This window comes from Bufo gargarizans, chromosome 6 (assembly GCF_014858855.1).
Source record: "Bufo gargarizans isolate SCDJY-AF-19 chromosome 6, ASM1485885v1, whole genome shotgun sequence".
Lineage (NCBI taxonomy): Eukaryota > Metazoa > Chordata > Amphibia > Anura > Bufonidae > Bufo > Bufo gargarizans.
Genome location: NC_058085.1, coordinates 218,893,868 through 219,038,046, shown reverse-complemented (window position 1 = coordinate 219,038,046; position 144,179 = coordinate 218,893,868). Strand labels below are relative to the sequence as shown.

General features: G+C 45.5%; 1 protein-coding gene across 7 annotated transcripts; it reads left to right on the top strand.

Annotated features, from left to right (window-relative positions):
- The first annotated feature begins 25,689 nt into the window (after window positions 1-25,689).
- On the top strand, window positions 25,690-88,751 carry TIMM10 (translocase of inner mitochondrial membrane 10). 7 transcript variants are annotated; one of them, XM_044299928.1, is made up of 5 exons: window positions 25,690-25,859; window positions 35,354-35,406; window positions 47,360-47,415; window positions 53,774-53,870; window positions 88,396-88,751. In XM_044299928.1, the coding sequence occupies exons 4-5, from the start codon at window positions 53,800-53,802 to the stop codon at window positions 88,595-88,597; spliced, it is 273 nt and encodes a 90-aa protein (XP_044155863.1). In that variant the 5' UTR covers window positions 25,690-25,859; window positions 35,354-35,406; window positions 47,360-47,415; window positions 53,774-53,799; the 3' UTR covers window positions 88,598-88,751. The 7 variants fall into 7 exon arrangements, with proteins under 7 accessions (XP_044155863.1, XP_044155862.1, XP_044155866.1 ...); XM_044299927.1 differs by lacking the exon at window positions 35,354-35,406; XM_044299931.1 differs by lacking the exon at window positions 47,360-47,415.
- The last annotated feature ends 55,428 nt before the right edge of the window (window positions 88,752-144,179 follow it).

Below are 144,179 nucleotides of genomic sequence, written 5' to 3'. Positions count from 1 at the left end.
AGATAAGTGGCAGATGAGGTTTAACACTGATAAATGTAAAGTTATGTACATGGGAAGGAAAAATGCAAGTCACCCGTACATGTTAAATGGTAAAACACTCGGTAACACTGACATGGAAAAGGAATTTTAATAAACAGCAAACTAAGCTGCAAAAAAAGACTTGTTTTACAGACTCTATTCTGCCTGGTCAGCCGTCACCTACTCCAGGTTAGGTGCTACAACCCGCAGTATATTAGTTTAGGCAGTTCATTACCAGTCCCACGTGTAAGTGCGGCACTCAATACTCACAATTTGCACTGACACATGGGATGTGAACATGTTGCAGAAGTTCTGTGGATTTTCACATGCTAACAGACTTGCTTAGGGGACAGCAATAATCTGCTGCTTTTCTGAAACGTGTGTTCGCAGCCGTAGACTATCCTCTTCTATAATGACACAAAGTCCTATGCCATCATCGCTGAAACTGGTTAGTTTCTTCAAGCACAACCACAATATGATGGCATGCCAAAGTGTGCCAGCATATAGTTACTGTCAGAGGTTGCAGTACATTTATTCCAGAAAGTTATTCCAGTAGAAATACTCCTCTGACTATTTTTGAGGAGTATTTTTTACCTGAGGAGTACTAAATTTGGAGTAATTCAAATACATAATATATCGGCCTACACTTGCTCACATCTGTGTTTGGAGCCTCTGTTGCAGATTCTGTCTAAAGACTAGGGATCGACCGATATTGATTTTTTTAGGGCCGATACCGATAATTTGTGAACTTTCAGGCCAATAGCCGATAATTTATACCGATATTCTGTGAATTTTCATTTTTGAGAAAAATAATTCCTACACAAATCTGCTGAAAATGAATGTTTATTGTTAACATGTATTTTTTTCTTTTATACTTAATATTTTTTTATTTTTTTTATTTTTTTTACTAACTATTAGTCCCCTTAGGGACTAGAACCCTTGTCCTATTCACCCTGATAGAGCTCTATCAGGGTGAATAGCTCACACTGTCCCTCTGCACAGCAGCATGGAGCTTACCATGGCAGCCAGGGCTTCAATAGCATCCTGGCTGCCATGGTAACCAATACGAGCCCCAGGCTTACACTGCTGGGGCTCCGATCGGAGGAAGGGACCCTGTGGCCACTGCCACCAATTAATAATACTGGGGGGCTTGGGTAGGGGGGTGCACCGTGCCACCAATGAAGATAAATCTCTCATTTATTCATATACAGGAGGCGGGAGCTGGCTGCAGAATCACATATGAGCGGTAGCTGCGATCCGCGGCAGTTAGCCCCTCAGGTGCGGCACCTGAGGTATTAACTACTACAGATCGCCGCTACAGCTCATAGAGGTTGGGAGCCTGCTATGTGATTCTGCAGCCAGCTCCCGTCTCCTGTATATGCATAAATGAGAGCTTTATCTTCATTGGCGGCAGCAGCAGCACAGGGGGAGGAGACACTGCTTCCTTCTCCCCTGTGCTGCTGAGGGAACACGGAGAGCAGCGCAATCTGTGTTCCCCATACGTTATCGGAATATCGGCAAAATAGATGCCGATATAACAGTCAAAATCCTGAATATCAGTAAAACCGATAATCGGTCGTTTCCTACTAAAGGCTAGACAAAAAAGCCTTATACGCAGCACTTTTTTGGTCTGGTAAAAAGACAGGCTCGTGGAAGGAATCTGAACATAGTAAGCAGGGTCTGTTCAGCTTCTTCCCTGTCAGTTAGCCCTGGTTCACATAAAATTTTCGCCATATATTTAACGTACACACAAAAACTGTATATACATTAACAGACGCCTCACACAGACTCCATACTGTGGCATCTGTCACCATGTTTTTTTAAAAAAAATAAAAATAAGTTAGCCTACAAGTTTTTTGTTGGACTTTGCAGGATGGAAAAAAACTATACTACACTTTCTCATCCTGCAGAGTACTGATCATATGACAAAAACCCTTACATCATTAGATGAGCAGAACAATATAAATAAATAGTGGTGATGTGAACGGGGCCTAAGAGCTGGGAATTGATGCAGGGGACTAGAGATGACCGAATTTCATATTTTAAAATTTGTTTGTTGGTAAAATCAGAATTGCCCTATGGATTCTGTTACCACGGACCATAACACAATTCTATGACGAAATGGCTTTAGAGGCATTCCGTTATTCATTCTGTCATAATAGAAGTCTATGGGCTGCATAACGGATACGTCCTGTCTCAGTTATGCAGGAGAGGACTCAGGATCAGGAGAGGACTCCCCTGCATAACGGAACGGATCCGTTATCCAGCCCATAGACTTCTATTATGACGGAATAAATAACGGAATGCCTCTAAAGACATTCCGTCATAGAATTGCGTTATGGTCCGTGGTAACAGAATCCATAACGCAATTCTGCTTTTACCACCAAACGAAGCGCTAATGAAATTCATAACATGAAATTCACTCATCCCTACAGGGGATCATTACTGGTCTAAATAACATCAAGCTATTATAGCAAAGTTATAAAGTCCAGTCCAATAAGGCGGATCTTCCCTGTACTTTACCACTCGGCTATAATAGCCTGTCTGCATTTACTACATACTGCACCACATACATGCGTGTGATGGATGCGGTGCAGCGTGTGATGTATACATGCGTGTGATGTATGCGGTGCAGCGTGTGATGTATACATGCGTGTGATGTATGCGGTGCAGCGTGTGATGTATACATGCGTGTGATGTATGCGGTGCAGCGTGTGATGTATACATGCGTGTGATGTATGCGGTGCAGCGTGTGATGTATACATGCGTGTGATGTATGCGGTGCAGCGTGTGATGTATACATGCGTGTGATGTATGCGGTGCAGCGTGTGATGTATACAGTACAGCGTGTGATGTATACATGTGTGTGATGTATGCAGTACAGAGTGTGATGTATACATGTGTGTGATGTATGTAGTACAGCATGTGATGTATACATGTGTGTGATGTATGTAGTGCAGTGTGTGATGATCACACACATCGTTACGTTACACACTGCTGTCACCTTGTTCTGTGTCCTTCATGTTCGGGCCCAGTCTTTAGCTCCACAGCCGCCAGGGTCCTTGTGCAGCGCGCCCGGCACTCCATATTCAAACATCCCCCGGGAGCCAGCCCCTCCTCCAGTGCCCGCCGGCTTCCCCTGATGCAGGACCTGTATCGCTCCTGCGCCTGTCCATACTAGCCAATAGCAAAGTTTCTTGCTGTCTTGAGTTTTGCTATTGGTTATTGCAGGCACAGGCAGCATCGCTGCGCTGCCTGTGCCGTTCATAGCGCCCCATGCTGATGAAAAGCAGGGAAAAGTCTAAGGTGTATCGGTACGTCTTAGACTTTTTCCAGGTAGTAAAATGGCCTGAACAGGCGTCTATGATGCTTGTACAGGTGTTATTGCGACCTCTGGTTATTGTAAACTAAATCTAAAAGTCCCTATTTTCTATATTTTTTTTTTTAATAAAGAATTTAATTACATAAAATATACACTCACCTAAAGAATTATTAGGAACACCGTACTAATACGGTGTGGCACCCCCTTTTGCCTTCAGAACTGCCTTAATTCTACGTGGCATTGATTCAACAAGGTGCTGATAGCATTCTTTAGAAATGTTGGCCCATATTGATAGGATAGCATCTTTCAGTTGATGGAGATTTGAGGGATGCACATCCAGGGCACGAAGCTCCCGTTTCACCACATCCCAAAGATGCTCTATTGGGTTGCGATCTGGTGACTGTGGGGGCCATTTTAGTACAGTGAACTCATTGTCATGTTCAAGAAACCATTTTTCCAGTCTTTAACGGTCCAATTTTGGTGAGCTCGTGCAAATTGTAGCCTCTTTTTCCTATTTGTAGTGGAGATGAGTGGTACCCGGTGGGGTCTTCTGCTTTTGTAGCCCATCTGCCTCAAGGTTGTGCGTGTTGTGGCTTCACAAATGCTTTGCTGCATACCTCGGTTGTAACGAGTGGTTATTTCAGTCAACGTTGCTCTTCTATCAGCTTGAATCAGTCGGCCCATTCTCCTCTGACCTCTAGCATCAACAAGGCATTTTCGCCCACAGGACTTCCGCATACTGGATGTTTTTCCCTTTTCACACCATTCTTTGTAAACCCTAGAAATGGTTGTGCGTGAAAATCCCAGTAACTGAGCAGATTGTGAAATACTCAGACCGGCCCGTCTGGCACCAACAACCATGCCACGTTCAAAATTGCTTAAATCACCTTTCTTTTCCATTCTGACATTCAGTTTGGAATTCAGGAGATTGTCTTGACCAGGACCACAACCTTACATACATTGAAGCAACTGCCATGTGATTGGTTGACTAGATAATCGCATTAATGAGAAATAGAACAGGTGTTCCTAATAATTCTTTAGGTGAGTGTATATAACATGTAATAACATTTGGTAACCCTCTGCGCAGACAGGCTCTTCATCCGTCCCTCTCGTCACGGTGACATCTGCTTCAGAGCATGCCTGTTGCCTGTTAAAAATAAAACAAGTGGTTTTGAGTAAAAGATCCGAGGCCATCAAGTCACCCCTCGTCACCAGAGTCCATTACCAGAAACTGCATTCTTCCCTGTCTCAGATTGAAGACCATCATTGTGGATCATGGACAAGTAGATAAGGAATGGTCAGAAAAGTGCATTTACACCATCAGATTATGTCACCAATTTCTGTCCAATTAGACCAATAATTCCTGTGTGTAACATAAGATTTGTGATAACGGCCATTTGAACAATAATTGGTTATAAAATCCATCAGATAATCTGTTAGTGTAAATGTACCCTTAGGGCCCAATTAAAAGGAGGGATTATTGGGCAACAAGTGTTCATATGAATGCTGGTCACCGCTAATCGGGCTGTGTCAGAGGCCCGTCTATCAATTGACGAACAGTTGCTGACTGTGCATGTACTGTATGCACTGACCGTACGCTGTAACATCCGGACCCTGCAGACTTCTCTATAGTGTCGGTAGTGGGTTGCACCGTGTAACCAGGGCGGCACGCTGGTATAGAGAAGTATGCAGGATCGCTCAGTATACAGTGATTGTTTGAATCCACCTGTGTAAAAGGCCAATGCAAACGAGCACTGATCAAAGGGCAGAATCGTTGGTCAGTATTTAAAGGGGTTCTGCACTTTGTTTAAACTGATGATCTATCCTCTTGAGGTCTGATATGGGGCTCTTGAGGTCTGGTTTGGGGGGGGGGGGGCTAATCAGAGTGTGGTATGAGGTCCAATGGGGTCTAGTCTGAAATCTGATATGGGGGTCTGTTGGTCTAATGGGGGCCCAGAGGTGTAATGAGGTTGATATGGAGGTCGTTTGATATAAGGGGGTCTTGAGATTGGATCTGAGAGGTCTGGTCTGAGGTCTAATACATGGAGGGTTTTTTGACATGCAGGCCTAAAGGGGGTCTCATCTGAGGTCTGATATGGGGGGGGGGGGGTCTGATCTTAAAGTTAAGGGGCTCACTCTGTGTGGTACCAGTATTTTCAGGGGAACTGTTTCTGCAGTATAGTATTGGGGAGCACAGCAGAAAATATTCGAGGTGGCAGGACGGGGTGTTCAGAAGGTAGGAGGATGATGGAAAAGTAGGAAACTAAGATGTCTGTTTGACAAACTCTGCAGAGAGAAGTCGCCATGGTGGTCTAGGGTTGGGCAATATCAAAAATTCACACGATAACGACATTAAAGGGGTTTTCCCATCACAGACAATGAGAGCATATCGCTAGGATATGCCCCCATTGTCTGATAGGTGCGGGTCCCACCTCTGGAGAACGAAAGGGGGGAGCGCTGTGGATTTCCAGGGGTCCGTCCACCACCAAGCGCTGCTCAGCGCAGATTTGAATGGGAGCGCATGAGCGGCCAATGCTCCATTACATTTGTATGGGGCCGATGAAAATAGCCAAGCCAGCTCTCGGCTATTCTCAATGATTGGAAGGCGCTGTTCTCGATATAGGTGCAGGTCCCAGCAGTGGAACCCGCACCTACTAGATAATGTGGGCATATCCTAGTGATATGCCCCCATTATCTGAGATGGGAAAACCCCTTAAAGAAATTAATTGCAATAAATACCCATTTAGAAAAAAAAACAAAAAAACATTTGGGGCCACAAGATGTTTCACTGCATGGGGGCGGCCCACGGGGAGCCGGTACGCTGCATGGGGCGGCCCACGGGGAGCCGGTACGCTGCATGGGGGAGACCCACGGGGAGCCGGTATTCTGCATGGGGGCGGCCCACGGGGAGCCGGTACGCTGCATGGGGGCGGCCCACGGGGAGGCCGGTACGCTGCATGGGGGCGGCCCACGGGGAGGCGGTACGCTGCATGGGGGCGGCCCACGGGGAGCCGGTACGCTGCATGGGGGCGGCCCACGGGGAGCCGGTACGCTGCATGGGGGCGGCCCACGGGGAGCCGGTACGCTGCATGGGGCGGCCCACGGGGAGCCGGTACGCTGCATGGGGCGGCCCACGGGGAGCCGGTACGCTGCATGGGGGCGGCCCACGGGGAGCCGGTACGCTGCATGGGGCGGCCCACGGGGAGCCGGTACGCTGCATGGGGGCGGCCCACGGGGAGCCGGTACGCTGCATGGGGGCGGCCCACGGGGAGCCGGTACGCTGCATGGGGGCGGCCCACGGGGAGCCGATACGCTGCATGGGGGCGGCCCACGGGGAGCCGGTACGCTGCATGGGGACGGCCCACGGGGAGCCGGTACACTGCAAATCACCCCCCCCCACACACACAGCACAGTTCACCCCCACCCCCCCAACACACACACAGCATGGTTCACCCCCCCCACACACACACAGCACGGTTCACCCCCCCACAGCACGGTTCATCCCCCCCCCACAGCCACACAGCATGTTCACATCCCCCCCGCCACACAGCATGTTCACATCCCCCCCGCCACACAGCATGTTCACATCCCCCCCGCCACACAGCATGTTCACATCCCCCCGCCACACAGCATGTTCACATCCCCCCGCCACACAGCATGTTCACATCTCCCCCCGCCACACAGCATGTTCACATCCCCCCTACACAGCATGTTCACATCCCCCTCCCCGCCACACAGCATGTTCACATCCCCCCCCCGCCACACAGCATGTTCACATCCCCCCCCCCCGCCACACAGCATGTTCACCCTCCACTCCCCCCCCACACACACTTTCCCAGCATGTTCAGCCCCCCTCAACACATTTTTGGGTACCCACTATAATCACTGCTGTTTCCCTGAGTGTAAATACCAGTCGGTAAACATATGTGATAAGAACGGGCTCCCTCCGCAAAGTTCTTCCCTCCTCCCACCGCCAGCATTATAATCACTGCTGTTCCCCCAAGTGTAAATACCAGTCTGTTAATATGTGATAAGAACGGGCTCCCTCCGCCACCAGCAGTCAGGAGCATCCAGTGTAAATACCTGTGGTAAAGACAGGCACTGGTTCTGCTCAAGACGCCATAACGCTTCTGAGTGAATGAGGATGCGTCCGCTTTCCGGTCACGTGCCTCCTTGACGTCACAAGGTCCCTCCGAGTCATGGGATTTAGTCCCTTTACCGGTGTAGCGTTATACTACCCTACCTCGTGAGATTTCCCCCCATATACTGCGCAGACATCCCCCCCCCCATATACTGCGCAGACAGCCCCCCCATATACTGCGCAGACAGCCCCCCCCCATATACTGCGCAGACAGCCCCCCCATATACTGCACAGACAGCCCCCCTATATACTGCGCAGACAGCCCCCCCATATACTGCGCAGACAGCCCCCCCATATACTCCGCAGACAGCCCCCCCATACACTGCGCAGACAGACCCCCCCCATATACTGCGCAGACAGACCCCCCAATGTACTGCACAGACCTCCCTATATAATGCCCAGACACCCCCCACCACATAATGAGCAGACAACCCCCCATATTATCAGCAGACACCCCCAATATACTGCGCAGACAGACCCAATATACTGCGCAGACAGACCCAATATACTGCGCAGACAGACCCCCAATATACTGCGCAGACAGACCCCCAATATACTGCGCAGACAGACCCCCAATATACTGCGCAGACAGACCCCCAATATACTGCGCAGACAGACCCCCCCATATACTGCGCAGACAGCCCCCCATATACTGCACAGACCTCCCTATATAATGCGCAGACACCCCCCCAATATACTTCAGACAGCCCCCCCATATACTGCACAGACAGCCCCCTATATAATAGAACCTATATATAAGAGGACAATCAGTCAAGAACCAATATGAGAATAGCTCCTGCAAAGGGTTAAAAGTGCTTTTGACATGGATATTTATACTTACCCTTGGCGCTTGCGCACTAGGACGTAATTTTTCCCTAACCCCACATTGCGCAGGCGCGTATATCGGGTGGATTTTAATGAGTTAACCACGCTTGCGCACTGGGCCGTAATTTTTCCCTACCTCGGCTCCCCGACGCATGCGCAGTGTCCCGGTGTGCTGCTAAGATCAGCCGTGTGATTTTCACTAGACTGTCCTTTTGGGCATGCGCAGATCGTGAAAACTAAGGCACGCCTCCAGACGTCATCTCGGATGCGACAGGAAGTCAGGAGGTAGGGAAATCTCACGAGGTAGGGTATTATAACGCTACAGCAACTACAGTAATCTAGCCTGGTCAGTGTAGAGCAGGCTAGAATGGAGTTGTTACAATGAGGTCCTCACCCTGGAGTCAGTAATCTATCCTGGTCAGTGTAGAGCAGGCTAGAATGGAGTTGTTACAATGAGGTCCTCACCCTGGAGTCAGTAATCTAGCCTGGTCAGTGTAGAGCAGGCTAGAATGGAGTTGTTACAATGAGGTCCTCACCCTGGAGTCAGAAATCTAGTCTGTTCACTATAAAGCAGGCTAGGATGGAGTTGTTAGGAGGAGGTCCTCCTGTTCTTCATGTTACTTATTATATTCTTTGCATTCCTAATTCTGGAAACTGTTTTACTAGATTTATGATTTTCCTACATCATTTTTTCATATATATTTTTATTGATGCAATAGAAAAAATTCCATTCTGCTTGTTTTCACAAATACATAAAAATAGAACTAAGGGGTCATTTATTTTAAAATATATACGACCTTTTGGTGTATTTTTGGTGCAGATTTTTTCGCAAAGGTGATTTGCGGCAAAATCTAAGACTTCTTCCCCTTCCAAGTCACTTACACCAGTTCTAAATAAAGAGGAATGGCGGGGGAGGGGTGGCCCGGCTCATTTATCATTTCCTACACCAATGATGTAATTCTAAGCCGACATGATCAAATTCAGAGTTTTACAGTTGTGTTCACACAGCGCGGCCATTTTCTGTTTAAACTCTCATTAATGGCTGTGGTTTTGCCAATAAAACACACAAGTGTCAATCAAAATGCCACTTCTAAAACCACGCCGACCGCTTGAGCACACCCTTCATGTATTTTAATTTCACAGTTTTATCTGCCACAGCCGACTAGATTAAGGACTTCTCAGAGAGGACCAATATTAACTCAATAAGCCACAGCAAATACAGGAGGACCTCCTTCAGCCCACTCCATTCTAGCCTGCTCTGTATAGAAAAGACTAGGTTACTGACTCCAGGAGGAGGACCTTCTTCTAATATCTCTACAGCTTATATTACTGATAATAGAGGAGGACCTCCTAACAACTCGGCAGCTTATATTATTGATAATAGAGGAGGACCTCCTTCTAACACCTCTGCAGCTTCTAGCAATGATAATAGAGGAGCACCTCCTTCTAACAACTCCATTCTAGCTGATTCTATAGTGAACGGGCTAGATTACTGACTCCAGGAGGAGGACCTCCTTCTAACACCTCTACAGCTTATATTACTGATAATAGAGGAGGACCTCCTTCTAACACCTCTGCAGCTTATATTACTGATAGTAGAGGAGGACCTCCTTCTAACACCTCTACAGCTTATATTACTGATAATAGAGGAGGACCTCCTTCTAACACCTCTGCAGCTTATATTACTGATAGTAGAGGAGGACCTCCTTCTAACATCTCTACAGCTTATATTACTGATAATAGAGGAGGACCTCCTTCTAACACCTCTACAGCTTATATTACTGATAATAGAGGAGGACCTCCTAACAACTCTGCAGCTTATATTATTGATAATAGAGGAGGACCTCCTTCTAACACCTCTGCAGCTTCTAGCAATGATAATAGAGGAGCACCTCCTTCTAACAACTCCATTCTAGCTGATTCTATAGTGAACGGGCTAGATTACTGACTCCAGGAGGAGGACCTCCTTCTAACACCTCTACAGCTTATATTACTGATAATAGAGGAGGACCTCCTAACAACTCTGCAGCTTATATTATTGATAATAGAGGAGGACCTCCTTCTAACACCTCTGCAGCTTCTAGCAATGATAATAGAGGAGCACCTCCTTCTAACAACTCCATTCTAGCTGATTCTATAGTGAACGGGCTAGATTACTGACTCCAGGAGGAGGACCTCCTTCCAGTGGCGTACCGCCCATAGAGGCAGACCACGCCATTGCTATGGGGCCCGCGGCACTGTGGGGCCCGGAGCACAGAGAAGGCCCCGCCCTCACTTTTTTGCCCCGCCCACTCATGACATGCGGCTATAGCGCTGTGCGGCTGCTTTTATTCTCAGCCTGAGCCAACTATTCTTCCCCCGCCCCCCGCCGGCGCCGAACGGAGTTTGACCAGATCCTGACCTCCTCCTGGACCTGACCTGATCCTGACTGCTGTCTGCTGCGGAATCAGACAGGATCAAACCAGCCTGCAACCAGCCTGGCCAATCAGCACATGGCAACTCTGTTGAGGCAGCTGCTGATTGGCCAGTGGCAGTGTGCGCAAGGGAGGCGGGAGAATCGGTTCGCCGTCGCCAGTGTGCCTGAGGAGAAGAAGAAGCACCCTGTCCCGCCTGGCCTGAACCGTTCGTCCCGTCCTGAAGGCTGCCGTGTCACTGCCTGGCCCTAGCTGCCTGAGAGTGAGACTAGGTATGATAATGTTGTCAAACTTGTCAGATACTCAGATTGTCAGACTCAGACACTGACAGCCTGACAGGCCAGGCAGCAAGAGAGAGGAGGGGTGGGGAGGGGGACAGCCAGGATAGGGTGGGACATGCTTCAATCCCACTCCAGTGAGTCCTGTTGTCCTCTATGAGCCCCAAAATGCCCATGGGGGAGAAGTAGGAAGAAAGCACACTGAGTGTCCTGAGATTTTTGGGGGGCATTAGGGGTTGGGGGGGGCTCATAGAGGACAGTGTGCTTTCCTCCTACTATGTCCTACACCTACTCCTTCCTAACAACCCCCCCCCGGGCATTTTGGAGGGCATTAGGCGGGGTTGGATGGATATTAACCCCTCTAACTCCTTGCTGCTAATGCTGAGTGTGCACATAGCCACCAAATGGAATTTCACCAACCAGCCAACCCCCCCCTCTCACACACACACACACACAAACACATGCGCATATGTGCACACTCAGTAGCAAGGAGTTAAAGGGGTTTGGGGTAAGGGAAGTGATGACAAAATGGCGCAGGTAGCAAAGGGGTTAAAATGTGGGGGATGGCTTACGTCCGGCTTTAGCACAGTGGACAGAGGCAGGAGGAGTGATGTGTATGCGCTCCTGCCCTGCACTCGCTCAGTTGTGTGGCATACATATTGCGCCCTGTGTCCACTGTCCTGTGCCCACTCTGCTAAAGCCTGGCAAGTGACATGCCCATTGTATGAAAAGATAAAAATGTTTATCCCTAACAGTTTCTGTAGGTCATGTATAAATTTATTTAATGGGGGTGTGGCATGGGAGGAGCCAGGTCAGGAAGTGGGAGGGGCCATGGTGGGTAGTTGGCGGGGTTAAGGGGCCCAATTCAGATTTCTGCTATGGGGCCCAGTAATTTCTATGTACGCCCCTGCCTCCTTCTAACACCTCTACAGCTTATATTACTGATAATAGAGGAGGACCTCCTTCTAACACCTCTGCAGCTTCTAGCAATGATAATAGAGGAGCACCTCCTTCTAACAACTCCATTCTAGCTGATTCTATAGTGAACAGGCTAGATTACTGACTCCAGGAGGAGGACCTCCTTCTAACACCTCTAAAGCATATCCTACTGGCTCCAGGAGGACCTCCTCCTAACATTCCTATTCTACCATATTACGGGCTCCAGAAGGAGGACCTTATTTCTCCCACTATTCTAATAAGGGTCCATGCACATAAACATATGCCATCTGAGATATACAGTCCGTGAGCAGGGCATATGTCCCAGAGCGCATAGCTTCATAGTTTACTATAATGCAGTGCACGTCGGGCCACCCACGGGACTACCGTCCCAGACTCGTATTATCATGGGACATGATTGATGCCGCTCTGGGACATATGGCCTGCTCATGAACGCTATGTCTCAAAAGGCACACGTCTGTGTGCATGGTCCCTAACATGCAGTTGTTAGGAGGAGGTCCACACTTTGTAGTCAGTAATATATAAGAATGGAGTTGTTAGCAGGAGGTCCTTCTCTATTATCAGTAATATAAGCTGTAGAGTTGTTAGTAGGAAGTCCTCCTCCTGGAGTCAGTAATCTAGCCTGTTCACTATAGAATCAGCTAGAATGGAGTTGTTAGAAGGAGGTCCTCCTCTATTATTATTGCTAGAAGCTGCAGAGGTGTTAGAAGGAGATCCTCCTCTACTATCATTAATATAAGCTGGAGAGGTGTTAGAAGGAGGTCCTCCTCTATTATCCGTAATATAAGCTGGAGAGGTGTTAGAAGGAGGTCCTCCTCCTGGAGTCAGTAATCTAGCCCGTTGACTATAGAATCAGCTAGAATGGAGTTGTTAGAAGGAGGTCCTCCTCTATTATCAGTAATATAAGCTGTAGAGGTGTTAGAAGGAGGTCCTCCTCCTGGAGTCAGTAATCTAGCCTGTTCACTATAGAATCAGCTAGAATGGAGTTGTTTGAAGGAGGTGCTCCTCTATTATCATTGCTAGAAGCTGCAGAGGTGTTAGAAGGAGGTCCTCCTCTATTATCAGTAATATAAGCTGTAGAGGTGTTAGAACAGGCATCCTCCAGCTGTTGTAAAACTACACCTCCCATAATGCCCTGCTATAGGCTGATACCTGTAGGCTGTTCGGGCATGCTGGGAGTTGAAGTTTTGCAACAGCTGGAGGGCCGCAGTGGGAGGATGCCTGTGTTAGGAGGTCCTCCTCTATTATCAGTAATATAAGCTGTAGAGGTCAGAAGCCAGTAGTATAAGCTGTAGCGTTTTTAGAAAGAGTTCCTCCTCTTAGAATCATTGTTCTAAAAAAGTTTCCTTGAGAATGTAAAGAATTTACTATCAAGAACGGGGGGGGGGGGGGGGGGGGGGGGGGGTTTACAGGACCTCCTAACAACTCCATCCTAGTCTCAGTATTCTAGCCTGTTCAGTGTGGAGCATGCTAGAATGGAGTTGTTAGGAAGAGGTTCTCCTGTTCTTGATGTTATTAAATACCTTACATTCTCAATTAAGTAAATAGTTTTACTATTAAGAATTTAAGAATTTACCTTTATTATTTTCTTGTATATTTTTTTTCTATGCAATCTGATGCCACTGAGTGTTTGATATCCAAAGCCTGTCTTCATGCTGCAGATATCAAAAACTGATTAAAATCCTTTCCAAGAAAAGAGCCTCACCCCCCACCATTTTCTTTGATTTCACATAAAATGTTATACGAATGTAGTGTGAGGCGGGTGTGCAGTTGGCCTCCTCTACCACCTCACCCTCCATTCCTGCCAATTTTCAGAGCTCTGGTTACCATGTAGTGGGCAGAAAAATATGTAGGTGTTCTGTATGGGCCCTATTGCAATTTGATATATATATATATATATATATATATATTTTGGTGATGTGAACTTGGGGGTGTGTATCTCACCTGGTGGTTCAGTCGCACTGGGTGAGGTAGCTGAAATGCAGAAAAGTACTGCATCAGTAAGGCATAGCTTGCTGGAGATTGGTTAAAGTTGTATGGGCTGGATTTCTTTGGACTGGGAGTCAGGTTGGTAGTGTGAAACAACTGAAAATATGTCATACTCTAGGTTCTTCAAAGTAGCCACCTTTTGCTTTGATTACTGCTTTGCACACTCTTGGCATTCTCTTGATGAGCTTCAAGAGGTAGTCACCTGAAATGGTCTTCCAACAGTCTTGAAGGAGTTCCCAGAGATGCTTAGCACTTGTTGGCCCTTTTGCCTTCACTCTGCTGTCCAGCTCACCCCAAACCATCTCGATTGTGTTCAGGTCCGGTGACTGTGGAGGCCAGGTCATCTGGCGCAGCACCCCATCACTCTCCTTCATGGTCAAATAGCCCTTACACAGCCTGGAGGTGTGTTTGGGGTCATTGTCCTGTTGAAAAATAAATGATGGTCCAACTAAACGCAAACTGGATGGAATAGCATGCCGCTGCAAGATGCTGTGGTAGCCATGCTGGTTCAGTATGCCTTCAATTTTGAATAAATCCCCAACAGTGTCACCAGCAAAGCACCCCCACACCATCTCCTCCTCCTCCATGCTTCACAGTGGGAACAAGGCATGTAGAGTCCATCCGTTCACCCTTTCTGCGTCGCACAAAGACACGGTGGTTGGAACCAAAGATCTCAAATTTGGACTCAGACCAAAGCACAGATTGCCACTGGTCTAATGTCCATTCCTTTATATATATATATATATATATATATATACAGTCATGTGAAAAAATTAGGACACCCTTTGAAAGCATGTGGTTTTTTGTAACATTTTTAATATAAGGTTATTTCATCTCCGTTTCAACAATACAGAGAGATTAAAGTAATCCGACTAAACAAAGAAAACTGAAGAAAAGTCTTTTCAAGATCTTCTGTAAATGTCATTCTACAAAAATGCCTATTCTAACTGAGGAAAAAGATAGGACACCCTTGCCCCTAATAGCGAGTGTTACCTCCTTTTGCTGAAATAACTGCAGTGAGACGGTTCTTGTAGCCATCTACCAGTCTTCGACATCGGTCTGAGGAAATTTTACCCCACTCCTCAATGCAGAACTTTTTCAGCTGTGAGATGTTTGAGGGGTTTCTTGCACGTACAGCCCTTTTCAAGTCACCCCACAGCATCTCAATGGGATTCAAATCTGGACTTTGACTTGGCCATTCCAGGACTCTCCATTTCTTCTTTTTCAGCCAATCTTTGGTTGATTTACTAGTATGTTTTGGGTCATTGTCATGTTGCATGGTCCAGTTCCGCTTCAGCTTTAATTTTCTAACTGATGGTCTCACATGTTCTTCAAGCACCTTCTGATACACAGTAGAATTCATCGTGGATTCTATGATGGTGAGCTGACCAGGTCCTGCTGCAGCAAAGCAGCCCCAAACCATTTCCCTTCAGGGACCCTCTGGACCCGGGATTTAAATTTGTAGGGTTCAGATAGCCGAACAGCTAATAATTTCCCGTTTAAGGTCAAATAAAATATAACATTTATTAGATATTCATTAAAAAGAACGGGAAGATAGAAAAGAAAAGGGTTTAAAATTCCAGTGTTCTAGTGCATGGTGATAGTTCACTTGTTTTATTACTGGTATCTGCTTATATTTGCAGTTTTTCCCAGAGTGTGTTTCGATCCTGAGGAAAAAATCCTATTAAATTTCCCCTCCTCCGGTTCAATAGGATTGTGACAGAATGTTGCTATCTGTCAGCCCTGCATCGGAGTGGATAGAGTGCTTATAACTCTCTCCCTAAATTCCTCTTTAGGAACGAGTAACTGTTGTAATCGGTTACACCTAGTGTCTGCAGCGCACCAGGGTCCGATAACAATGCACACTACACTGAGCTAAAAACCTAAACTTGCAGCTCCCCCGACATGTTTCACCACAGATGTGGCGTCTTCAGGGGCTATGGAGCTACTATCAACACGATCGCTCTGAAAATCGGCCTTTATAAATCATATGGGTGGTTCTTCCTGTCCCTGATTGCCAATGATTTTCAGGCGATCGGTTGATAGTCACACAGTCTGGCCAATTGTGCTCCGCTATCTGTCAGAGGCGGATTCGTCAGTATTATGACGAGTATGTTGCTGGGTGTGGGATAACAGAATCATTCCACCCACCTTTTAGAGTTCCGGTGAGTGTCCGACAGGGATGATTGCTTCGTCCCGATACTAAGTCCCGACGCATGCGTCCACATCCCCACATCACCTCCCTCCCGATGCTAAGTCTGGGCGCATGCGCTCCGTTCTCCACATCGCACTCTCACAATCTACCCTTACTACGCATGCCCACATACTTAGTTGGCAAATCTATAGAGTCTAAGTCACAGTCTTATATGCATGCGACTTCTATTCAATTAGACTTTATTCAAAAAAGAAGAAGAGATCGACCATTCATATTAGAGAGACATACTACCAAGCTGTATAATAAATCTATGGGAATGAAAGTCTCAGAATCCCGATCTCAGTACGTATGCAATTTCTGTTGTATTTAGTACTCTACAGAAAGGATTTGCCCACTATATTTTGTGAGGCATACTCTCATACTGATTATATATAAGGGTCACAGTCTCAACTCAGACACTTATGATCTCAATCCCACATTATCTTTTTTACTTTTTTTTATGAATTAATTAATTATTAACAAGTCTATATGTAGCAACATACTAGATGGCATTGACCATAATTCCTTTCTAAAATTCTTCCTTTTATCCTTGTATTTCAGTTTGTATGTGTATCCTAAAAAATATATATTAGGTTTCCTTTTTACGTATATGCGGATTTATGCTAGATGAATGCTGCGAATGAGAAGCCTTCATTCAGTCCATAAGGACTCATGGTGTTTAATCTATCAATCCACCGTGCTTCAGATTGTAATAATTTTTTATCTAGATTTCCTCCTCTTGGTCCCATGGATATTTTTTCTATTCCCCAGAATCTTAATATAGAACTCTGGTTTCCATGTATGTATTTAACGTGTCTTGCCAGAGGGGTATCTTTATCTGTTTCGATGGTACTTAAATGGCCAGATATCCGGCGTCTCAACTCTTGTATGGTTTTGCCCACATACAGTTTTGGACATGGGCAGGAGGCTATATAGATAACACCTTGTGTTCTGCATGTTATCAGTTGTCTAATTTCATACTCCTTTTTGTCTCCAGGGTTCGTGAACTTTTTGATACGAGGTATATATTTACAAAAGGAACAGCTACCGCACGGCGATGATCCCTTATATTTTCCTTTTCCTTTGTAGATTGGGTCTTATCCTCTCCCAGATGGCTATGGACAAGCTGGTCCTTCAAGTTCGGACCTCTCCTGTATGTTATTGATGGATATGGGGTAAGAACCATCTCTAGGTCTCTGTCAGATCGTATTATGTGCCAATATTTTTTGATTATACGACATATCTCATCATTATACCCATCATATGTGCCAATACACCTGATGACTTCACTTTTTTTACTGTGAATTGTTGTTTTCAATAGTTCTTCCCTATTCAGGCTTTTAGCTCTATTGTAAGCTTTCTTCAGGGGTCTGGTTGGATAGCCTCTCTTCTTAAACCTCTGAAATAGTTGTTCACTTTCTCTATCAAAGGAGGTTTCATCCGAGCAGTTCCTGCGTGCCCTCAAATATTGGCCAGTTGGTATCCCTCTTTTCAGGGGAGGTGGGTGCCAGCTGTTCCAGTGTAAATAGCTGTTAGTTGCCGTCGCTTTTCTATAAACCTCTGTAACAAGATGTCCATCTTCCGATTTCTTTATTTTGAGATCAAGGAATATTATTTCCTCATTCTGAACTTCAGAGGTGTATCTCATCCCTATATCATTGTTGTTTCCTCCTTGCACACCTCCCATGAAAGTTAAACTTGTACAGTCTCTTTCTGATTGTAGAGGCATGTACTTCTACATCAACAGTAGCCAGAGCCTGCTGTAGTCCTCGAGATGACACTTTAGGGTTTTTGGAGACCTCTTTTAGCATCTTGCGGTCTGCTTTTGGGGTGAACTTGCTGGGGCGACCAGTCCTGGGCATGTTGGCAGTTGTTTTGAAAGCCCTCCACTTGTAGACTATCTTCCGGACAGTGGAATGGCTGATTTCAAAATCTTTTGAGATCTTTTTAAATCCCTTCCCAGACTCATAGGCTGCTACAATCTTTTTTCTGAAGTCCTCTGACAGCTCTTTTGCTCTCACCATGGTGCTCACTCTCACTTCAACAGTCAAGAGCACACCAAACTAAATGTCTGAGGTTTAAATAGGGCAAGCCTCATTCAACATGCAGAGTAACAATCTACTAATTATGTGCACCTGGTGTGATATACCTGTGTGAGATCTGAGCCAATTTAAGAGGGAATACATGTGAGGGTGTCCTATCTTTTTCCTCAGTTAGAATAGGCATTTTTGTAGAATGACATTTACAGAAGATCTTGAAAAGACTTTTCTTCAGTTTTCTTTGTTTAGTTGGATTACTTTAATCTCTCTGTATTGTTGAAACAGAAATGAAATAACCTTTTATTAAAAATGTTACAAAAAACCACATGCTTTCAAAGGGTGTCCTAATTTTTTCACATGACTGTATATATACACACACATACATACACACACACAAATTAAAGTCACATACTTGATTTATTAAATATATGCTTTATTTAAAAACTTTTCAATAAATACCATTTGTCCTGTGTGTGCATAGATATAACTGCAGGGTGTCTGTATGTCTGAGAACACTGCACCTTAATGTAAATTGTTGACATGTTCTGAGAGACCAATAATAAAATTTGGTTGTCTATTTTCAGCCCCAACACCAGAGAGGAAAAAAAAAGTGAGAAACCGTTAATAAAGTGTTTGTTACCAACATTTCAGAACCATTTACAGTTTTATACATTAAATACAGACTTGCATATGAAAAAAGTAATGCCACTTTCACCAATTTGATCAGTTTGTTTACCTACAAGAAATAAAAAATAAAGTTAATGATACTGTAAGTATATAAAATTGTCTATTTGCCTCTTGTTCCTGGTAACTCTGCCTCCATACGCAAGACAGCTGAAGTGACTGAAATATGAGGGATGTGGTTTTTAAACCAAGTGCATGTAGGCCAAGTTCAGTCGCTGTATTCACAGTGCGCTTATCTGGTCTGTAATACACTTTTAGGCTGTTTGCTACTTCAGCAGGTAAAGTAGGGCGGCCAGAGGTCCAGTTTTAGGCTCCCTGTCCTCCGTCTGACACAGTGCCTGAATGGACTCCGCTCCCTCTCATACCAGCAGCACAGTGCAAGGAGAGTCACCATCTCTCCACAGCAGACGACATGAAGTTTATTTTGTATTGGCTGCGGAATCAGAGGGAGTATTGCCTAACATGATCAGGGTGTGGCTTAGTGGGGTCAGGCACCCTAAGCCTAGAGTATGGGCACCCTAAGGTAGAGAAGCAAGGCTGGATTAAGACAGCATATTTAGGACACTGCTTCCAAACTAGGGCTAGCCTGTGTCTGCTGTAAGGCCGGAGTTTAGACACTGTGGTGTATAGGCACATGAGCACACTGCCATTATGCCATCTGAATCCAGTGTAATTACACAAGTGCCAATGGCACACTGGAATGCACCCGCACCGCCATAGAAACACTGCTATGCCGTTAAAGGGCTTCTGTCACCCCACTAAAGTCATATTTTTTTTTTTGGGCTAGTTACATTCCTTATAGTGCGATATATGAGAATATAATGGTGTTACTTACTTTCATTCGGCCGTTTCTTATAAAAACGAAGTTTTATAATATGCAAATCAGGTCTCTACCAGCAAGTAGGGCGTCTACTTGCTGGTAGCCGCCGCAAAAAACCGCCCCCTCGTCCTGTTGATTGGCAGGGCCAGCCGCGATCTCCTCCTCCGGCCGGCCCTGTCAGCATTTTAAAAATCGCGCGCCTCTGTTCATTCGGCGCAGGCGCTCTGAGATGAGGAGGCTCGTCTCCTCAGAACTCGCTCAGTGCGTCTGCGCCGATGACGTCTTCTCTTTCGGTGATGTCATCGGCGCAGATGCACTGAGGGAGTTCTGAGGAGACGAGCCTCCTCATCTCAGAGTGCCTGCGCCGAATGAACAGAGGCGCACGATTTTTAAAATGCTGACAGGGCCGGCCGGAGGAGGAGATCGCGGCTGGCCCTGCCAATCAACACGACGAGGGGGCGGTTTTTTGCGGCGGCTACCAGCAAGTAGACGCCCTACTTGCTGGTAGAGACCTGATTTGCATATTATAAAACTTCGTTTTTATAAGAAATGGCCGAATGAAAGTAAGTAGCACCATCATATTCTCATATATCGCACTATAAGGAATGTAACTAGCCCCAAAAAAATTAAAAAAATGACTTTAGTGGGGTGACAGAAGCCCTTTAAGCTGACATCACCAATTTGAATCCCAGCTAAGGTGCTTACACGGGTCTAGGGCTGCAGCTAACGATTATTTGAATAATAAATTAGTTGTCGATAATTTAATCGATCGGGGGGAAAAAAAAAAAATATAAAAAATTCAAAACAGAGGTTTATATGATTTTACTTAAAAAATTATGTTCAAAGGCCATATTAAAACAAATTGTGGGCAGCGCTGTTATGGAGAGGGGGTCCAGTGCCCAGATCCCCCTCCCCATAACAGTGCCATAGACCGATATCCCCCTCCCCATAACAGCCCCGGCCCCGCTGCTCACAGCAGACTAATCACTGCATCTTTATTTTACCTTACAATGACGCTCCAGTAACAGGCAGAGCTGACGGTGGCGTAACGTCACTCACGAGATGCACCTGCTCCGCCCACTTTATGAATGAAGGAGGCGGAGCAGGCACGTCACATGAGTAAGTGACGTTACGCCGCCGTCCGCTCTGCCCGTTACTGAAGAGTCATTGTAAGGTAAAATAAAGATGCAGTGACTTAACCACTTTAACCCCGCTAGCTAAAACCCCCTTAATGACCAGGCCACTTTTTACACTTCTGCACTACACTACTTTCACCGTTTATTGCTCGGTCATGCAACTTACCACCCAAATGAATTTTACCTCCTTTTCTTCTCACTAATAGAGCTTTCATTTGGTGGTATTTTATTGCTGCTGACATTTTTACTTTTTTTGTTATTAATCGAAATTTAACGATTCTTTTGCAAAAAAATGACATTTCACTTTCAGCTGTAAAATTTTGCAAAAAAACGCCATCCATATACAACTTTTTGGCTAAATTTATTGTTCTACATGTCTTTGATTAAAAAAAAATAGTTTGGGTAAAAGTTATAGCGTTTACAAACTATGGTACAAAAATGTGAATTTCCGCTTTTTGAAGCAGCTCTGACTTTCTGAGCACCCGTCATGTTTCCTGAGGTTCTACAATGCCCAGACAGTAGAAAAACCCCACAAATGACCCCATTTCGGAAAGTAGACACCCTAAGGTATTCGCTGATGGGCATAGTGAGTTCATAGAACTTTTTATTTTTTGTCACAAGTTAGCGGAAAATTATGATTTTTTATTTTATTTTTTTCCTTACAAAGTCTCATATTCCACTAACTTGCGACAAAAAATACAAAATTCTAGGAACTCGCCATGCCCCTCACGGAATACCTTGGGGTGTCTTCTTTCCAAAATGGGGTCACTTGTGGCGTAGTTATACTGCCCTGGCAATTTAGGGGCCCATGTGTGAGAAGTATTTTGCAATCAAAATGTGTAAAAAAAAAATGGCCTGCGAAATCCGAAAGGTGCTCTTTGGAATATGTGCCCCTTTGCCCACCTTGGCTGCAATAAAGTGTCACACATCTGGTATCGCCGTACTCAGGAGAAGTTGGGGAATGTGTTTTGGGGTGTCATTTTACATATACCCATGCTGGGTGAGAGAAATATCTTGGCAAAAGACAACTTTTCCAAATTTTTTATACAAAGTTTGACCAAGATATTTCTCTCACCCAGCATGGGTATATGTAAAATGACACCCCAAAACACATTCCCCAACTTCTCCTGAGTACGGCGATACCACATGTGTCTAGATGCGCAAAGCGGCCCAAATTCCTTTTAGGAGGGCATTTTTAGACATTTGGATCCCAGACTTCTTCTCATGCTTTCGGGCCCCTAACATGCCAGGGCAATATAAATACCCCACATGTGACCCCATTTTGGAAAGAAGACACCCCAAGGTATTCCGTGAGAGGCATGGCGAGTTCCTAGAATTTTTTTTTGGCACAAGTTAGCGGAAATTCATTTTTTTTGTATTTTCTCACAAAGTCTCCCTTTCCGCTAACTTGGGACAAAAATGTCAATCTTTCATGAACTCAATATGCCCTTCACGGATTACCCTGGGGTGTCTTCTTTCCGAAATGGGGTCACATGTGGGGTATTTATACTGCCCTGGCATTTAAGGGCCCTAAAGCGTGAGAAGAAGTCTGTATAGTTACTTTACAGAGCTGCCTGTGTTATCAAAACAGCGTCTAATATACCTGTTAGGGGTTAAAAAAAAAAAATCACATCTCCAGCCTGCCAGCGAACGATCGCCGCTGGCAGGCTGGAGATCCACTCGCTTACCTTCCGTTCCTATGAGCGCGCGTTCACAGGAAATCTCGGCTATAGCGAGATGACGCACGGATGCGTCCAGGAGGAGTAGATCAACCACCTTCCGGACGCATCCGTACGTTAGGCGGTCCGGAGGTGGTTAAAGTAATCCGCCCGCATAGCAACGAATCAGACGATTATTCAATAACTGGATTCGTCGTTATAATCGATTAATCGTTGCAGCCCTACACGGGACTTCAGCTCTTCTGACACAATCATACTGTGTCTTTAGGACAGATTCTGTTTACGGACTGCCACCTAGACATGACAAGCAGCGACACAACAACCCCTTATATATAGTGTGTAGTGCTGCATACAGCATCCTCCCTGCTACAGTGGCGGATCCAGAGCCTGGTCTCGGGAGGGGCACTTTCAGATTATTTTCTGTCCGCCGCCACAAAACAATGGTGCTTATAGAACAGACTACACAGTGTAGCGGTATACTGTATATTGTGGGGCACAGTGTACGCTATATGTGTATAACAAACATATTCCACATGAAAACTTAGTCACTTGGCCCTTGGGGATCTCGGACGCCACTTCCACACTTTGGCCGGGGGCTCGGCGGAGCTGATGTGTTTTATCCTAATGAGAAAGATTTCATAATAAGTATTTGGAGAAGGGGCAGAGGGAGAGCAGAGCAGGGAGAGGCTGGTGCCGCTACTAGGGGGTCATACCATGGGGGAGTAATAAAGCCCACCATAATGCCCCCCCCCCCAGTAGTAATAATTCTCCTTATAATGTGACAGTGCAAAAAATACCCCCTTGTAATGCCCCCAGTTGAGCTAATGTCCCCATAATGTGCCAGTATAAAATATCCCTATATAGTGCCCCTAGTAAATGACCCCATAGTGCTCCACACCCTCCTTCCTCCTAGTGCCCCCCATAATGTACCAGTATAAAATGCTCCAGTAGATGCCCTCAGTGTCCCCCATAATTTGCAAGTATAAAATACCCCTTCTTAGTGCCCCCCATAGTACTCCTCTCCCCCCTTCCCCATAGTACCCACCATAATGTGTCCCAGTATAAAATTGTACTGTACAGAGAGCCCATATAAAATACCCCTTCTTTGTGGCCTCGGTAGATGCCCCTATAGTGCCCCCAATCATGTGCCAGTAATAGCCCCCCTGTGCCAGTAATAGCAGCCCCCCCTGTGCCAGTAATAGCCCCCCTGTGCCAGTAATAGCAGCCCCCAGTAATAACAGCCCCCCCTGTGCCAGTAATAACAGCCCCCCTGTGCCAGTAATAACAGCCCCCAGTAATAAGAGCCCCTCTGTGCCAGTAATAAGAGCCCCCCACCTTTGCCAATAATAAGAGCCCCCCCCCTTTGCCAATAATAAGAGCCCCCCCCCTTGCCAATAATAAGAGCCCCCCCCTTTGCCAATAATAAGAGCCCCCCCCCTTTGCCAATAATAAGAGCCCGCCCGCACCCCCTTTGCCAATAATAAGAGCCCCCCCCTTTGCCAATAATAAGAGCCCCCCCCCCCTTTGGCAATAATAAGAGCCCGCCCCCCTTGCCAATAATAAGAGCCCGCCCCCCCTTTGCCAATAATAAGAGCCCCCCCCCCCTTTGCCAGTAAAAGTATTGTATATAATGGAAAAAAAAAAAAAAAAACACACATACTTACCTCCATGGCAGTGATGCGATGCAGCCTCTTCTGGCCTGTGTCCCACGCTGTATGGCTCAGGCAGCGCGATGACGTCATCGCGCCGCCTGCGCCGGCCTCTGATGGGCTGCAGGCACTAGGCCGGCAGCCTATCAGAGGAATGGAAAGGGACACGCCTCTCCCTTCCCTGCCGCAGCACAGGCAGGCATCTGTATCGCTCATCTCCCTGTGCCCAGCCGCCAGCTCGGGGGGGGGGGGCATTGCCCCGTTGCCCCCCCCCTGCTATCAGACTGTACAGCGGTGGGCACTGTGTGCTGTCTCCTCCGGCTCTGCTGGATGGCAACCCCTCTGCTCGTCTCCTCCGGCTCTGCTGGATGGCAACCCCTCTGCTCGGCCAGTCTGCTCTCAGGAACAAAATCTATTGGGTGAATACACATCAATGTTACCACACACCGGCTACAAGATACACCCAGCCCCATACACAGAGGCTTACACCCCCCTTACTGATCTGCCCCCTCTCCAATACACCCCATAAAGCCCCCCCCCCCCCCCATGTCCCCAGAATACACCCCCCCCCACAGATTGACCTCCCCATAACCCCCCCCCGTAAATCTTCACCCTAATGACCCCAGAATACACCACATGTCACCCCCATAGATCTGCACCCTCATGGCGCCAGAATACACCACATGCCCCCCCTCACGGACTGACCCCCCCATAACCACTTCACAGATCTGCACCCTCATGTCCCCAGAATACACCCACATGCCCCCCCCTCACAGACCTACACCCACATGGCCCCAGAATACACTACATGCGCCCCCCCCCATAGATCTGCACCCTCATGTCCCCAGAATACACCCACCTGCCCCCCCCCCACAGACCTACACCCACATGGCCCCAGAATACACTACATGCGCCCCCCCCCCCCATAGATCTGCACCCTCATGTCCCCAGAATACACCACATGCCCCCCTCACAGATTAACCCCCCCTCCCCATGTCCCCAGAATACACCACATGCCCCCCCTCACGGACTGACCCCCCCCCCATAACCACTTCACAGATCTGCACCCTCATGTCCCCAGAATACACCCACATGCCCCCCCCCCTCACAGACCTACACCCACATGGCCCCAGAATACACTACATGCGCCCCCCCCCCCATAGATCTGCACCCTCATGTCCCCAGAATACACCACATGCCCCCCTCACAGATTAACCCCCCCCTCCCCATGTCCCCAGAATACACCACATGCCCCCCTCACAGATTAACCCCCCCCCTCCCCATGTCCCCAGAATACACCACATGCCCCCCTCACAGATTAACCCCCCCTCCCCATGTCCCCAGAATACACCACATGCCCCCCTCACAGATTAACCCCCCCTCCCCATGTCCCCAGAATACACCACATGCCCGCCTCCTCATGTATGCGTTCCTATGGCCTCTAGCTCTGCAGCACATCCAGGCACACACAGCTCCTCCTCCTTCATGCTCCTGCAGTCTGGGTTTATAAGCACTTCCCACACTTGACCATGTGACCATGAAAGAGCATGTGACTAGTGACGTCACAGACCTCGTTCTAACAACTCCACTCTAGCATCTACCAAAGCGGTTTCGGTGGAAGCAGAAGAATTCGTTGTGTGGTATAAGATCCACCGAGAGTGACGTCATTGTCCGTTTTGACGTCAGTGGTACGCGAAGGGATCCGGACTGGACAGTAGGTATTTTTCACTTTCTTTTCACCGTATATTAACCAGTGATGTTTTTTTGATGATTTTATGCGCGTCTACAATGTATGTAGGTAAAGTCAATTGGCAAATTATAGGGTGGGGGAACGAGAATGTGTGTTAGACCTAGCGTGACGTTATCTTGGCCGAAGGCCTAGCAAGTATGTGTGGCGGACGTGCGGTGTGATTAGTCCAAGACCGTGTGCCCCTTTCTAGCTTCCGGCCTCCACTCATGCACGTTCTACTTAAGCTTTTCTTGCACACATGTTGGAAAGAGAACTGTGCCTAATACATTAGTGCAGAATTTCACAATTGGTGATGACCAACCTGACCGGCCTAAATGAATGGGAAAGTGGAAAGCTTGGGACCCACACACATAGTTACCAGTCACACACGCCTATAGTCTATAGGTTCACTACTACTGCGTGGTGTAATCACCTCTGCATATTGCTTATCTTGCACAGAGAATATCTCCACATCACATTCCTTCATAAAGACGCCCAGAGAGAACTTTTACCTCTGTTTTCATTCATGGTATAGTGGGTATTGACAAATAACTATTTATCATTCAACAGAGTAAATATACTCCTTAGATTTATTTTATTTTTTTTAAAGGAATATTTTACTCTATATGGTGTCATGCACACATCCGTGGAGCACGATACATGAAATCTCATCCTGCTGAGTGCACGAAGCGCGCAGCGTCATAGCAACCAGTGACGCCGTGCGCTCAGCAGACGGCAGGTGGGGTTTTCACGGACTTTGGTCCACGTATGTGTGCACGAAGCCTTAAAGCAGTTGTTCACCCTGGGGGATCTTTCAGACAGACTTCCCCCATCGAGTGTGGCTGGACCTGCAGAGAGAATCATACCCCCCTGGTCTTTGCTGTTAGATGCTGGCTCCTTTCTCTTCTTGTGCCACTGCAGCTCTCAGGTTTGACATAGGCCACATGGCTGCGTCAGCGGTGATCTGTCCCCATTTGTCATATCACTGGGGGAATGTCGACACATAGGGGAATGTCGCTGCTGCAGCAGATTTGTTGCCCTTGTCAAGTCATATGTTGATAAAGGAAGAGGGAAGATGCTGGAACCCAGCAAAAGGGATCAGGTATGATTCCCCTGGAGGTCTGCCCAAAAGCCCCCACTCCACTTTCAGACTCCAATTGCTGTGTAACTGCAACTCCCAGCATGCACACTTGCTCTGCTGTTTTTGTAACTCCTGTAGAAGCAAAAAGAGTACTCTTGAAGTTGTAGTTCAGAATACCTGGAGTGCTGTAGGTTGCTGATCCCAGGAATCGGTATATGAAAACAGACATAGATATGTAGATTTGGCCCTGGAGCTGCTCTGAAACAGCTAATCATCAGTGGTGCAGGTTGTTGGATTGTAATATTTATTTTATTGATTTGGGCTGAATGAAAACAAAAAAAAAAAACTGTGATTCTGCCATTGTCTTTTGGCTTGTCATTTTATGGTGGAAGTGACATAAATGTATTGTGTGGGCAGTATTACTACACCAATATCAAATTGGTATATTTGTTTTTCTGCTTTTGGGCTCCAAAAACTCTTGAATTTCTTTTCACTCTGTCCCCCATTTCCCCCCCCAAATATGCCAACACCCCATATGTGCTCAAAAAATGATGTATGTGCGCATGGCAGTGTTTCTAGAGTCAGCATGAATTTTGCTGACCTGAATTGACAGACATGGATTTTAGCTGCCATGTCGCATTAAAAAAATTCCCTGAAGTCCCCAGAAGTAAAAAAACCCAAAAAGTGACCCCATTTCGGAAAGAGCACCCCCGTACGAACATTTTAAGCGGTGGAAAGGGTACTTTTTAGCAAACTGGTGTCTCGCAGAAGGCAGAATTACTTGGGAGAAGCATTTCAAAGCACACATTTGTAAAAATTACTTGCAGACCCTAATTTTTCACTTTCATAAGGGTTTAAAGGAGAAAATGCACCCCAATATATGTTCCACATTTTCTCCCCATTTTGCAAACACCCCATATATGCTTGTAGCCTGCTGTATTGGCGCACAGCAGGCCTCTAGAGGCAAAGTGCAAAATATTTTTTTTGCAGGCCTGAATTGGCAGACATGGATTTTAGCTGCCATGTCGCATTAAAAAAAATTCCTGAGGTCCCTAAAAATGAAAAACCCCAAGAAGTGACCCCATTTCGGAAAGAGCACCCCCGTACGAACATTTTAAGTGGTGAAAAGGGCACTTTTGACCTAACAGGTGTTTCATAGAAATGAATATGTGGTGGTTGGTGAAAAGTGGATATGTAAGCTATGCGGACTAAATCGGAGGTAAAAGGTGGTAAAATTACAGGGTACATCAAGGATGAAATTAATACTCAATGGATGTGTGGTTGATTCTAAAACACTCCTGCGTGCACAGACCAGGTTTTTCAGGGCATGTTTTGAAGTGGTAAATGGTGTCTTTCCTTATCCCCCTTTTGGACCACACTCTGCATGTTTTTGGGTCCTTCCCTTTCTTGCTGTCTGGGGGACTTGACCTGGAAAATGTTGCCCTGGTACAACACGGGTACCATGACTTCCTGAAGTACTGGAACCCTCCCCGACCTGGCTTTGAAAAATTAGGGCCTTGATAACCACCTCTTGGAACTGGAGAAAAGTTCCTGTGTGGCCTGCAGATTGAAATGGCACGTATGCATTGTATTTTGCCCATCTGTACAAAGTGTACGGCCAGCTTTTTGGACCACACTTTGGTTTTTCGGGTGGCACTGTAGGGCTTCAGAACTTGACCTGAAAGATTAACCCCTCCCATGTTCACTTGGAGAGAATGAACAGATGGCTCACTATGAGTAATCGCACTAGGTGCTCTGGACAAAAAGAGCCACCCCTTGCTCTTGATAGGATAAATTGGTGAGTGAAATTGGACCGGCACTCAAAACACCCAGAGGAATGTGGATCCAAACGTATTTATTTAAGTACAATAAAATAAATAGAGGGTGTATATTGGCATCAGAAATTCAATTTTATCGATGGAATATCGATTATAAAAAATCGACTACAATGAATCGATCCAATAAAATCGAATAGGTTAAAATTCATAAATAAAAATACAAATAAAAAACCATATCCTTAAATCGATAGATACTCGCTTTTTCTGGAGACCTGAGTATTTTTCTCAGTTGAAGTTCCAGTATAACAAACCCATGTTATATGGGTGAGTTCCAGCGGAAATGATAAAGGCTGTGTCCCAGTGGAAGTAATCAAAGCTGTGTCCTCAGAGCTTTATATAAGAGACATGGTTTTGCCTTTTCAGGCTTGCATAGTTAATAAATGCAACCATCTTTCACGATTAAGCGTATACATTTTTAATTACTCACAACCTTTGGCGCTGATCGAGAGGTTCTTTACATGGGAATTATTTCAGGTGGCGTCCCACCATTCACATCCCAGTCCAGCAGTGTTGATTTCCCTGTGCAGCAGCTCTCGGGATCTCGTCACAGAATATCACAGGACTTGGTCCGTCTGTTGGTTTCAATACATGGCCATGTAAGAATAGCAGTTGAGTTCACGCACAGGTACTCGGCCCAGACGCGTTTCGAGATGGCTTATCTCTTCCTCAGTGGGTAACCTGTGGTCTGAGAACCTCGACTTTTAAACTCTCCACATCATTCCTTAATTGTCCACACTGGATTTCAACAGGTGTTAGTAATTGGATTGGATGAGATCCTGAGAGCTGCTGCAAAGGGAAACCAACACTGCTGGACTGGGATGTGAATGGTGGGACGCCACCTGAAATAATTCCCATGTAAAGAACCTCTCGATCAGCGCCAAAGGTTGTGAGTAATTAAAAATGTATACGCTTAATCGTGAAAGCTGGTTGCATTTATTAACTATGCAAGCCTGAAAAGGCAAAACCGTGTCTCTTATATACAGCTCTGAGGACACAGCTTTGATCATTTCGACTGGGACTCGCCCATATAACATGGGTTTGTTATACTGGGACTTCGACTGAGAAAAATACTCGGGTCTCTAGAAAAATCGAGTATCTATCGATTTAAGGATATTGTTTTTTATTTGTATTTTTATGTATGAATTTTAACCTATTCGATTTTATTCGATTGATTCATTGTAGTCAATTTTTTTTATAATCGATATTCCATCAAAATTGTTTCTGATGCCAATATACACACTCTATTTATTTTATTGTACTTAAATAAATAAGTTTGGATCCACATTCCTCTGGGTGTTTTGAGTGCCGGTCCAATTTCACTCACCGACCCCTCCCATGTGCCTATTTTAGTCCAGGATGCAAACTGGTTTGCATCCTTGGCTACAATAGGGGAGCTGGTATTTGTGTGAACGGTGGTCAGTAAAAGGACATTCCTCTTGTCCTTTTACTTAACCGCCAGCATGTTCTCATGGAGGAGAGCCCTGCTTTCACCCATTCTCAGTGGTTGCCCTACCAGGGATCTAGGGAGGCCTCTCTGATTTTTGTGCACTGTGCCGCAAGCCACAGTACTTCTGGCAGTTAGGGAACTGAATATAGGGGTATGGTGATATAATAGTTATCCACATAGAGGTGGTAACTCTTATCCAGCAGTGGGTGCAGCAAGTCCCACACAATCTTTCCACTAACTCCTAGGATGGGGGGGGGGGGGCATTCTGGGGGTTCTATGTGGAAATCTTTCCCTTCATAAACGCAGAACTTGTGGATGTACCCGGAGCTACTCTCACAAAGTTTGTACATTTTTATGCCATACCTTCCCCGTTTGCTAGGCAGGTGAAAAGGTAACAGTGACTCATCTACACATGCATTTTTATCAGGGGTGTACACCTCAGCAAACAGTTAGTCATTAAGGACTGGCCTAACCTTTTAACAGACAAAGGTCGGGTCACTTTGGGGTGGGCAATGTGTATTGTCGTTTGTAGTGTAGGAATTTCCGAATTGACTCAAAGCGCTTCTGGGTCATGGTCTCCCTGAAAATTGGAGTCTGGTAGAAAATGTCCAAACTCCAATATTGTCTGACGTTTGGCTTCTTTACTACGCCCATATGCAGCACGAGTCCCCAAAACTTAATTATCTCTGCTGCACTGGGGTCCAACCTAGGGGTCTAGCATATGGCGAGATAGGGTTCTGAGCTATAAATTGTTGGGCATACAAATTGGTTTGGGCCACCATTAAATTTACAAACTCTTCGGGGAAGAAGATTTTGAAAAAAAATCTTGTTCTGTTAAGCCCGCACTGTCTATCTGTATTGCGAAGTTGCCCACAAAATTCGGAATTTGGGGCTGATAATCGTCAGGCGGTGGGGTCTATATGGGGTCACTCTGGGTGGCTGCCTCCGCTGCTACCCTGCGGAGCCTTCTAGAGGGTCCCTTTCAGCGGATGATAATGGGGTAGAGCAGTAGAGGAAAGTGGCATTCTCTTCTCCCTCACTGGCCGACTCAGTATAAGAGGCAAGATATGCGTATGCCTCTCGTTGGGATGGATGGACCATTTTTATTTTTATTGGGGTGTTTTGTGTGAAATGTGTAAAACTTTATTTAATATGGGGTGTGTATGTATAAATAATAAAGAGATTCAGACTCCAGCACTCACTTTTTCTTGAAGTGTCAAATTCTCCGGCTTTATTTATCAAAAGTGCACAGATAATACAAGGCTCAATTCTCTCTGGTGTAGGCTGTTGACGCGTTTCGAAAGGTTCTTATTCGTAACAGTAGTCAACTGTAACAGTGTGTATGTAGTGTTTTCCCACGTGGTGGGGCTTGTTATAAAGTTGAAATATAGAGAAAAGAGTAGAAAACAAATGTGCTGGATGCACGCATAAACCTACACTAACACTACCTACCTGTTTCTGACCAGGGCGTGCAAAAATCTACACTAACACTACCTAACTAAAATTTATTTTCAGGACGTCCCCCATGACAGTACAAGGTCCCCCCTTACTCCCCATCTCCAGTGTCTTCTTGTCCCTACAGGGATAGGGAGTGAGCACATGGGAGATGATAGAAGATAAAGAAAGCTACCCCTCGGGGGATCTGTGGGGCTAGAGCTGGTTGGGGGATCCCATTCTCCCATCACAGCTCAGATTTTATAGCCCGGCTAGCTACCCCTCTGGGGGTTCTCTAGCATGTCTCATTTCACCTGAGGGCCGCGGTGGATGAGAGGCTGAGACCGCTTCCCCTCCGGGGGCTCTCGGCTCAGCGGAACGCTTACTCCTTCGCTCGGGGCATGTGGGAGAGCGTCTGAGGTCACTTCCGGCATCGGCGGAAGCAAGATGGCGGCGCCCTGTAGTGATGCTGGAGACCCGGCAAATGCGGTCTCTCGTGGGGGTTCACTCCCCGGGGGGTTGAGTCTCCTAGAAAAGGAGAAGCATCGCAGCTGTCTTACTTACTTACCCTTCCTCTGCAGGAAGGGTAAGTAAGTAAGGTAAGCCCCATAGAAGGGGAAGAAACCTCTCCAGGTTAGGCTGCGATTCCTACTATGGAGGACCTGATGTCGTCCAAGACAGTCTCTGACACCTCTGCCCAGGGGAATGTGAGTGTTACTTCAGCTACCTGTGTAGTTACACGGTTTTGCATTTATTAAAAGTATGGCATCTTCAGTTCGTTCTTAGGTCAAACATCCCTCCCTGGGGGGGCGGAGCTTGACCGCGGACTGGATGGCAGCCTGAGAGAGCTCTCTCCTGCCACGTACTTGCATTAATGTTGATCCAGCTGGATAAATCGCCTAATTATGGGCAAAATAGGAAGATACCAGCCGAGGGAAGGTGAAGGACTTAGCAGACCGCAAATGAATCAAGCTGCAGTCACGAAACTCTTCACTAAAAGACATGCCAGTTCTCCCGCTACTCTGACCAAGATGGCGCCGGAGCCCGCCGAGCAGAGGGAATCTGAGGAGGAGCGTCGCTCGAGTAGCGATGAGGAGCGAACACCGAATGAGACGCTTACAGCAGCGGTGCTCAAGAAAACCTTGACCCAGGCGTTGAGACCAGTAAGAGACGACTTGGCAGTCATAAAAACAGACTTACATGCACTTGGGTTCCGGACGGAAGCCCTTGAGACGACATGCTCGGAACTCACTGCTCACGCCTCCGGATTAGCTGCCAGAACAGAGCAACTTGAGGCCCATGTTAATACAGCGTTCACATTGATCGAAGATCAAGAGAACAGGAGCCGCCGCAAGAATATTAGAATAAAGGGGCTACCTGAATCCTGGGCCGGGGAAGCGCTCCCCAAGGTGGCGCACGAAATTTTCATCTGGTCTCTTGGGCCAGGACCGAGCAGATGGGATCACAATAGAGCGTATACACAGGGCTCTCAGATCGAAGCCTAAGCCGAGTGACCCGCCACGAGATGTAATATGTGGTCTGCTATCCTATGTAGACACAGCTGCAATTCTCCGCTCGGCCAGGGAGAAAGCTCCGATTGAATATGAGGGAACTGAGGTCTCCCTATACCAAGATATAGCTCCGTCTACTCTGCAGAAGCGCAGAATGCTGAGGCCGTTACTAGACAAGCTGAGGGAAAAGAACTTACAATATGCATGGCTATTCCCTTTCGGGATCTCGATTATGAAGAATGATAGAAGAATCATCATTAAGACCCCAGCTGACCTGGATGCCGCGTGGCCTACATTGGACATTGATCCTATAGAGATACAGTCATGGGCGCCTGCGGCTGATCTGGTTCGTTTACCTCCCCTGCCGCGTATGGAGGAATGGCAGACCTTCTCTCGTCCGAAGCCTCAGCGTCTGAAAAGACCGTCTGCTGCCAACAACTCACCTCATCGCTGAACTCTGATAGGTCCCAACGTTGGACTTTTCTTCAACCATGTCTGCGAGGGTCAATTGAATTCTGGTTGTCCCTACAGTTTCTTCGGTTAGATTTGCCGTGAGCGGGACTGTTTTGTTCTGTTCTTCACCGCAATGGTTTACCTGTTGAGGAGTGTCTCCTCTCCTCATTGTCAAGGTTCTTCCTTCTCAGTTAGTCGGCTCCTTGCAAGAATGCCTACTTTGATCCTTACTGTTTCCCCCTCTCTCCCTATCCCCAGCACCCTCCCCTCCCCCATCTCTCCTTTCTGTCAATGTAGATCAGCACTAGATGGCTCAATGGTTTCTTCACCACATGAAGCGAGTGGTGAGCTGATTACTACTTTTAAGTTACTTGTCTTATACTGTGTTTTAGGTAAACCACCTCAACTGTATTGGGTGCACTGTAGATGCGGCTTATGCTGTTTCATCTTCTTCATCTCTGCGTGCTAGGTGGAGGAGGTGAAACATCGTGCGCACTTTAGAACAGTAAGAATACCAGTTATCAGTCTTGTGTTCCCACTCTCCCCGCCTCCTAGGAGCGGCCATGTTGAGATATTGAATTGCTTGGGGAATAGTAATTTACAGCTCAATCACAGTGAATCGTAATGTTTCAATACCTGATATGTTGGCATGTAATAGGTTGATATATTAATGTACGGAATTATATTTGGGGTGACTTTTGAATCTGCAGCGAAGCGCTGTTTCACTAATCCATATCTGCTAGTATGTTAGTCTCAAATATTCTGGCTCCACTGTTCTCCTCACCCTCTCTCCCCTCTCCCCCCCCCCCTCCAACCTTCCCCTGCCCCCCCCCCCTCCTTGGGTCAAGATGTTGATAGATCTAAGGTATGACATATCTGGCGATAGTTTGAATATGTTATGTATAACGTTATATGCTTGTACACCGCAGGTCAAGACTTGTTCACATTTTGAACATTTTCTCTCATCCCCACACCTGAGTTATTAGCTCACCCTATATTAGGCTTCAAGGTTTTGAAGTTTATTCTTACTCAGAAACACATTTCTACTTGTTTGCTCTTCTTTTTCTCTTTTCTCTTTTTTTCTTTTTCTGTTTTCTCTTATTTTTCACCCTACTTTTTACCTTATTTTCCTTCCTCCTCTCCCTATCCTTCTCCCACGTGACATTTGTGCCTCTGAAATATGTGCGATATCAGGTGCGCATCCTTTAATGTAAGGGGCCTAAATACCCCGAATAAGCGACATCACGTGCTGGACATGCTCAAGAAACTACGTGCCTCCATTCTCTTTTTACAAGAGACCCATTTTAAGAAACATAAAATACCGAAACTGCCTTCCAAACAGTTTGCTAACTGGTACCACTCATGCCACACTTCTTCAGCTTCCAAGGGAGTCTCCATAGCTGTACACAAATCTATTCCTATTAAGATACTACAATAATACACGGACCTAGAAGGGAGAATATTGTATCTAAGAGCCCAAGTATATACTACCAAGTTTACCTTGGCTAATATTTATGCACCTAATCATGCTCAAGTGCCTTGGCTCTTGGATGCCTTAGATAGACTCAAGTTGTTCGCGGACGGTCCGATTATTCTGGGAGGAGATCTGAATGTTACACTTGATCCCTCACTTGACTCCTCGACTTCTAGGTCGAATGTCTCTAGACGGGCTTTAGCAAAGTTGAGGTCTAAATTGTCTGAACTTTTTCTTACAGATGTCTGGCGGCTGCAGAACCCCTCTGCTCGGGACTACTCATACTTTTCCCAGGTACACAACTCACATCAGAGGTTGGATTATTTGTTGGTCCAGGCTTCCCTTTTGCCGAGAGTGACAGATACAGGTATATCGATCATTACAATATCAGACCATGCGCCAGTTCACTTGCCATTAACCCTCATGAATAGCTCTCACACGACGTGGAGATGGCGGCTCAATGAGCAGATATTAGAAAATGAGGAAGCACACTCAGATATACAATCTCAACTTTCAGTTTTCTTTGAACAGAACAAACACTCTGGCCCCTAAATTTCCGATAGTCTGGGAATCGCACAAAGCGTTTGTTAGGGGTCTCTTCATTTCGTGGGGGTCCAAGATCAAGAAAGATAGGCAAAGGGTTATTGATGAGATGCTGAGCCAGATCACTATTTTAGAAAAAGAACACAAAAGCTCTAGTTCGCTGGTTACACAGGGGAAACTTCGAGTGTTAAGGGAAAAGCTCCTCACTTACTTACAAAACAAATCGGCCAAAGCCTATTTGCACTTCAGGCATAGGCTGTATGCTCATGGAAATAAGGGAGGGAAGCTCATGTCCACATTGCTCAAAAAAGAAAAAGCTAAACAGCACATTCACGGGATCAGAACTCCTGCGGGGACAATCACATCATCTTTACCTGAGATGGCCGAGGCGTTCCAGGCGTTTTATTCGGCTCTATATAATTTAGATAGGACGGGCGTTGATGTCTAACTCGGCACAGAGGCAGGCCTTGATTGACAGTTTTCTAAGGGATATTTCTCTACCGCAATTAGATCAGGCCATGATCAACACACTAACTGCCCCCATCACACAACAGGAAGTATCTGTGGTCCTCGCCTCCTTCCCCCCGGGGAAGAGCCCGGGTCCAGATGGTCTTCCCCTGCTTTACTATAAGAAATTCCAGGAGGTGCTTATGCCCCATCTCGTGGACCACTGCTCCGCGTTATTTAGAGGTGATCCTTTACCGAAGCAGTCCCAGGAGGCACACATTACTCTCATAGCCAAGGAGGGGAAAGACCCGACGGAGTGTGGAAGTTATAGACCCATCTCTCTTTTGAATCTGGACTTGAAAATATGGGCCAAGCTCTTGTCCTTAAGGATAAAGAAACTCCTGCCTCATCTGATAGGTGAGGAGCAGTCCGGCTTTGTACCGGGGAGGGAGGGGAGGACCAACACGATTAAACTGCTTACAGCAATACATCAGGCACACGTGGAGAGCAAGTCATTGGTCCTTCTCGGGGTAGACGCCGAGAAGGCCTTTGATAGAGTTAACTGGCACTTCATGCGCTCTACTCTTGAGAGGTTTGGCTTCCCCATTGCTATTATTGATGCAATCTTTACATTGTATTCCCGCCCGTCGGCCTCTCTTTTGGTCAACGATCATTTGTCTAGCCCCTTTGATATAACAAACGGTACCAGGCAGGGTTGCCCTCTCTCCCCCACCCTTTTTGTTTTGGTCATGGAAACCTTACTTCAGAAAGTGAGGCAAGAACCGCATATTAGTGGCGTTGCTACGCCAGGGGGAGAGTTGAAAATGCTGGCTTTTGCGGATGACCTACTGTTTCTGCTATCCAACCCTGAGAGAGGGTTGCCCTGCCTACACAAACTGTTTGATTGCTTTGGGGAGGTCTCAAACTTTAAAGTGAATACTACAAAATCTGAGTTATTGAATATCTCCTTAGCAAAACATAGAATCTTGCAGCTTAGAAAGGAATCATCTTTTTCTTGGGCCCAAACCTCTCAAGTACCTGGGAGTGAATATCCCTTCATCCATAACCAAAATTTATGATGCGAACTTCCGTCCACTCCTAGATGAGATTCAAAAAATCCTGATAGATTATGATATTCCTCTGATATCATGGATAGGCAGGAAGAATGTAATTCAGACATATGTACTCCCGAAGGTCCTTTATAAATTACAGATGCTCCCAATCTCACTACCACAATACTTCTTTACAAAGCTGAAATCGCTTTTCTCTCGTTACCTGTGGAAACAGAAGCGTCCGAGATTGGCACATGTCCTCCTCACCAGACCTGTAAACAAAGGTGGATTAGGACTGCCAGATGTTAGCACAATTTATTCAGCAATCCAACTGAGGAGATGGTTCAATCTGACTACCTTCTCTGCACAGGATTGTATTTCTGGGTGGTCAAGGGAGGCATATAGGGGTAATTTACTGAAGGATATGTGGCTCCCCTCTCACAAGAAGCGTATGATGTATAACTCATCAGATAGTAATCTGCTTTACAAGGGTGCCTCAAACGTGTGGTCATTGATGTCAACTGAACTGGCGCCTGGAATGTCACCATTGTTGCCTTCTAGTCTGATACCTGTAGTCATCGGAAAGGAATCTTTGACTTTCCAACCTATGTGGGATCAGCTGGCTCATATCTCTGTTACTAATCTATTCCCGAGTGGAGGGGTTCCCAGCCGTTCAGATCTCCAGACATTAATACCGAACTTTAAGCTTACGTTTTTGCACTTTTCACATTTTAATAGTTGTTGTGCAGCTTTCTTACAGGCCAACTACCCCTTTAGGGCTCCCACCGACTTTGAAACAGAGTTACTGACACCAGCAGTTAGACTGAACAAGTTGTCTAAGTGGTTAACCATTGTGAGGAGTGTGAAACACCTGAGTGACCCTGGGTTTGTAGCTTCTTGGGAAAAGGAACTGGGTATTTCTCTCACTGAGCCGGAAATCAAACAGATTCTTCAGCACTCCCATGGTCACTCAAGGTGTATTCGTCTCCAAGAGTCTCATTATAAAGTACTTACTCGCTGGTACAAGACTCCGGAGTTTCTGAAGTTACACGGATTAGCCCTTACAGATCGATGTTGGCGATGCAATGTGCAAGTTGGCTCACATACTCATATCTGGTGGAGTTGTTCAGTTATCCGTCCATTTTGGTCCGAACTGGAGAATATAATCAAGGTAGTTGTAGGGAAGAACCTTGAGCTGACTCCGGCAGTGGTTCTACTTGGTTGCTCGTCGAAGGACGTATGTCAATCTTCTGCATCTTTAGTAACCTATCTTCTCGCTGCAGCGAAGTCCTTGATACCCTTGAAATGGCTGAGTATAGACCCGCCCACCATCAAAGAATGGTGTGGGAAGGTACATCAAATTTGCAGGATTCGAAGAGATGTCCAGCAGGTCATGTCGTGCTCACCACAAATTTCTTCGAATCTGGAGTCCTTGGCTATCTTCACCTTATTGTAAGGATTCACAGGGTAGCCTACTTCCTGACTGATTTGCTTGTCCTTGTGATGTCGTTCTTTGAGGCAGTATCCCCCCCCACCTCCTCTCCCCCCGCCCCCCCCCCTCCTCTCTCTCTATCTTCTTTCTTTTCGTTGGTCTTCCTTTCTCTCTGTTCCTTTATTTTCTACTCTTTATAGTCTTTTTTTACTTATATTCTTTTTGGTTGATTGTTTTTACCTTCTCTGACTTCCGCCAATCTTATTCAATGGCAGATTTCTGTCAAAGGTTAGAGAATACAGCTATACATCAGGACATTGTACTCTCTAGTATGATGTAATACTAGTGTTGTAGTATTTTATGTTTCATGTAATTCATCCGTGTCTGTCAAAAGTCCCTTGTGGGACACTGTAATGCCTATTGTGTATGCCATGGATGTCAATCTGTCTTTATGTTGAATAAAAACAAAGTTGACAAAAAAAAACATCCCTCCCTGAACCTAGGAATAGAAGGAAGAAATCTGCAACCTGTGGGAAAAAATTGCAGGAGGCATACAGGAAACAACTATGTTCAGACTGTATAGCCATACTTCTTAAGGAAGAGCAACCATCCTTTCTAACGGATCTTAGAAGCATGATTCAGGAAGAAGTACAAGCGACAGTATCTTCTTTAACCCCCTCCTCCTCTACTCTCCTACCCCAAAGAGAATGCGAAGGGAGGTAGAATCGGATTCAGATGAACACATTGAAGATCCGTGTTATTCTTAAGGTGAAATTGATGAAGCAGGTCAGCCTCCTGTTACTTCAGACGATACAATAAAGTATTTATTTTCTTTGGAGGACCTGGATTCCTTACTTTATGCAGTAAGAGAGATAGATATGGAGATAGAGGATGTGCAGCCATCTAGATCTGTTTAGGACGAGATGTTTGGTGGTTTGAGAGCCAAAAAAAGAAAATTATTTCCGGTCAATGTTAATTTAAAATAAATAATTTTAGAGGAGTGTGGAGAGGCAGAAAGGAAGTTAACTATCCCAAGGGAGTTAAAGTCGTCTACTGCTCAATCCAGAGGATACAAAATTGTGGGACGATTTACCTGAAATAGATGTTCAGGTGGCCAAAGAAGCAAAGAAAACATATATTCCCTTTGAGGACTCTTCTCACTTGAAGGATCCTATGGATAGGAAAACTGAAGGCCTACTTAAAAGAACTTGGGAATGCTCGTCAGCCTTAATTAACACCAATATTGCGGTGACATCGGTAGTCAGAGCGATGGGGCTGTCGCTAAACCAATTGGAGAATGACCTCAAACTTAACATCTAGAGAAAAGATTCTGGATTTGGTTTCCCTCTTAAAAGTAGCTACAGCTTGCCTAACAGATGCGTCAGCTGAATCAATCCGTTTTGCTGCAAAAAAGGCACGTTAGCCAATAGCGGCCAGAAGAGCGTTATGGCTAAAAAAACTGGTCTGGTGACTTGGCCTCTAAGAACAAATTATGCTCCATCCCCTTTTCGGGTTCTTATGTCTTCGTGGAGATGGAGATGCCCTAAAGGTGGAAAAGGCAGTTGGTTGTTACTTAATCCAAATACCACCAGCAATACAGGAAAACAATGACCAGACCAGTAGGAGGAAAGCTGCAGTTCTTCAGTCACAAATGGACTCAAATTATGCAGAACCCTTGGTGTACTTCAGATGATCCAAGAGGGCTGCAAAATAGAATTCAGATCCCTTCCTCCTCAAAACTTCTGAATGACAATTTCCCAAACAAACTCCTTGAAAAGTCAGATGATACAGGACAGGAGGCCATAGCACCAGTTCCAAAATCGCAGCAGTTCAGAGGCCACTGTTCCTTTAAAAAAAAAAAAAAACTGCCACATTCCGGACTATAATAAACTTAAAGTTTCTAAACGGATGGGTCCGTTATTACAAATTTCAAGATGGAATCAGTCCAGACAGCAATCCCTCTCATTACACCAGGAGCATTAATGTGCACGATCGACCTTATGGATGCTTATTACCACGTCCCCATAAATCCGGAGCACCATCAATATCTCAGGTTTTCAATAAAATTAGACGGGTTAGTGTACCACTTCCAGTATTTGCCAAGATAGTAGTAGAGATCATGGCCCATCTGAGACATCAGGATGTATTAATCGTTCCATATTTATGCGACTTTCTCTTGACAGCAGAATCACAAGAACTCCTGTAAAAGCATCTTCAGATAACTCTGAATCTACTCCACGACCTGGGTTGGCTCATCAACCTAAAAGTCGAATGTCCAGATGAATTACAGGAAGGTATTTCTGGTGACACTCCTGGATTCCATAAGTCAAGTATCTTTTCTTCCAGCACCAAAACATATGGCATTTATAAAAGAAATATCTTCCTTCCAGAAAAGAGGAAGCTGTACTATCATGGAAGCAATGCATGTAGTTCTAGGCATATTGACTTCTTGTATTCCCATGGTTCCTTGGGCTCAGATCCATACCAGACCAGTACAAAACCTGATCCTATGTAGCTGTTATACCCACCAGAGTAAAGAATGCGCTAGACTGATGGATAGACCCAGCCAATCTTCAAAAAGGAGTATGCTGGAACAAAAGTCCATTCACGATGGTGACTACCAATGCCAGCAAGGCGGCCTGGGGAGCCCAGGTAGGGGGCCAGTTTTTCAAGGAGATTGGTCGGCAATGGAAAGTCAAAGATCTTCAAATGCAAGAGAACTGGCAGCTGTCCTGAAAACCTTAAGAGTCGCAGGCCAGAGCCTGAGGGGAAAGCATCTGAGGATCTTATCAGACAACTTCAGAGAATTGCGGATTGTCCTCCGATTTTTGTTCTGTCAATTATAGCCTTACACCTAAGAGGGGCAGAAAACACCTCGGCAGTTTTCCTGAGCAGGAACAAATTTCATTCAGGGGAATGGAGGTTAGACAAACAGGTATTTCAGGAACTGTGCCGCAAATGGGGATTGCCTCAAGTCGATCTCTTTGCCTCCAGGGTAAATACCCAGACAAAAGATTATTTTTCTCTAGACCCCAAGGGAAATCCTTTTAGGAGTAGATGCTTTGTCGCAAATATGGAATATGAACCTGGCATACACCTTTCCACCAATTCCGCTAATCCCAGCAGTTCTAAAGAAGATCAGCCAGAGCCCAGGGAAGTTCATATTTATAGGTCCAGCTTGGCCAAAAAGAAGTTGGTATCCAATTCTAAAAAAGATGGCACTAGAACAGCCAGTATTTCTACCTCTGATGCCGAACCTACTGACCCAGGGACCGTTACTTCATCCAGACCTGAAGAAGTTGAACTTGAAAGCATGGATCCTGAGAGGCAGACGCTAAAAAGGCAGGAATTATCAGATTCTGTTATTTCCATCCTACAGAAAAGCAGTAAGCCGGTAACGTCGGCAATATACAACAAAATTTGGGAAAAATTTAATTCCTGGCTAGCAGTGGTTCACCCAGATTGTACACCCCCCCCCCCCCTAATGTAGTACAAATATTAGATTCTTTACAGAAGGGGTTTGATTTAGGACTAAGACCGAGTACATTGAAAGTACAGATTTCTGCTTTATCCACCTTTTTTGACTATCCGATCACCGGTGGGTTAAGAGATTTGTAAAAGCTATAACTAGATTAGGGCCCACCTTGAGACAAACTGCCACCCTGGGATCTTTCTCTGGTACTTAATGTCCTATGCAAGGCACCCTTTGAGCCTCTAGAATCCAATTTCCTGAAACACTTATCCTGGAAAACTACCTTTTTATTGGCAATCACTTCTGTCCGTAGAATAGGGGAGATTCAGGCCCTATCTATAAAAGAACCCTATTTAAAAATCCTGGAAGACAGACTCATTCAAAAATTAGATCCAGGCTTTCTACCCAAGGTGGCAACATCTTTTCATAGAGAACAAGAGATAATCCTGCCCTCTTTTTATGCTTCTCCTAGAAATCCACAAGAGTCACGGTTTCACTGCCTAGACGTCCAAAGGTCTGTACTAAAATATCTACAGGAGACAGAATCAGAAAGAAGGGACTATAACCTTTTCGTCCAAATTGGAGAAACCAGTAAAGGGAAGAAAGTCTCTAAAAGGACTCTAACCAGATGGATCAAACAGACGATCCAGGAATCCTATCATCTTCAAAGCAAGTCCTGTCCAGTTTCAGTTATGGCTCGCTTTACCAGGGCGGTAGCCACCTCCTGGGCAGAGAGAGCATGCGCTATGGTAGACCAAATATGCCAAGCTGCAACTTGGTCTAGTTATAGCACCTTTTGCAAACACTGCAGGTGGGATCGTCCGACCAGTCATAATCTGACCTTTGGTCGGAAGGTCCTTCAAGCTGTGATCCCTCCCTGAGAGATTAATTTGGTAATTCTCCCATGTGCTGTCATGGGGGGCGTCCTGGAAATCAGTAATTAGTCTTACCGGTAATTGTTTTTCCAGGAGTCCAACATGACAGCACTCCTATTACCCCCCCCCCCCCCTTTTGTTGATTACAGTGTGAAGTTTACATTTGTATGATATAACCGAAAATGAAATAAAATTTAGTTGCATCTATCCGGTCTGGTAATTTAGAAAACACTGGAGACGGGGAGTGGAGGGGGACCTTTTAAACTTCTCACTTCCTGTCCCTACAGAGATGGGGATGGACATCCTCCCATGTGCTGTCATGTTGGACGCCTGGAAAAACAATTACCGTTAAGACTAATTATTGATTTCTGTCTAATACGAAGTACTTTTTACACCAACAAAAAAAAAAAAAAAAAAAAAAAAAGCACAAAAGCAACCATTAAAAAAAAAAAAGGTACTTATTGGTGCTCAGGGCTGCAGAACGCACGAAAGCAGACGTTTGGTACGCACCAAACGTTTGCTTTTGTGCGTTCTGCAGCCCTGAGCACCAATAAGTACCAATTTTTTTTAATGGTTGCTCTTGTGCTCAGTTTTTTTATTTTATTTTTTTGTTGGTGTAAAAAGTACGCTCGTGCAGACACTGGTGTGTATATATATTACACAAAGGGAAAAATGGCGGCACTGGCTGCACTAGGAAAAAAACGGGTGCACGTTCCTGGGGAATCGACCTCTCACCCCAACCAATATATCCAGAAAAAGGACGGCACTCCAACAGGATGAAAGTGAAAAACTTCTTTTAATCGACCATACGGTGCTCGATTAAAAGAAGTTTTTCACTTTCATCCTGTTGGAGTGCCGTCCTTTTTCTGGATATATATATATATATATATATATATATATATATATATATATATATATATATATATATTAATATATTTATTAATTAGTTACGGGAGTTCAGAGCAGCACACCTTGTAGCAAGTAATTGGGTGCCAGCGACATTTACACTTTACCAAAGTGTTTAATCCAGGATAAATAAATACACCGCAGCACATCCGATAGTGAAAAAACTGTTGGATCTTTTATTCACCCATGCGACGTTTCGGTCCGCTTGCTGCATTCTCAAGCAATACTCCATAGACAACTGTGGGTTTTTATGTGGTCATATCGTATTAACATACATAAGTGGCAATTAACAATAACATTCAAAATATGCGACAAAACATCGTACCCGGAAGACAATATAATTAGATGCATAAAATTCATATAGCCAAATCATCCAGGTATATTAATTCATAAGTAAAATATTTTATACAAGTGGTAATCACCAGTGAATAATCATCACCTGTATACAGGTCCTTCTCAAAAAATTTGCATATTGTGATAAAGTTCATTATTTTCTGTAATGTACTGATAAACATTAGACTTTCATATATTTTAGATTCATTACACACCAACTGAAGTAGTTCAAGCCTTTTATTGTTTTAATATTGATGATTTTGGCATACAGCTCATGAAAACCCAAATTTCCTATCTCAAAAAATTAGCATATTTCACCTGACCAATAAAAGAAAAGTGTTTTTAATACAAAAAAAGTCAACCTTCAAATAATTATGTTCAGTTATGCACTCAATACTTGGTCGGGAATCCTTTTGCAGAAATGACTGCTTCAATGCGGCGTGGCATGGAGGCAATCAGCCCGTGGCACTGCTGAGGTGTTATGGAGGCCCAGGATGCTTCAATAGCGACCTTAAGCTCATCCAGAGTGTTGGGTCTTGCGCCTCTCAACTTTCTCTTCCCAATATCCCACAGATTCTCTCTGGGGTTCAGGTCAGGAGAGTTGGCAGGCCAATTGAGCACAGTAATACCATGGTCAGTAAACCATTTACCAGTGGTTTTGGCACTGTGAGCAGGTGCCAGGTTGTGCTGAAAAATTAAATCTTCATCTCCATAAAGCTTTTCAGCAGATGGAAGCATGAAGTGCTCCAAAATCTCCTGATAGCTAGCTGCATTGACCCTGCCCTTGATAAAACACAGTGGACCAACACCAGCAGCTGACATGGCACCCCAGACCATCACTGACTGTGGGTACTTGACACTGGACTTCAGGCATTTTGGCATTTCCCTCTCCCCAGTCTTCCTCCAGACTCTGGCACCTTGATTTCCGAATGACATGCAACAGTCCAGTGCTGCTTCTCTGTAGCCCAGGTCAGGCTTCTGCCGCTGTTTCTGGTTCAAAAGTGGCTTGACCTGGGGAATGTGGCACCTGTAGCCCATTTCCTGCACACGCCTGTACACGGTGGCTCTGGATGTTTCTACTCCAGACTCAGTCCACTGCTTCCGCAGGTCCCCCAAGGTCTGGAATCGGTCCTTCTCCACAATCTTCCTCAGGGTCCGGTCACCTCTTCTCGTTGTGCAGCGTTTTCTGCCACACTTTTTCCTTCCCACAGACTTCCCACTGAGGTGCCTTGATACAGCACTCTGGGAACAGCCTATTCGTTCAGAAATGTCTTACTGTGTCTTACTCTCTTGCTTGAGGGTGTCAATGAGGGCCTTCTGGACAGCAGTCAGGTCGGCAGTCTTACCCATGATTGCGGTTTTGAGTAATGAACCAGGCTGGGAGTTTTTAAAAGCCTCAGGAATCTTTTGCAGGTGTTTAGAGTTAATTAGTTGATTCAGATGATTAGGTTAATAGCTCGTTTAGAGAACCTTTTCATGATATGCTAATTTTTTGAGATAGGAATTTTGGGTTTTCATGAGCTGTATGCCAAAATCATCAATATTAAAACAATAAAAGGCTTGAACTACTTCAGTTGGTGTGTAATGAATCTAAAATATATGAAAGTCTAATGTTTATCAGTACATTACAGAAAATAATTAACTTTATCACAATATGTATTATGATAAATAATAAATATAATTTTTTGAGAGGGACCTGTATGTGCAAACGTAGAAGGGCCAGGCATGGAATCGGGCATGCTCAGTGGTAGGCGGATACAGTGCTTTGCACTTTCTGGACATCAATGTTCGGCTTAGGGCTCTTTCACATCTGCGTTATAGTCTTCCGGCATAGAGTTCCGTCGGCGGGGCTCTATGCCGGAAGAATACTGATCAGGATTTTCCTAATGCATTCTGAATGGACAGTCCGTCCTTCAGGATGTCTTCCATTCCGGAACGGAACGTTTTTTGGCCGCAGCAAATAGCGCAGCATGCTGCGCTTTTTGCTCCGGCCAAAAATCCGGAACACTTGCCGCAAGCCCGGATCCGGAATGAATGCCCATTGAAAGGCATTGATCCGGATCCGGCCTTAAGCTAAACGTCGTTTCGGCGCATTGCCGGATGCAACGTTTAGCTTTTTCTCAATGGTTACCATGGCTGCCGGGACGCTAAAGTCCTGGCAGCCATGGTAAAGTGCAGTGGGGAGCGGGGAGCAGCATACTTACCGTCCGTGCGGCTCCCGGGGCGCTCCAGAGTGACGTCAGGGCGCCCCAAGCGCATGGATCACGTGATCGCATGGACACGTCATCCATGCGCATGGGGCGCTCTGACGTCATTCTGGAGCGCCCCGGGAGCCGCACGGACGGCAAGTATGCTGCTCCCCCGCTCCCCACTACTACTATGGCAACCAGGACTTTAATAGCGTCCTGGGTGCCATAGTAACACTGAAAGCATTTTGAAGACGGATCCGTTTTCAAATGCTTTCAGTACACTTGCGTTTTTCCGGATCCGGCGTGTAATTCCGGCAAGTGGAGTACACGCCGGATCCGGACAACGCAAGTGTGAAAGAGGCCTTACTAGTTTCACGCTGAACACTGAGGTCTATACGAAACCCACTGATCGCAACACCATCCTCAGGTATGCTGGTGCTCATTCACGGATGATGGTGCGGTCACTGCCGTATAGCCCATTTACTAGAGCTAAAAGGATAGTTAGCGACACATCTATACTGGATAAAACTCTGGAAAAGATGACACAATGTTTTAAACAGAGGTGTTATCCAGTATCCACACCGGTGGATTCTAAATACGGAACACAAGAATATCCCAGAATTCTCTAACAGACCCATAATGTCGTATAAGAGGGCCTGTAATTTAAAGGATAAACTAGTAAAAAATGATATAGGCTCACAAAAAGGTGTATATCAGTCATTTTTGGCCCCTAAGAAATGTGGCAGTTATCCGTGCCTTCACTGTGTAAATTGCAAATACATGGTGAAGGGGTGTGAATTCATTCATCCAAGTACTGGGGTTTCTTATCCCCTCAAATTTTATTTAACCTGTGATTCGTGTTATGTCAGCTGTGTTTTATGGTGCCCATGCAAGTTATTGTATGTGGGTGAGACCACATGCGATTTTAAATCTGTTTCACACTTTTTCGTTATGTATATACTTCCACATGTGTTAATTCATAGTTTTGATGCCTTCAGTGTGAATCTACAATTTTCATAGTCCTGAAAATAAAGAAAACTCTCTGAATGAGAAGGTGAGTCCAAACTTTTGGTCTGTACTGTATGTATGTATGTGTATGTGTATATATATATATATATATATATATATATATATATATATATTATAAAACTATTCTAAAGAAAAGGGACAGATGAAAAAATATATATCTGCGCCAAAAAAAAGAGCCCAGGGGTTCTGAGCAGTGAAGTACGGACTGGTCAGAACTTGGAGCAGGAAATTTTTTTCCTGCTCCAGTAACAGAAAACTAGTACAAATTTCTTTGCCGCAGGCAAAATTAGATGGGAGCGGTTGGGGGGGGGGGGGGGGGGGGAGAAGGCTTGGGAAGGGGGTTGATTTAGGGATCTGGAACTTCTGCTGCAGAAAAAATAAATCACTGCAGCAGATGTGCCAGATGTTCTTCCTTTTACAGGAGCAGTAAAGGCTTTGAAAGCTGCGGTAGAACCACAAATCCCAGCAGATTGAGCACAGAGAAGCAAAGAACTCTCAGCATGCAGTCATCAGCTAGAATGGCTGCATGCAGGGAGGTTCTGCCCTTTCCTGTGCAGCTATAGCGCAGCCATTGGCTGGAGCGTTGTTCCAGCTAATCGCAGCGTTGGCAGGGGACCCAAAACACTGATGTCCCCCTGCCTCACCTCGGAGGTGACCAGTTCAGCACCGGGCACCTTCCAGCGCTGCGATGTGCCGTCTTTACTAGGGATTGACCGATATAGATTTTTTTTTTTTTTTTTTTTTTTTTTTTTTTTTTTTTAGACCGATAATTTATACCAATATTTTATATATTATAATAATATATATTATTTATAATATATATTATATTAGTTGGTAGTCCGCTAGTTGGTAGTTAGTTGGTGGAAATTTGCGTTTGGCACTGGTATATTTTAAATGTACGGTAAATTATAAATTAATAAAGCCCTTAGTTGGTAGTCAACTTATAATTTACATTTATACAGTCATGTGAAAAAATTAGGACACCCTTTGAAAGCATGTGGTTTTTTTGTAACATTTTTAATAAAAGGTTATTTCATCTCCGTTTCAACAATACAGAGAGATTAAAGTAATCCGACTAAACAAAGAAAACTGAAGAAAAGTCTTTTCAAGATCTTCTGTAAATGTCATTCTACAAAAATGCCTATTCTAACTGAGGAAAAAGATAGGACACCCTCACATGTATTCCCTCTTAAATTGGCTCAGATCTCACACAGGTATATCACACCAGGTGCACATAATTAGTAGATCGTTACTCTGCATGTTGAATGAGGCTTGCCCTATTTAAACCTCAGACATTTAGTTTGGTGTGCTCCTGACTGTTGAAGTGAGAGTGAGCACCATGGTGAGAGCAAAAGAGCTGTCAGAGGACTTCAGAAAAAAGATTGTAGCAGCCTATGAGTCTGGGAAGGGATTTAAAAAGATCTCAAAAGATTTTGAAATCAGCCATTCCACTGTCCGGAAGATAGTCTACAAGTGGAGGGCTTTCAAAACAACTGCCAACATGCCCAGGACTGGTCGCCCCAGCAAGTTCACCCCAAGAGCAGACCGCAAGATGCTAAAAGAGGTCTCCAAAAACCCTAAAGTGTCATCTCGAGAACTACAGCAGGCTCTGGCTACTGTTGATGTAGAAGTACATTCCTCTACAATCAGAAAGAGACTGTACAAGTTTAACTTGCATGGGAGGTGTGCAAGGAGGAAACCTTTGCTTTCCAAGAGAAACATCGAGGCCAGACTGACATTTGCCAGAGATAAAGTTGACAAAGACCAGGACTTCTGGAATAATGTTCTTTGGACAGATGAGTCCAAAATTGAATTATTTGGACACAACAGCAGAGGACATGTTTGGCGTAAACCAAACACAGCATTCCAAGAAAAGAACCTCATACCAACTGTGAAGCATGGAGGTGGAAGTGTCATGGTTTGGGGCTGCTTTGCTGCAGCAGGACCTGGTCAGCTCACCATCATAGAATCCACAATGAATTCTACTGTGTATCAGAAGGTGCTTGAAGAACATGTGAGACCATCAGTTAGAAAATTAAAGCTGAAGCGGAACTGGACCATGCAACATGACAATGACCCAAAACATACTAGTAAATCAACCAAAGATTGGCTGAAAAAGAAGAAATGGAGAGTCCTGGAATGGCCAAGTCAAAGTCCAGATTTGAATCCCATTGAGATGCTGTGGGGTGACTTGAAAAGGGCTGTACGTGCAAGAAACCCCTCAAACATCTCACAGCTGAAAAAGTTCTGCATTGAGGAGTGGGGTAAAATTTCCTCAGACCGATGTCGAAGACTGGTAGATGGCTACAAGAACCGTCTCACTGCAGTTATTTCAGCCAAAGGAGGTAACACTCGCTATTAGGGGCAAGGGTGTCCTATCTTTTTCCTCAGTTAGAATAGGCATTTTTGTAGAATGACATTTACAGAAGATCTTGAAAAGACTTTTCTTCAGTTTTCTTTGTTTAGTCGGATTACTTTAATCTCTCTGTATTGTTGAAACGGAGATGAAATAACCTTATATTAAAAATGTTACAAAAAACCACATGCTTTCAAAGGGTGTCCTAATTTTTTCACATGACTGTAATATACTAATGCCAATTTCCACACCATCCCCCCCCCCCCCCCCTTCTCACTGACTTTATTAACCCCTATCAGACCTCAGATGAATACAAATTTTTAAAAAACTCCTCACCTCTCCTGCGCCGCGGCTCCTCTTCATCTCCGGGTCCGGCGTATCGCTCCCCTGTGTTCTTTGGCCCACGCTGCACTGTCACCTGACAGCGTGCAGCGCCAGGTCATAGTGTGTGCACTACGTCCTGACGCTGTATGAGGGCAGGACAGTGCAGCACGGGACCCATCAAAGAAGACCAAGGAGGGTGAGTATCGGAAGCGCTTGCTGAGCTTCTTCCCTGCTCCCTGCACCCGATGCATACTAGTGAGCGCTTCCATAAGCGCCCGGTGGACATGTACGGCTATAATTTGGATGATTACGGCTTACAGCTTCTGAAAACCCCAAATTCACAATCTCTGAAAATTTGAAGATTGTGAAAAGGTTCAATATTCTAGGCTTAGTGTTGCACTCTAGTCAGCTAATTAATCCATAACACCTGCAAAGGGTTCCCGAGCCTTTAAATTGTCTGATTCAGTAGGAATCACAATCATGGGAAAGACTGCTCACCTGACAGTTGTGCAGAAAACAATCATTGACATCCTCCATAAGGAGAGAAAGCCTCAAAAGGTAATTGCAAAAGAAGTTCCCAAAGTGCTGTATCAAAGCGACGCAATAATAGAAAGTTATGTGGAAGGGACAAGTGTGGAAGAAAAAGATATTCAAATTTTTCGAGTTTCACCTCTAAATGGCACTCTCAAAGTGACCCCCATTGTGGGTGCAGTAATGTTTTCTTTGATACCATGTGGGTGTGGAAACAAAATTTTCTTTGCTAAATATTATGATTTTTGTAAGGGTGGGTGACCAAAAATGTGCTGTTCTGGTAGATCATGTGATATTGGAGCAGTTCATTACAGAGGCAGAGTGATGTCTAGCGTTTTATTTTTTTTCTTTCCTGCTGATGGTCTTTTGTGAGGGGTGTATTTGGAGATGAGTTGATTTTTTTTTTTTGATTGATACAATTTTTGGGGTAAATAGTACTCTTTGATCACCCGCTATTATGGTTTTTGTGAGGCAAGGTGACCAGAAAATGGCTACTTTGGCACAGTTATATATATTTTTTTACCACTTCCCGTCCGCCCATAGACTATAAACGTCCGGGAGGTGGTTCTCTATTTCTGAACAGACGTTCCAGAACGTCCGTTCAGAAACTGCAGCTGCACGCTAATCGTGCAGCTGCTGATCGGGTTGCCCGCTGTCAGTGACAGCAGGGCAACCCTAAGAGAAGGCAGGGACAGTGCCCAGGTGTCCCTGCCGTCTAGATCGCTGTATACACAGCGCTCACCGAGCGCTGTGTATGCAGAGCAGGAAGCGCTATGCGCCTCCTGTTCCGGCGGTCTTGTGACCGCCGGGACTGGAGAGTGCAGGAGCTGTGTGAAGTCTTTCAGAGACCTCGATCAGCCCTGCACTCGGGCTGTATTGCGCTGTACAGCCTCTCTGGGGGGTGCATTTCTCTTGTAACTGGGGCTACTATGTCAGCCCCAGTTACAGGAGAAATCGACAGGGAAAAAAAAAATGAAGAAGTGAATGTATGAATGTATGTCTTGTATGACCTTTATGGGGGCCGAAAAGTGTAAAAAAAAAAAAAAAAGGTTTCACATGTAAAAAAATAATAATAATTCCCCAAGTAAGGAATAAAAAAAAATAGAAAAAAATAAAATAGACCTATTTGGTATTGCCGCGTCTGGGACGGTCGGCTCTATAAATATATCACATAATCGACCAAGTCCAATAAACACCATAAAAAAAAATATAATAACTGTCAAAAAAAGCTATTTTTGTCACCTTACATCACAAAAAGTGCAACACCAAGTGATCAAAAAGGCGTATGCCCCACAAAATGGTACCAATAAAACAGTCACCTCATCCCGCAAAAAATTAGCCCCTACATAAGAAAATCTCAAAAAAAAAAAAAAAAACTATAGCTCTCAGAACATGGACACATTAAAACATAATTTTTTTGTTTCAAAAATGCTATTATTGTGTAAGACTTTAATAAATTAGAAAAAGTATACATATTGGGTATCACCACGTCTGTAACAATCCGCTCTATAAAAATGGCACTTGACCGAACCCCTCAGATGAATGCTGTAAAAATAAATAAAAACTGCTAAAACAACCAATTTTTTGGTCACCTTGCCGCATAAAGTGTTATAATGAATGATCAAAAAATCATATGTACCAAAAAATAGTGCCAATAAAACTGGCACCTTATCCCCTAGTTTCCAAAATGGGATCACTTCTTGGGAGTTTCTACTGTAAGGGTGCATCAGGGTGGCTTCAAATGGGACATGGCAGTTAAAAACCATGTGGAGTTACTTTTCTTCTGCGCCCTGCCCATACAGCAGTTTATGACCACATTTGGGGTGTTACTGTAAACCGCAGAATCTGGGTAATAAATAGAGTTTTGTTTGGCTGTTAACTATCGATGTGTTAAAGAAAAAATTGGATTAAAATGGAAAATCTGCCAAAAAAGTGAAATTTAAAAATTTGATCTCCATTTTCCTTTTAATTCTTGTGAAACGCCTAAAGGGTTAACAAAGTTTGTAAAATCGGTTTTAAAGGGTTAACAAAGTTTGTAAAATCGGTTTTAAGTAACTTGAGGGGTGTAGTTTCTACAATGGGGTCATTTATGGGGGTATCTACTATGTAGGCACCACAAAGTGACTTCAGACCTGAACTAGTCCTTAAAAAGTGGGTTTTGGCAATTTTCTTAAAAATTTGAAGAATTGCTTCTAAACTTCTAAGCCTCATAACATCCTAAAAAAATAAAATAACATTTCCAAAATGATGCCAACATAAAGTAGACATATGGGGAATGTTAAGTAATACATATTTTATGAGGAATCACTTTATGTTTTAAAAGCAGAGAAATTGAAATTTTTAAAATTGCGAATTTTTGTTTATGAAAAAATTTAAGGTGAAATATATTGCCTCAAATTTATGGCTATCATGAATTACAATGTGTCACGAGAAAACAATCACTGACTTGGATAAGTGAAGGTGTTCCAAAGTTATTACCACATAAAGTGAGATATGTCAGTTTTGCAAAATTAGGCCTGGTCAGGAAGGGGCAAATGGCCCAGATAGCAAGTGGTTAAAGAACTGCTAGTGACTGATGCAGCGATATGTAATGTCTATTTATTTTTTATTGTACATGGCTTGATGAGAGCAAGGGGTGTTTTTTTTTTTTTTTGTCTAAGTATTTTTATTTTTGTCCCACTATGGGACTTCAACTTTTCAGGGTTTGATTCCTGTTTCAATGCAGTACATGCTGTATTGTACTGCAGTGTACTGCTGGGCCTCATAAGCCTCCATAGTTGGCAGCCCCCCCCTGTCGTTGCAAAGCAGGGAGCTGATGGGTTCAGAGAGGGAGCCCCCTCCCTCTTCGAACCCCATACATGCAGCAGTCAGCATTGACTGCATCAGCGGTTGTTCAGCAACGCTGGCAGATACATCAGGGGCCTGGCTGTCAGTAACAGCTTCTGCGCTTGCTTGATCAGTGTGCTGTACGGTACATGTCAGGAACCCGATTTTTGCTGCTCATGTCGGGAAGTGGTTAATTGGACTGAGTGACTATTGTGACTGAATGTTTCTGAAAGGGCAACTCAGTGCATGAAAATAATCATTTGCAGTAAATTGTATATATTTCCCTTGCATTTCAGTTATACAGTATTTTATAATTTATATTTCTTTGTTTATGTATCTCCTATAGGGGTACTTATTACATAAAGCAATAACATGGACCCATTAAGAGCCCAGCAATTGGCAGCAGAACTTGAAGTAGAAATGATGGCAGATATGTACAACCGGTAATGAAGATTTTCTTAATACATATTTTTTTTTAAGTGTACCAGTCATTACCAGTGTATTAGTATATAAGGAGACTATTTCTGGCCATTATGACTTATATTGTTCATACATCTTAGGTTTTTACTTTTCTATCCTCCTCTCTACCCTCTCAACAACCCAAAACTGTACTTACTGTTCTCCCCAGTGCTACCAAATACTATACTGCAAAAACATAGTTCCCCTGAAAATGCTAGTACCACACAGTTCCAATTTCAATAATTATTGACCTATTGTGCCTAGAAAACATTGCAACCCTGAACATAATAGTGCCACAAACTTAGTGTCCCCCAAGAATAATTCTGCTAAGCCGATACTGTCAGTGCCCCCACAGTAACAATGCTTCCTTATTAAATAGTCCTTTACTAGTAACAGTGCCACTACAGTGCCCCTAGTAGTAATGTCCTCCATAGTGCCCATAATAAAATGCTCTATAGCCTCCAGTAGTAAAGCCCACCATAGTGCCCGCATATATTGCACCCAGTAGTACTAATGCCCCACTCTGGTTTCCCCAGTAGTATTAAAGCCTCTAGTGTGCCTCGGTAGTAATTAAGTCCACCATAATGCCGCCAGTTTTATTGCCCCCAAAAGTTATAATGCCCATCTATAGTGCACTAAGTAGTACTATTGCCCCCTATAGCCGGCACCAGGAGAGCGCCCTTCACTCACTGCGCCTGCGCAGAATACTAATACCTAGAGGTATTAGCATATTTCAAAAGTCTTTATTTTAAGAGTACTGTGGCAGACAGTAAGTTATAAAGCGTTCTGTTATGTACTGCTGACATTAGCACATCTCTAATGTCAGTCAGCTACATAACGTTATTTCTGATGACAGAAATCCTTTAAAAATTAATATCCCCTTTTACAATGCACACAGAGGTAACTAGGAGCAGCGCACTATATGTGCAGGGTCTGCTCTCCTGAATGTAGATGCCCAATGGCATAGGTAGGTTTAGCATAGAACCTGCCTGACTGAAACCACCCTGGCGCAGGTAGGTGTGCACAGATGTGTTTTGATCAAAATATATTGGCTGAGAGTTTCAGATTTTATCATATCAGAGTGACAATTTCTGTTATTCTGGATAGGCTCAAATTTTGCCCCTGGACAAGGCAACATTTTTGGAGATTCTGGCTCTAATTTTAAAGGGGTTTTCTCATCTCGGACAATGGGGGCGTATCTGGGACCCGCACCTACACTCTCCTAAAGAATTATTAGGAACACCTGTTCTATTTCTCATTAATGCAATTATCTAGTCAACCAATCACATGGCAGTTGCTTCAATGCATTTAGGGGGGTGGTCCTGGTCAAGACAATCTCCTGAACTTCAAACTGAATGTCAGAATGGCAAAGAAAGGTGATTTAAGCAATTTTGAGCGTGGCATGGTTGTTGGTGCCAGACGGGCCGGTCTGAGTATTTCACAATCTGCTCAGTTACTGGGATTTTCACACACAGCCATTTCTAGGGTTTACAAAGAATGGTGTGAAAAGGGAAAAACATCCAGTATGCGGCAGTCCTGTGGGCAAAAATGCCTTGTGGATGCTAGAGGTCAGAGGAGAATGGGCCGACTGATTCAAGCTGATAGAAGAGCAACGTTGACTGAAATTACCACTCGTTACAACTGAGGTATGCAGCAAAGCATTTGTGAAGCCACAACACGCACAACCTTGAGGCAGATGGGCTACAACAGCAGAAGACCCCACCGGGTACCACTAATCTCCACTACAAATAGGAAAAAGAGGCTACAATTTGCACGAGCTCACCAAAATTGGACTGTTGAAGACTTGAAAAATTTTGCCTGGTCTGATGAGTCTCGATTTCTGTTGAGACATTCAAATGGTAGAGTCCGAATTTGGTGTAAACAGAATGAGAACATGTATCCATCCTCTGATGGCTACTTCCAGCAGGATAATGCACCATGTCACAAAGCTCGAATCATTTCAAATGGTTTCTTGACCATGACAATGAGTTCACTGTTCTAAAATGGCCCCCACAGTCACCAGATCTGAACCCAATAGAGCATCTTTGGGATGTGGTGGAATGGGAGCTTCGTGCCCTGGATGTGCATCCCTCAAATCTCCATCAACTGCAAGATGCTATCCTATCAATATGGGCCACCTTGTTGAATCAATGCCACGTAGAATTAAGGCAGTTCTGAAGGCAAAAGGGGGTGCCACACCGTATTAGTATGGTGTTCCTAATAATTCTTTAGGTGAGTGTATATCGAGAACGGAGCTCCGAAAGTGAAGGAGAACGCACTGCACATGCAAAGCTGCTTTCCATTCATTTCTATGGGGCCATCAAAAATGAATGGGAGCATGGGCTGTGCATGCGCGGCACGCTTCCATTCACTTCTATGGGAGAGGCAGGGATTAGCGCTTGGTGGTGGATGGACCCCCGGGAAATCTGGGGTCCTCCAGCCACAGCGCTCCCGGCTCCGTTCTCGATATAGGTGCCGGTCCTAGCAGTGGGGCCCACACCTATCAGACCATGGATATGCCCCCATTGTCTAAGATGGGAATACCCCTTTAAGGAAAAAGAAGGGACCGGCACCATTTTGGAAAAATTGTTGATGACCTGTTGCATGCCAGTCATCAGCTGGGACCTAACAGCACCATCACGTCAGTAGAGGCAAGCCCGTTCCTTGAAGGCCTTGATCTCGGAATACGACTGAGTCAACTGAGCCTCAATTTCCTCCTTCTGCCTCTGCAGCTCCACTAAACTGTGACTATTTTAGCCACCTGCGTGTCTCGGTCAACCGTAGATTGTACATTCTATGCCAGCCTGCCCGCAATGCTGAAACCTGCTTCAAATTACTGGCATAGCACTGACAATGAATGTTCAGAGGAATTGTCTCTGTTAACTGAGACACCAGTGCAACATGCTCTGGCTTGCAAATGCTATCCTCAAATGTATGCACAAGTTTGGCTAGCATCTGAAGCAGTTTGGTCACCTTATACAATACTGTCCGTTTGTTAATAGCTTGTCATGACTACAAGCTTGTGTCAACAAATCGGATTACAGCATTTCTGCTGACTTGTACGTGGTGGGGAGGATAGGGTTAAATGTGCTGTGTTTTGTTAAGTGCTGTATTGTGGAGAAGTCCATACTCACTTTTTGAGATGCCATCTTCTCTGGTGCTGTCTTTTCCTGTCCTTCATTTGCTGCTTGAATGAGAGGTCCTATAGTACCTGGAACGCCTTCTCCCGACCAGCCGGACTTCTGATCAGCACCAATGACGATAGTTCTCTCAAAGCGATGGTATGTGACTTCTATGGACGCTCGCACATGTTCAGGGGGCGTGTAAAGCAACAGAAAATCGTTAAAATACTAAAACAAAAGATTTAGATTCTCTGCTATATAGATATTGCTCTGATTGAAAAACTGAGATACCTGTCCATATTATCAGGCTCTGGATGCACAGAATCCACTGTCCGCGTCTCTGTTGCCTGACTAGTTCACAGAGTAAGCGATTTTCTTCACCAAAGCCAAACACAGCAACAAATTCCTAGCAGTGGGCCTGGCTCGCCAATGTAAAGGATTTAATATTATTAATATCAATACTGAATATTAATAATTTAATATTGTCTCCTGGCTGGCTTGCCAATGTAAAAGGGAATATTCATTATTAATATTTGGAGTTAATAGTAATAATTAATAAATAGACGTAGGACACACATGTCATAAACAATCCCTAAACAGAAGGTGGGGGAGAGCATAATACCTAGGCTGATTGATATATATATATATATATATATATATATATATATATATATATATATATATATATATATATATATATATATATATATATATATATATATGTGTGTGTCCAAAAGTTTGGACACACCTTCTCATTCAAAGAGTTTTTTCTTTATTTTCATTACTATGAAAATTGTAGATCCACACTGGAATTATATACATAAAGTGTGAAACAACTGAAACTGTCATATTCTAGGTTCTTCAAAGTAGCCACCTTTTGCTTTGATTACTGCTTTGTACACTCTTGGCATTCTCTTGATGAGCTTCAAGAGGTAGTCACCTGAAATGGTCTTCCAACAGTCTTGAAGGAGTTCCCAGAGATGCTTAGCACTTGTTGGCCCTTTTGCCTTCACTCTGCGGTCCAGCTCACCCCAAACCATCTCGATTGGGTTCAGGTCCGGTGGCCGTGGAGGCCAGGTCATCTGGCGCAGCACCCCATCACTCTCCTTCACGGTCAAATAGCCCTTACACAGCCTGGAGGTGTTTGGGGTCATTGTCCTGTTGAAAAATAAATGATGGTCCAACTAAACGCAAACCGGATGGAATAGCATGCCGCTGCAAGATGCTGTGGTAGCCATGCTGGTTCAGTATGCCTTCAATTTTGAATAAATCCCCAACAGTGTTACCAGTAAAGCACCCCCACACCATCACACCTCCTCCTCCATACTTCACGGTGGGAACCAGGGGTCCATCCGTTCACCTTTTCTGCACAAATTTGGACTCTTAAGAACAAAGCACAGATTTCCACTAGTCTAATGTCCATTCCTTGTGTTCTTTAGCCCAAAAAAGTCTCTTCTGCTTGTTTCCTGTCGTTAGCAATGGTTTCCTAGCAGATATTCTACCATGAAGGCCTGATTCACACAGTCTTCTCTTAACAGTTGTTCTAGAGATGTCTCTGCTGCTAGAACTCTGTGTGGCATTGACCTGGTCTCTAATCTGAGCTGCTGTTAACCTGCGATTTCTGAGGCTGGTGACTCGGATGAACTTATCCTCCGCAGCAGAGGTGACTCTTGGTCTTCCTTTCCTGGGGCGGTCCGAATGTGAGTCAGTTTCTTTGTAGCGCTTGATGGTTTTTGTGACTGCACTTGGGGACACTTTCAAAGTTTTCCCAATTTTTCGGACTGACTGACCTTCATTTCTTAAAGTAATGATGGCTACTCGTTTTTCTTTACTTAGCTGCTTTTTTCTTGCCATAATACAAATTCTAACAGTCTATTCAGTAGGACTATCAGCTGTGTATCCACCTGACTTCTCCACAACACAACTGATGGTCCCAACCCCATTTATAAGGCAAGAAATCCCACTTATTAAACCAGACAGGGCACACCTGTGAAGTGAAAACCATTTCAGGTGACTACCTCTTGAAGCTCATCAAGAGAATGCCTAGAGTGTGCAAAGCAGTAATCAAAGCAAAAGGTGGCTACTTTGAAAAACCTAGAATATGACAGATTTTCAGTTGTTTCACACTTTTTTGTTATGTATATAATTCCACATATGTTAATTCATAGTTTTGATGCCTTCAGTGTGAATCTCCAATTTTCATAGTCCTGAAAATAAAGAAAACTCTTTTGAATGAAAAGGTGTGTCTAAACTTTTGGTCTGTACTGTGTGTGTGTGTGTGTGTGTGTGTGTAAAATATATATATATATATATATATATATATATATATATATATTATATTATATAATATACATACTAGGGCTGAAAAAATAATCAAATCGTGATAATCGGCAAATGCGATATGGCCGACCCGAAAATGCTGCGATTATATATAAAGGGGCCCTGCGCACATAACTGCCTTTTGCGTGTAAAGTGTTTTACTAGTGTGTGTGTGTGTGTGTGAAACAATCTCTCTCGTAACAGGTCCGGCCTCTGTACTCACTATGAATGCAATGCATTGCAGCGAGGTGGCCGGCCGGCGCGTGACTGACGTCACTTAGTAACGCTCCTCCCACTTCAGGAAGCAGGAGCATTACTTAGTGACGTCAGTCACGCGCCGGCCGGCCAGCTAGCTGCAGTGCATTGCATTCATAGTGAGTACAGAGGCCGGACCTGTTAGGAGAGAGATTGTTTCACACACACACTAGTAAAACACTTTACACGCAAAAGGCAGTTATGTGCCCAGTTTAGGACACATGAGGGGGACCAGCATAAGATGCTATATGTCTTAAGCTGGCCCCCCTCATGGCCCTATGTGTCCTCCACAGATCCCCCATATAACGGCGTCCTCCACAGGTCCCCCATATAACGGCGTCCTCCACAGGTCCCCCATATAACGGCGTCCTCCACAGGTCCCCCATATAACGGCGTCCTCCACAGGTCCCCCATATAACGGCGTCCTCCACAGGTCCCCCATATAACGGCGTCCTCCACAGGTCCCCCATATAACGGCGTCCTCCACAGGTCCCCCATATAACGGCGTCCTCCACAGGTCCCCCATATAACGGCGTCCTCCACAGGTCCCCCATATAACGGCGTCCTCCACAGGTCCCCCATATAACGGCGTCCTCCACAGGTCCCCCATATAACGGCGTCCTCCACAGGTCCCCCATATAACGGCGTCCTCCACAGGTCCCCCATATAACGGCGTCCTCCACAGGTCCCCCATATAACGGCGTCCTCCACAGGTCCCCCCCCCCCCCCCCCCACAACACGGCGTCCTCCACAGGTCGTCCCCCCCCCACAACACGGCGTCCTCCACAGGTTCGCCCCCCCCCCCCACAACACGGCGTCCTCCACAGGTCCCCCCCCCCCTCACAACACGGCGTCCTCCACAGGTCCCCCCCCCCCCCCCCCACAACACGGCGTCCTCCACAGGTCCCCCCCCCCCCCCCACAACACGGCGTCCTCCACAGGTCCCCCCCCCCCCACAACACGGCGTCCTCCACAGATCCCCCCCACAACAATGTCATACCCAGCCGCGTCAGCGGCTCATATGGGAAAATCCAAGCAAATAGACCTCTAGCACAATTCTTTTAAAATATTGCATTGCATATCGTTATTGCAATTTTTAGGGCCCTAATCGCAATCGCACAAAATTCCTATATCGTGCAGCCCTAATACATACATTATTTATGCCCATCCCCAATAAAGGAGTGGTTCTGCAGGGGGTGACCACAGACCACTTCTCAGTTCCTATGCTTCCTGGCTGATGTTTTGGTCACTTTTGAATGCTGGCGGTGCTTTCACTCTAGTGGTAGCATGAGACGGAGTCTACAACCCACACAAGTGGCTCAGGTAGTGCAGCTTATCCAGGATGGCACATCAATGCGAGCTGTGGCAAGAAGGTTTGCTGTGTCTGTCAGCCTAGTGTCCAGAGCATGGAGGCGCTACCAGGAGACAGGCCAGTACATCAGGAGACGTGGAGGAGGCCGTAGGAGGGCAACAACCCAGCAGCAGGACCGCTACCTCCGCCTTTGTGCAAGGAGGAACAGGAGGAGCACTGCCAGAGCCCTGCAAAATGACCTACAGCAGGCCACAAATGTGCATGTGTCTGCTCGAACGGTCAGAAACAGACTCCATGAGGGTGATATGAGGGCCCAACGTCCACAGGTGGGGGTTGTGCTTACAGCCCAACACCGTGCAGGACGTTTGGCGTTTGCCAGAGAACACCAAGATTGGCAAATTTGCCACTGGCGCCCTGTGCTCTTCACAGATGAAAGCAGGTTCACACTGAGCACATGTGACAGACGTGACAGAGTCTGGAGACGCCGTGGAGAACGTTCTGCTGCCTGCAACATCCTACAGCATGACCGGTTTAGCATTGGGTCAGTAATGGTGTGGGGTGGTATTTCTTTGGAGGGCTGCACAGCCCTCCATGTGCTCACCAGAGGTAGCCTGACTGCCTTTAGGTACCGAGATGAGATCCTCAGACCCCTTGTTGAGACCATATGCTGGTGCGGTTGGCCCTGGGTTCCCCCTAATGCAAGACAATGCTAGACCTCATGTGGCTGGAGTGTGTCAGCAGTTCCTGCAAGACTAAGGCATTGATGCTATGGACTGGCCCGCCCGTTCCCCAGACCTGAATCCAATTGAGCACATCTGGGACATCATGTCTCACCCTATCCACCAACGTCGCGTTGCACCACAGACTGTCCAGGAGTTGGTAGATGCTTTAGACCAGGTCTGGGAGGAGATCCCTCAGGAGACCGTCCGCCACCTCATCAGGAGCATGCACAGGCGTTGTAGGGAGGTCATACAGGCATGTGGAGGCCACACACACTACTGAGCCTTATTTTGACTTGTTTTAACCTCTTAAGGACACATGACGTACCGGTACGTCATGATGTCCTGGTACTTAAGGACACATGACGTACCGGTACGTCATGAATGGTTCCGATCACCGCCGCTCGGCGGGCGGTGATCGGAACCCGGTGCCTGCTCAAATCATTGAGCAGGCACCTGGGGCAAATGCGCCGGGGGGTCCTGTGACCCCCCCCCATGTCGGCGATCGCAGAAAACCGCAGGTCAATTCAGACCTGCGGTTTTCAGCGTTTCCGGGTTATTCGGGTCTCTGAAGACCCGATAACCCGGAACAGGATGGTGATGGTGGTGTGATTTCACTCCACCAATCACCATCCAGCGATCCTGAGTGGTGATGGTGACATCACCACTCAGGATCGCTTTCTGATTGGTCAGTGGGCGGTCCGGCGGCAGATTCAAAAGAGGCAGGCGCTCCTCTCCTCCTCCTCCTTTTGTGTTCCGGAGCCGGAGGAGAGAGGAGCTGCCTGCACGTGTCTGCTGCCGCTGCCTGCACCCGATCTGTGCCCCCAGGACCCGATCTCTGCCACCAGCACCCCCCCATCAGGTACATAGGGACAGCTAGGGAAAGTTTGGGTTAGGCAGGGAAAAAAAGGGAAAGTTAGTTTTTTTACTTTTCATTGCATCACCCTAGTTAGGGTATCTGGGGTCCACAGCACAGCTGTGTGACCCTAGACCCCCCAGGGGTGCTGCCACTTGCCCCCCCCTCCCCCCTTCCCCCTTCCCCCACTTTTTTGGGGTGCAGGATTTTTTTTTTTGTGTGTACGCTGACTGTGGCCGGCACTCTTAGTGTCCGGCCACTGTTAGCGCATCGCACACCCCACCGCTGATCAACTTCGGACGGTTGATCAGCGGTTTTGAATTTTTTTTCCCACATTTTTTTGGCCTTTTTTTTTTAGTCAGTTATTTTTTTATTTATTTTTTTTAGTTTTAGGGTGAGTTCGTGAACACCCGTGCCCCCACACACACGCACACAGAATAAAGAGTTACACACACGCACATATACACGCAGACACACACTCCCCTATGGCCCGCCGGACGTTCTCGGCCGAGGAGGCATACGCCCAGCTTGCCTCCGAATCCGAGAGTCCCAGAGAGGATGAGGATGACCCCACATTCCTGTTGTCATCCGCATCCTCCTCATCATCTAGCGATGATGATGATCCCCCAAGGCGGCGGAGACGCCGCCAGGCGGAGCAAGGGGACCGCCATGTTAGGGACCCTGTGGCCCAGCCTAGTACGAGCAGTTCTGGGGCTCGTACTGGTTTCCCGGCCCACCAGTTAAATCCACCGGAGCACCCTGCCGATGAATTTGTCTGGTGTAGCCCAGAGCGATACGAGCCCGTGATTCCTGATTTTGTAGGCCAATCAGGAATCCAGATTTCCACAGTGGGCTACACTGAATATGACTTTTTTCGTAATTTTTTCAGTGACCCACTGGTAAATCTGATGGTGGAGCAGACGAATCTGTACGCCCAACAGTTCGTCGCTCAACACCCGGGCTCCTTTTTGGCCAGGCCCGGTGGCTGGACGCCGGTCAGTGCAGCCAAAATGAGGACATTTTGGGGCCTCGTGCTGCATATGGGCCTGGTCAAGAAACCCAGTGTCAGGCTGTACTGGAGTGGGGACGTCCTATACCAGACCCCAATTTACAGTACGGCCATGACACTCTCCCGGTTTGAGGCCATCCGGAAATGTCTGCATTATTCCGATAATGCAGCATGTCCCCCCCCGAGGTGATCCTGCCCATGACCGTCTGTACAAGATACGGCCGGTCATCGATCACTTTGGGGCCAAATTCATGGAGGCCTATGTACCTGGAAAAGAGGTCGCGGTTGATGAGTCTCTCATTGCGTTCAAGGGGAGACTCATTTTCCGCCAGTATGTGCCCACCAAGCGGGCGAGGTATGGCGTGAAGCTATACAAAATTTGTGAGAGTACCTCAGGGTACACTTACAAATTTCGTATATACGAGGGGCGAGATTCCCGGATTCAACCCCCAGAATGTCCCCCCACTCTGGGTGTTACCGGGAAACTTGTGTGGGACCTTATGTTCCCACTGCTGGATAAGGGTTACCACCTTTACGTGGATAACTTTTATACCAGTATCCCCTTGTTCCAGTCCCTTGCCGCCAGATCCACTTTCGCTTGTGGGACCGTGTGGAAAAATCAACGCGGCCTCCCTGCCCTCCCCCTCCAGGTACCTATCCCCAGGGGTGAGACCCGTGCCCTTACCACTGGAAACCTGTTGCTGGTCAGGTATAAGGACAAGAGGGATGTCCTTATGCTGTCCACAATTCATGGTAACGGCATCACCCCTGTCCCTGTGCGAGGTACCGCGGCAACGGTCCTCAAGCCCAATTGTATTGTCGCCTACAATCGGTATATGGGAGGAGTTGATCTCTCTGATCAAGTCCTCAAGCCATATAACGCCATGCGCAAAACCCGGGCATGGTACAAAAAAGTTGCGGTCTACTTGGTGCAGGTTGCCATGTACAACTCTTTTGTACTATCCCGAAGCGCTGGCAGCACAGGGACATTCCTCCAGTTCTATGAGGCAGTCCTCAAGGCCCTGATCTTTTTGGACCGGGAAAGAGCAGGCCGGAGTACTTCGGGAACTGGAGGCGCCCAGATCGTCCCTGGCCAACACTTTCCAGGTGTGGTCCCCCATACTGGAAAGAAGGGACGAACCCAAAAAAGGTGCAGAGTGTGTCACAGGAGGGGGATACGGAAGGACACCACAACTCAATGTGACACGTGCCCCGATCATCCGGGCCTCTGCATTATTGGTTGCTTCAGGGAGTATCACACTTCCATGGAGTACTAAATTTATATCCCAATTTAGGACTGACATGGGATAAAAAAAAAAATGGTACTTTTAATAAAAATTTATTAAAAGTATACATATTAGGTATCGCCGCGTCGGTAATAATCTCCTCTATAAAAATACCCCATGATCCAACCCCCCCAGATTAACACGGTCCAAAAAAAAAAAAAAAGTGCAAAAAAAGTTTGTTTTTTGTCACCAAACATAACAAAAAATTTAATAGCAAGCGATCAAAAAGTCATATAGCCCCCAAAATAGTGCCAGAAAAACCGTCCGCTCGTCCCGCAAAAAATGAGCCCCCCACATAAGATAATCAGATAAAAAATAAATTAAAAAAAATGACACCTAGACTTTAGAGATACCAAAAAAATGTTTGGGTATTAAAAAGAATAATATAGTCAAAAACCTAAATAATTATAAAAAAAAAAGTAGACTTATTAGGTATCGCCGCGTCCGTAAGAATCTCCTCTATAAAAATATCCCATGACCCAACCCCCCAGATTAACACGGTTAAAAAAAAAAAAAATGAAAACGGTGCCAAAAACTCAATTTTTGGCACTTTTTCATTTCAATCCGTTTTTTTCGGTAACAAAACAAGGGTTAACAACCAAACAAAAGTTAATATTTATTACCCTGATACTGCAGTTTACAGAAATGCCATATTTGTGGTCGTAAACTGCTGTATCAGTAAAAGGAAAGGACCGACATGGTTTCTGGAAGGCCGATTTTGATGGCCTTTTTTATTGACACCATGTCCCTTTTTGAAGCCCCCCTAGAGTAAAAACTCCCTAAAAGTGACCCCATCTAAGAAACTACACCCCTCAAGGTATTCAAAACTGATTATACAAACTTTATTAACCCTTTAGGTGTTCCTCAACAGTTAATGGCAAATGGAGATGAAATTTCAGAATCTCAATTTTTGATAACCTTGCCTCACAAAAATGTAATATAGAGCAACCAAAAATCATATGTACCCTAAAAATAGTCCCCCAAATAATGCCACCTTATCCCATAGTTTCCAAAATGGGGTCACTTTTAGGGAGTTTCTACTCCAGGGGGGTTGAAACAGGACACTGTGTAAATAAACCGGTCCATAAAAATCAGCCCTCCAAAAACCAAACGGCGCACCTTTCACTCTACGCCCCGCTGTGTGGCCGTACAGTAGTTTACGGCCACATATTGGGTGTTTCTGTAAACGGCAGAGTCAGGGCAATAGAGATACAGTCTTGTTTGGCTGTTAACCCTTGCTTTGTTAGTGGAAAAAATGGGTTAAAATGGAAAATTAGACAAAAAAATCTAATTCTCAAATTTCATCCCCATTTGTCAATAACTCTTGCGCAACACCTAAAGGGTTAACGACGTATATAAAATCAGTTTTGAATACCTTGAGGGGTGTACTTTCTTAGATGGGGTCACTTTTAGGGAGTTTCTACTCCAGGGGGGTTGAAACAGGACACGGTGTAAATAAACCGGTCCATAAAAATCAGCCCTCCAAAAACCAAACGGCACACCTTTCACTCTACGCCCCGCTGTGTGGCCGTACAGTAGTTTACGGCCACATATTGGGTGTTTCTGTAAACGGCAGAGTCAGGGCAATAAAGATACAGTCTTGTTTGGCTGTTAACCCCTTGCTTTGTTAGTAGAAAAAATGGGTTAAAATGGAAAATTAGACAAAAAAATGAAATTCTCAAATTTCTTCCCCATTTGCCAAGAACTCTTGTGCAACACCTAAAGGGTTAACGACGTATGTAAAATCAGTTTTGAATACCTTGAGGGGTGTAGTTTCTTAGATGGGGTCATTTTTGGGAGGTTTCTATTATCTAAGCCTCACAATATGACTTCAAACCTGAACTGGTCCATAAAAAGTGGGATTTTGAAGATTTCTGAAAAATTTCAAAATTTGCTTCTAAACTTCTAAGCCTTGTAACATCCCCAAAAAATAAAATATCATTCCCAAAATGCTACAAACATGAAGTAGACATATGGGGAATGTAAAGTCATCACAATTTTTGGGGGTATTACTATGTATTACAGAAGTAGAGAAACTGAAACTTTGAAATTTGTTAATTTTTGCAATTTTGGGGTAAATTAGGTATTATTTTGTGCAAAAAAAAATAATTTTTTTGACTTCATTTTACCACTGTCATGAAGTACAATATGTGACGAAAAAACAATCTCTGAACGGCCTGGATAAGTCAAAGCGTTTTAAAGTTATGTGCGCTTAAAGTGACAGTGGTCAGATTTGCAAAAAATGGCCTGGTCCTTAAGGTGAAATAAGGCTGTGTCCCTATGGGGTTAAGGACATTACATCAAAGTTGGATCAGCCTGTAGTGTGTTTTTCCACTTTGATTTTGAGTGTGACTCCAAATCCAGACCGCCATGGGTTGAAAAATTTGAATTCCATTTTTTATTTTTTGTGTTATTTTGTTGTCAGCACATTCAACTATGTAGAGAACAAAGTATTTCAGAAGAATATTTAATTCAGATCTAGGATGTTATTTTTGTGTTCCCTTTTTTTTGAGCAGTGTGTGTGTGTGTGTGTGTGTGTGTGTGTGTGTATATGTGTGTATGTATATGTATATATATATATATATATATATATATATATATATATATATATATATAGTCATGTGAAAAAATTAGGACACCCTTTGAAAGCATGTGGTTTTTTGTAACATTTTTAATAAAAGGTTATTTCATCTCCGTTTCAACAATACAGAGAGATTAAAGTAATCCAACTAAACAAAGAAAACTGAAGAAAAGTCTTTTCAAGATCTTCTGTAAATGTCATTCTACAAAAATGCCTATTCTAACTGAGGAAAAAGATAGGACACCCTCACATGTATTCCCTCTTAAATTGGCTCAGATCTCACACAGGTATATCACACCAGGTGCACATAATTAGTAGATCGTTACTCTGCATGTTGAATGAGGCTTGCCCTATTTAAACCTCAGACATTTAGTTTGGTGTGCTCCTGACTGTTGAAGTGAGAGTGAGCACCATGGTGAGAGCAAAAGAGCTGTCAGAGGACTTCAGAAAAAAGATTGTAGCAGCCTATGAGTCTGGGAAGGGATTTAAAAAGATCTCAAAAGATTTTGAAATCAGCCATTCCACTGTCCGGAAGATAGTGTACAAGTGGAGGGCTTTCAAAACAACTGCCAACATGCCCAGGACTGGTCGCCCCAGCAAGTTCACCCCAAGAGCAGACCGCAAGATGCTAAAAGAGGTCTCCAAAAACCCTAAAGTGTCATCTCGAGAACTACAGCAGGCTCTGGCTACTGTTGATGTAGAAGTACATGCCTCTACAATCAGAAAGAGACTGTACAAGTTTAACTTGCATGGGAGGTGTGCAAGGAGGAAACCTTTGCTTTCCAAGAGAAACATCGAGGCCAGACTGACATTTGCCAGAGATAAAGTTGACAAAGACCAGGACTTCTGGAATAATGTTCTTTGGACAGATGAGTCCAAAATTGAATTATTTGGACACAACAGCAGAGGACATGTTTGGCGTAAACCAAACACAGCATTCCAAGAAAAGAACCTCATACCAACTGTGAAGCATGGAGGTGGAAGTGTCATGGTTTGGGGCTGCTTTGCTGCAGCAGGACCTGGTCAGCTCACCATCATAGAATCCACGATTAATTCTACTGTGTATCAGAAGGTGCTTGAAGAACATGTGAGACCATCAGTTAGAAAATTAAAGCTGAAGCGGAACTGGACCATGCAACATGACAATTACCCAAAACATACTAGTAAATCAACCAAAGATTGGCTGAAAAAGAAGAAATGGAGTCCTGGAATGGCCAAGTCAAAGTCCAGATTTGAATCCCATTGAGATGCTGTGGGGTGACTTGAAAAGGGCTGTACGTGCAAGAAACCCCTCAAACATCTCACAGCTGAAAAAGTTCTGCATTGAGGAGTGGGGTAAAATTTCCTCAGACCGATGTCGAAGACTGGTAGATGGCTACAAGAACCGTCTCACTGCAGTTATTTCAGCCAAAGGAGGTAACACTCGCTATTAGGGGCAAGGGTGTCCTATCTTTTTCCTCAGTTAGAATAGGCATTTTTGTAGAATGACATTTACAGAAGATCTTGAAAAGACTTTTCTTCAGTTTTCTTTGTTTAGTTGGATTACTTTAATCTCTCTGTATTGTTGAAACGGAGATGAAATAACCTTTTATTAAAAATGTTACAAAAAACCACATGCTTTCAAAGGGTGTCCTAATTTTTTCACATGACTGTATATATATAATTTCCCCAGTTGTCTCCATGACAGCACAAACTGAGATTGCCTTCCTCTGATAGGACAGGAAAAAGCACACAGAGAGGTTAAAAACCCCACCCCCACCCCTCATCGCCAGTGTTTTTTCCTGTCCTGTCAAGGAAGAAATGCCAGAGAGGTGCTGGAAGCCCTTCTGGGTTCCCTAGTTAGATTTTTATTTTATTTTTTTACTTTTTTCTTCTCACCCTGCTACGGCGGCGTGTCACCTGTTAGACCGGAGGTCGGTTCCGGGGTCCGGCTCTCCCTCCTCCAGGCTGCCCAGGCGGGCTCAAAGCAGTGAGGTAGGGCGGCTGGAGCGACGCTGTGATGCGCTTCCCTCCAGTCGCCAGGTGATGATGTCAGATGCCGGGAGGCGTGGCCAGCGTCGTGACGTCACGATGGACGCGGCCGGCGCCAAATTCAAAAAGGGAAGCTGATTCAGCTGCTCTGAGGTCTCCACGGTCACCTTACCTGCTGACAGCAAAGCAAGTGGACGGGAGCTGAGATGTGCGCCCCTACCACTCTGGGCGGTGTGAGTAGCCTGCTGGCACCCTTTCATATTGCTTATTTTTTCCTGCAGTGGTTGACCCTTTCCTCCCTTGGTGTTGCAGGGAGAAAAGGAGTCTTCCTCCTCCGTTAAATCCAGACCCAGGAAGTGCGGCGTCTGTTCTAAGTGCCTTGCTTCCTCAGGGTCCAAGTTATTATGTAAAGACTGCACCTCTACTGTGGTGAAGGCAAAGTCCTCTAGCTTCTTGGAGGAGATCAAGACTGTGGTCAGAACGGAGGTTCAATCAGCGTTGGCCGCTAGGGACCCCCCTGCCTCCCCTATACCCCAGCCCGGTCAGGGCCACAGACCACCCTCTTCCTGAGGCCTGGACTACTCCGGGAGTGATCTGGACTTGGCCAACTCTGTTTTGTCAGATGCGGGGATGTCGGCTAGATCTCAGGAATTGGAGGAAAGTAGTAAGTACAGGAGATTCCTCTTTAACCCAGAGGATATAGAAGAATTGATCCGAACCATCAGGGCTACTATTAAGAGGTCCAAGTCAGTCCAAGAGGAGATTTTCGGGGGTTTAGGGGAGAGGCACAAATCGGTGGTCCCGGTCCCGGACAATGTCCAGAAGATGATATGGGCAGAATGGGAGGCCATTCCCAGGGTGGATGCTCCCATTGCTAAGGCAGCGAAACGAACGGTCCTTCCGTTTGAGGACGCAGCGCAGCTCAAGGACCCTCTAGATAGGAAAGCCAAGAGTCTGCTCAAGAGAACCTGGGAAGCTACAGCAGCTCTCCTAAAACCGGAGGTAGCAGCGACATGTGTGGCTCATACACTCGCAATGTGGCTTGAACAACTAGAGCACCATATAGCGAATAAGGCCCCTCGGGAGGAGATCCTGGATAGTATTCCTCTTCTGAAGAAGGCTACTTTCTTCCTTGCCGATGCCGCTGCAGAATCAGTTAGGCTTTCTGCCCGCACAGCAGTTCTGTCTGAAACCACCAGATGGGTACTATGGCTTAAAGCCTGGTCGGGCGACACCGTATCCAAAATCAGGCTGATATCTCTACCCTTTTACGGTCAGTATGTGTTCGGGTCCGACCTGGACAAGATCCTTGAGAATGCCACGGACCGTAAGAAGGGCTTTCCAGAGGACAAATCCAAGTCCAGGAGACAGTTTTTTCGGAAGCCCCAGCAGGATCCCAGGGCCGATAGGAGGAGCCGCGAGGGTCGCGTATTTACTAGAGGCGGGAGAGGAAAAGGTTTTTTCCTTAATCCCAACAGGGGAGATCCCTCTCCCTTTTCATCAAAACAATGACATCATCCCGGTCGGACGAAGGCTCAGCTCCTTTCTAGGGGTTTTGGAACAAACCATCACGGATCCGTATATATTAGGCATCGTAGAACATGGCTACACTATAGAACTGGATTCCCTTCCTCCGCAGAGCTTCGTCCTGACCAAGCTCACCAGGGGCCTCGAGTCTCCCTTATCCGAGGGCATAAGAAACTTATTACGCCTGGGGGCAGTAGAAAAGGTACCTGCCGGAGATTTGGGGAGGGGTCACCATTCCCCCTTATTCCTGGTCCGGAAATCGAATGGCAATTTTCGGACCATCATAAATTTGAAACCCCTGAACAAACACATCACCTACCAAATGTTCAGGATGGAGACAGTCAAGTCAGCGGTGAAGGTTATCAAAAGAGGGTCTATGATGGCTACAATAGACCTCTCTGACGCATACTTCCATTTCCGAATACAGGTCCGTTCCAGAAGATATCTGAGGTTCGCAGTGGAGCAAGGTGGGACAGTTTGCCACTATCAGTTCAAGTGCCTCCTGTTCGGCATATCATCGGCACCCCGCATATTCACCAAGGTGATGGCGGAGGTTGTAGCCTCCCTAAGCAAGGAGGGGATAATAATCGTCCCTTACCTAGACGACCTGCTAATAGTAGCAGAAACCTCAGATCTCCTTCACAGACACATCCAAGTGGTTCTCTCGCGCCTCCAGAACTTGGGCTGGTTGATCAACCGGGAGAAGTCCGACATGTTCCCAGACCATCGGAAGGTATTCCTGGGTATTCTCTTGGATTCAGTTCTTCAAAAATCTTTTCTCCCTCCGCTAAAGGTACAGAAGCTGAGGTCAAGGGTCCTCCACTTCACCAAACAGTCCCGTTGCTCAATAAGGCAGGGCATGGAAATGCTGGACCATCTCACCTCCTGCATCCCTGCGGTAGCCTGGGCCCGATTCCATACGAGACCTTTGCAGAAGCTGGTTCTAAAACAATGGAACAGGTATCTATCATCCCTGGACCAGGGGTTGTCAGTGTCCCGGGAGGTAAAGGCTTCACTGGGCTGGTGGCTCAAGACCAAGAACCTGGAATCGGGAGGTCCATGGAGGCAGGAAAGCGTGTTTTCCCTCACGACTGATTCCAGCTCTTGGGGCTGGGGGGCCCTCACGGCCTCAGCGACTTTTTAAGGGATTTGGTCCGAGGACCAGAGAGGGATGTCCTCCAACTACAGATAACTCCGTGCGGTGTGGGAAGGCCTCAGGTCCATCCAAATACAGGCCAAAGTCTCCATGACAGCACAACTTTGTCCCACCCTTGTTTTCTTTGTCAATAGACTATTTGGCTAGTTTTACGTTCTACCCCTTGTCCTAGTCCTGTTATAATACACTGGAGATGAGGGGTGGGGGTGGGGTTTTTAACCTCTGTGTGCTTTTTCCTGTCCTATCAGAGGAAGGCAATCTCAGTTTGTGCTGTCATGAAGACTTCCAGGAAACCGGATTTCTCTCTGTCTCTGTGTCTGTCTGTCTGTCTGTCTCTCTCCCCAATATATACACTTCCCTCTACATGCATCAAGCAACCAATGAGAGGAGGAACACGCCACCCTATATGAACCACCTAATCAAAGTTACAGGTGCACAAGAATGCTACACCCCAGATAATAGGAGCGCATTCACACTTGATGGTGCCACTCCTTCAAGCACATAAATTTATCAAAAATCACAGAAAAAGAAACAAAACATCCTGCATGATATGATAAGTAAATATGCGGATGTACATGGCAACATTTTATAAGGGAAAAAAATCACTGAAAATAATGCACAATAGGTGCAAACATTATATATGGACTAAGCCCTCATTCTGATATGATAAAATCTGAGATACTCAGCCAATACATTTGCCATGTACATTCGCATATTTAGTTATCATATCGTGCAGGATGTTTTGTATCTTTTTCTGTGATTTTTTTATATTGACTTATCATCAGGATAGGTCATCATTATGACATCAGCGGGGGTTGAAGTCTTGACATCCTGCCAATCTTGATCAGTGGAAGTCGATGTTAAATGGGTGGGTACTGTGAAGGTCGCTGTAAAAGGGGCAGCCACTATAAAGGTCACTGTTAAAGGGGTGGTCACTGTTAAAGGGGCGGGCACCGTGGAGGTCACTGTTAAAGGGGCGGGCACCGTGGAGGTCACTGTTAAAGGGGCGGGCACCGTGGAGGTCACTGTTAAAGGGGCGGGCACCGTGGAGGTCACTGTTAAAGGGGCGGGCACCGTGGAGGTCACTGTTAAAGGGGCGGGCACCGTGGAGGTCATTGTTAAAGGGGCGGATAATGTGGAGGTCACTTAAAGGGGTAGACGCTGTGCAGGTCACTGTTAAAGGGGCGGGCACTGTGGAGGTCATTGGTAAAGGGGCGAGTACGGTAGAGGTCACTGTTATGGGGGAAACTGTTGATGTCTTTTTACGACACATGGAAACATAAAATTAAATAGATTAAATATATCTGTGCAAAGCCGGGTCTTTCTGCTAGTTTATCATTTGAATGATTATGGTTTACAGCTTATGAAAACCCAAGTCTCACTCTCAGGGGGTATGGATTAGATAGCTGACTAGAGTGTGACACTTGGAGCCTAGAATATTGAACCTTTTCACAATATTCAAATTTTATATTGCATTAATGCAACTCCTTTTAAGTTGCATTACTGAAATAAATTAACTTTTGCACGATATTCTAATTTTTTTAGTTTCACCTGTACATTGATGTCGCACAACAATTTTTATAATGATAGTCTATGGTGTTGCACTGCGACATGCTGCGACAGTCACAGAAAAATCCATCTTGGACACCTAGTGAAAACCCTAACCAAAATCCTGAATGACTACCAGTATGAACAGGCCCCAAAGGTAGGTGAGTTCATATGCAGGAATACCTAGAGTACTATCTAGCCCTATAGGACCCTGGTACTAATGGCAGGGACGAGACTGCCTGTTCCTCCAAAAGGAAGGATTAGCAGTAGTCTCCTTCAGGCCTAATACAAACAATCGGGAAATGCAACACACAGAACCCAAACAAAATACAAAAGACTTAACTCCTTCAGGACCCAGCCATTTTTCACCTTAAGGACCAGGCCATTTTTTTAGCAAATCTGACATGTCACTTTATGTGGTAATAACTTTAAAATGCTTTTACTTATCCGGGCCATTCTGAGATTGTTTTCTCGTCACATATTGTACTTCATAACAGTGGTAAAGTTGAGTAAAAATATTTCATTTTTATTTATTAAAAAATACCAAATTTAGCAAATTTTAAAATTTCTGTTTCTCTACTTGTATAATAGATAGTAAAACCCTCAAAGAATAGTTAATACTTTACATTCCACATATGTTTAATTCATGTTTGGATTATTTTGTTGGGACGTTAGAAGCAAATCTTAAAATGTTTCAGAAAATTTCCAAAACCCCATTTTTTTTTTTTTTTTTTTAGGACAAGTTTAGTTATGAAGTCACTTTCTGGGGCTTACATATTAGTAACCACCCATAAATCACCCCATTTTAGAAACTACACCCCCAAGCTATTCAAAACTGATTTTACAAACTTTGTTTACCCTTTAGGTGTCCCGCGAGAATTAAAAGAAAATGGGAGTGAAATTTCAAAATGTCACTTATTTTAGCAGATTTTAAATTGAAATCATTTTTTTCTGCAACACATCAAGGGTTAACAGCCAAGAAAAACTCAATCTATTACCCTGATTCTGGAGTTTACAGAAACACCCCATATGTGCTCAAAAACTGATGTATGGGAGCACAGCAGGCTTCAGAGTGGAAGGAGCACCATATGGCTTTTGGAGAGCAGATTTATCTGGTATGGTAATTGGGAGCTATGCCGCATATGAAGACACCCTGAGGTGGCCATACAGTGGAAACCCCCCAAAAACGGACCCTATTTTGTCAACTACACCCCTCAAGGAATATTTCAAGGTGTGTAGTGAGCACTTTGACCCATCAGGTGTTTCTCAGAATTAGGAAACACTTGGCTGTGAAAACGAAAAATTATTAAAAATGTTCATAAACAGTTGCTTTACGCCTACATTTTTCACTTTCACAAGGGGTAACGGGACAAAATGCACCCCACATTTTGTTCCCAATTTCCCCCTGAATACAGCAACACCCCATTTGTGCTTCAAAAAATGATGCATGGGCGCACAGCAGGGCTCTAGAGTCAAACAACAAAATGTAGATTTTGAAGACCTGAATTGACAGACATCGATTTTAGGTGCCATTTCTTATCTAAAAGATTCCTGAGATGTTTAGAAATGAAAAACCCCAAGAAGTCACCCCATTTTAGAAGAGCACCGCCATACGAACATTATAAGTGGTGGAAACGGCACTTTTGACCTAACAGTTGTCCCACAGAAAATATGTAGTCGTTGTTGGAAAGTAGATATGCAAGCGAAGTGGACTAAATCAGAAAGGAAAGGATGAAATAAATTAATACGCCATGGATAATTGGTATATTTTAAAACACTCCTGCATGCATGGGCCAGATTTTTCAGAGCAGGTTTCACAGTGGTAAATGGTGTCTTTCATTATCCCCCTTTTGGAACACACCCTGCTTCTTTTTTGGGTTCTTCCGTTCCTTGCTGTCTGGGGGGACTTAACCTGGAAAATGTTGCCCTGGTACGACTCTGGCACCGTGACTTCCAGAAGTACTGGGAGCCTCCCTGGCCTGGGTTTGAAAAATTAGGGACTTGATAACCACCTCTTTGAACTGAAGGAAAGTTCCTGTGTGGCCTGCAGATTGAAATAGGACATATGCATTGCACATTGCCATCTGAATTATGTGTACAGCCAGCTTTTTGTACCACACTTTCGTTTTTCATGTGTTAACTCTGCTACATCTGTAAAATACTATATATATATATATATATATATATATATATATATATATATATATATATATATATATATATATATTGTATGTATCTCTATAGCCCTAACTACAATTTAACACAGATGTGAAAAAAATAATAGCGCAAACAGTAATAATCCCCAGGTGCTGATCAGGCAGGTATGCACTTGGCAGTCACAGCTCGCACACAGAAAAAGTGCAGAGCTGGAAAATTGTACAAAAATTAAAAGGACCAAAAAAGCGCATGGACCAAATGGCGTCCATAAAAAAGGATGGGGAAGGGGGGAGAGATGGGGGCGGGAAGGAGGGTGGTTGAGGCATCGGTAACAGCTACAAATGAAAAATTAAATCAGTGCAGCAATTCCAGTTGTTGCTCTTCTTCTTTTTTTTCTTCTTTGAGCAGGAAAGGGTTAAAAGTGCAGTGGTGATACACCACAAGTCCCAGAAAGCCAACAGCAGCACATAAAAGCACAGAACCTCTCTCCATGCAGTCACCAGCTAGAATGGCTGCATGCAGGAAGGTTCTGCCCTTTCCTGTGCATCTATAGCGCTACCATTAGCTGGAGCATTGTTCCAGCCATTTGCAGCGCTGGCAGGGGTCCCCCAAACACTGGTGTCCCCTGCCTTACCTCCGGTCACCTCCTTCTGACCCGCCCCTGTATAGAGCTTCAAGTACTGCGATGTGCCGGTCTTCATTGACCGACCAATTGCAGCGCTTAGAGCTGCAGGGGGGCGGTGCAGCACCATGGTTCTCTTACCCGGAATTGCTGCCTGCCAGTAAGACCAGCCATGGTGCCCTGATTCCCCCTTCATCGTTCCCCAGAGCCCCGCTGACCTTGAGCCGTAAATGTACGCCGTGGGTCCTTATGGGGGTTAACTTCAAAGGGCTATGGAAGCATCAGCAATCCACAACTAAACTGAAGCTATAAACACACAGCACAGCATAGTAGGAGAAGCAACTATAAATAAGGAAGGTTAAATTACCACATTAGCAACACCTGGAGTCAAGGGGTGTGGCCATTATCACAAACCACAGACGCCTATTGATCCACAGGGAAAACCTGTCATATCAAACCATGTGTTGCCAGTCTCACAGATCTTCTGCTACTCACTGTCACAGGGACGTCCGTATGTCTAGGTACGTTCGTGACACGCAGTGGCAGCATGTCACCATAGCCTATCATTATAAAAGTTGTTCCGAGACATTGGTGCGACAAAATGTCGTTGTGTAGCCTTAAAGGGGCAGGGTGCTGTGGAGGTCACTGTTATGGTGGCAGGGGCCACTATTAGCCCCATAGGGACACAGCCTTATTTCACCTTAAGGACCAGGCCATTTTTTTGCAAATCTGACCACTTTCACTTTAAGTGCTGATAACTTTAAAACGCTTTGACTTATCCAGGCCGTTCTGAGATATTTTTTTCATCACATATTGTACTTCTTGACACTGGTAAAATGAAGTTAAAAAAAATGTTGTTTTTGCACAATATAATACCTAATTTAGCAAAAATTAGCAAATTTCAAAGTTTCAGTTTCTCTACTTCTGTAATACATAGTAATACCCACAAAAATTGTGATGACTTTACATTCCCCATATGTCTACTTCATGTTTGAATTATTTTGGGAATGATATTTTATTTTTCTGGGCTTAGAAGTTTAGAAGCAAATCTTGAAATTTACAAAAACCCAATTTTAGGGACCAGTTCAGGTCTGAAGTCACTTTGCGAGGCTTACATAATAGAAACCACCCAAAAATGACCCCATCTAAGAAACTACACCCCTCAAGGTATTCAAAACTGATTTTACATATGTTGTTAACCCTTTAGGTGTTGCACGAGAGTTATTGGCAAATGGGGATGAAATTTGAGAATTTCGTTTTTTTTGTCTAATTTTCCATTTTAACCCATTTTTTCCACTAACAAAGCAAGGGTTAACAGCCAAACAAGAATGTATCTTTATTGCCCTGACTCTACCGTTTACAGAAACACCCAATATGTGGCCGTAAACTACTGTACGGCCACACAGCACGGCGTAGAGTGAAAGGGGCGCCGTTTGGTTTTTGGAGGGCTGATTTTTAGGGACCGGTTTATTTACACAGTGTCCTGTTTCAACCCCCCTAATGCACCCCTGGAGTAGAAACTCCCTAAAAGTGACCCCATTTTGGAAATTACGGGATAAGGTGGCATTTTTTGGGGGGACTATTTTCAGGGTACATATGATTTTTGGTTGCTCTATATTACATTTTTGTGAGGCAAGGTTACCAAAAATTTAAATTCTGAAATTTCATCTCCATTTGCCATTAACTGTTGAGGAACACCTAAAGGGTTAATAAAGTTTGTATAATCAGTTTTGAATACCTTGAGGGGTGTAGTTTCTTAGATGGGGTCACTTTTAGGGAGTTTTTACTCTAGGGGGGCTTCAAAAGGGACAACATGTCAATAAAAATGGCCATCAAATCGGCCTTCCAGAAACCATGTCGGTCTTTTTCCTTTTGCGGCCTCCCTTTTACTGATACAGCAGTTTACGACCACAAATGTGGCATTTCTGTAACCATTTCTGGACCATGTTAATCTGGGGGGTTAGGTCATGGGGTATTTTTATAGAGGAGATTATTACCGACGCAGCAATACCTAATATGTCTACTTTTAATAAATTATTTTAGTTTTTTGGGGTGTCTCAAGTCTGAGAACCAGTTTTTTTATCCGATGTCAGTGCTAAATTGGGATATAAATTTAGTACTCCATGGAAGTGTGATACTCCCTGAAGCAACCAATAATGCAGAGGCCCGGATGATCGGGGCACGTGTCACATTGAGTTGTGGTGTCCTTCCGTATCCCCCTCCTGTGACACACTCTGCACCTTTTTTGGGTTCGTCCCTTCTTTCCAGTATGGGGGACCACACCTGGAAAGTGTTGGCCAGGGACGATCTGGGCGCCTCCAGTTCCCGAAGTACTCCGGCCTGCTCTTTCCCGGTCCAAAAAGATCAGGGCCTTGAGGACTGCCTCATAGAACTGGAGGAATGTCCCTGTGCTGCCAGCTCTTCGGGATAGTACAAAAGAGTTGTACATGGCAACCTGTACAAAGTAGACCGCAACTTTTTTGTACTATGCCCGGGTTTTGCGCATGGCGTTATATGGCTTGAGGACTTGATCAGAGAGATCAACTCCTCCCATATACCGATTGTAGTCGACGATACAATCGGGCTTGAGGACCGTTGCAGCGGTACCTCGCACAGGGACAAGGGGGTATGCCGTTACCATGAATTGTGGACAGCATAAGGATATCCCTCTTGTCCTTATACCTGACCAGCAACAGGTTTTATAGTGGTAAGGGCACGGGTCGTACCCCTGGGGATAGGTACCTGGAGGGGGAGGGCAGGGAGGCAGAGTTGATTTTTCCGCACGGTCCCACAACTGGACGTGGATCTGGCGGCAAGGGACTGGAAGAAGGGGATACTGGTATAAAAGTTATCCACGTACAGGTGGAAACCCTTATCCAGCACTGAGTACATAAGGTCCCACACGAGTTTCCCGGTAACACCCAGGGTGGGGGGACATTCTGGGGGCTGAATCCGGGAATCTTACCCCTCGTATATACGAAATTCGTGAGTGTACCCTGAGGTACTCTCACAAATTTTGTATAGCTTCACGCCATACTTCGCCCGCTTGGAGGGCACATACTGGCGGAAAATGAGTCTCCCCATGAACGCAATGAGAGACTCATCAACCGCGACCTCCCTTCCAGGTACATAGGCCTCCGTGAATTTGGCCCCAAAGTGATCGATGACCGACCGTATCTTATACAGACGGTCATGGGCAGGATCACCTCAGGGGGACATGCTGCATTATCGGAATAATGCTGACATTTCCGGATGGCCTCAAACCGGGAGCGTGTCATGTCCGTACTGTAAAGTGGGGTCTGGTATAGGACGTCCCCACTCCAGTACAGCCTGACACTGGGTTTCTTGACCAGGCCCATATGCAGCACGAGGCCCCAAAATGTCCCAATTTCGGCTGCACTGACTGGCATCCAGCCACCGGGCCTGGCCAAAAAGGAGCCCGGGTGTTGAGCAACGGACTAGTTCACCGGCAGGGTACTCCTGTGGATTTAACTGGTGGGCCGGGAAACCAGTACGAGCCCTAGAGCTGCTCGTACCAGGCTGGGCCACAGGGTCCCTAACATGGCGATCCCCTTGCTCCGCCTGGCGGCGTCTCTGCCGCCTTGGGGGCTCATCATCATCGCTGGATGATGAGGAGGACGCGGATGACAACAGGAATGTGGGGTCATCCTCGTCCTCACTGGGACTCTCGGAGTCAGAGGCAAGCTGGGCGTGTATGCCTCCTCGGCCGAGAATGTCCGGCAGGCCATAGGGGAGTGTGTATGTGCGTGTGTGTAAATCTTTATTTTGTGCGCGTGCGCGTGTGTGTGGGGGCACAGGTGTTCACGAACTCACCCTAAAACTAAAAAAAAAAGGCCAAAAAATGTGGAAAAAAAAAATCAAAACCGCTGATCAACCGTCCGAAGTTGATCAGCGGTGGGGTGTGCGATGCGCTAACAGTGTCCGGACGCTAAGAGTGCCGGCCACAGTCAGCGTACACAAAAAATAAAAATAAAAAATAAAGCCTGCACTCCAAAAAGTGTTGGTGGTGGTTGGGGGGGGGGGGGGATAAGCGGCAGCACCCCTTGGGGGGGTCTAGGGTCACACAGTTGTGCTGTGGACCCCAGACACCCTAACTTAGGGTGATGCAATAAAAGTTGAACAAACTAACTTTCCCTTTTTTTTTCCCTGCCTAACCCAAACTTTGCCTATGCTTTCCCTATGTACCTGAAGTTCAGATGGGGGGTGCTGGGGCACAGATTGGGTCCTGGGGGGCACTGATGTGGTGATGCTGGCACCGATAGACGACACGTGCAGGCAGCTCCTCTCTTCTCCGGCTCCGGAACACAAAAGGAGGAGGAGAGGAGCGCCTGCATCTTTTGAATCTGCCGCCGTCCTGCCCACAGACCAATCAGAGGCGATCCTGAGAGGTGATCGCTGGATGGTGATGGGTGGGGTGAAATCACACCACCATCACCATCCTGTTCCGGGTTATCGGGTCTTCAGAGACCCGAATAACCCGGAAACGCAGAAAACCGCAGGTCTGAATTGACCTGCGATTTTCTGCGATCACAGATATGGGGGGGGAGGGGGGGCATTTAGCCTAGGTGCCTGCTCAATGATTTGAGCAGGCACCGGGTTCTGATCACCGCCCGCCCGGCAGCAGTGATCGGAACCATACATGACGTACCGGTACGTCATGTGTCCTTAAGAGGTTAAAGGGGCAGCTGCTGTGGAGGTCACTGTTAAGGGGGCAGGGGCCGCTAATATATGCTGTGGAGCTCACTGTTAAAGGGGCAGGCACTGCGGAGGTCACTGTTAAGGGGCATGGTACTGTGAGTCACTGTTAAGGGAGTGGGGTATTAACCCCACAGGTGCGGCATCTGAGGGTTAATAGCGGCGGATCGCAGCGGGCAGTCATAGAGGCTGGGTATGGGATATGGCCGGCACCCGCAGCACAGCCTGCCCCCAAAGCCAGCTGAAACTCTATAGTGCAAAGAAGAAGCCATTTCTAAGCAAGAGCCACAAGCTCAGGCGTTTTCACTGGGCCAGGGATCATTTAAAATGGAGTGTGGCAAAATGGAAGACTGTTCTGTGGTCAGACGAGTCACGATTCGAAGTTTTTTGGAAATCTGGGACGCCATGTCATCCGGACCAAAGAGGACAAAGACAACCCAAGTTGTTATCAACGCTCAGTTCAGAAGCCTGCATCTGTGATGGTATGGGGTTGCATGAGTGTGTGTGGCATGGGCAGCTTTCATGTCTGGAAAGGCACCATCAATGCAGAAAAATATATTCAGGTTCTAGAACAACATATGCTTCCATCCAGATGTCATCTCTTTCAGGGAAGACCCTGCATTTTTCAACAAGATAATGCCAGTCCACATTCTGCATTAATCACAACATCATGGCTGCGTAGGAGAAGGATCCGGGTACTGAAATGGCCAGTCTGCAGTCCAGATCTTTCACCTATAGAGAACATTTGGCACATAATAAAGAGGAAGGTACAACAAACAAGGCCCAAGACGATTGAACAGTTAGAGGCCTGTATTAGACAAGAATGGGAGAGCATTCCTATTTCTAAACTTGAAACTGGTCTCCTCGGTCCCCAGACGTCTGAGTGTTGTAAGAAGAATGGGAGATGCCACACAGTGGTGAAAATGGCCTTGTCCCAACTTTTTGGGGATTTGTTGACACCATGAAATTCTGATTCAACATATTTTTCCCTTTAAAATTGTACATTTTCTCAGTTTAAACATTTGTTCCGTGATTTATGTTCTATTCTGAATAAAATATTAGAAGTTGGCACCTCCACATCATTGCATTCAGTTTTTATTCACAATGTGTATATGCGGTCAACACTGTAACAGAAAAAAAAAGTGCAATTTGCCATTTTTTTTGTCACCTTGTCCCGACAAAAATTAGATTAGGACTGTTCTATTATGGTCCAGACGTTCCATAAAATCTGGAATGCACGCAGGTTTTTGGGTGTTTTATTTTTTTCACATGGTATTGAGTATCGCAATGCTTTTTTAGTGTCGAAATAGAGTAAAAATTTGGGTATCGTGACAACCCTAGGTAAGGCTACTTTCATACTAGCGACAGGACGGATCCGACAGGCTGTTCACATCTGTCCTGCCCCTATTTCGCCATGCCGCCCATTGACTATAATGGGGACGGGGGCGGATCTCCGGCAGTGCATGGCAAAAGGCCTCTGGACTAAAAGTACTGCATGTCTGGCAACCTCTCGCCGCAAACTGCCATGCTGTGCCAGAGCTCCGCCCCCGTCCCCATTATAGTCAATGGGGACGGAGCGGCGGCACGGCGAAATAGGGTGAACAGCCTGTCGGATCCATCCTGCCGCTAGTGTGAATGTAGCCTAAAACGTGAGGTATTATTATTTTTTATTTTTTTTTTTTTAATTTTTATTATTATACCGTAATTATATGTATCTACTACATTCTTCAGGTTAGGAGCCAATGGCTCCTTGATATTTTTTTTAGTCTGGAGCCCTGAGACAGTTGCGGTAGAGACCTGGCAGCATCACCAGGGATGAAACCTAGCGTCTGGTGATGTCTATGCGTTCCAGACTTCAGGCTGTAATTGACTGCAAAGGATTTGCAACCAAGTATTAAAAAGTGAAAGTTTGATTTATGATTATTATTCTGTCCCATTACTTTTGGTCCCTCAACAAGTGGGAGGCACATATGCAAACTGTTGTAATTCCTACACCGTTCACCTGATTTGGATGTAAATACCCGCAAATTAAAGCTGACATTCTGCAGTTAAAGCACATCTTGTTTGTTTCATTTTAAATCCATTGTGGTGGTGTATAGAGCCAAAGATTTTAGAATTGTGTCTATGTCCCAATATTTATGGACCTGTAGATCATTTCTATGGGATCACTGCTACTCAGCGATCCTGGCCGTGACGGGTGTCGTGTGACCAGTGTTGCCATGTAGCCCTTACCTTATGCCTGGGCTACACTAACTTTTTGTAGTGCAACTAATTGATTTTAACTATTCAATGACAGCTGCAGTCCACAAGATTGCATTCATATGGACTACAGCTATAGTTAAAATCAGTCAGTTGCGCTACAGAAAGACGCAGTATAATTTGCTAATTTATCTGATCCCATGATGTTTGGGAAAGTAAGATAATGTGTAATGCTGTGCTACTCAGCCAGCGTATCTAAGCCTGTCTAGGGTGATACTGTAGCAGATACATAGCCTTTGCAGCATAGCATTATATATTATAGGCTTAGATACACTGAATAAATCGCCTGTCTCAAATGCATAAGTCTAACAGCACAATATCACACATGATAGGGCCTTTTATCCAGTATATGTAAGCCTATATGAGTTATCAGGCTCTGTCTGCTGACCTCACAGGCCTAGACTGTGGGGGCAGGGCTTGTATGCACACAGCTCACAGACCTCGAATGTGGGGGCGGGGCTTGTATGCACACTGAGCTGCCAGTCACAAGATGGCCGCTGTTTTCTCTCATAACATAATGACTGAATTTACTGTTATGCTTTCAAAGGTACAGGTGAAACTCGAAAAATTAGAATATCATGCAAAAGTCCATTTATTTCAGTAATGCAAATGAAAAGGAATTGCATTAACCACCTCCGGACCGCCTAACGCAGATGTGCAGTCCGGAGGTGGCAGCCCTGCGCAGAGTCACGCATATATGCGTCATCTCGCGAGGGCCGGGATTTCCTGTGAACGCGCGCACACAGGAGCGCGCGCGCTCACAGGAACGGAAGGTAAGCGAGTGGATCTCCAGCCTGCCAGCGGCGATCGCTCGCTGGCAGGCTGGAGATCCGAATTTTTTAACCCCTAACAGGTATATTAGACGCTGTTTTGATAACAGCGTCTAATATACCTCCTACCTGGTCCTCTGGTGGTCCCTTTTGTTAGGATCGACCACCAGAGGACACAGGAAGGTCAGTAAAGTCGCACCAAACACTACACTACACCCCCCCCCGTCACTTATTAACCCTTTATGAACCCATGATCACCCCATATAAACTCCCTGATCACCCCCCTGTCATTGATCACTCCGTCAGGCTCCGTTCAGACGTCCGTATGATTTTTACGGATCCACGGATAGATGGATCGGATCCGCAAAACACATGCGGACGTCTGAATGGAGCCTTACAGGGGGGTGATCAATGACAGGCGGGTGATCACCCATAAACACTCCCTGATCACCCCCCTGTCATTGATCCGGGAGTCTATATGGGTGATCACCCCCCTGTAAGGCTCCATTCAGACTTTTTTTTGGCACAAGTTAGCAGAAATTTTTTGTTTTGTTTTTTCTTACTAAGTCTCATATTCCACTAACTTGTGTCAAAAAATAAAATCTCACATGAACTCACCATACCCCTCACGGAATCCAAATGCGTAAACATTTTTAGACATTTATATTCCAGACTTCTTCTCACGCTTTAGGGCCCCTAAAAAGACAGGGCAGTATAAATACCCCACATGTGACCCCATTTCGGAAAGAAGACACCCCAAGGTATTCCGTGAGGGGCATATTGAGTCCATGAAAGATTGAAATTTTTGTCCTAAGTTAGCGGAAAGTGAGACTTTGTGAGAAAAAAAATAAAAAAATTCTAGGAACTCGCCAGTCCCCTCATTGAATACCTTGGGGTGTCTTCTTTCTAAAGTGGGGTCACATGTGGGGTATTTATACTGCCCTGGCTTTTTAGGGGCCCGAAAGTGTGAGAAGAAGTCTGGGATCCAAATGTCTAAAAATACCCTCCTAAAAGGAATTTGGGCCCCTTTGCGCATCTAGGCTGCAAAAAAGTGTCACACATCTGGTATCGCCGTACTCAGGAGAAGTTGGGGAATGTGTTTTGGGGTGTCATTTTACATATACCCATGCTGGGTGAGAAAAATATCTTGGTCAAATGCCAACTTTGTATAAAAAAATTGGAAAAGTTGTCTTTTGCCAAGATATTTCTCTCACCCAGCATGGGTATATGTAAAATGACACCCCAAAACACATTCCCCAAATTCTCCTGAGTACGGCGATACCAGATGTGTCACACTTTTTTGCAGCCAAGGTGGGCAAAGGGGCACATATTCCAAAGTGCACCTTTCGGATTTCACCGGTCATTTTTTCACACATTTCGACTGCAAAGTTCTTCTCACACATTTGGGCCCCTAAATTGCCAGGGCAGTATAACTACCCCACAAGTGACCCCATTTTGGAAAGAAGACACCCCAAGGTATTCCCTGAGGGGCGTGGCGAGTTCCTAGAATTTTTTATTTTTTGTCGCAAGTTAGTGGAATATGAGACTTTGTAAGAAAAAAATAAAAAGAAAAAATCATCATCATTTTCCGCTAACTTGTGACAAAAAATAAAAAGTTCTATGAACTCACTATGCCCATCAGCGAATACCTTAGGATGTCTACTTTCCGAAATGGGGACATTTGTGGGGTTTTTCTACTGTCTGGGCATTGTAGAACCTCAGGAATCATGACAGGTGCTCAGAAAGTCAGAGCTGCTTCAAAAAGCGGAAATACACATTTTTGTACCATAGTTTGTAAACGCTATAACTTTTACCCAAACCATTTTTTTTTTTTTGCCCAAACATTTTTTTTTATCAAAGACATGTAGAACTATAAATTTAGCAAAAAATTTAGATATGGATGTCGTTTTTTTTTTTTGCAAAATTTTACAGCTGAAAGTGAAAAATGTCATTTTTTTGCAAAAAAATCGTTACATTTTGATTAATAACAAAAAAGTAAAAATGTCAGCAGCAATAAAATACCACCAAATGAAAGCTCTATTAGTGAGAAGAAAAGGAGGTAAAATTCATTTGGGTGGTAAGTTGCATGACCGAGCGATAAACGGTGAAAGGAGTGTAGTGCCGAAGTGTAAAAAGTGCTCTGGTCATGAAGGGGGTTTCAGCTAGCGGGGCTGAAGTGGTTAATGCAGCTTTAAAATTAGGGTCCTGGTACCATTTTTTTTTTTTTTTTTTAGACAGAGTACGAGTATCGATACTTTTTATTTAAAGGGTTTCTACCACTTAGGTGTCACATATTTGGCTGTCAGACACTAGCGATCCGCTAGTGTCTGCTCTGGCCAACCATCCTAATATAATTGCTTTTGGGACGGTGGTTTGGCTAAAAAAACTACTTTTATTAATATGCTAATGAGCCTCTAGGTGCTATGGGGGCGTCATTAGCACCTAGAGGCTCCGTCTACCTTCAGAAACTGCCGCCGCCGAGCGCGTCCCTCCAGCCCGCCCATCTCCTCCTGAATGCGATCCTCGTATGTATTCTGCGCATGCGCAGTGAATGTCTGACCGCTTCCTTGCTCAGACATCTCCACTGCGCCTGCGCGATGACGCCATAGTGCTCCGAGGAACAGGCGCAGTGGAGATGTCTGAGCAGGGAAGCTGTCAGACATTTACTGCGCATGCGCAGAATACATACGAGGATCGCATTCAGGAGGAGATGGGCGGGCTGGAGGGACGCGCTCGGCGGCGGCAGTTTCTGAAGGTAGACGGAGCCTCTAGGTGCTAATGACGCCCCCATAGCACCTAGAGGCTCATTAGCATATTAATAAAAGTAGTTTTTTTAGCCAAACCACCGTCCCAAAAGCAATTATATTAGGATGGTTGGCCAGAGCAGACACTAGCGGATCGCTAGTGTCTGACAGCCAAATATGTGACACCTAAGTGGTAGAAACCCTTTAAGTACTCACCGATACCAATTATAACAATTAAATAAATAACACATTTATTTTGTGACCACTGACCAACCAAAGATCCAAAAAACAGCCCACAGCCTCTCATCAGCACCCCGGCCTCTCCCTCTTATCAGCCCCCTCTGGTAACTCAACCCCCCTCATTGGTGGCAGTGGGCAGTGCGCCCCCCCCTCCCTCCCCAGTATTAATCATTGGTGGCAGTGGCCACAGGGTCCCCCTCCTCCTCCTCCCCCCCCATCATTGGTGGCAGTGGGCAGTTCCGATCGGAGTCCCAGCAGTGTAATGCTGGGGCTACGATCGGTTACCATGGCAGCCAGGACGCTGCAGAAGTCCTAGCTGCCATGGTATGTCAGTGAGCAGCATTATACTCATGTGCGCGGTGGCCGCCGGGCGCTCCTTCTTCTGTCTGTGCGGCGCATCGCTAATGCTTATAGCTCACGTGCGCCGTGGACGCAGGGTGCTCCTTCTGTCTGTGCGGCGCATTGCTAATGCTTATAGCATTAGCAATGCGCTGCACAGACCTAGGAGAAGAAGGAGCGCCCGGCGGCCACGGCGCACGTGAGTATAATGCTGCTCACTAACATACAATGATTAATACTGGGGAGGGGGGCGCACTGCCCACTGCCACCAATGCAGAGACTGAAGAACATTACCGGCACCCGACCTCTGAGAGGACACTGTGATCCGCGCAATTAACCCCTCAGGTGCCACACCTGAGGGGTTAATGGCGCGGATCACAGCGTCCTCTCAGAGGTCGGGTGCCGGTAATGAGAGTCACATAATTCCTTCCCCCACGCCGAGCTGCTGAGAGCGCCGCCGCAAGCGGCCAGTAGGTATCGGCGGTGGTATCGGGGACATTTGCACGAATACAAGTACTCTGCAAATGTCCAGCATCGGTCCCAATACTGATACTGGTATCAGTATCGGGACATCCCTAATTAAAATTAAAGTTTTGTGAAAAAGCTCAATATTCTAGGCTCAAAGTGTCTCATTTTAGTCTGCTAATTAATTCATATCCCCTGAGCAAAGGGTACCTCAAAATTGTGACTTTGGGGTTTCATAAGCTATAAGCCATAATTATCCAAATTATAACAAATAAAGGCTTCAAATATCTCGCTTTGCATGTAATGAGTCTATCTCATATGTTAGTTTCACCTTTTAAGTCGCATTACTAAAATAAATTAATATTGCACAATATTCTAATTTGTGTTTAATTGTACCTCCTCCCTATTGTTATATAATTTTGTATACTCCGTGGTGACAGGGTCTCTTTAAGGTGAAATATGGCGGGGTCCTGAAAGGGTTAATAGTTTGTTGAAATGTCACTTTTTATATATTTTGATTTTTGATTTTCTTCTAGAATGACTGGTGCTTGTCACAAAAAGTGTGTCCCCCCTCACTACAAGGAACCAGAGTTGTCCAAGGGAGAGAGTGTATGCCTCGACCGCTGTGTCTCTAAATATCTTGATATCCATGAACGAATGGGCAAGAAACTCACAGAACTTTCAATGCAAGATGAAGAGTTGATGAGGAAGATACAGCAGGGTGTGGGACCTGCATAGTAGCTTTTGACATAGTTCACAAGTCTGCTTTGTGTATGTTTAACTGTTCTAGTCTTTTCTAGTTGTACACATTGTACAATGTATTTTATTTTGCATTCATTTGTTGGTTTCAGGTACAGCATTAGAAAACAATAAAATGTTCCTGTAACATTAATCTGTATGGTACGTGTAGAAATCATTGTCTCTCATAATGGATCCTTTTGGGCTAACAATATTGATAACCTATTGAGATTATCAATATCAGATCAGTCGGAGTCTGTAAAGGGAAGTGTTGTGTGTGCGTGTGGGCAGACATAATATAATAGGCAATAAAACATAACATCTTATTTGTGACGTAATTGTTTTCACGTATATTCTTCAGCTTTCTCATTGGGATCCCTTTTCTGTCCAGGGAGGAAGCTCCTCTGTTGAAAGCTTGCTCCTACAATAGGTACTCACTTATTCGCTTGACTTCTCTATAGTCCATATAATACTGTACATGGTTGTAAATATACATCCCTATTCACTATACTTTCACCATTCTCTCTTTCCCCTTCTTTAACCCCCCCCCCCCCCCCCTTATTTTTTTTTATATCTTTTCTTTATCTAAGTTCTGGTCCTTGGCAGAGATGACTCTCTTGACAGTTGGATCTCTAAATGTCTGGGGATTCCGTACATCTCACAAAAAGGACACACATTCTTTATCACATGCTTAAACAGAAGGTACAAGTTGTCCTTTTGCTAGAGACACCCTTTAAGGAGGGACATGTGCCATCGCTCATGGAGAGATATTTCCTGCAATGGTATCATAACCTGAGTCATAATCACTGCAAGGTTCTGGTGGATGTCAAAATGGATGGTGAGGCAAACCGAATGATCACAGCACTCGTCTAATAACTGGCTTTCTCTGGGTGCTTGTCTAGATTTGTTCCCAGCTTCACCTCATGAACACTTTCATCCATAAATATACAAATTGACAGCACTCCAAAATTGAAGTTGAAAATCTGCGACTTGTATTCAGCCGGACATGATATGCGATACATTAAGGCAACGTTTCGGGCTATAGGTAGCCCTTCATCAGGCTATGAACAGAAATATAACAAATTATCAATTAAATGAAAACTTAATTATGATACAGATTAAACGCAAAAACAGATAAAAGTTGTATGAATTACAGGTCAACATGATTATATATGATCCATGATTTATTTTCTGTAATAAACATGATCAAAAATTCATAATTTGACTTTACATAATCCGGAATTATTTTGTGATAGACATAATGCAGCTATACACTATATAGAACAGTATGGGGTCTTGACAAGTTCCCCAAGTACTAGAACCACATGTCTAGCTAGGAAAACTGGCTGAGTAAGTAAGTAAATCCATAATTACAAGTAATTTAAAGAGACAGTGTAAAGAATGAAAACCTGGAGGGTAGAGGACTAAAATGAGCAACAGAGGAAAGCGGCAACCATAGGTAACAGGAGATAAACCTTTGTTTCTTATTATTGAGCTTACCCTAGTGAGTGGACGCCGGCGCTGAACTGAAGGAGTGGAAAGCGCTAACTTATATGGTCCTGATAGGCAGGGCAACATGGGCAGGACCCCTAGAGTGAAGGCGCACATGACCAGGGCTCCGGAAAGATGCCAAAGCTAAAAGATGTGATCACGCATGCGCAGTTGGCGCTGAGGTTATGATCGCCATCTTGGAATAGGGCAAAAGCTGATATACACGTAGGGGGCCTGCTGGGCGCTATCACGCAGGCGCATAAAGTGCTGTGGCTCAAATAAGTACTTGATAGTGAGGCAGGAACTTTGTAGTGATGCAGAAACTTATACTCACATGGTTTGTTAAAACTAAAAGAATGATAGAGTAGCCCTAACATCCACAAGGTTGATGACCTACTAAATCAGAAAACCATCAGGAAGGAAATATATTATGGAACAAAAGTGTGGATGCCTTTGTAAAGTGTTTTTCATATATATGTATATCTCAAACCGCACAAACAATAAACCTATGGCAACCTGACAATTAACCCACGCAGGGAGAAAAACAAGTCTTAGACTTATGTATTTGAGACAGGCGATTTATTCAGTGTATCTAAGCCTATAATATATAATGCTATGCTGCAAAGGCTATGTATCCGCTACAGTATCACCCTAGACAGGCTTAGATACGCTGGTTTAGTAGCACAGCATTACACATTATATTACTTTCTCAAACCCTTAGAGCATGCTTTACGAGTGTCACCACTCGCTATTATAGTGCACCTTCACTCTAGTGGACCAGCAATATAAGGCCCCTTTCACACGAGCGAGTTTTCCACATGGGTGCAATGCATGATGTGAACACATTGCATCTGCACCCATTAATTTCTATGGGGCTGTGCACACGAGCGGTGATTTTCACGCATCACTTGTGCATTGCATGAAAGTCGCAGCATGTTCTATATTCTGCGTTTTTCACGTAACGCAGGCCCCATAGAAGTGAACGGGGCTGCGTGAAAATCGCAAGAAAGTGCGGATGCGGTGCGAATCTTATGCACGGTTGCTAGGAGATGATCAGGATGGGACCCGATCATTATTATTTTCCCTTATAACGGTTGTAAGGGAAAATAATAGCATTATTAATACAGAATGCATAGTACAATAGGGCTGGAGGCGTTAAAAAAATAATAATTTAACTCACCTTAATCCACTTGATCGCGCAGCCCGGCTTGTCTTCTGTCTTCTTCTTTGAGGAATAGGACCTTTGATGATGTCACTGCGCTCATCACATGGTCCGTCGCCTGATCCATCGCATGGTAAACGATCATGTGATGAGCGCAGTGATGTCATCGAAGGTCCTATTCCTCAAAGAAGAAGACAGAAGAGAATCTGGACTGCGCGATCAAGTGGATTAAGGTGAGTTAAATTGTTTTTGTTTTTTTTTAACCCCTCCAGCCCTATTGTACTATGCATTCTGTATTAAGAATGCTATTATTTTCCCTTATAACCATGTTATAAGGGAAAATAATTAAATCTACACAAGACCTAACCCAAACCAGAACTTCTGTGAAGTTCGGGTACCAAACATGCCGATTTTTCTCACACGCGTGCAAAACACATTACAATGTTTTGCACCCGTGCGGGAAAAAACGCAAACATGGAACGCAATCGCAGTGAAAACTGACTTGTTTTAGTGTCAAAAATCGCACCATTTTCCCTGAACGCATCCGGCCCCAATCCGCAACGCCCGTGTGAAAGGGGCCTAAGAGGTTTTGGGATTGAGGGAGACTTTTTTTTTAATATTCTAATTAATGTTGTAGACCACTCTCTTGCCTTCTGCATGCTAGGTCCTCGCAAACGTTTGTTTCCCATATCCAAAAACCTGATGGCACTGATACCCACAAACCCTTAGGCCCCTTGCAGACGCACGATATGGATTAGGTCCAGATGCGTTCAGTAAAAAATGCGCAATTTCGCAAGCAAGTTCATTCAGTTTTGCCTGTGATTGCGTTCAGTTTTTATCATGTGGGTGCAATGCGCATTGATGCGTTTTTCATGTGCGTGATAAAAATACTGAAGGTTTACAAACATCTCTTAGTAACCATCTGTGAAAAACGCATCGTATCCGCACTTGCTTGCGGATGCAATGCGATTTTCACGCATCCCCATTCACTTTTATGGGGCCAGCATTGCGTGGAAAACGCAGAATATAGAACATGCTGCTATTTTTCATGCAACGCACAAGTGATGCGTGAAAAGCAACGCTCATGTCCACAGACCCATTCAAATGAATGGATCCTGATTCAGTGCGGGCGCAATGCATTTGTATCACGCATCCCCCAACATAGGCTGATATGCAACGTTTCCTCCCGTTGGAGTTCCACCCTCCATATGTTGGACAGACTATACAAACAGACAAAGGCTATAAACGATTTCTTGATGATCCAAGCGGACTAGAGTACTCCCCTGTGTAACTTCGATGTCAGTCAGTGGCAGCTCATGCTTGACACCTGCCGCTTGCTCGGGCCCTTTGAGGAGGCCACGTTATTTGTCAGTCACCAGGACTACGGGATGAATAATGTAATTCTACTGCTTCATCTCCTGGAAGAGATGCTGGTAAATATGACTGGTCAGGGGACTGGAGACAAGGCGCCTACATCTCACGGCCACATGAGCCCTGTGGGGGCTGAACTGGAGGAGGACATTACAGCACAAGCAATGTGTAGCGAATAGTGATGAGCGGCAGGGGCTATATTTGAATTTGCGATATTTCAAGAATATTTCGTCGAATATTTGCCTTATATTCGTGAATTCAAGATTATTTTATTGAATGCGAAAAATTAGCAATGTAAAAATCGTGTTATGCGAATCAGTAACGCAAAATACTGGCTACATTTTTCAAGCTGCTAGAAGTTTCATGAGTTTCTCCTGAGACTGGAGAAAATGGTTGGCACAGACAAAACATTACAATAGCTTTTTATGCAGATAGTCAAGTGCTCCAATATATTTGCGATTGTGCTAATCGGCAGTGATTCGAATATTCTTTTGCACTACGTGCAACTTCACATTTTAACAGGTCTGACTACAGATTACTGATTGATGCACTAAGTATTTTTGTGAACTTGACATTGCTTCCTTCTCATTGGCCCACAAGCAAGAAGCAGAGAGGAATCGTGTTCAGATGGGAAAAAATGCCGAATATTCAATAACGAATATATAGCACTATATTCTAAATATTTGCAAATTCTCAAAGTGGCTATATTTGCAATAAAAATCACCATTTGAATATTTGTGCTCAACACTAGTGTTCAAAATGGGTGGTTTTTCAACACAGGTGACAGGAGAGGAGGAGCATTAGCAGGCAGAGGAGCTACAGGGTGATGAGGAATATGAGGCAGAGGACCCTGACATACCGTGGCAGTATGCAATGGAGATGGAGGCAGGTAGTCCCTCCGAGTCACTTGCACAAATGGTCCGATGCATGCTCTCTTGCTTGCGTAGTAACAGCCGAACTGTCACCATTCAGCAGACAGATGACTTCTGGCTCTCCATCTTGTTGGACCCTCTCTACTGGTCCAAAATTGGGGCTTTTTTTAAATTTTTTTAACACCCGCTGAGAGCGAGGACAATCTGAACTACTATAGAGACATCCCATGTAGTCAGTTGGCCGCTGCCTATCTGTGCCATTGCGCATCCTCACGCAGGTCTGACCGGGGGGCCCTCTGCGCTCACGTTCCACTGCCATAGCTGCTGTAGGGGGTTGGGGGAGCAGGAGCAGTACCAGCTCCATCAGCAGCAGCCTGAGTCTAGAGTCACTGATGAGCAGCTTTCGTCATCCGCCTAGTGAAGAAACTACGCAGCAGCAGCTAGACCCGGAGCAGGACCTGAACCAGCAGGTGGTGGCATACTTGGACAGCACCTTTCCACCCCACATTGAAGATCCGCTTGACTACTGGGCAGCCAAACTGGATTTGTGGCCGCAACTGACTGAGTTTTCCCTGGAAAAGCTGTCCTGCCCGGCCAGTATTGTGGCATCAGAGTGGGTGTTTAGTGCGGCGGGGGCCATAGTTACCCCAAAAAGAACTTGTCTGTCCACCCAAAATGTGGAGTGACTGACCTTTGTCAAGACGAATCAGGCGTGGATCAGCCAGGATTTCCACCCACCAATGCATGATTCATCAGACTAGATCAATGGTGCCACACCAACATTTTGACAAAAGAGACCGGTTTCTTCTGGCTACCTGCCTCAGCTACTATTCTAATGCTGCCACCCGCCTGATGCCACACATCTGATGCCAAGTGCTCACCCATCTTCAGCTGGCACTGGTTTTGCCACCCACCTCCCTACTCTGTCACTGATGCACGCTGTGGTCTCCTGATGCTGCTTCCACCTCCCCACTCTCACCTTGCCACTCTGTGGTGTTCTCATACTGCTGCCACCTCCACACTATGTCACCTTGCCACTTTGTGGCCTCCTTATGCTGCCACCTCCATACTATGTCACCTTGCCACACTGTGGTCTCCTCATGCTGCTGCCACCTCCACACTATGTCATCTTGCCACTCTGTGGCCTCCTGATGCTGCTGCCACCTCCAGACTCTGTCATTGGGCCACTCTGGGGTCTCCTCATGCTGTTCCCACCCTCCCCACTTCATGACTGGGCCACTATTTGGCATTTTGGCCTAGCTGACATCATTTACAGTTGCAAGAAAAAGTAAGTGAACCCTTTGGAATGATATGGATTTCTGCACAAATTGGTCATAAACTGTGATCTGATCTTCATCTAAGTCACAACAATAGACAATCACAGTCTGTTTAAACTAATAACACAAATACTTAAATGTTGCCATGTTTTTATTGAACACACCATGTAAACATTCACAGTGCAGGTGGAAAAAGTATGTCAACCCTTGAATTTGATTACTGGTTGAACCTCCTTTGGCAGCAATAACTTCAACCAAACATTTCCTGTAGTTGCAGATCAGACGTGCACAACGGTCAGGAGTAATTCTTGACCATTCCTCTTTACAGAACTGTTTCAGTTCAGCAATATTCTTGGGATGTCTGGTGTGAATCGCTTTCTTGAGGTCATGCCACAGCATCTCAATCGGGTTGAGGTCAGGTCTATTGTTGTGACTTAGATGAAGATCAGATCACATTTTATGACCAATTTGTGCAGAAATCCATATCATTCCAATGGGTTTACATACTTTCAACTGTATTTTAATCTTCTTCTGATCTGTCAGAAGGAAGGAATAATGAGATGCACAACGGATCCTGTCTGTGTAGCAGCTGTAAGGCTTGTATGGTCTCATCAGAATTGGCTTGTGATTTGGTGGCCAAGAGCAGGAGTGAGTACAAAGCACAGAAAACATGCAAATATTCCATTAACATGTAATCTAGGTTTTGGATCCATTCCTGTTTTTTTGGCATTAGCAATACTGATGGATTACTGACCAAATGCTGACCAAGTGAAGGTGGATGCTCAACAGACAGGATCCGCTTTTTGTGGGTTATTGTTCTGATGGATCAGAGGTAGGGAAAAAAAATCAGTGAAGTCAAAACAAACTTACTGCTGTCACCCTCTCCACTCTGTCGGGGGGCTCTAATTGTTTAGGCATTTAATAGAACAGGTTCTGAGGACATCTATGTGGAATCAGCTGACGACAGCATAAAAGGAGTGCGCTTCTTTTTGGTGCTAACATCGACCTGTAAGGCTGAGTTCATACTTGAGTTATTTGTTCAGTTTTGGCCCCATGACTTCCCAGATAAGTGAAGTGTGCAGTGATTCTAAGAGCGATGCCTGTCATCTGCATGTCATACTGACTCACAGTATTAGTTCACTACCCCAGCAGACTCCCTATGCGTGTTACTGCAAGGCACAGTGTTATACACCACTATAAAGGCTCTCTGCAGCCAGGAAATAGCTGTTTTTTTAAACTATATTTTTAAATATATTCAGAGCGAACCGATTTTTCTAAAGAAAATTGTCGAACCAGCCGAATCTAATTTTTGAAAAATTTGCTCATCTCTAAGGCCTCTTTCACACGGGCGTCATATTTTTGGCTCGGGTAAGAGGCGGGTGCGTTGCGGTAACATGCACAATTTTTCCATGCCAGTGCAAAACATTGTAATGCGTTTTGCACTCGTGTGACAAAAATCGCGCATGTTTGGTACCCAAACCCGAACTTCTTCACAGAAGTTCGGGCTTGGGATTGATGTTCTGAAGATTGTATTATTTTCCCTTATAACATGGTTATAAAGGAAAATAATAGCATTCTGAATACAGAATGCATAGTATAATAGTGCTGGAGGGGTTAAAAATAAAATTTAAAAATGTAGGTCCGATCCCTAAACATGGCGCCCGCTCGCGCGTGCAGCGGGTGCCTTAGCCGCGGGGTCTCTGCTATTTTAAATGGCAGAGACCCGCGGCACATGTATGCAATCAAGCCATAAGGCTGATCGCATACTTCTTACCTTTCAGGTGCCGTGGAACCATACTGACCTGGAGAATGGAGATAACAGGTCAATTTTACCGCATAGTGTACAGTGTAAAAAATAAAAACCTTTATCAGAATTGCGCTTTTTCCCAATTCTACCCCAAGTCGGGAAGGGATTTTTCCCCCTAAAGTGAGGAAAATTGGGTTCTACCTCAGAGTGTTTTTTTTTTTTTCCTTCCTCTGGATCAACTTGCAGGATAACACACTGGCTTACTGATAAGCACTAGTGCCTTTTTGCTCTGGTGTCCTAGGTTTGAGTTCGAACAAGGAAAACATCTGCTTTGAGTTCTTATGTTTTTCCTGTGCTTGCGTGGGTTTTTTCTGAGTACTCTGGTTTCCTCTCACACTCCAAAGACATACCGATAGGAAACTTAGATTGTGAACCCTATTGGGGACAGTTTGATGCTAATGTCTGTAGAGTGCTGCAGAATATATATAATAAAAGTGCATAAAATAAATAAACTTCTGACACCCTGCCTTGGAGCAGGGGGTCAAAGTGTCCTTTCTTCTTCTCCTGCTTGCAGCCCCAGAGAAGGACTTTCAGTGGAGTCCTCTTAGGCCTCTTTCACAAGGGTGTCATGTTTTAGGCCCGAATAAGATGTGGGTGTGTCGCGGAAAAATGCGCGATTGCAAAACATTTTAATGCATTTTGCACGCGCGTGAGAAAAATCAGCATGTTTGGTACCCAGACCCGGTAGGTGTTGTGTAGATTGTATTATTTTCCCTTATAACATGGTTAATACAGAATGCTTAGTACAATAGGGCTGGAGGGGTTAAAAAAAATAAAAATAAATTTAACTCATCTTAATCTACTTAGCTTCTCTTCTGTCTTCTTCTTTGAGGAATTTGACGTCACTGCGTTTATCACATGGTCCATCACATGATCTTTTACCATGGTGATGGACCATGTGATGAGCACAGGGACATCATCACAGGTCCTTTTCCTCCTGCACAGCAAAGAAGAAGAAAGAAGAGAACCCGGGCTGCACGAACAAGTAGATTAAGGGGAGTTTAAAAAAAAATTATAACCCCTCCAGCCCTATTTTACTATGCATGCTGTATTAAGATTGCTATTCTTTTCCCTTATAATCATGTTATAAGGGAAAATAATAATGATTGGGTCTCCATCCCGATCATCTCCTAGCAACCGTGCGTGAAAATCGCACTGCATCTGCACTTGCTTGCGATTTTCATGCAGCCCTATTCACTTCTATTGGGCCTGCGTTGTGTGAAAAATGCACAAAGTAGAGCATGCTGGCATTTTCACGCACTGCACAAGTGATGCGTGAAAATCACCGCTCATGTGCACAGCCCCATAGAAATGAATGGGTCCGAATTCAGTGCGGGTGCAATGCGTTCACCTCACACATTGAACCCACGTGGAAATCTCGCTCGTCTGAAAGAGGCCTTAGTCTTTAATGCCCCTTCCTAGTGTGGCACATTCCTTTTTCCTAAGTGGCAAGAAAACCCCATTACACCTTATGGCAGTCAGTCAAGAGAGTCTCCCTGTTGACAACTAGTGTGAATGCAGTCACCATTTGGGCTGCCCTGAAGAGGAGGTTCAGTAGGAGGCTGGGAAGCCCATGCATAGCTGTGGTAATAGTAACACTCATAGCCACAGGTTTCATTTTTGGGGCAGCAACAGTGGCAGTCAGGGCAAATGCATAGGAGGGGAGAGGGCCAAGGAGCCCACCATGATTTTTCACAGTCTGATAAAAGTGGCAGAGAGGGTAAGGACTCCAATGACAATGAGATAAAGAGCAGAGGCGACATACCTCCCAAAAAACAGCCAATGCCATTTCTGCTTCGGGATCTGGTGGATGCCGCTGACACTGTGGATGGGTTAGGCCAAAAACATGCCAGAGCTAAGCCAAGCTTGGCTGCCTGTAGCTCTGTGCGAGCAACTTCCTTATAGTTTTTTCTCTCCACAAGGCAGACATACAAAACCACAGCTGTGTGCAAGATCTGCAGGACTGAAATAAGCCGTGGGCTTTCCTACACAATCATAGGTACCAGAGCTATATTGCAGAGGCGGCATCACCAGATCCTTTGGAAAAATACAACTGGCCAGCATTCCCAATCAGAACAAATCTGTCCTTCTAGTCCTCTTTGTGGCAGCCAACCGGCAACAAGAAATACAGTGTCTTTGTTATCATCACAATCACCATAGTCTCCTTGTATTCCCCTCCATAGTTAGACATCTGTAACGGAATGTTTGGTACAGTCGTTGCCATAACATTATAGTAGTGTCTTGTACTCTCATGTGGCAGAGAACACGGGCTGTTTCTTGCAATTCTCACTGTGTGGCAGTGGATGCCTGGAGTAGCTGTTACAGGCAGGAACAGTACATGTCTTTCACGGCCCACTGAGTCAATGTGGCAGCAGAGAGGCAGCACCCCAGCAACATAGCTAGGTCCTTTTGACCCTCCCCAACCCCCCTCACCCAGAATTTAATTGGGACGGCTCCAACATCAGGCACTTGCCTTTAATGGACACTTCAATCTCCAACGGCATCATGCGACCAGGAGCCTTAAAAATAGGTGAGCCAGCACCCAAGCTGCATGGCAAGGTCCTTTTGACCCTCATGTTGCTGCTGCCTGCTTACCAACATGTACCATATGGCTACTGCTGCAATGCATCAGCTGCTGCTCCTCACTGCTATTACCATACTGCCATCACTACTAACACTACGCATCTGCCCCTACTACTACTTCCACTGATAGTACTATTACTACAACTACCACTATTACTACTGCCCTGAATATTCCATGCTTTACTGCTTCTGCTGCCACTACTATTGCAGCCATGTGCCTCTTATTCCCTTACGCCCTACCAGCAGCACAGATGGGGTTAACTGCCCCTGTGGACTGGTAGGACCGGCGGAATTTTAATGAGCCCAAGAACCAATAAACGATCTTCAGCTCCCTGAAAGGGAGGAGATCACCCCCCAGCCCACCGTGTTTTTTTCTGTCCTTTGGACAGGTTGGACTGGCGTATCGCTCCTTTTTGGAGCTGAGAGTTAGGGGCTCCTTTTTTTCTTTCTAATGTAAAGGATCGCCCCGTTTTTTTACATGGCTCTCTTTTTTTGCCTTTATTTTCAGGCGGATCGCTGCGATTTTCTATACCTGGGGACCGCGGGGAGCGGGGTGTCCCCCTCCCCTCTCCTTTTCAGTTTCACCTGGTCTCCCGTTCCTCCCATCGCCACACACGCGTGGCGCTATGGGCGCCGCCATCTTCCGGAAGTGACGCGCACTAGCTGCCCTACGTCACTTCCGGTTTTTTCGCAGCGCGGCTGAGGTCTTATCCTCACCCTTTTTATAAGAATTATTTTCCGATAGATATCCTGTGATCCAGGATGACCCGGGGCAGCTATCCAGAGCAGGCTGAGCTAGTTTTGTTAGCTCTCTTATATCTTAGGATACTTACGATTTGGGACCCGCCCAGGGGGCGGGGCTTCTTCCTTTTAAGCGCCCAGAGCCTGTCATTCAGTGCTCTGGTTGCATTGCTTTGACAAGCTAGCTCCAGAGTTCCCTGTGCCTTGTGATATCCTTATATATTGCTTGACCGTGGGTTTGTGTGTTCCTTCTGCAGCTCTATATCTCTCTAGTGCTGGTGGGCCCCCTTAAGGTCTCGTTTCTCCACCTCCAATTTTTTTGTAGGTGTTATGACCTGTCTTTTTTTTTGTTTCCAATTACAGACTATGGCTTCCCCCAAGGATCCGGATCAGCGAAAATCTGGGGCCAAGAGGAAGCATTTGGCGTGCTTTGATTGTAACACGCCCTTAGACGACGGCTGTCCCTATTCTAGGTGTGAGAGTTGTCGCACGGCGTCCACGGAACCCACGATGCAGGAGATGTTTCAGTGGACGAAGACATACGTGGATGATTCCATTAAGGGAGTGGTGCGCTTATTGAATGAGAGGTTACCAGGACCCTCTCAGACTCCCATGGATGTGGCCGCTCCAGTCGCACCACCCGAAAGATCCACCCCCTGTTCGGTGGGGTCTTCTTCTGAGGAAGAAGAGATCACTTCTTGCTTTTTACCTCCAGAAAAGACGCAGAAGTTACTTAAGTCCATCAGGTCGGGGGACCATGATGTTGACATTGGGGAGTCCTCCGATCCCGCCGTACGGACACAGCGTGTCTTCAGAGCGGATGAGACCCTTCTTTCTGTGATGCGCACAGAATGGCGAAAGCCTGAGAAGGGCCCAGTTCTCACTAGAAAGTTCAAACTTATGTACCCGATGGCTAAACCCTTGGTGGAATCGTGGGGTTCCATTCCCAAGGTGGACATGGCGATAGCCAAGTTGTCCCGGCGCACTCTAGTCCCTGCAGATGATGGGTCTAGTCTGCAGGACCCTCTAGATCGGAGGGCAGAGTGCACCCTCAGAAGGAGTTATGCGGCGGCCGCTGCCTCCGCATCAACTTCGATTGCGGCCACTGAAGTGGCCACCTATCTACGCTCTAGGCTCAATCAGATCCAGACAGATGTGGACCAGAGCGTATCCAGGGATGACATCTTAGCAGCTTTCAAGTCAGCCAACCTGGCTATGGATTTCTTAGTCGACTCCACCCAGATGCAGTTGAAGCTGGCCGCCAAAACCATGGCCTTAGTTTCGGCTGCCCGCAGACCACTCTGGCTGAAACCTTGGGTCGCGGACAACGCGTCCAAGTTTAATCTTTGTGGGCTCCCCTTCGAACCAGGCAGGCTGTTTGGGTCCGAATTGGATAAAATCATGGAGGGGCTCTCCGACAAAAAGGGGAAGAGCCTCCCCCAGCAGCCCTTTCGGGGACGCCCCAGGCAGGAAAAGAAGCGCGAAGGACACCCGGGGCAGCAATCTAGGCGCAGAGATTGGGGGGGACCGTCTCGTAAGTATTCGAGGCGCTCCCGTAAACCCGCTAAGGAGGCAAAACCCTCCTGAGTATGGGCCTCGTCGAGGCTCTTGGATAAGCCCTGCTGTCCCTGCAGTGTCTCCTCTAGACTTTCCCATACCACTCCCCCAAACGCCCGTGGGGGGCCGTCTCTCCCATTTCAAAGACTCTTGGAGTCAGTTGATCGCAGACCCTTGGGTCCTGAACTTAGTCTCCGTCGGGTACCGGGTAGACTTTCTCTCTCTCCCCCCAGAGAGATTCGTCGCTACACGAAACTTCGGGCCGGCCAAACAAGTGGTCCTGGAATCTTACATCCAGGACTATATCTCCAAGGGAGCCCTAGAGGAGGTGCCGGCAGGGGAGAGAGGCCTAGGCATTTACTCACCAGTTTTCCTGGTTCCCAAAAAGACGGGAGACCTCCGGATTATCATCGATTTGAGATTTCTCAATCGATTTATAAGGAAAACAAGGTTTCGCATGGAAACCATAAGGTCAGTCACCCATATCCTCAACCTCGGGGATGTCATGGCTACTCTGGACCTCAAAGATGCTTATCTTCACATTCCGATCCATTCCGCCTTCCGGAAATTTTCAGTTCACCGCGCTCCCCTTCGGAATCTCTTCTGCCCCCCTTATCTTCACCAAGGTGGTGGTATCGGTGGTGGCAGCATTGAGACTTCAAGGGCTGACTATTATTCCTTATCTGGACGATTGGCTTTTCATAGCCTCTTCAGTTCCTCTTCAGTTCCGATCCTTACCCACCATCTTCAGGTCGCAATCTCCTTTCTTCTCCGCCTAGGCTGGATCATCAACTGGCAGAAGTCGAATGTGAGCCCATCATCTTCAATCCATTATTTAGGATTCGTGGTCGACTCTGTGGAGATGTCCCTCCGGTTGACTCAAGAAAGGAAAGCGCGGATTCAGGACCTGGCAAAGGTCCTTCATGTCCCTTGTCGAGTCTCTATTCGGACTCTCATGAAGATGGTGGGGATCATGTCAGCGGCTGCGGACGCAGTCCCTTGGGCGCTATGGCACCTCCGTCCTCTTCAGTCGGAGGTCTTACACTTATGGAACGGCAGCCCTGCGGGGCTAGATTCCCTGTGCTCCCTGTCCGGTCAAACCCGGAATTCCCTCAGATGGTGGTTTCGACTGCCAGCAGGGAAGTCTATGACCCAACCAGTTTGGGTCATATTGACTACAGACGCGTCCCTTGTAGACTGGGGCGCTCACCCGGATGGATCCCAAGTGCAGGGATCTTGGTCCCCCCTGGAGCGGCATCTTTCCTCCAATCTTCACGAGATGCGAGCTATCCGGCTAGCCCTCCTTCACTTCGCCCCTCAGATTCGGGGCAAAGCGGTGAAAGTCCAGTCAGACAATATGACTGCGGTTCCTTATATAAACAAGCAGGGAGGCACAAGGTCATTAACCCTTCTATCAGAGATCGGGGTGATTCTTCGGTGGGCAGAGCTGAACCTTTCCCATCTATCTGCCGTTCATATCCGAGGTTCCCTCAATATGATAGCAGACCGCTTAAGTCGAGGATTACCGACCATGGAGTGGTCTCTGCATCCGGAGGTCTTCAGGCAGCTAGTTCACAGTTGGGGTATGCCAGAGGTGGACCTCATGGCAACCAGGTTCAACGCCAAGGTGCTGAGGTTCTGTTCCCTGTACCGGGAAGACAACCCCCTGGCGATAGATGCTCTGTCGATACCGTGGAGGTTCAGGCTGGCTTACATCTTCCCTCCTTTTTCCATGATACCGAGGGTATTGATGAAAATCCGTCAGGATCAGGCCTCGGTAATAGCCATCATACCATTTTGGCCCAAAAGATCCTGGTTTACCCAGCTCATTCAGATGAGTCGGGGACAATACTGGAGACTCCCCCCGGAGCAGACCCTGGTGTCATGGGACACTCACCTCTGCCCAGATCTGCACAGGTTCAACCTGACAGCCTGGAGGTTGATCAGCCCCTTCCCAACATAGAAGGGCTTTCCGAGTCGGTCCTGAGAACTTTGTCGCATTCCCGAGCAGAGTCTACAAACAAGGCCTACTCCAGGATCATGAGAATCTTCGTGGCATGGTGTGATTCCAAACAGGTGGCGTCTGCAGATCCGCCCCTTCCTGCGATACTACATTTCCTTCAGGACGGATTAGATAGAGGCCTATCTCCAGCTACCTTGAAGGTACAAATTTGTGCCATCTCGGCCTGTCTCAACAGGCCATACTCTCGGGACCCACTCATCAAACGCTTCTTGAAGGGAGCGGAAAGACTAAAGCCTACTATACTGAAACCCATTCCCCAGTGGGATCTTTCAGTAGTGCTCAGGGGTCTAGCATCTCCCCCCTTCGAGCCTTTGGAGGAGGTTGATTTCAAATATTTAACTCTAAAGATGGTCTTTCTTCTGGCTATAGCCTCAGCCAAAAGAGTCTCTGAATTGCAGGCTTTCTCTGCAATTCATCCATATATTATTTTCTTACAGGACAGAGTACTCCTGAAGTTTTTACCATACTTCAGACCTAAGGTGCCTACTTTTCAAAATATCAACCAGGTAATCTCCTTACCAGTTTTGTTTACAGCCTCCTCCTCTGATACTCCAGCTAGAGATCCGCTGGATATTTCTAGATGCCTCCAGATCTATGTGGATAGATCCAGAGAGTTCAGGATAGATGAGAATCTCCTTATCCTGTTTGCCGGTAAGTCTAAAGGCCGTAAAGCGTCTAAAGCCACCATTAGTCGCTGGATCAAGGAGGCCATTAAGGAAGCTTTTGTCTCCCAAACCTTAGATCCTCCCGAGTTTGTGAGAGCCCATTCTACTAGGGCGGTCTCCACCTCGGTTGCGGAAAGAAGCCTTCTCCCCTTAGAGTTAATCTGTAAGGCGGCCTCCTGGAGCTCTGAGTCAACCTTCATCTCCCATTATAGGATAGATGCTAGGATGGCAGAGTTTTCGGCTTTCGGGCAGACAGTTCTTACTTCTGCCAGGCATGAGGACCCTCCCTAGGGGTTTTATCTTGCTATCTCCCCATCTGTGCTGCTGGTAGGACGTAAGGGAATCGTTAATTTCTAACAATAATTTGTTTTCCCTTAGTCCTAACAGCAGCACACAAATATCCCTCCCTAACTTACATCATACTTGTTAAAGACACGGTGGGCTGGGGGGTGATCTCCTCCCTTTCAGGGAGCTGAAGATCGTTTATTGGTTCTTGGGCTCATTAAAATTCCGCCGGTCCTAGCAGACCACAGGGGCAGTTAACCCCATCTGTGCTGCTGTTAGGACTAAGGGAAAACAAATTATCGTTAGAAATTAACGATTACCCTTTCCACATCCACACTGCACTGCTGCGGCTCCCAATTAAAAAGGCACATTTTTCTATGATCATTCACTATGAGCCACTATTTCGTCTGACAATTAAGGCTACTTTCACACTAGCGTTTTACGTTTTTGCTGGACCTGTCATGGATCAGCAAAAACGCTTTTGTCATGATAATACAACCAACTGCATCCATTATGATGGGATCAGTATTAGCTTTAAAATAGCCAAGACGGACCCGTCATGAACACCATTGAAAATCAATGGGGGACAGATCCGTTTTCTATTGTGTCCGAGAAAACAAATCCTTCCCCATTGATTTACATTGTGAGTCGTGACGGCTCCGTCTTGCTCTTCACCACATCATGGACAGAAAAACACTATAAATAAATAAAATAGTCTCTGGTTCGTTGCCTTTTTCTGCGTCGCAGGTCCCAATTGTGAAGTGGGTACAGTTCACATAAATCTCAATCCTTTTCCAGTTGGACCGCGCTGCTCCAGAAGGCAGGAAAAACACCACTTTAGACTCCTTCCAATAATCCGTGGATATAGGGAAGCAAAAGGCCACAGAAAACAGCAGAGTCTCCACTCATTCGCCTCTGTCAGACACCAAAGGATAGCTACAATAGTGAAATACCATCACATAAACGGAATAACAGTATTTATTATACTCTGGGAGGGGTCATGTGGTTTGTGATGCAATCGTTGTTCTATGAGTTTGCTCTAGGACCCTTGAGAGGAGGAGGGAAAGGAGAGTTGATTGGCTAAGAGGGGTCATGTGGTTTGTGATGCAATCGTTGTTCTGAATGAAACTAGGTGGGACCTGTGAATTAGAGGTCTATGATTGGTTGTGACATTTTATGGGAGTGGATCTATGTGAATGAAAATTACTACGGAGTTTTAGTACAACTTTATGATCTTATACTATTTTTATGGCTTATCATTTAATGTAGATCAACTTGTTTTATGTATGTATTGGACTTATTATTATTTTTTATTAGTTTTTTAATATACTTAGTGGCTTGAGAGGTGGAGCATACTCACTCCTGTGATTTAAAAAGACTGCCCTGGAATGGGCGGATCAGATGCCTCTGACAAAGCTTTTCGAAGCAAAACCCGGGTCGGGTGTATGCAATTTTATACTGCTTGTATTCTATTCACTTTTGTGAGTATAATAAATACTGTTATTCCGTTTATGTGATGGTATTTCACTATTGTGGCTATCCTTTGGTGTCTGACAGAGGCGAATGAGTGGAGACTCTGCTGTTTTCTGTGGCCTTTTGCTTCCCTATATCCACAGATTATTGGAAAGAGTCTAAAGTTGTGTTTTTCCTGCCTTCTGGAGCAGCGCGGTCCAACTGGAAAAAGGACAGAAAAACACTGCTTGCAGCGTTACTCTCTCCGCGATGCATTCGGAATGTAATGCATTCTGGTGCATTCCTGTCACACACACAGGGGGTGAGGTAGTCACCACTGAACTCCACCCTCACCCCTTTCCCTGCCTACTTGCCTCGCAAGTCCTAGCAACAAGGGACAACTGGTCGACAAACCCTTAGCTAGGATAGTACAGGGAAGACAAACAACACATAAACAGAAAGGTCAAACAAGCCGCGTCAAAACCAAGAGAGCAGAAAAGGTACCGCAGGAGCAAGCAGAGAATCGTCAGAACAAGCCGAAGTCAAGCCAGGAGAGCACGCCAAGACCAGAGGATGAGACGGACGGGAAATCGGAAGCCAAGCAGGAACAAACAAACCAGATGAGTATGATGCAGGAAGGACCTCAATAACAGGCAATCTTTGGCCAGCAGATTGCCTGTTTAAATAGTGCACTAGCGGAGTCATGTGATGTGGCCAGCGTCACATGACTCCTGAGTTCCAATGTAGCCCATACAGCCGAGCGCCGAGTGATCAGCTCGGCTCCCAGCCCCAGTGTGGTTCCCATGGGAAAGGGCAACGCCTGGTGCGCTGATGACGCGAGTATGCTTCGGCTGTCCCCCCTCCTGGAACCACGGACAGAGCGCATCTGTAACCGTCACGTTTACACACACAGGGGGAAGGATAGTGACCACTGCGCTCCACCCTCACGAGTCCTGATGACAGGGGACAACTGGACGACAGTCCCTTACTTATATGTGCAGGGAAGACAGACAAGACAAAATACGGAACCTAGAATTAACAGGCAACCTGTGGCCATCAGGCTGCCTGTATTTATAGTGGGGAGTGAGGGTCATGTGACGTGGCCAGCGTCACATGACCGACAGACCAACCAGTCGAGCACCGAGTGATCAGCTCGGCGCTCAAGGCAGACCTAGGAGCAGGGAGCCTCCCAGCTAGCAAAGCCGCCCTGGGAACGAGGTCAAACACACATCCTCTCTCCCAAAGCTAAGCAGCAGGTCTGCGGCTGATGGGAGACTGAGTGCGACTTCGGCACCCCGTTACAGTACCCCCCCTTTTACGAGGGGCCACCGGACCCAAGACTTCAGGAGATGGCCTTTCAGGGTGTTCTAAATGAAATTTTCGAACAAGTCTAGGAGCATGAACCTCCCTGGCAGGTACCCAAGATCTCTCTTCAGGTCCATACCCCTTCCAGTGAACCAGGTACTGCAAGGAATTGCACACCTTCCTGACATCCACTATTTTAGACACCACATACTTGACAGCATCATTAACAAGAACCGGCAGAGGCGAGGCTTTCGATGGTAATACCAGTTCAAAATATTTTTTAAGTAGAGATTTATGGAACACATTATGAATGTGGAATGACTCGGGCAGCTCCAACCTAAATGATACCGGGTTAATTACCTCCGTGATCTTATATGGTTCAATAAAACGAGGAGCAAATTTTCTAGAAGCTACCTTGAGAGATAGATTCTTGGAGGACAACCATACTTTATCCCCAACCTGAAAGTTCACCCCTCTTGAACGTCTCCTATCGGCCTTGAGTTTTTGAGAACTTTGAGCCTTTTCTAGGTTCGATTGAACCCGGGCCCAAACTGTGCACAGTTCGGAGAAGAGTTTATCCGCTTCAGGGTTAGAGGAGGAGACGGACGACCCAGAATGAAAACAGGGATGAAAACCATGTTTACAAAAGAACAATTCACAGACTGATTAAGGCGTTCATTCTGCCCATTACCTTCAGGATGGTAGGCGGAAGAAAAAGACAATAAAATTTTACATCTTTGACAGAAGGCCCTCCAGAATTTGGAAAAATAGACGCCAGAGTTTTTGCATTCGGACGTTTAGACAGGGGAATGAAATGAACCATCTTGCTAAACCTATCGACCACTACCCAAACCACAATCTTACCCTCCGCCAACAGTAGGTCAGTTATAAAGTCCATCGAGATATCGGACCAGGGTCTACTGGGAATGGGTAGGGGTCGTAGGTTACCAGCAGGGCGAGTCCTAGGTGTCTTAGACCTGGCACAAACCTCACAGGCTGACACATAGGACTTGACATCCCTGGTCAAAGTGGGCCACCAATAAGATCTAGAAAACAGATCCTTAGTGCCCTCAAAACCCGGATGTCCACAAAAGGCAGAATTGTGACACTCCCCCAACAGCTGGAGACGAAATTGTATGGGAACAAACAACTTATCTGATGGGGTGGATGCCGGTGCCAGATGTTGTTCAGCCTTAATGCGAGCCAAGATATCCTGGGTTAGAGCCGCTAAGAAGATGTTTGCTGGTAGGATGGATTCAGGCGGTGCCTCAGTGGGTTGAAAAGCATGGAAGCTCCGAGATAATGCGTCTGCCTTCACATTTTTACTTCCCGGCCTGAACGTAATGGAGAAATCAAAACGGGTAAAAAATAGAGCCCATCGGGCTTGTCGGGGATTCAACCTCTTAGCAGACTCGAGAAACATTAGGTTTTTATGGTCAGTGACAACAGTTACCCGATGCCTTGCCCCCTCCAAAAAATGCCTCTACTCCTCAAATGCCCATTTAATAGCCAGCAGCTCCCTATTCCCTATGTCGTAGTTTCTCTCCGTGGGAGAGAATTTCCTGGAAAAGAAGGCACACGGTCTCAGGTTAGTGAGGCTAGCAGAACCTTGTGAAAGGACTGCTCCAGCGCCGTCCTCAGACGCATCCACCTCCACAATAAAGGGTCTCTCCTGATCAGGCTGGATCAGAATGGGAGCGCTACTAAATGCCTTTTTTAATGTTTCAAATGAAGAAATGGCCTTGGTAGACCAATTCTCCAAATCCGGCCCTTTCTTAGTAAGGTACGGTCAATGGTTTAGCAATTACAGAAAAATTAATGATAAATTTACGATAGTAATTAGCGAAACCCAAAAACCGTTGTAAGGTCTTTAAGGATGAAGGCCTTACCCATTCCTTAATTGCCAAAACCTTACCAGGATCCATCTTAAAGGCGTGAGGAGTCAGAACATGCCCTAGAAACAGTATCTCCTGTACACCAAAGACACATTTCTCTTGCTTAGCGGATAGCTGGTTCTCCCTCAACACCTCTAATACTTGTTTGACATGAGACACATGAGATTCGAAATCAGGAGAGAATATCAAAATGTCGTCAAGATAGACAATAATAAATTTACCTAAGAACTCCCTAAGAATATCGTTCATTAAGTTTTGGAACACAGCTGGGGCATTGCTGAGTCCAAAAGGCATCACCTGATATTCAAAGTGTCCTATCGGAGTATTGAACACTGTCTTCCATTTGTCTCCCTCCTTGATTCGGATTAGATTGTATGCCCCTTTCAGGACAATCTTGGAAAATCAGGTTGCCCCCAGAACCTGGTTAAATAAATCCGGAATCAATGGGAGAGAGTATCTATTTTGGACAGTGATTTTATTTAATCTCCGGTAATCAATACAAGGCCTAAGACCACCATCCTTCTACTTAACAAAGAAAAACCCTGCTCCCATAGGAGTGACTGAAGGTCTAATATGCCCTTTAGCAAGGCCCTCCTTAATATAATCTTCCATAGCCTTGCGTTCGGGCTTAGAAAGATTATAAATTTGCCCTTTAGGAAATTTGGCACCCTCCATTAGCACTATGGCGCAATCATAAGGTCTATGGGGGGGGGGGGTAGAACCTCTGGAGTAGGGGATGAGAATACATCAGAATATTCCTTAATAACTGAGGGTAATGTATTAGACCTTGCTGAAACCCCAGCCTGGACTACGGACAAGCATGAGTCACACTTAGGTCCCCATTTCACCAACTCTCCTTTGGACCAATCTATTGTGGGGTTATGTCAACGGAGCTCACCGTACCACCAATCAGGGCAGTAGCATCAATAGCCATGACATGGATAGGTGTACGTAAAGCAAACATTGGAATACCCAATTTACTAGCTTATTCAAAGTCAATAAAGCTGGCCGCTGAACCGGACTCAATAAAGGCCTTACCCGGCCACTTATTAACCCCCAGAGAAATTGTTATGGGTACCAAAAGCTTTCATTTAGAAAAATCAGGGTGTACCTGGTCTTTAGGTTGTCTTGCCTTAGGAGACATGTCAGAGAAGACCCTCTTAGGACACTTGTTGATCCAATGGCCAGGATCTCCAAAGTAGAAGCACTCTCCGCGTCTGCGACGAAGATTACCCCGGGTCATGCCAACCTGCATGGGTTCCTCGGTGGAGACCTCAGTGTTGTCCCTGGAAAAGGCCTCTGGCTGGACCACCATCTGAGAACAGAACTGTCGTTCTTGTCGTCTCTCTCTAACTCGTCGGTCAAGTCGGACAACTAGGGTCATCATCTCCTCTAAGGTCTCTGGAATTTGATAATTGACTAATAGATCTTTTAAATTATCAGACAGACCAGACCTAAACTGACTCTTCAGGGCTGGTTCATTCCATCCTGAGGGGACACACCACCGTCTGAATTGGATACTCCTCCGCAGGGAGATGGCCCTGAACTAGTGCCCTAAGAGCCGTCTTGGCTACCAGGGCCCTGTCTGGTTCGTCATAGAGGGTACCCAGGGCCTGAAAAAAAACCTCCACAGAAGTTAGACAACTGTCCCCAGGAGGTAACGAGAATGCCCAGTCCTGGGGATCACCCTGTAGTAGAGAAATTATAATCCCCACGCATTGGCTCTCGGGACCGGAGGACACGGGGAGCAAACGGAAGTAGAGTTGGCAACTTTCCTTAAAGGAGAGAAACCTCTTCCAGTCTCCAGAAAAGGGTTCTGGGAGCTTGATCTGGGGCTCAAAATGTGGACTAGAGGACTGAGGAGTGGAAGAACCTTGCCCTAACTCAAAAGAACTGAGTTTCTCTCCTAGCTCCTGCACCATCTGTGTCAGGTTAAAGACATGGTCAGTCAGGGTAATAAGAGGATTCATGATACAGTGGTTATTGGGCCTGTTAATCTGTAACGGTGACGTCCACACACACACAGGGGGAAGGATAGTGACCACTGCGCTCCACCCTCACCCCTGGCCCTGCCTACTTGCCTCACAAGTCCTGATGACAGGGGACAACTGGACGACAGGGAACAGGATCAGGTGAGTATTCAGTAGTCCAACAAATAGCCAGGAACCTAGAATTAACAGGCAACCTGTGGCCAGCAGGCTGTCTGTATTTATAGCGGGGTAGTGGGGAGTGAGGGTCATATGACGTGGCCAGCGTCACATGACCGACAGACCGACCAGTCGAGCACCGAGTGATCAGCTCGGCGCTCAAGGCATACCTAGGAGCAGGGAGCCTCCCAGCTAGCAAAGCCGCCCTGGGAAGGAGGTCAAACACAGATCCTCGCTCCCGAAGCTAAGCAGCAGGTCTGCGGCTGATGGGAGACCGAGTGCGCCTTCGGCACCCCGTTACAGGATCGTGACAATTCTGTTTTGTTCCATTCAGTTTGTCCCCATTGACAATGAATGGGGACAAAACGGAAACGGAAGCGTTCCTCCACTATTGAGATCCTAAGACGGATCTTAATAACGTGAAAGTAGCCCAACACTTGTGCATGTCATAAGGGCATACTGACCTTGTCAAGGCATAATTTTTGGAAGCTTGGTCCCTTAAATTAGTCACTTTTGAATTTTTTTTCCCCTTCTGCCCCCAATAAGGGCCAACTTTTGGAAGTTTTGGAATATGAAAAAGCATAACACATGCCACGGCGTGTTGTGTTTTTAAAAATGCTGTTTGTTATCACTGTCAAATGTGCGTTTACCCAAAGCTTTGTATGTCCATGTCACTCAGACATGATTTACTATTTCTATTATTGCGTTCAAAAGCCTCTGTGAGGAAGGCGAGGAAGCAAAACCTTTTTTCTCCCTAGAAAATAATCTCTTTATTTAAACTTTCATAATATTACATCTTATCCAAATTAAGTTCAAAATTTTTTCCAAAAATACATCATTTTCCCCTTTTTTTTTCTTTCCTTCCCCCCCTTCCACCTCCTTCTCCCTTCCCTCCTTCTTTTTTACCCTTTCCCTTCCCTTTTCCCTCCCATAACACTCCACTCCCTCTGTTCTCCATTCTTTTTCTATATATTTACTCTTACCCCCTGCTCTTCCTTGGCTCTTATTACTGGGAAAACATTCCAAGGGACTTATTGAATTCCCAAAATAAAAATCTAATGCATAAATAAAAAATTAGAACGAGGAAAAAGGGAAACAGGCAATTACCCCTCCTCCCCTAACTCTCTCTCCACTTCCCATCTTTCCCCCTTCGGTACTCCTACCGCTCCCCATCTTTTAACCACCTCTCCCACATCTTATCAAACTTTTCAATTCAATTTTTTTCCAAGATTTTAAATGTAGCTTCTCACAGGCTATCGGACACTTAACCGAGCTCTCCATTTTATCGTTGGAGGTCTTTTATTGACCCAGTGCTTTACTTTACATCTTCTTGCTTGATACAGTAATTTAGCCGCTATCTCCTACGACCTAATATTATCTATGTCCCCCATATTACCTAAAATACACACTTTTACACTTTTAGGGATGCTAATCTTATGATAGCGCCATATTTGGGTAATTACCTTGTACCAGAACTTTTCCAGGCACTGGTATTCCCATAATAAATGTACATCATATATGCCTTCTTCACCAAATTTTGGGCATTTAAACACCTTATTTTTGTAAAGTATCATTAATTTGCCTGGGGAATAATACAGTCTATGAACCACGAAAAATTGTATTATTCTATGGGCAGGATTTAAAGAGATCATTTTAATTTCGGAGAAAACTCTTCCCCACCCTTCGGGGTCCATAGGCTCCACCTCCCCCCCCCCCCCCATTTATTTACATTTACTGTAACCCCTAATTTAATTCTGCTTCACTAGTAAAATATTATAAATTGTGGTTATTCTTTTCCTCCCTGATGTCATTTTAATAATCTTTTTAATGGCTGTGGGAGTACGGTAATTCCCTATTTTAATAGAATGCCATAATTAAATGTAATAAAATATTAAGTTCTTAAAACCCTATTATATCACCGTTTTCCCAGATCTGTCCAAACTTATATATCCCATATTTCTGTCAAGGTATCTTATCTATTGTCCTTAAATCTATTTCCTAATTTCTCTGGTTCTTGTCAAGTAGGGGTGGGAAGAGTGTAGCCCTGATCTCCACCCGCACTTCTGTCCCTACCTACTTGCATGGCCCGTCCTAACTGACAGCATACAACTTGGAGGCGGTCCCTAGCTTACATACCCAGGGGCCTAAAGAGTGCTAGAGTAACATGTGACAGAGTCAGGGAAGCAAAGGTCAAAGCCAGGAGGTCACGCAGGTACACAAGGGAAAACACAATAACAAGGTCAACACAAACCGAAGTCAGAAGCCGAGAGGTCACGTCAATTCCATGGAGGTAACAAGGTCGAGGTTAGAAACAAAGCCAAGGTCCAAGCACAATAGCAAGGTAACAATAGGAACGCTAGTGAAGGTAGAAAGGCCAATCACAGGCAACCTGTGGCCAGCAGGCTGCCTGTTTAAATAGCCCAGACTGGTGAGTCACATGACGTGGCCAGCGTCTTGTGACTCGCATAACACAGCCCAATATAGCCAAGCGCTGATCATCATTATCGGCGCTCAGCTCTCCTGCTGCTTGTTGTCTAGGGGACGGAGGACGCTGCCTGCGAAAGTAGAGTGCGCCACCAGCTCCCTGTGACAGTACCCCTTGATTCCACGAGGGGCCACAGGACCTATGATCTCTGGAGTGAGTTCTCTGGGTGAGCCAGATGGATATTTCTCACCAACCTCTTAGCATGTATATTCTTAGCCATCACCCAAGACCTCTCCTCAGGACCAAAATACTGAAAAGAATTCCGGACCCTTCTCACATCAATAATCCTAGAGATTTCAAATTCAGGTTGACCAGCAACCTCCACTGGGGGCGGAGATTCCTGTGTAGGGGATACAGGGGACACATACATCTTGAGTGAAGACTTGTGAAAAACATTGTGAATACGAAAAAAGTCAGGCAAATGTAACTTAAAAGACGCAGGATTAATAATGTCAACAATCTCATAAGGCCTAATAAACTGTGGTGCAAACCTATTGGAAGGTACCCTCAAGGACAAATTCTTGGTGGATAACCATACTTTATCACCTAAAAGTCTACTCCTCGAGAGCGCATTTTATCTGCATTGGTTTTATGAACCTCTTGGTCTTTTTTCAGGTTCGACTGAACCTGGGCCCAAACTGTGCACAGTTCTTTAGCTACCAGATCAGCTTCCATAATTTGTGAGCAAGACGGCGAAAACGAACTAAAACACGGAGGGAAACCAACAGTTTGACTGTTGGTTTATGGATGAAAGGCCGAAGAAAAAGAGATGTGACATTTGCAACAAAAGGCCCTCCAAAACCTAGAAACAAATTGAACACCTCTATCCAAAACCACATTCTCTGGAATTCCATGTAACCGAATAACATGATTAACAAACATAGAAGCTAAAGTCTTGGCATTAGGCAGTTTTGACAGAGGGATGAAGTGCACCATTTTACTTAATCTGTCCACAACTACCCATATCACCGACTTGCCCTCAGACACCGGCAAGTCAGTGATAAAGTCCATGGAGATATAGGACCAAGGTCTACTAGGGATGGGCAGTGGTCATACTCCCCCACCGGACGAGACCTAGGAGTCTTGGACCTGACACAAACCTCACATGACACATATTAATACCTGGATGTCCACTAAACACAGAATTATGGCACTCACCCAACAGTCGGTGACCTGGGGCAAATAGTTTATCAGTAGGAGATTGTACCGGAGCCAAGTGTTGCCCCACAGTTATTTCAGTCATCAGATCGGAGGAGATCAAAGCCACAATGACACCTGCTGGTAATATTGGTTCTGGTGGAGTATCGGGAGATTGAAAAGCACAAAAACTGTGGGATAAGGCATCTGCTTTAATATTTTTACTTTCTGCCCTTAAAGTAATACAAAAATTAAAACGTGTAAAGAACAATGCCCCCCTAGCCTGTCTGGGATTCAAATGTTTAGCAGATTCCGAAAACATTAAATTCTTATGAGCCGTAATTACTGTAACCTGATGTTTATCCACCTCCAGAAAACAGCACCATTCCTCAAAAGCCCATTTAATATCAAGTAACTCTTGATTACCAATGTCATAATTTCTCTCGTTATAAGAGAATTTCCGAGAAAAGAAAGCACAAGGTCTCAGGTTAGTGAGAGATGATGACCCCTGGGAGAGTACTGCCCCAACTCTATCCTGGGAAGCATTAACTTCCACCACAAAAGGCTGTCCTTGGTCAGGTTGAACTAATACTGTAGTGTTAACGAAACACCTCTTAAATGTTTCAAAAGCCTCTATGGCCTCTGGTAACCAATTTACTAGATCAGCTACCTTCTTAGTTTGAGGCTTGGCAATAATAGAAAAGTTCTTAATAAATTTGCGACAAAAATTTGCGAAATCCAAGAAGCGTTGTAACGTAAGTTCTCACCCACTCCAAAATGGCCTGTACCTTCCCTGGATCCATCTTGAAGGATTGGGGTGTGAGAATATATCCAGAAACAAAGTTTCCAGTACTCCAGAAATACACTTCTCACCCTTCACGAACAGTCGGTTCTCCCGAAAAAGCTCTAGTACCTGTCTAGTGTGAATAACATGAGAATCCTAGTCAGGCGAATAAATCAGGATGTCATCTAAATAAACAATTATGAATTTTCCAATAAATTGTCTAAAGATGTCATTGACAACATTTTTGAGAACCGCCAGAGCATTACTTAACCCAAACAGCATCACTAAATATTCATAATGACCCTCTGGGGAATTTGATTAAACAGGTCTGGAATCAACGGCAACGGGTACTGATTCTTAACAGTAATCTTATTCAACTTTCTATAATCAATACACGGTCTCAATCCACCATCCTTAGCAACAAAGAAAAACCCTGCCCCCATAGGAGACGCTGAGGGTCTATTATGTCCTTTTTGTAGACCCTCCTTCAACTAGTCCCTCATAGACTTCCGCATCTGAATAATTATAAATACTGTACTTAGATCACGGAACACGGTCTATGGCACAGTCAAAGGTTCTATGAGGGGAAAGGAAATCAGACTCGGACATAGAAAAAACATCAGCAAAGTCACTAATATATGTGGGAAGAGATTTTGACCCCACAGAGACTCTAGCCTGAATAACAGGTAGACAACATGAATAACATTTCACCCCCCATTTCTCTAATTCACCCGTGGACCAGTTGATGACTGGGTTATGAACCTAGAGCCAAGGTATACCCAGAACTACCTCCACGGGTAAATTGTTTTGAATAATAAAAGTACACTCCATATGACAGACCCCCACAGTCAAGGTTACTTCCGGAGTATAATATTCTACTGTCCCGACCCACCAACGGCGTGGAATCAATAGCAATGATATGAATAGGATCAGCAAGAGACAATATGGGCATACCAAGGGAAAGAGCAAAGTTATGGTCAATAAAATTAGCGGCAGACCTAGAATCAACAAATGCCCTCCCAGAGCCCTTACTGGAGCCAAAAGAAACAACCACCGGCAACAACACTTTCTCTTTAACCACCTTGGAAAGTACCTTATCCTTCTAAGCATCAGGATGTGGAGATCTCCCGGAAGGAGGAACTTTAGGACATTGTCATTCCTAGTGATCCGATTCTCCGCAGTGGAAGCAGAAACCCTTTTGACGTCTCATATCCCTCCTGGTCATTCCGAGCTGCATGGGCTCTTCTGGAGGATTCTCCAATTGGACTCTTGAGAGTGAGGGATCCGATGTAAGCACCAGAAGTGGAGACGTCAGTGTTTCTCTTTGTCTTTCCCTAATTCATCGGTCCAGTGTAAAAACAAGAGTCATAGTCTGCTCTAAAGTGTCAGGGAGGGGGTAACTTGACCAACATAGCTTTCAAGTCTTCTGAGAGCCCCAACAGAAACTGACATCCAAGCGCTGGATCATTCCAACCAGAGGAAACGCACCATTTCCAGAATTTGGTGCAATTCTGTCTCCATGACTAAGAGACCTTAATTGAATCTCAGCTACGGACGACTTATCAGGTTCATCGTACAATACACTTAAGCCTGAAAAAATGATTCAACATTAGCTAGAGAAGGGGAATCCATGGGGAGAGAGTAAGCCCATTCTTGCGGGTCTCCCTGCAACAAAGAGATAACAATGCCTACCCTTTGTTGTTCAGAGCCCGAAGAATGTGGACGTAAATGAAAATAAAGCTTGGAGCTTTATTTAAATGTCAGGAAAATCTTCTTATCCCCTGAAAAACGGTCAGGCAGTTTTACATAAGGTTCAAGATTTTGAGCGGAAGGGGCTGCTACAGGTGGAGGCCGCTACAGGTGGGGTTTGATGCAATTCTTGCTGCTGTAGCATCTCTGCCATATCCTGCACCATTTGAGCGAGACTATGTACCTGATCCGTAAGGACTCGTATAGGGTCCATGGGTTTAGGTAAGGCCTGTGATTCTGTCACGTAGGGGTGGGAAGAGTGCAACCCTGATCTCCACCTGCACCTCTGTCCCTACTTACTTGCACGGCCTGTCCTAAATGATGGCTTATAACTTGATGGCGGTCCGTATCTTAGATACGTGCAGGGGCCTAAAGAGTGCTAGAGTAACACGTAACAGAGTCAGGAAAGAAAAGGTCAAAGCCAGGAGGTCACGCAGGTACACAAGGGAAAACACAATAGCAAGGTCGACACAAACCAAAGTCAGAAGCCGAGAGGTCGCGTCAATTCCAAGGAGGTAACAAGGTCGAGGTCAGAAACAAAGCCGAGGTCCAAGCACAATAGCAAGATAACAATAGGAACGCTGGTGAAGGTAGAAAAACCAATCACTGCCAGCAGGCTGCCTGTTTAAATAGCCCAAACTGGTGGTCACATGATGTCACGTGAATCGAATAACACAGCCCAACATAGCCGAGCGTTGATCATCATTATCGGCTCTCAGCTCTCCTGCTGCTTCTTGCCTAGGGGACGGAGGACACCGGCCATGCAGGGGAGGCATGTGTGTCCAGAACCTCCCCGCCCCATGGTCCCCATGGAGAAAAGGACACCACCCGCGTCCTCGCTCCGCTATGCGCACGAAAAGCTGTCAGCGCTGCAAAGGGAGAGTGCGCCTCTGGCTCTCCGTGACAGTTTTCTTCTGCCCCTTTGTTTACATGCAAAAACAAACTCTGCCCCTCCCTCTGCTTTGCAAGGAGTGAATAAGTCTGCCCTGAGTGACATGTCTGCCTGCTGGGATACTCAGCAGCATGTTTTATGTGTTGGACTACAGTTCCCAGCTGTACAATGACACTGCTGATACACATAGGATCTTCCCCTACCTGTTTTGCAATGCTCTGCAGAACTCCTCTGTCAGCTCCTGTGCCCAGCATTTGTCTCCTCACTGCCTGCAGCTAGTCAGTAACGCTTTCAGCCCTGAGTCTATTCTGCTGAAGGGGTTAAGAATCCAGGGAGAGAGCAATAAGCAGCAGCCAGCAGTGCAGGGGGCGTGGCCAGCACTGTGATGTCTTGTGTACAGACTCATATCTGCTCTCTCAGGCTTGTGCACAAAACATTATCAGAACAGGGAGAGAAGTTGACATAACAGGTCATGTGACTGCCAGTAAAATTTGAGAAAGGAGAAACTACAGATGCAGTAAGTGCATGGTAAAGCTGTTACATTTTAATACAAAGATGTACATAGAAACATACAAAGAAAGTGAAAAAATTACTCGAATAACCCCTTTAATTCCTCTAGGTAAGCATTGTTCCACAACAGAGTTTCTTCATGTATCTCTATAACATCCCATAGAGTTTTTGTTGCCATCCATGTATTATACATTAGATTCCATCTTTGAGAGCTCTTAAATGAATCTTGTAAGTCAATGCCTGCATCCATTACCTGGCATATCCCACTGTTTGACATGTTTCTATCCACTGTTCTCATAATTGAGCTATAAGTTTGGGTTTTACCCCATTTCAAACAGTTTTTAAGTTGACCTGCCAGGGCATATATTTTATAAAATCTGGAAGTGAGTTTCACAGCACCCTACTACCTCGACAGTGACCTCCTCAGGGGCTCGCCCTCTTAACAGTGACCTTCACAGTGCCTGCCCCTTTGACAGTGACCTCCACAGTGCTCACCCCTTTAACAGTGACCTCCACAGTGCCCTAATGTTTAACGGTGACCTCCATAGTGCCCGCCCCTTTAACAGTGACCTTCACAGTGCCCACCCCTTTAACAGTGACCTTCACAGTGCCCGTCTATTTAACATTGACCTCCACATTGCCCGCCCCTTTAACAGTGACCTCCACAGTGCCTGTCCCTTTAACAGTGACTTCCACAGTTCCTGTCCCTTTAACAATAACCTCCATAGTGACCGCCCCTTTAACAGTGACCTCCAGACCCGGCTTTGCACAGGTATATTTTATCTATTTTATTTAATGTTTCTGTGTGTAGTTAAAAGATATCGACAGTATCCTCCATAACAGTGACCTCTATAAATCCCCACCCCCCTAACAATGAACTCCACAGTTCCTCACCCCTTAACACTGACCCCCCTACAGTGCCCTGCCACTTTAACCCCTTAAGGACCAGGCTCATTTTCACCTTCAGGACCAGGCCATTTTTTGCAAACCTGACCAGTGTCACTTTAAGTGCTCATAACTTTAAAACGCTTCGACTTACCCAGGCCGTTCTGAGATTGTTTTTTCGTCACATATTGTACTTCATGACACTGCTAAAATTGGGTCAAAAAGTAAATTTTTTTGCATAAAAAAATACATTTTTTACCAAAAATTTTGAAAAATTAGCAAATTTCAAAGTTTCAGTTTCTCTACTTCTGTAATACATAGTAATACCCCCAAAAATTGTGATGACTTTCCATTCCCCATATGTCTACTTCATGTTTGTAGCATTTTGGGAATGATATTTTATTTTTTGGGGATGTTACAAGGCTTAGAAGTTTAGAAGCAAATTTTGAAATTTTTGAGAAATCTTCAAAATCCCACTTTTTATGGACCAGTTCAGTTTTGAAGTCATATTGTGAGGCTTAGATAATAGAAACCTCCCAAAAATGACCCCATTCTAGAAACTACACCCCTCAAGGTATTCAAAACTGTTTTTGCAAACTTTATTAACCCTTTAGGTCTTCCACAAGAGTTGATGGCAGATGGAGAAACAATTTAGAAATTTCTATTTTTTGGAAAATTTTCCAATATAATCAATTTTTTCCAGGAGTAAAACAAGGGTTAACTGCCAAACAACACTCAAAATGGGTTGCCCTGATTCTGTAGTTTGCAAAAACACCCCACATGTGGTCGTAAACTACTGTTTGGCCGAACAGTAGCACATAGAAGGAGGGGAACACCATATGGGTTTTGGAAGGCAGATTTTGCAGGACTGGTTTTGTTTATACCATGTCCCATTTGAAGCCCCCTGTTGCACCCCTAGAATAGAAATTTCAAAAAAGTGACTCCATCTAAGAAAGTACACCCGTCAAGGTATTCAAAACTGGGTTTACAAACTTTGTTAACCCTTTAGGTGTTCCACAAGAGTTAATGGCAGATGGAGAAACAATTTTGAAATGTCTATTTTTTGGAAATTTTTCCAATATAATCAATTTTTTCCAGGAGTAAAACAAGGGTTAACTGCCAAACAACACTCAAAATGGGTTGCCCTGATTCTGTAGTTTACAGAAACACCCCATATGTGGTCGTAAACTACTATTTGGCCGAACGGGAGCACATAGAAGGAGGGGAACACCATATGGGTTTTGGAAGGCAGATTTTGCAGGACTGGTTTTGTTTATACCATGTCCCATTTGAAGCCCCCTGTTGCACCCCTAGAATAGAAATTTCAAAAAAGTGACTCCATCTAAGAAAGTACACCCCTCAAGGTATTCAAAACTGGGTTTACAAACTTTGTTAACCCTTTAGGTGTTCCACAAGAGTTAATGGCAGATGGAGAAACAATTTTGAAATTTCTATTTTTTGGAAAATTTTCCAATATAATCAATTTTTTCCAGGAGTAAAACAAGGGTTAACTGCCAAACAACACTCAAAATGGGTTGCCCTGATTCTGTAGTTTGCAAAAACACCCATATGTGGTCGTAAACTACTGTTTGGCCGAACGGTAGCACATAGAAGGAGGGGAACACCATATGGGTTTTGGAAGGTAGATTTTGCAGGACTGGTTTTGTTTATACCATGTCCCATTTGAAGCCCCCTGTTGCACCCCTAGAATAGAAATTTCAAAAAAGTGACTCCATCTAAGAAAGTACACCCCTCAAGGTATTCAAAACTGGGTTTACAAACTTTGTTAACCCTTTAGGTGTTCCACAAGAGTTAATGGCAGATGGAGAAACAATTTAGAAATTTCTATTTTTTGGAAAATTTTCCAATATAATCAGTTTTTTCCAGGAGTAAAACAAGGGTTAACTGCCAAACAACACTCAAAATGGGTTGCCCTGATTCTGTAGTTTGCAAAAACACCCCAAATGTGGTCGTAAACTACTGTTTGGCTAAACGGCAGGACATAGAAGAAGGGGAACGCCATACGGTTTTTGGAAGGCAGATTTTGCTGGACTGGTTTATTTACACCATGTACCCTTTCAAGCCCCCTGATGCCCCCCTAGAGTAGAAACTCCATAAAAGTGACCCCATCTAGGAAACTACGGGATAAGGTGGTTGTTGTTTTGGGACAATTTTTGGGGTAAATTAGATTTTTGGTTGCTCTATATTACTCTTTTTTGAGGCAATGTAACAAAAAAATGTAATTCTAAAATTGTTTCTACATTCGCTATTTAGTTTTGTGGAACACCTAAAGGGTTAACATAGTTTGTAAAGTAACTTTTGAATACCTTGAGGGGTGTAGTTTCTTAGATGGGGTCACTTTTTTGGAGTTTCTAGTCTAGGCTACATCAGGGGGGGCTTCTAATGGGACATGGTGTAAAAAAAAAAACTGTCCATCAAAATCTGCCTTCCAGAAACCGTATGGAGTTCCCTTCGTTCTATGCCCTGCCGTGCGGCTATATAGCCATTTACGACCACATATGGGGTGTTTCTGCAAACTACAGAATTGGGGCAATAAATGTTTAGTTTTGTTTGGCTGTTAACCCTTGCTTTATTACCGGCAAAATGGATTTAAATTTAAATTTTGCCCAAAAATAGGTGTTTTGGCACCGTTTTTATTTTATATTTTTAACACCGTTCATCCGAGGCGTTTGGTAAAAAGTTATTTTTATAGCGACGACTTTTACGCACGCGACGATGCCCAATATGTATGGCTCTCAGACTTTGGAGACACTAAGCAGGCATCCTAAAACTGCGGCCCTCCAGATGTTGTAAAACTACAATTCCCACCATGCCCTGATGATGGCTGTAGGTTGTCTGGGCATGCTGGGAGTTATAGTTTTACAACATCTGGAGGGCCGCAGTTTGAGGATGCCTGCACTAAAACTAATATTTTTTGGGGAAAGAAAAATTGTTTTCGTGTCTCCAAAGTCTGAGAGCCATAGTGTTTTATGTTCTCTAGTGAACTGTTGGGGATTATAAAAATTTAGTACTCCATGGAAGTGTGATACTCCCTGAAGCAATCGATAATGCAGAGGCCCGGATGATCGGGGCACGTGTCACATTGAGTTGTGGTGTCCTTCCGTATCCCCCTCTTGTGACACACTCTGCACTTTTTTTGGGTTCGTCCCTTCTTTCCAGTATGGGGGACCACACCTGGAAAGTGTTGGCCAGGGACGATCCGGGCGCCTCCAGTTCCCGAGGTACTCCGGCCTGCTCTTTCCCGGTCCGAAAAGATCAGGTCCTTGAGGACTGCCTCATAGAATTGGAGGAATGTCCCTGTGCTGCCAGCGCTTCGGGATAGTACAAAAGAGTTGTACATGGCAACCTGCACCAAGTAGACCGCAACTTTTTTGTACCATGCCCGGGTTTTGCGCATGGCGTTATATGGCGTGAGGACTTGATCAGAGAGATCAACTCCTCCCATATACCGATTGTAGTCGACGATACAATCGGGCTTGAGGACCGTTGCCGCGGTACCTCGCACAGGGACTGGGGTGGTGCTGTTACCGTGGATTGTGGACAGCATAAGGACATCCCTCTTGTCCTTATACCTGACCAGCAACAGGTTTCCACTGGTAAGTGCACGGGTCTCACCTCTGGGGATAGGTACCTGGAGGGGGTAGGCAGGGAAGCCGCGTTGATTTTTCCGCACGGTCCCACAAGCGAACGTGGATCTGGCGGCAAGGGACCTGAACAAGGGAATGCTGGTATAAAAGTTATCCACGTACAAGTGGTAACCCTTATCCAGCAGTGGGTACATAAGGTCCCACACGAGTTTCCCGCTAACACCCAGAGTGGGGGGACATTCTGGGGTTGAATACGGGAATCTCGCCCCTCGTACACACAAAATTTGTAAGTGTACCCTGAGGTACTCTCACAAATTTTGTATAGCTTCACGCCATACCTCGCCCGCTTTGTGGGAATGTATTGGCGGAAACTGAGTCTCCCCTTGAACGCAACGAGAGACTCATCAACCGCGACCTCCCTTCCAGGTACGTAGGCCTGCTGAAATGTGGCCCCAAAGTGATCGATGACCGGCCGTATCTTATACAGCCGGTCATAGGCAGGATCACCTCGGGGTGGACATGCTGCATTATCGGAATAATGCAGACATTTCCGGATGGCCTCAAACCGGTGACGTATCATGACCATACTGTACAGTGGGGTCTGGTACAGGACGTCCCCACTCCAGTATTGCCTGACACTGGGTTTTTGGACTAGACCCATATGCAGCACGAGGCCCCAAAATGTCCTCATCTCGGCTGCACTGACCGGCGTCCAGCCACCGGGTCTAGCCAAAACTGAGCCTGGGTTTTGAGCGACGAACTGTTGGGCGTACAGATTCGTCTGCTCCACCATCAAATTCACCAGTGGGTTACTGAAAAAAAAACTAAAAAAGTCTATTTCAGTAAACCCCACTGTGGGAATCTGGATTCCAGGATTGCCAGCGAAATCCGGAATCTCAGGCTCAAATTTTGGTGGTGGGGGGGATCTGGGGTCTGAAAGTTGAAACAAAAAAGTTTGGAATAAATGTGCTTTTTTTTTTTTTTTCTAACTTTTCCCTTCTATCCCTGCCTAAAGGTGCCTCTCCCTCACTGACCCTAACCTACCTGGGTGGCGATGGGTGCAGGAGGGTGCTGGACGATGCTGCACGGTCAGGGTGCTGGACAGGAAGAGGAGGGGAGAGAGGAGCGCAGGAAGTTTGAATCTCGCGCCTCTCTCCCCTGCACCAATCAGCACCCTGGACAGCGGCGTTCAGCACCAGGGCCAGCACCGCCTCCTCAAATCCTCGGACTGCGATTGGTGGTGTAAAATTACGCCACCGATCGCAGTCTTTTTCCGGTTCATCGGGTCACAGGACACCCGAATGGACCGGAAACGCAGAAAACCGCAGGTCTGAATTGACCTGCGGTTTTCTGCGATCGCCGATACGGGGGGGTCCAATGACCCCCCCCTGCGTTGTTACGGGATGCCGGCTGAATGATTTCAGCCGAAATCCCGTTTCGATTAACCCCCGCGGCGCCGGAATTCAGATTTTAAGTCAGGACGTACCGGTACGTCCTCGGTCCTTAAGGACTCGGGAAATAGGGCGTACCGGTACGTCCTCGGTCCTTAAGGGGTTAAAATGGGACCTCCGTAGAAGGCCATCCCCTTAACTTTGACATTCACAGCAGCACACCCCTTTAACAGTGAGTTTCACAGCACCCTACTCCCTTGACAGGGAGCTCCTTATAGGCCCGCCACCTTAACAGTGACCTCAACAGTACCCCGCTGCCTTAACAGTGACCTCCACAGCAGTTTACCCTTTAATAGTGGCCTCTACCCCCTTAACAGTGAACTACACAGTGCCTTCCCCTTTAACAGTCACCTCCACAGTGCCCGCCCCTTTAACAGTGATTTCCACTGCACCCACCCCTTTAACAGTGACCTTTACAGTGCCCGCCCCTTTAACAGTGACCTCCACAGTGTTGGCCACTTTAACAGTGGACGTCAACAGAGCCACCACTTTAACAGTTACCTCGATAGTGCCCGCCCCTTTAACAGTGAGTTTCACAGCACCCTACTCCCTTGACAGGGACCTCCTTATAGGGCCGCCACCTTAACAGTGAACTTGACAGTTCCCCGCTGCCTTAACAGTGACCTCCACAGCAGTTTACCCTTTAATAGTGGCCTCTACCCCCTTAACAGTGAATTACACAGTACCTGCCCCTTTAACAGTCACCTCCACAGTGCCGTCCCTTTAACAGTGATTTCCACTGCACCCACCCCTTCAACAGTGACCTTTACAGTGCCCACCCCTTTAACAGTGACCTCCACAGTGTTGGCCACTTTAACAGTGGACGTCAACAGAGCCGCCACTTGAACAGTGATCACGATAGTGCCCGCCCCTTTAACAGTGACCTTCATAGTGCCGGCCACTTTAACAGTGAACTCCACAGTGCTGGCCCCTTTAACAGTGACCTCCACAGTGCCCGCCCCTTTAACAGTGACCTCGATAGTGCCGTCCCTTTAACAGTGAGCTTGACCTTCACAGTGCCGGCCCCTTTAACAGTGCCCTCCACAGTGCCGACCCCTTTACCAGTGACCATCACAGTTCCCTGAAGAGTGACCTCCACAGCACCCGGCCCTTTAACAGTTACCTTCACAGTGCCCGAACCTTTAACAGTTACTTTCACAGTGTCCACCCCTTTAATAGTGACCTCCACAGAGCCACCACTTTAACAGTGACCTCGATAGTGCCCAATCCTTTTACAATGACCTCCACAGCTTCTTGACCGCTGGCTTCTTTAACCGCCTCCGGACCGCCTAACGCAGATGTGCGGTCCGGAGGCGGCAGCCCTGCGCACGACGACGCATATACGCGCCATCTCGCGAGGGCCGGGATTTCCTGTGAACGCGCGCGCCTGTGTGCGCGCGCTCACAGGAACGGAAGGTAAGCGAGTGGATCTCCAGCCTGCCAGGTATATTATACGCTGTTTTGATAACAGCGTCTAATATACCTGCTACCTGGTCCTCTGGTGGTCCCTTTTGTTAGGAACGACCATCAGAGGACACAGGTAGGTCAGTAAAGTCGCACCAAACACTACACTACACTACAACCCCCCCCCCCCCGTCACTTATTAACCCTTTATGAACCCCTGATCACCCATGATCACCCCATATAAACTCCCTGATCACCCCCCTGTCATTGATCACCCCCCTGTCAGGCTCCATTCAGACGTCCGTATGATTTTTACGGATCCACGGATACATGGATCGGATCCGCAAAACACATGCGAACGTCTGAATGGAGCCTTACAGGGGGGTGATCAATGACAGGCGGGTGATCACCCATATACACTCCCTGATCACCCCCCTGTTATTGATCACCCCCCTGTAAGGCTCCATTCAGACGTCCGCATGTGTTTTGTGGATCCGATCCATGTATCCATGGATCCGTAAAAATCATACGGACGTCTGAATGGAGCCTTACAGGGGGGGTGATCAGTGACAGGGGGGTGATCATCCTGATCACCCCCTGTCATTGATAACCCCCCTGTAAGGCTCCATTCAGACGTCCGCATGTGTTTTGCGGATCCGATCCATGTATCCATGGATCCGTAAAAATCATACGGATGTCTGAATGGAGCCTTACAGGGGGGTGATCAGTGACAGGGGGGTGATCACCCTGATCACCCCCTGTCATTGATAACCCCCCTGTAAGGCTCCATTCAGACGTCCGCATGTGTTTTGCGGATCCGATCCATGTATCCATGGATCCGTAAAAATTATACGGACGTCTGAATGGAGCCTTACAGTGGGGGGGTGATCAGTGACAGGGGGGTGATCATCCTGATCACCCCCTGTCATTGATAACTCCCCTGTAAGGCTCCATTCAGACGTCCGCATGTGTTTTGCGGATCCGATCCATGGATCCGTAAAAATCATACGGACGTCTGAATGGAGCCTTACAGGGGGGTGATCAGTGACAGGGGGGTGATCACCCTGATCACCCCCTGTCATTGATAACCCCCCTGTAAGGCTCCATTCAGACGTCCGCATGTGTTTTGCGGATCCGATCCATGTATCCATGGATCCGTAAAAATCATACGGACGTCTGAATGGAGCCTTACATGGGGGTGATCAGGGAGTCTATATGGGTGATCACCCCCCTGTCATTGATCACCCCCCTGTCATTGATCACCCCCCCCCCCCCTGTAAGGCTCCATTTAGACATTTTTTTGGCCCTAGTTAGCGGAAATTTTTTGTTTTTGTTTTTTCTTACTAAGTCTCATATTCCACTAACTTGTGTCAAAAAATAAAATCTCACATGAACTCGCCATACCCCTCACGGAATCCAAATGCGTAAACATTTTTAGACATTTATATTCCAGACTTCTTCTCACGCTTTAGGGCCCCTAAAAAGACAGGGCAGTATAAATACCCCACATGTGACCCCATTTTGGAAAGAAGACACCCCAAGGTATTCCGTGAGGGGCATATTGAGTCCATGAAAGATTGAAATTTTTGTCCTAAGTTAGCGGAAAGTGAGACTTTGTGAGAAAAAAACAAAAAAAAATCAATATCCGCTAACTTATGCAAAAAAAAAAAAATTCTAGGAACTCGCCATGCCCCTCATTGAATACCTTGGGGTGTCTTCTTTCTAAAGTGGGGTCACATGTGGGGTATTTATACTGCCCTGGCTTTTTAGGGGCCCGAAAGTGTGAGAAGAAGTCTGGGATCCAAATGTCTAAAAATGCCCTCCTAAAAGGAATTTGGGCACCTTTGCGCATCTAGGCTGCAAAAAAGTGTCGCACATCTGGTATCGCCGTACTCAGGAGAAGTTGGGCAATGTGTTTTGGGGTGTCATTTTACATATACCCATGCTGGGTGAGAAAAATATCTTGGTCAAATGCCAACTTTGTATAAAAAAAATGGGAAAAGTTATCTTTTGCCAAGATATTTCTCTCAACCAGCATGGTTATATGTAAAATGACACCCCAAAACACTTCCCCAACTTCTCCTGAGTATGGCGATACCAGATGTGTAACACTTTTTTGCAGCCAAGGTGGGCAAAGGGGCACATATTCCAAAGAGCACCTTTCGGATTTCACAGGCCATTTTTTACAGATTTTGATTGCAAGGTTCTTCTCACACATTTGGGCCCCTAAATTGCCAAGGCAGTATAACTACGCCACAAGTGACCCCATTTTGGAAAGAAGACTCCCCAAGGTATTCCGTGAGGGGCACGGCGAATTCCTAGAATTTTTTATTTTTTGTCACAAGTTAGCGGAAAATGATGATTTTTCTTTTTTTTTCTTTTTTCTTTACAAAGTCTCATATTCCACTAACTTGCGACAAAAAAATAAAAAATTCTAGGAACTCGCCGTGCCCCTCACGGAATACCTTGGGGTGTCTTCTTTCCAAAATGGGGTCACTTGTGGCGTAGTTATACTGCCCTGGCAATTTAGGGGCCCAAATGTGTAAGAAGTACCTTGCAATCAAAATGTGTAAAAAATGGCCTGCGAAATCCGAAAGGTGCACTTTGGAATATGTGCCCCTTTGCCCACCTTGGCTGCAAAAAAGTGTCACACATCTGGAATCGCCGTACTCAGGAGAAGTTGGGGAATGTGTTTTGGGGTGTCATTTTACATATACCCATGCTGGGTGAGAAAAATATCTTGGTCAAATGCCAACTTTGTATAAAAAAATGGGAAAAGTTGTCTTTTGCCAAGATATTTCTCTCACCCAGCATGGGTATATGTAAAATGACACGCCAAAACACATTCCCCAACTTCTCCTGAGTACGGCGATACCAGATGTGTCACACTTTTTTGCAGCCAAGGTGGGCAAAGGGGCACATATTCCAAAGTGCACCTTTCGGATTTCACCGGTCATTTTTTACACATTTTGATTGCAAAGTTCTTCTCACACATTTGGGCCCCTAAATTGCCAGGGCAGTATAATTACCCCACAAGTGACCCCATTTTAGAAAGAAGACACCCCAAGGTATTCCGTGAGGGGCATGGCGAGTTCCTAGAATTTTATATTTTTTGTCGCAAGTTAGTGGAATATGAGACTTTGTAAGAAAAAAATAAAAAGAAAAAATCATCATCATTTTCCGCTAACTTGTGACAAAAAATAAAAAGTTCTATGAACTCACTTTGCCCATCAGCGAATACCTTAGGGTGTCTACTTTCCGAAATGGGGTCATTTGTGAGGTTTTTCTACTGTCTGGGCATTGTAGAACCTCAGGAAACATGACAGGTGCTCAGAAAGTCAGAGCTGCTTCAAAAAGCGGAAATTCACATTTTTGTACCATAGTTTGTAAACGCTATAACTTTTACCCAAACCATTTTTTTTTTTGCCCAAACATTTTTTTTTATCAAAGACATGTAGAACTATAAATTTAGCGAAAAATGTATATTTGGATGTCGTTTTTTTTGCTAAATTTTACAGCTGAAAGTGAAAAATGTCATTTTTTTGCAAAAAAATCGTTACATTTCGATTAATAACAAAAAAAGTAAAAATGTCTGCAGCAATAAAATACCACCAAATGAAAGCTCTATTAGTGAGAAGAAAAGGAGGTAAAATTCATTTGGGTGGTAAGTTGCATGACCGAGCGATAAACGGTGAAAATAGTGTAGTGCAGAAGTGTAAAAAGTGCTCTGGTCATGAAGGGGGTTTCAGCTAGCGGGGCTGAAGTGGTTCACCAAGACCTCCTCAGTGCCAGCCGCTTTAACTGTGACCTCCATAGTGCCTGCCCCTTTAACACTGACCTCCACAATGCACGCCCCTTTTACAGTGACCACCACAGTGCCCGTCCCTTTAACAGTAACCTCCACAGTACTCACCCCGTTAACAGTGACCTCCACAGTGCCCGCCTCTTTAATAATAACCTCCACAGTGCCCGCCGATTTAACAGTGACCTCCACAGCGCCTCCCCTTTAACAGTAACCTCGACAGTGCCCGTCCCTTTAACTATGACCTCAACAGTGCCTGCCTTTTTAACAGTGACCTTCACATTGCCCGCCCCTTTGACAGTGACCTCCACAGTGCCCGCCCCTTTAACTTTGACCTCTCCAATGCCCGCTCCTTTAACAGTAGCCTCCACAGTGCCCTCCACTTTAACAGTGACCTCCATAGTGCCCTGCCCCTGTAACAGTAACATCTACAGTGCCAGCCCCTTTAACAGTGACCTCCACAGTGTCGGCCCCTTTAACAGTGATCTCAACAGAGCCGCCACTTTAACGGTGACCTCGATAGTGCCCATCCCTTTAACAGTGACCTTCACAGTGCCGGCCACTTAAACAGTGAACTCCACAGTGCCGGCCCTTTTATCAGTGACCTCCACAGTGCCTGCTCCTTTAACAGTGACCTCCACAGTGCCCGCCCCTTCAACAGTGTCCTCCACAGTGCTCATCCCTTTAACAGTTACCTTCACAGTGTCCGCCCCCTTTAATAGTGGCCTCCACAGAACTGCCACTTTAACAACGACCTAGATAGTGCCCGCTCCTTTAACAGTGACCTCCACAGTGTCGGCTTCTTAAACAGTGACCTCCTCAGTGCCACCTGCTTTAGCTGTGACCTCCACAGTGCACGCCCCTTTAACAGTGACCTCCACAGCGCACTCCTCTTTAAAAGTGACCACCACAGTGCCCACCCCTTTAACAGTAACCTCCATAGTGACCTCCACAGTGCCCGCCCCTTTATTAATAACCTCCACAGCGCCCGCCGATTAACCAGTTACCTCCAAAGTGTCCACTCGTTTAACAGTTACCTCCACAGCGCTCACCCCTTTAATAGTAACCTCGACAATGCTCGTCCCTTTAGCTATGACCTCAACAGTGCCTGCCTTTTTAACAGTGACCACCACAGTGCCTGCCCCTCTAACAGTGAACTTCACATTGCCCACCCCTTTGACATTGACCTACACAGTGCCCGCCTCTTTAACAGTAACCTCCACAGTGCCCACCCCTTTAACTATGACCTCCACAGTGCTCGCCTCTTTAACAGTGACCTCCACAATGCCCTGCCCCTTTAACAGTGACATCTATAGTGCCCGCCCCATTAATAGTGACCTCCACAGTGTTGGCCCCTTTAACAGTGACCTCAACAGTGCTTCCACTTTAACAGTGATCTCGATAGTGCCCTTTGCTTTAACAGTGACCTCCACAGTGCTGCGTATTTGACAGTAATTTCCACAGCGCCCTGCCCCTTTAATGCTAGGGCTATACGACACGATGACATGTGTCGCGCAACATTTTGTCTCAACAACTTTTATAATGATAGGCTATGGTGTTGCACTGTGACATGCAACATGCTGTGACTGGAACACGACAGTTGCAAAAAATCCATCCAAGATGGATGCATGTAGCAGCGTAGTTGTGCCATATGTTTTGTGCAACTTATTGTCGTCCTGTAGCCTAAAGCTGACCTACAGCAGTGAAGGAAAATGGCTGGGTTGTTATGGAAACCTGGAATAAAACTGTGTGTATGGCAGACTTTTATTGGCTAATGCTGGTCATTTTTTGTGACTCTCATCAACAGTACATCCTAGTGAGCATAGATCCGGTCTAAAACCTTCCCGGACACCTGATGTACCTGTGTGCCAAATTTGGTGATCGGCCCAGTCGTTTGGTCGCTCATAAAGAACAGACAGAAAGACAGACAGAAATTTATTTTTATATATATGAGACTAGCATAAGGGCCCGGCTTCTCACGCGTATATTTCAATATTTCTTCTATTTCATTTCATGTTTCCGTGTGTCGTAAAAAGATATCAACAGTATCCCCATAACAGTGACCTCTACAGTACCCGCCCCTTTAACAATGACCTCCACAGTGCCCGCCCCTTTAACAGTCATTTTCACAGTGCCCTTCCCTTTAACAGTTACCTCCACAATGACCGCCCCTTTAACAGTCACCTCCACAGTGCCCTGCCCCTTTAACAGTTACATTTACAATCGTCATACAATTAAATCTTAACCATAACACTGGAATATACCAATTCTCTCCTGAAGGAAGTTGGATTCTCAAGCTGTTAATATTTCAGAGCAAAAGGAAACAGACAATTAAAAATAAATAGTTCTTCTTAATGGAACAAAGTCAGTCTAAACAAGATACATTTTAAAGATTTACTGAAAAAATGGTAGACAAGACATAGGGCATGAAATGTAAACAAAAGGGGTTTAACATTAAAAAAATACCTTTCATAAATGAGTATTATCTACGCTCTTATGTTATGTCTAGAGTCCTGCACACATTTGGTATCCTGTCAGAGCTGTTACCACAAAGCTCTCTCTTCTGCTGCTGCTCTCTCAACTGAACACCAACATGGCTTCCTGCATCCAGCTCACTAAGACTCAACCAAACTCTTAGGCCCCATGCACACGGCTGTTGTTCACGGCCGTGTGCGGGCCGTGGAACCGCGGCCTGGATCCCTTCCTGTGAGCTGGAGCGCACGGCGTCACTGGTTGCTATGACGCCGTGCGCTCCCTGCTGCCGCCGCAATACAGTACTACACTGGTATGATCTATACCAGTGTATTACTGTACTGTGCCGGCAGCAGGGGGCGCACGGCGTCATAGCAACCAGTGACGCCGTGCGCTCCAGCTCACAGGAAGGGATCCAGGCCGCGGTTCCACGGCCCGCACACGGCCGTGAACAACGGCCGTGTGCATGGGGCCTTACTGAAATGTTTGCCAGTCTGGTGCCATTTCAGTTATTACTAACAGAAAATTAGCAGATTAGAAACAGATTAAAAGTGTTCATCCCTGTCCCTGAAACGCAGCTGAATTTAGATGGCTGTGTTTGTTTGTGCGAAACATCGTGGCGCTGTGCTATTGTTTACTATATTAACCCCTTCCCGACCTATGACGTACTACTACGCCATGGGAACCACTGTGTTCCCGCAATTTGACGTAATAGTACGTCATAGTGATCGTGCGTCATAGTCATAGTGACCGTAATGACCGGCTCTATAAATATATAACATGATCCACCCTGTCCGATAAGCACCATAATAAAATAAAAAATAAAAACGGTGTAAAAAAAGCAATTTTTGTCACCTTACATCACAAAAAGTGCAATACCAAGCGATCAAAAAGACGTATGTCCCACAATATGGTATCAATAAAACCGTCACCTCATCCCGCAAAAACTGAGCCCCTACCTAAGACAATTGACCCAAAAATTAAAAAAATATAGCTCTCAGAACATGGAGACACTAAAACATCATTTTTTTCTGTTTCAAAACTGCTATTATTGTGCTAAAGTGAAATACATAAAAAAATATACATATTAGGTATCGCCACGTCCATAACAACCAGCTCTATAAAAATATCACATTAGAGGGGCGTGGCTTGGCCGTCCGGCAAGATGGCTGTGTGAGTGAGGAGCTCCGCTGCCCAGCCACCACATAGAAGCACCATACGCACAGGGCCTGGGTCCCATGGGGAAATCGTTACCCTCCAGAAGACCGAGAGGAAGCCCGGCACCCCTCTTAAGGACCCAGGACATTGCAGTCCTCCTGGATCGCCGTGCAGCTGTTCCATCCACCCCAGGAGGCCTGTGGCGCGAATCTGCGGCGGGAACTAGTGCCGGAGGAGAGGGCGGTGAAGCGCTCCTGACACAGCGTGCAGCTCGGAGCGGCCCCCTAACAGTGAGTGCCTCTTCTTTATCCCCATTAGTGGAGGAGTTCTCCTACAAGCCGAGAGAGCAGAGGGAGCCAGACAGCGCAGGGGGACAGCCGCAAGGGGTGAATCGCCTGATAGGCATGCCGCCCAAAATGGCGCCGAAGCGCAATAACCCTCCAGCTACCCCAACACAGCGCAGAAGGGACTGGGCAGAGGCTTCTGATTATCAGGATCACACTCAGGGAAGGGAGAAAAGTATGGGAGATGATGTGCCCTGGGACTCACAGTCAGATATGAATGAGGACCTTGAAGATGGCGTCCCGCAATTATCGCAGGTTTCCGCTTCCCTGCGACAGTCACTGCAGCACCTCCCTACTAAAGAGGACTTTAAAAACCTAATAGCTGAAGTAAGGGACACATTTAAGGTGGAAATCTCATCCTTACGTCAGGACTTTCAACATGTTACAGCCAGGGTGGATTCCATAGAAATTGAGCATGATAATACACGGAAATATATTGCTCGTCTCCAATCTACTGTGGAGAAATGCACCCAAGCGGTCTGTGATAATACAAGACATTTGGAGGACCTGGATAATAGGGGTCGCAGACACAATATCAGGGTGAGGGGCCTGCCAGAACCAGAATCAGAAGAGAATTTGCATGAGGTCCTGAATGGATTATTCAACTTCATCCTAGAGTCCCCGGCGACTCACATTATAAAGATGGACCGCGCTCACAGGGCATTGCGACCCAAAAATATGTCTGCGCAACCCCGGGATGTTATTTGTCGTGTTACAGACTTCCAAGTGAAAGAAGACATAATGGCTAAGGCCCGTGCTTTGAAGGTTATTAACTTTCAGGGGGTGCAAGTGCAACTATACCAAGATTTATCGTGGCTTACTCTACAAAAAAGACGCCATCTCCAGCCATTACTGCTATCCATGAGGCAGAAGAAAATCCCATATCGTTGGGGTTATCCGTTTGCACTTATTGCTAACAAAAATGGGAAGGCTGTGCCAATGCGGGCTCATGCAGATTTACCCGTGTTTTGTGCTGCCCTAGGGGTTTCGGAGCCCCAAATCGACGACTGGGAGGTCCCTGATCCACAGATGGCACTGCTTCCAATTTGGAGGCAAGTGAAACACAAAACCCGCAGGTCCCAGCCAAGAGAAGAATCCAGGGGACTGGCTATGAGAGATGAACTGACCTGACTTGCTATGTCCTGAGTCACAAAAGGAAGCTTGCTTCCTGCAATCTACCTCGCTATAATGGGCGGTTGTTGTTCCTCATTTATTTCTAACACCTAATTGTTCAAGAACCACTTATTTCTGGGCTTTTTAAAAGGCTCGCGTGCTTCGAGCACTGTTTAAACAATGTTTGGCTTTTCATGTCGGATGAGCCCAACCATGCTACCACAGGGGGGAGTGTTCCTGTTGGCCCTCCTCCTACTCTCAGCTCTCTATAGGGTGGGGGTGAAGAGATTGGGCTATATTATGTGTTTTATGCCTTTTTTGATTGCCCCCATCTGGACGTCGAAGTCCAATGTTTGGATATTTCCTGTTTATATCTCTTACATGTACCTGTCTTTTGTGTTCCCATATATCCCTGTGTGTCGTGTGTCATATTATCTGTTCACTGTATCTGACGATGCTATCGATGATTTATTCCAGGTTCTCATTTGGAGGGGTCGGGATGCGATCTCCTGGAGGAAGGATACCTTCTGCCTCAATAGCAAGTATCTGGCACAACCATTATTTCCGCTATGATTAAATGTATGTCCTTGAACGTTAAAGGCCTGAACTCCAATGTAAAACGGAGGCTGGCCTTGACGGAATGTCGTGCCCAGAGAGCGGATATAGTCTTCCTCCAGGAGACGCATTTTGATAGCACTGGAACATTTAAGTTTGCTATGGGACTGTTTCCAAAGGCCTACTCGGCCTCTAGTGGGCAGAAGAAGGCAGGGGTGGCGATCCTTGTATCCGCTAATTGCCCACTTCAAGTGACAAACCAGATCTCTGATCCTCAAGGGCGATTTGTAATATTGCAGGCTACCATACATGGCACTCCTATAGTATTATGTAACCTCTATGCGCCTAACACCAAGCAGATATCCTTTATTAATAGGGTGTTAACCAAAATATCTCGTTTAATACCAGCAGCGATCATTGTGGGAGGTGACTTTAATGTCTCATTCTCTGAATCGCTTGATAGGCAGACATTGTCAGGGAGGCCCCCTTCCAGAGAACAAGCTAGGCTTTCGCGCCTTTTTAGGCGTTTAGTTAGACGATTTAGGTTGTTTGATTTATGGAGAGTGAATTATCCTACCTCTAAAACATACACGTTTTATTCACATCCTCACAGTATGCATTCCCGCATTGATTATTTCTTTGGTAATGTTCCTACAATGCGTTTGATGGTAGATGCTGATATTGGTTCTATTTCATGGTCAGACCATGCGCCAATTTTTTTGAAGCTAAGTACTAAGCATCCGATTACTCGAATTTGTCATTGGAGGTTGAATGAAAGCCTGCTTTCTAATCCTGTAACTAAGCAGGAGCTGCGAGAGGGTCTGTCGGAATACTTTGCTATCAATCAGCAATCAGTCTCTAATGTAGCTATTTTATGGAAGGCGCATAAGGCTGTCTTAAGGGGTAGTTGTATAGCCATTGGTTCCAAATTAAAAAGAGACAGGAACTTGCAATATTACTTGATCAAAAAGGACTTGGAAAGTCTGGAGAGTCAATTGGGATCCCGCAGTTCCCGCCATCTTCTAAGGCGTATAGTTTTGCTGAGAGCCAAGTTGAGAGACCTGGCATTGGTAAAGACAGACAAATTACTCTCATACTCCAGGCAGCGATATTATGCCTGGGGGAATAAGTCGCACACACTTTTAGCGAAACAACTGCGAGATTCCAACTTAGTTAACACCCCGGCTGCCATGAGACAGGCTGATGGTTCAATTACCTATGACCCGAATAAAATAACAGCTCTGTTCCAAAAATACTATGAAAGTTTATACTCTCTCCCCCTACAGGTAGCGAAGGATCCTATACAGCACCGCGGCCAGTTCTCTACTTTTTTACAAAAATGTAAGCTACCAAAACTGTCTAGTGATCTAGCAGCTACCCTCAATACTCAAATTACTGAGGAGGAAATAACCAAAGTGATCAATAATTTACCAAATCGTAAGTCTCCTGGACCAGATGGTATATCATATCTTTATTATAAGACGTATATGGATATTTTGCTCCCTCACATGGTTAAGGTCTTTAACTCCTTCCTGGGTGGTTCCCCTATACCGAACACGATGCTGCAGTCCTTTGACACCGCCAATCCGGATGTCAAAGAAATACTCAATAAATATTGGCCTATCCTGAAGATGGACCCCGATCTTTATCAGATCATTACGGAACGTCCATCTGTGTCCTATCGACGGGGCAGGAGTCTCAAAGACAGGTTGGTAGCGAGTCACTTTACACCACCTATCAGGGCAGGTACTTGGCTGGACCGTAGACCAGTAGGCATTTATAAGTGTGGTAGTTGTAAAGCCTGCCCTTTTTTGAATACGGCCAAAACTATTGTAGGATCCACCTCTGGCCAGACGTTTCAGGCACGTGACTTCATCAATTGTAGATCTAGGGGGGTGGTGTATTTGTGCCAATGCACATGCCCTCTAGACTACGTCGGGAAAACTACTAGAAAGTTTAGAAGGCGTATTCTGGAGCACATCAATGATGTCAAAAATAAGGAAATTACTCCGATAGCCATACATGTTAATGACCATCACGGTGGGGATTCAGGATGTCTTCGATTCACGGCACTTGAATTGATACATCCATCGCCACGCGGAGGGGATTGGGACAGGAGGATCCTTCAAAAGGAAAGCGAATGGATCCATAGACTCCGGTCTCAGTCCCCCCTTGGCCTAAATGAAAGATTGACCTTTTCCTGCTTCCTATAACCTGTTTTATCTATTGGCCTTTGGCCTATGCTAGCTATATCCGTACTCTCCTTTCCCTCCCCTCCCCCCTCCCCATGTCCCCTCCCTACCTCTTCTTTTGTCCCTGCAGCATATGGGCTCGGATGGACCTTTGTATCCTTGTGGACTGAGCCGGGTGCGTGAAGTACCCAAACCTTTGCTATCTTAAACGGTGAATAACAAATGTTTCACCGTCGTAATTATCGTCTTTTTATATATCCCATATCTATTACTGCAACAACCCCTTGTCCTCATTATGGCCCTCCATTTAGCTATTTGCCATTTAGATATCTTTTCTATCTATATATACCCCTCTGAGCATTAATCCAGAATAATAAAGCCACTTCTTTTATTTACTTAGCCTCCTCTTATATTACCTATCTTTATACATTCATCAAAATGGGCTTATAAAAGTGGCTTTTAACTATCGATAATACAGTATGGCCAAGCATTCTTTCCACCCAATGTTTCTATATGTCATTGGTAGGATTTTATGCCCCTGTAATCGATTTGGCCCACTGCGCTCTATTCTGGAATACAGGGCTCAGTCTGGTCATGTAGACGCCGAGATCGCTATGCGTTCCACACTGGAACGCATGATCTTATGACGTCATATCCGGACGACTGAACCGGATATCCTGCGGCGTGCGTTCCACAGTGGAACGCACGCCGTCACTTGTTCAGGCATGCGAACCACATACCAGGAGTGGATTCACCTCTGAACAGGTGTTTTGCATGTCTAGTTAGGGAATCCGTATAAATGGAGGGCTATTTGGAGTTGACCAAACAGTGGACCCTGGGAGGCTCTTTAGGATCTGAGGCACTCATCATCATAAGTAAGTACCCCTATTTTCACTATAGTTAGGCATGTGATGATGACTTTTTGGCGTATCTGACATATATACACTCCTTTGTCACTAAGTGTATTTCAACTAGTGGACGGCCAGATCTTGAGGGGCCGGACTACACTATCCAGATCACCTTTAAAGGTAATTAGTCTATCTGTTGTTACTTTACATGGGTACTAGATATTTCGCTGTGATTTCATCTATGACTATTTTCCTAGTATCCCATCATATTGGATGTGAGTCAAACAGACTGTGGACAACATTAATACAATCTGTTGTCTAAAGCACCACTATTTAGAAGACTGTCATCTATATCTCTTGGCATCAACCATGATCACGTATGCGCTCTATATGTTGCCTTACTCTAGTGAGTGATCTCCTATAATCTGATAGATGTTGGTGGAGGCATCTCACAATAGTGGGTGTTTAACTTGTATACACTTGAACGCATATATATAGCGTGTATTATCTTTTTCTCTACAGACATCCATGTTTGATGGCCATATGCGAGTTGCACATGCCCGATTTATCAAGACTTTTGATATTGTGTCTACCCCTCTAGACCTCCCAGGAATACTATCTGGTCCACTTTTTAACTATGTATGTTGTTTGACACCGCCTGCTAGACGGCTATATTATAGAGATGCCAACATTGCTTGGGTCTCCACCCGCCTGACATGGTTTTTCCTTATTATCTTTATTGAATATTTATCTTATATGTATCCACCCCCTGATGATCCCACACGGTGGGGGAAACGCGTCGGGGCTTTACACAGACTAGATCTGTGACATTATTGATTATCATTCAATTGGTGTCTTCATTTAATTGTAGTGTAGTTTACTGTACCGTGTACCTGCTGATCACCTGCATCAACAGGGCTGTATACACTGTGCATTGCGTGTTATTGATCCTCTTTGTCCACGCCTACACCAGCCCACCACATTTAATCCTTACTCTCAATCACCTTACCTGCTAGGGCACATCAGGAGTGTCTAGTTAGGTTCGAGGACAGGGGGCCTCCACCATTAGGAGCCGCCCCTGGGCTCAGGGCCTAGTATTAGGGATTATAACTTAGGGTTCTCTTTAACATCCCCGTAAGCTTATGTATCTGGATGGTCTGGTGTAGGCCTGGACATTTATTGGACAATGTGTTTGTTAAAAGTAATATTAAACTTTAATCATTTACATTTTTTGTTAGGGTTAGGCTCTAGCTGGACTTCACTAATTTTGAATACTTAACCCACCACTATAATACTTATCTCAATTTGCTGGATGTTTATTTCATTTGTCTAATATGGCCAGTTTCCTCTCAGGGACTTTGTTCACCGAGGCCCTAGCAATCGAAGCAAGGGATATATTTTCGGATAAGGATGTACCAGGTATAGGCCAACAGGCCACTAGTAAACAGGTTTTTAATGATTTATATAATTGCTATAAAGAAAATATTAAATCGTGGTGGGAGATTAAATCCCTGGAAAGTTATATAGGTAATAGAATCGTACCTAGGGGGTTACGTCTTCATGTAAAACCAGCTGAGAGAATCTCCTCACCTTCTCTTTTGATTAAGTGGGAGGAGCTACTAACACAAAGCTCACTCAATCTGATGAGCTTACTGCTCGAGGAGGAGAGATCTACCTTTGAGCAGTCTTCGAAAAAATTACAAGAACAGATAGAGAGCGCCCTGAAGTTAAAGGAGGACCCTGAATTTTCAAGACGAGAGGGATCACTCCAAACATCTGTTGAACGCTTTCAGAGTCTTATTAAAGACAGGAAGCATAGACAATTTGTCAGGGACCTCAGTGAATTTAAGGAGAACAGGGCTTACAGCATTATACAGAAACCTGAAGGGGTTGTTGAACCCTCATCCTCTGAATTCGACTCATCAGATACTGACTCATATACTAAGTCTCACGGTAGCTCTTCGCTTACAGGCCGCCAGGGGACGAGGCGACGAGGTGGACGGGGATGGCAGAGGGGAGGGGGCTACAGGGGAAGGGGACGGGGTTCACGAGGGTCGGGGTACGTGAATACTTCCTCCTCCTCACCTCCCTCTGGCTACTCCAACATCCAAGTTCACACTCAGACTCAACCTCAACCTCAGCCTTCATCCACCTCTTTTTTAGACAAAAATGCGATGCCATACCCACTGCGCGGTCGCCTGGACAAGGGTCAGTGCTAGACCTCCAAATTATCAATTTGTCCAAACGGTGTCTTACTCCGGATGAGGTGGAGGTCCTCAAAAGAGGCCTGTCATTTGTGCCCACATCCAACTTTAGTCTTTTTTCCTGGACTAAGGACCTCCACCTCTTCTGCAGGAGACTCCGATGGCACAAGTTCTTTAAGGTCTCAAATAGAGACACCTGTAACAGGCTCGGTCTTGGTGAGGAAGACTTTGACGATCTCCAAACCCTCACTGATTTAAATAGGGACCACATTCGGACTGTTGGTTCAGGCCCCTTCACAACACTGAGACCAAAAAGTAAGAAAATGCCACCACCAGCCAATTACGAATATGTAGACATTTTTCTGCAGATGGTGATAAGGGACCTTGAAGAGCTTGACCAACGAGGTCCAAAATCTTTTAATCTATCCATCTCAGAGATGAATGCACTACGTTCCCTGGAGAAAGATCATAGTATCGTAATAAAATCTTCAGATAAGGGCGGGAACTTGGTGATACTTGAGAACGAGGCTTACATGCACATGTGCCTGGAATTATTAAAGGACAAGGAGGGGTATAGAATCTTACCGTCTAACCCGACTCTGATGTTTGTAACCGAGCTTAGAGACATCTTATTGCACGGTTTGGAGAATAAGGTGATTGGAACATCAGAATTTGAATTTCTCTTACCTTGTAAACCCATGATAGCGACCTTCTACGGACTCCCGAAAGTCCACAAGGGGACTAATCCACTTAAAGGTCGCCCCATAGTGTCAGGTGTAAATTCGCTTACCCAGAACTGTGGGGTATATTTGGATAGGGTGTTGAGGGAGTTCGTTGTGTCCCTCCCAGCATATACGAGGGACACAATGGACTTCCTCAACAAAATTGATGCCCTTACCCTTGACCCTGAATGTATGCTGTGTAGTATTGACGTGGAGTCACTATACAGCTCCATTCCACATCAGCATGGGATCAAGGCCATTGAATATTTTCTATGTGCCAGGGGCATTCAATTTGACCTACATAATGCCTTTATCATCAGGCTACTTGAGTACACCCTTACTCACAATTTCTTTTTGTTTAATTCTAAATTCTACCACCAGCTCAGGGGGACGGCGATGGGCAGTCCTTGTGCCCCGACCTATGCAAACCTCTTCCTGGGCTGGTGGGAGGATACCCATGTCTTCCCAGACCGTGATGTCTGGTGGTCCAAGAACATCCAGCTATGGACTCGCTACATAGACGACGTTTTCGTCATCTGGAAGGGCGATGCCTGCCAATTTAAGCGCTTTGTGTCCGATCTTAATGTGAACGAAATCGGACTCCATTTTACCTTTGAATACCATCCGTCGAGTATTACTTTTCTGGACGTTAAGGTAACAATAGTGGGGGACCGACTTTCTACGAACATACATAGGAAAACAACTGCAACCAACTCTCTTCTTCACTGGAGCAGTTACCACCCTACCCCCCTGAAACGGGGTATCCCTAGGGGACAATATCTCCGAGTTCGGAGGAACTGCTCCAGTGATGAAGCATTCTTCAATGAGGCAAGGGCTCTCCAGGATAGATTTATAGCAAGGGGGTATCCACAATCGGTACTTAGGGAAGCCTTTAAGCACGCATCAACTTAGTAAACGTAATGATCTACTAAGTCCTAAAAAGAGGATCATGGATAGCCCTCAACCGTTGAGGATTGTTTCAAACTTCGACACCGCCAATCCGGATGTCAAAGAAATACTCAATAAATATTGGCCTATCCTGAAGATGGACCCCGATCTTTATCAGATCATTACGGAACGTCCATCTGTGTCCTATCGACGGGGCAGGAGTCTCAAAGACAGGTTGGTAGCGAGTCACTTTACACCACCTATCAGGGCAGGTACTTGGCTGGACCGTAGACCAGTAGGCATTTATAAGTGTGGTAGTTGTAAAGCCTGCCCTTTTTTGAATACGGCCAAAACTATTGTAGGATCCACCTCTGGCCAGACGTTTCAGGCACGTGACTTCATCAATTGTAGATCTAGGGGGGTGGTGTATTTGTGCCAATGCACATGCCCTCTAGACTACGTCGGGAAAACTACTAGAGAGTTTAGAAGGCGTATTCTGGAGCACATCAATGATGTCAAAAATAAGGAAATTACTCCGATAGCCATACATGTTAATGACCATCACGGTGGGGATTCAGGATGTCTTCGATTCACGGCACTTGAATTGATACATCCATCGCCACGCGGAGGGGATTGGGACAGGAGGATCCTTCAAAAGGAAAGCGAATGGATCCATAGACTCCGGTCTCAGTCCCCCCTTGGCCTAAATGAAAGATTGACCTTTTCCTGCTTCCTATAACCTGTTTTATCTATTGGCCTTTGGCCTATGCTAGCTATATCCGTACTCTCCTTTCCCTCCCCTCCCCCCTCCCCATGTCCCCTCCCTACCTCTTCTTTTGTCCCTGCAGCATATGGGCTCGGATGGACCTTTGTATCCTTGTGGACTGAGCCGGGTGCGTGAAGTACCCAAACCTTTGCTATCTTAAACGGTGAATAACAAATGTTTCACCGTCGTAATTATCGTCTTTTTATATATCCCATATCTATTACTGCAACAACCCCTTGTCCTCATTATGGCCCTCCATTTAGCTATTTGCCATTTAGATATCTTTTCTATCTATATATACCCCTCTGAGCATTAATCCAGAATAATAAAGCCACTTCTTTTATTTACTTAGCCTCCTCTTATATTACCTATCTTTATACATTCATCAAAATGGGCTTATAAAAGTGGCTTTTAACTATCGATAATACAGTATGGCCAAGCATTCTTTCCACCCAATGTTTCTATATGTCATTGGTAGGATTTTATGCCCCTGTAATCGATTTGGCCCACTGCGCTCTATTCTGGAATACAGGGCTCAGTCTGGTCATGTAGACGCCGAGATCGCTATGCGTTCCACACTGGAACGCATGATCTTATGACGTCATATCCGGACGACTGAACCGGATATCCTGCGGCGTGCGTTCCACAGTGGAACGCACGCCGTCACTTGTTCAGGCATGCGAACCACATACCAGGAGTGGATTCACCTCTGAACAGGTGTTTTGCATGTCTAGTTAGGGAATCCGTATAAATGGAGGGCTATTTGGAGTTGACCAAACAGTGGACCCTGGGAGGCTCTTTAGGATCTGAGGCACTCATCATCATAAGTAAGTACCCCTATTTTCACTATAGTTAGGCATGTGATGATGACTTTTTGGCGTATCTGACATATATACACTCCTTTGTCACTAAGTGTATTTCAACTAGTGGACGGCCAGATCTTGAGGGGCCGGACTACACTATCCAGATCACCTTTAAAG

What these genes read in the sequence shown, in the direction of transcription:
- TIMM10 (XM_044299925.1), top strand. Translation starts at nt 53,800, where the DNA reads ATGGACCCATTAAGAGCCCAGCAATTGGCAGCAGAACTTGAAGTAGAA. An exon ending in ATGGCAGATATGTACAACCG is followed by an intron (nt 53,871 to 88,395) that starts GTAATGAAGATT and finishes ATTTTCTTCTAG; the next exon opens with AATGACTGGTGCTTGTCACA.